The sequence below is a fragment of the Prunus mume genome, linkage group LG4, assembly GCF_029339155.1.
Source record: "Prunus mume cultivar Tortuosa linkage group LG4, ASM2933915v1, whole genome shotgun sequence".
Classification (NCBI taxonomy): domain Eukaryota; kingdom Viridiplantae; phylum Streptophyta; class Magnoliopsida; order Rosales; family Rosaceae; genus Prunus; species Prunus mume.
The window spans coordinates 7,165,857-7,300,613 of NC_142701.1; the positions used below are offsets into that span (position 1 = coordinate 7,165,857).

Genomic DNA, 134,757 nt, shown 5'->3' on the forward strand with positions numbered 1-134,757 from the left:
TAGATTAAAAATTGGTTGAAGTGACCTTACTCTCAAGGGCAAAATTGTAATTTCACAAATAGAAATAAATTGAATAAAACAATTAAATTGGGTTGTGGGTGTTACATTATTACTACTAGTGGTCACTATAATGTTTCTGACACCTACCGCTTATTCACCTTTCCTGAAGCTGAACTCATCCTACTTATTCTTCTGAGTTACAATACTAGTGACTGTAATATTTGGCATTTTACTCGTAATGGTCGATATACAGTTAAGAGAGGATATTGGTTTGCGTTGGAATTTCAAGCTCAGATGGTTTTTTTGTCTGTGTAGGGTCTTCCTCTTCCTCCTTCAACAGTTATGGAAGCATCTATTAAAGCTTAAAGTTTCACCGAAAATGAAACATTTCTCGGGCGTCTCACCCACAACGCTCTCCCTACCCGTGAGGTGCTTCTTCGGTAGAAAATAGTCCAAGATATCACTTACTTTCATTGTATGGGTCAGTCTAAAACTGTGGCATGCTCTTCACCATTGCACGATCAATTCTTCTGTTTCGCGCCTAATGGGTTGGGCTCCACTTCTAGCCACAGCAGCAACCACCTCCATAGCTGCCACTATTCGACTGAACCCATTGCTCTAGCCACTGGGTCATGACGACAACCAGCAGGGCCCACGTAGTTGGTCCTTGCCACGAAGAAAGAAAAAAAAAAGGTACAAGTTTGACCTACCTTGGTCTGCACAGCAACTCCTCTCCTTAACAATCAATACACTCCTTCAAGATCTCTCTCGCAAGTTAGAAAGTAGAGGATGAAAGTTTGCAATTTGAAGATGAGTGAAAAGAAGCTTCGTATTTATAAAGGTTGGGCATCATAGGTCAAGGAGGAATCACAAGCCTATTCCCATTAGGAGCCCAACCCCAAGAAGAAGTCAAAAGTCTAATCAAATTAGGAGCTCAACTAGCAAATGGAGCCCAAGTCAAAGAAGAAAGGCTAGATGCAGTTGGAGAACCCGATCAATATTTCTCATCTGATTTTGTGGGAACATATATTTCTTCGGCCAATAAGAAGACGACACGTGAAAAAAGAATATTTCTTAGGTCAAACTAATTACCATAATTAAATCCTATTTAATTAGGGAAATTATCTTTGATTTAATATAGGAATATATCCCCAAATCAAGGAACCAATTTCCACCGAATCTCTTGGAGTAATTCCTATCATCTTTTTAGAGAAGAATAATCCTAACCAAATAAGGATTATTCTCCCAAAACCCTAGCACACTAGGAGATTATAAATACATGGCTACACAATACATTCAAGGTAATTCTAAATTCCTCTCTCAACACTCAAAGCCCTAGAAAAATCCTCTCTCTCTCTCTCTTCTCTTGTCGAATCTTTATCAAGATCCAGTTGAACTAACTTAGGCATCGGAAGCCTTTGACCAACACCCTGTGGGTGTGGTCTATTTACTTCTATTTATTTTGCATGGATTGAGGAAGAGAGAGAAGGAAGATCGAATGTCAAGGAATCAACCCCACAAATATTCCCTATGCCGAATTTTGCTCAAACCGTTGGCCTTTGAGATTAGATTGCATATACTTCATTGAGGTTAGTTTTGTCATTTGCATAAGTCTTTTTTTTTCTTTTTTTATTTATAATGAAATCATCAATTTTTGGACAAATAATCAACAGAAAGGGATTTTGTGAAAACAAACTGAAACCTCAGGAGGTGTTCATATAATTTTTGAGACCTTAGGGGGTTTTATTCAAACACAAGAAACCTTAGGGGGTGTTAGTGTAAATACTTCAAATTTTTCAATGTCTTCATCATCTCAATATTATCGATATTACAGTTATATTATAGCAATATTTTTGTCAAATGTTGCTGAAGAGTGAGAGAAATTATCGACGTCGATATTTTCTGATATTATCGATACTCATACGATATGTGTATGGATATGTTCCAAAATATTCTAGACCCAAAAAACGATAATATCCTCGATATTTCGTTAATATTATCGATATTTTAGTCCTTAGTCAATACTAGAATTCGACTATTTAATTTTGATATCTTCTCTTCCCAAGCATTAAAATTTCAAACTATAGCCACGAATACTACTACGTATTATATCCATTTGTAATTTTTTATTATTTATCTTCATCATTTGGTAATGATAGTATCGAATTCAAAAAAAAAAAATTAATATTTTAATTAGTGGATGCATGTTTTTGCAAGGGTAAAAAGGCATGGTGAGATCCACCATTATAGGCCACGGACACCATTTTCCGTGCCTAAAAGTTAATGCATTGTGCATCTACTATAATTACATGTTTTGTGGTCAATCTATAGCCAACACTCTTTGGCCATGGTTGTTTGTAGCGAAATATGAATATAGGTCACTAGCGCAGAGCCACCTAAGGAACCAAGGTGGGCCCAGGTCCCCTCTCATATTTTTTACTTTATATATATTGTTATATGTTTGCCTTTTGGAGTAAAAACTCTTTTAATGTTTTTGTTCTCTCTCTTCCACTTTTGATTAACTTAAGCTTTATGAATTTCCCTCTTTCCAATTTTACATGTCTAAGTAGGGCACCTTAATATTAGGAATTATGAACATTGTTTGTATTTCTTCTCTCTGTTGAAGTATAAATTGTTAAATTTTGAGTCTTTAATAATGTAAATGATGAGATTAATTAATATTCAATCATTTTAAAATATGAAATTCGGGACAATATGACTGTAATAAATGGATAAATTATCAATCAATATGAAATGATATTATTAATTAACCGGTTGGCGCTTGAGGGCTCATATTCGAACTATTTTAATTTTAATTTTTTTTTTATGAAAGATCCTCTCTAATGTAAAATTCTAACTCCGCTACTATAGGTTATGAGTTGTCTATGGCTTCTAACTAGGTTTTCTAATACTGCAATCATTGTGCTTTCTTTACTCACTACTATCAAAGCAAAAGAAGTGAAAAATAAAAGAAAAGAAAGAAAAGAACGGGAAACTACCAACTGGTCCAAGCCCAGTCCGGGAGTTGGTTGAATTGAACACGAGAAAAGTAGGCCGTACCTCCCACTTGGGAGTGTTATTTTCGTCAATGTAGAGACAACCCGATTCCATTCAAACTTTTACGGCATGCATGTCTCCTGACTTTTTCCTAGTTGACAAAACAACAAAGACTTTTCCTATCTAATTCTCAAAATCAGAGAGGTTTAGGTTATACTTGGAGCTTTGTAATAAGAGTCAATTAAATTAATTAGACGACTTACTCTACGTTTGTGTCTGTGATATGTTGAAACTGATCAAATTTAAAAATTCAATCTCAAAGAAACATATCTTCTCTATGTATATGGTATATTTATACATAGGCGGTATATGGCAAAGTAGCATTGCAATTTTTACCTTTTTTCCTTTTTTTAATATCATCAAAATGGCGTTGTAAATGCCAATGGGTTCTTAGCTCAGTGGTAGAGCTGTTGGCATGCACATGCTAGTTAGTAGTCTGAGGTTCGACCCTATGATACCATGTGTGTATGAGAATATACCCTCTTTCCCCTTCCTGTGGTTATAAAAAAAAAAAAAAAAGGCATTGCAAATGAGTTTTGGTATCCTCAAGCTAGCTCAAGGTGTCTTTGAACGAGGAATATCTAGTTTATATATATATACATGAAGGCAACTTTGGTGGCTCATAAGCTTATACCTAGGGAATTGTTGAATTTTTGAGAACTATATGTATTATTGGGGGGGCCTAGTTGGCTTATCCTCTTTTGCTTGCTAATTGCTGATATGGGTGTCGTCCATCTTCTTCTTCTCCTTTTTTTTTCCTTCGTGTTTTACATGGATTTGGAGGTGTACAGAAGTCAAACTTTGCTTTATTTGGTTGGATATGCTTCCTTTTCTTTTTGTATTGGAGCCGATGGTGTCCCCTCCACCTTTTGGTAAACGCGTTCAAGCAACAAAGTTTGAAAATGGAACGCCTTCACAGAAAACGTTCAAATCACCTCTCATCTCTCATTCCATGCATGCACAATCTTACTCTATATATAGACTGCTTCTTCAATCCTTCTCCTTACACCGCAAAGCCCAGCTTCATCTCTTCAGCTCTCATATTGATGAAGCTTGCAATGGCCTCTCTGTCCTACTTCTTCATTGTTGTTACACTCTTCATCATCCCTTTTTTTGGTTGTTGTGCTAATGCACAACTCTCTCCCAACTTCTATGCAAGAACTTGCCCAAGTCTTCCGACCATCGTTCGCAATGCTATGAGTCAGGCTGTTGCCAGGGAGGCTCGGATGGCTGCCTCGATCCTTCGCTTATTCTTCCACGACTGCTTTGTAAATGTGAGAACAATACAGTAGTGTTTTCTTATATCAAACAATCTGATGTGTTATCGTAGACAAAAGATTGTTAATTATATGTGGAATCATGTTTAAATATATTGGCAAAGAGAAAGGGGTCTCATTTTAATTTATGCCTACGAGCCACCCAAAAGTCAGGAACGGCCCTAACTCGACTGTGTCCCATTACCATTTGAATTGTCTAATACTAATATGTTGTTTTTCAATAGGGTTGCGACGCTTCCATACTATTGGATGACACGGCCACCTTCACCGGTGAAAAGAATGCATTCCCAAACCAGAACTCAGCCAGGGGATTTGAAGTCATTGACACCATCAAAACCCGAGTGGAAGCTGCTTGTAATGCTACTGTATCTTGTGCAGATATTTTAGCACTCGCATCCCGGGATGGAGTTGTCTTGGTTAGTAGCTAGCTACTATATTAATTTGACCTAATAGGCTACTGATATGCATCTTGTGAAGCATCAAGCTTTTCCATGGATATTAATTTACCATAAAATTTGGCCATCTTTTGGGGTAGATTGGTTTTCAAGCTATGGTACAATCATTTCCTATTATTTTTTGTCCTAACAATTTGATTTCCTATTATTTTAAAGAAAATATCTCACTTGGGAGTTGTGCCCTAATTTCTTTTATCGACATTAATTTGAAGTTGAATTATGTTGTGCATGTCAAATTTTCAATCTAATACATAAATTTTAGATCTCAATTTATTATTATTATTTTCTCTGTTTGGACTAGCGTATTTTTTTCAACTATGGTCTCCACAACTTACGACTTTCAGAATGATTATAGAATACTACGGTAGTACGGACGCGTGATACATCTTGTAAACGTGTTATAATATAAGTGAATATTTATTGATATTATTTTTTAAAGCGGGAAAAATAAATCATATTGGTCGCCAATATTATACACTAATGTATAAGATGTAACACGTGACTATATATATTATTGTTGTTGTATTTTATAATTTGTCTGACTTTCGTGGTGTCTCTGGTCTAATTTTGCTGCATGCCAACTCAACAACCTGCATGGGGACAAAACCTAACCTGCTACGTACATATTTTAAAATATCAGATTAGTCAATGATTGAATTAACCCATTTTAAAAATTTGCATGGACATAAGCCCTCTACGACCCAATCCACATTACCAAGATATCATACATATTCTATCCATTTATAAGGAAAAGACCTCTTTTGCCTTTTCTTTTGTTTTGATCACGTGATATTCACATGCTCAATACTTTGTTTCTTTGTGCAGCTTGGTGGAACCTCATGGACGGTAGCCTTAGGCCGAAGAGATGCAAGAACAGCAAGCCAAAGCGATGCCAACAACCAACTCCCCTCCCCTTCGCCAACCTCGCAACCCTAATCTCGAGTTTCGCAGCGAAAGGCTTAACCGCCAGCGATCTGACCGTGCTCTCTGGTGGCCACACAATAGGCCAGTCTCAGTGTTTTCTCTTCAAAACCCGCATATACAACGAGACCAACATTGACCCCAGCTTTGCCACCACTCGTAAGGCTACATGTCCGGCTTCCGGTGGCGATACGAATCTTGCTCCCTTCGATATAACCCCGACTCGTTTCGATAATAACTACTACAAGGCCCTCGTGGCTCGTCGTGGTCTTCTTCATTCCGATCAGGAGCTCTTCAACAGCGGGAGTCAGGATGCCTTGGTTAGAACGTATAGTAACAACGCCGCCGCGTTTTCGAGAGATTTTGCTGCAGCCATGGCGAAGATGAGCGCTATTAGTCCTCTAACTGGGACAAATGGAGAGATCAGGAAGAATTGCAGACTAGTGAACTAATTTTATAAGGAATTTAGTTTTGTGCAACTGATAAATATTGGGTGACATATAAGTTTCCTTTATAGACTGCTAATTCAAATTAAAGTGCACCAAATCTGTGTGTAAAATTTTTCATGCCCATTGGAGAAGTATTGGCTATGAAATTGAAGCACGGTCAATGGTGTATGTATGAGATAGTCTACTCCCAACAAACACATTGTTTAATTTTGTGTCACGACTCAGTTTCATTAGTAAGATATTATTCGTTTTGGACATAAGCCTTCACGGTTTTATTTTAGGGCTCAAACTTATGTTGTTTTGCCCAAAAGGCTTTTTGCTACACCCATGATACTTCATCTTTCCCTAAAACCATAACATGATGTAACAGAAAAATTGGATGAAATTTGAAAAATCTAACGGCAATAACCAATAATTTGACCAACTTTATGTTGTTCAAGTCCTTAATCTACCGAAATAAAATTTAGGGGATGAGTTGACACTTCAGTGATAGTTTAGTGAGTGTCTTCTAGAAGGGAGGGGTCCTAGTGAGTGTCTTTAAGAGCTCGAGAGTGTGGAAGTGTGCATATTGGACATTCAACGCGAATATCCAAATTACATAAATAAGTAAAATTACTTTATTTTTCAACAGGTCACAAACGAGGTTTAGGGATTAACATGAAAAATAACTCGATCTTAAAGGTCACCAATAGGTCTACAAGTTATCAACACGAATCACGATCCGTCAAGGTTGAATAGGCCTACTAAATTTTATGAGGTCTGTAATCTCACTTTGTCTTTTTAATTAGAGACAAAAGTATAATCAATTGGCGCATTCATTTGGCCAAGTATGCTGTCCCATGTACGAACTTCACTATTTGGGTTGAAAAGGGACTGGATTGGCTTTCCCTTTTCACTCATGATGAATGATTTTGTACTGGGTACTCCTAGTTTTGATAGAAATGAAACTTGTTATTTTCATTAGTATGTAAAACATCGGGGTGTTCCATCCCATGTGATTCTTGTCTCTCTGTTTTGGCAACAACTGTCCACAACACTTGCCCTGCACCAAAGGCACTCGATTCTTGCCCGCAGCCTGATGGGAGCGTGAGATCACGCTCCACTAGGCGTGCGTGGGTCTTTTACTCTCCTTTGTTTTTTGTTATATAACTAAAAATAAAATCTAAAATCACTAGCATGCTAATTAAGGCCTCTTTCCATTATGCTAGACTCAATTTGCCACATTGGTTCCTTTTATAAGGAAATAAAAAGAGAGTTTAAAATATTTTTATATAGGTTAAATACTTTTTTGCTCATTGAGTTTTACATGAAAATTCAATTTGGTATTTAGCTAAATTGGTCACCATATTTTCCTAAGTTTACAATTTATAGACATTCTTTTATCTTCAGTTAAATGCAATTTTTTTTAGGAAGTACCTTCGGTCTTCTTCCTCTAACTTAACGAGTTAGGGTATATTGTGCTATTAGGATTTAACAAATTGGGAAAAATCTTGGGTTGAAATCAAAATAGTGAGGTATGAGGAAAATAAAAAAGTCAAACCAAATTAAAATGAAATCAACAACTTACCAATATATTTTGGTACTCTATCACCTTGATTACGTCTCCTTGCCATTCAAAGTCACAATACGGTTCTCACTCAATCGATTGAGGCTTTAATATAGCATCCAATTCGTGACCTTATAAATATATGTTATACCTCATAATTCTGATTTCAATCCAAGATTTTCCCCAATTTGTTAAACCCTAATAGCACAATATACCCTAACTCATTGAGTTAGAGGAAGAAGATTGAACGTGCTTTGTAAAAAAAAAATTAAAAACAAAAACTTCACTTAACAAAAGATAATGGAATACCTATAAATTGTAAACTTTAGAAAACACAGTTACTAATTTAGCGAAATTTTTTTCTTCTCACTAGCCAAATTGAATTTTCATGCAAAACTTACTGACAAAAAAGTATTTAACCCTTTCTATTTTACAAGCGATAAAATACTTACAATATACTTTTATGAATGGTTAAAGGCACTCACAATAATTTAGAATCAGCCAATACATTCACAACAAGATTATAGCTATACTTATTATATTATGAAACATTAACTTAAATACTTAGCTAATTCTTAATAGAAATATGTAATCAATTCTTAATTTAAATATTTATTAGAGTAACTACCTAGATATCGAACTCCTCCGACCAGGTGGAGAAAAATACAACTAAGCCAAGAGCTAAATGATGTGAGAGAGTAGAGAGCGAAAAAGAGAGAAGGTGGGTGTGTGAGAGAGTCGCAATCTCACTATCACATGGGGTCTTTGGCTTTGGGGCCAAAGCATCAACAAGCAGAGGCACAGCCACAGCGACAGCCAGACCACAATGAGCCACTGAACCACGTGACTCGCCGAGCCCCCGATATGGACTCCGACAAGGTACTCTCTCTCTCTCTCTCTAGCTCTCGCTCTCGCATTTCACAGCCACCTCTTTGAGCTTTGCTGTTTGCTCTCTTAGAGATTCTCCTTCTCTCTTCTGTCTCCGTCTTCATGTTCGTAGAGGTAGGTTTCGGTGCTTAGATCGACCTTGATCCAGCTAAAAGCTTCAATTTCCTCACTAATTAGAAGCGATCTGCAACTTTCTCTGTGTTCTGAGGTTAGAGTCGCCTTGCCGGAGCTTCTCTCCGGGCTCATCTTCGATTTTATAACTTTTTTTGTACTTTTTTTTTCTTTCGCATTAATTTTTATTTCCCTCTATTATTTTTGTCTGAGATCACGTTGCTTTAGGAAAATTAGGAGGAGAAAATTATAGAAAATGCGGCGTTGGCTAATTTTATTTGTGTTCATTAGCTGTTTTGTTACCTAAAATGGAAATATAAAAGACTTAATTGAGCTGAATTTAGAAATTGTGATTGCTCTAACTTTCCCATTTTGCCAATCTGTGCAATTGGGTTTTGTTGCTTCTGCATACTAGCCCTTTTGTCCAGTTTTCGCTTTAACTTTCAACTATCTCATGTGATCTATTTTTGAAAAATTCTCTACTGTTTTAAGTTTGACGCCACATTATTTCAGTTAATCTTATTGGACACTACTGAACTTTCTTTCTTCCTTTATGTTTTATTTATTTTTATCTTTGCTTCTTGACTAGGTTTTTTCTGATCTCATGCTTGTATTGGTACTCATTTGGTGGTCTTTGGAGGCTGTTGTCAATCCGATATCTTTTGAGTTTTCCAGTTTCTTAATAATGTTGTAATTTTTGCCGACTTTTTGTTCTTTTTCTTTCCTCTAGGTGGATTGTTCATCAAAGTATTCTAGTTTGCTTCAGGAAGTTGATGTTCTTTGATTCTTTATTAACAGCAGTTTCTTTAAAATGCAAGTTTTATAGCATGTGATGCTTTCTTGTAAACTAGGGTTACCTGATTTTGCTTTAGTTTAAATGTCTGTTGAGATCTTTGTGCTTTCCCCTTTCCTAAATCTCATTCTGAATATCCATCGGTTTGTGTTTGTTATGCTGTATTGTTAAGTCTCTTTCAAATTTGTAAGTATTAACTTTTGTTATCATCAATGCATTCAACATTTGATTGCTTTAGACTATTGTTAAGTGTACACTAATTTTTCACTTTGTGTAGGACACAGGTTTCCAAACAAAAATTTCAAAATTCTCACTAATATGGAGGGGGTTGCATGTTTTTATATTTTTTTCCACACAAAGAATGTAGTGCAGCATAAGACACAATCATACAAACAATAGGATTTATGTATTAGATATGTGCAATTAGTTTCTAGATGGCAGTTGTAGATCAATAGAGCCAAACTCAGATGAAGAATGAAGATTGATAAATGTTAGAATTGGTATAATAACATAGAGGCATTGTCCATGTGTTCATCTGCACTCTTTTATGGCTATTCTGCAGTTTGTGCTTATGTTTCTATGTTGTGTTGCTATAAATTGCAGGAAATGTCAGCTCCTGTTATTGAGGGAAATGATGCAGTCACCGGTCACATCATTTCAACAACCATTGGTGGCAAAAATGGTGAACCCAAACGGGTTAGTACTGGTTCCTTCTTTCTTCTTTTACCCCATTTGATGGCTACAATTTGACCAAACTCTTTCTTCTTCCCCTTTAATTCCATCTATTGCACAAAAAGTTGTACACTCTTCTCCTTCATAATCAAGGATTACTTGACTTGAGAGATGATAAATTCTTTTTGAACACTGTTCCTTGGTTCCTTTTGGTCATAAGAGGTGATAACAGCTGAGACCCTTTACCTATGATTCTGATATATTGAACTTCTGAAGAATTATTTGGTTTTCCGTTCTTTTTGTATTCTGAGGTGTTCCTCTGATGTTGGTTGCAGACGATCAGTTACATGGCAGAGCGGGTTGTAGGTACTGGATCATTTGGAATCGTTTTTCAGGTATGGATTTTACTTTATGGAACGAAGTATTCTCAATTTCTTTGCCTCATTTGAGTCCTTGGCACTCTTTTTTCTTTCAGGCTAAATGCATTGAAACTGGAGAAACGGTGGCCATAAAGAAGGTCTTGCAGGACAGGAGGTATAAAAATCGCGAGTTGCAGTTGATGCGCTTGATGGATCACCCAAATGTTGTTTCCCTGAAGCATTGTTTCTTCTCTACAACGAGTAAAGATGAGCTTTTCTTGAATCTTGTTATGGAATATGTACCCGAGACTATGTACAGGGTTCTGAAGCACTACAGTAGTATGAACCAAAGGATGCCACTAATCTATGTGAAACTTTATACATATCAAGTATGAATCCTTTTTCGTTTTGTGTTAGTTAACTCACTGTTGGTTTTTATGTTAGTAATCATTTATATTGGCTTATGCCCTTATAATAAATGGAAAAGAAAAAAAAAACCCTTTTCAGATTTTTAGGGGCCTGGCTTATATTCATGCTGTTCCTGGTGTTTGCCATAGAGATGTGAAGCCTCAAAATCTTTTGGTATGTGTTTTTTGTTTATTGTGTTTGTTCTCTTTAAAATGAATTGGATTATTTATCCCCCATTTTCCAATATACTTGGCAGGTTGATCCCCTCACCCATCAGGTTAAGCTTTGTGACTTCGGAAGTGCAAAGGTTCTGGTATGTCTTTCCTCACATCATTTAACACTTTACTTTTATTCAATTATCACACTAATTTTTTTTTTTTTTTTGGTTTAATTTTTATGGCCAAATGACGATTTTCTTTGATGGTTGTTAATCTTTACTTCTTAATAAACCAATAATTAATCAGCTGCCTATTGGATGAAAAATAATGCATGATTTCAAAGCAAGATGTTATTGCCAGTCTGGCTATACTTAAATGACTTGTCTATGCTAAATGCTAAGAAAATCAGTTTCCTTTTATATTTCAGTTTAATGATTTTTTTTTTCTTTCTTTCAGGTCAAGGGGGAAGCAAATATATCATACATATGTTCTCGTTACTATCGGGCTCCTGAACTCATCTTTGGTGCAACAGAATATACAACATCCATTGATATCTGGTCAGCTGGTTGTGTCCTTGCTGAGCTCCTTCTAGGCCAGGTTATCGACTCTTTGTAAATAATATTCTTGTTCTTGGCATAAGTTTATTGGTTAGACTATATTTGGTTTTTTGACTTATCAAAAGAATTTCCCGCTCTTCTACAGCCATTGTTTCCAGGAGAGAATGCAGTGGACCAACTTGTAGAGATTATCAAGGTCTAGCCTCACTTTCTATGTTGAATTAAGTGGAGCATGCAAGTGCGTGTGCTTACACTGTCAATGTCTTCTTGCAGGTTCTTGGCACTCCAACTAGAGAAGAAATTCGATGCATGAATCCGAACTACACAGATTTTAGGTTCCCTCAGATTAAAGCTCATCCTTGGCATAAGGTATGGATTTAGATTATAACAAGTTGATCCTAAGGGCTGCGTATCGAGGAAGGTGTTATAACATAATTCACACATGGGCATAATGTACAGATACGTTCATGTCTTTATGTTCTGGACCCCTTTTGTCCAAAATTCTCCTGGGATTTTCCTTTTATTTCCTGAGTGTACTCTTCCTTTTGCTTGTCCATACTTAGCTGTGCTGACCAATAACATTTTTAATTATGTTTACTCTAGGATTATAGCGTTTTAATGTTATCTGCGGGATTATTATAGTTTATGCATCTGCACCAATGTTCCTTTATTCAGGTTTTCCACAAGCGAATGCCGCCTGAAGCAATTGACCTTGCCTCACGACTTCTTCAATATTCGCCGAGTCTACGTTGCACTGCGGTGAGTAGGAATCCCTTCGCATGGAGTACTTCTATTGTTTCAAGATAAAGCCCAAGACATCTTGCTTTGGGATGTAGTTTTGAATAAAGATTAGAGCAGAGCTGCCTCTGTTTAGAATCTATCATTTTGGTGCTGAGCTGCAACTTTTGCACTTAGCTGTAGGGATGGAAATATTTATTTGTCAATTTTGGGTAGTTTCACTCCACGACATGCATAATATCTTAAGTTCTTACTGATTGCCCAATTACAGCTAGAAGCATGCACACATCCTTTCTTTGATGAACTTCGGGAGCCCAATGCTCGCCTTCCAAATGGTCGCCCACTGCCACCGCTTTTCAACTTCAAACAAGAAGTGAGTTTCAGATATATTTATTTTTACCTGTTATCAATCTTGACACCTTGAGGTAGACCAATACTCAATGCCACTGATTCAGATGTGCGGGGCCTTTCGGCACTTTAACTTGGCACTTGTGAACATGATGTTGATTCATTCTACTCGTCTTTGAAGAGTGGCTAATAGCCACCTGGTGTGAGAGAAATTATGTGATATCTTGTCTGGTTGAATAACTCCTGAGTTATTTGGATTTCTTCAAATTTTCAGTACCATGAAGGTCAAATGTGCCATTTTCCTAGGTTGAGTCCTGTTTCATAACCTGGAAGAATTAGGTACCAGTTCGATGAGCATAGGATGATATATATACATTTCTTCTTGTCATTTTCTTTGCCATCGACAAGTTGAAGTGAAATTTTTAGCTGTTTTTCTTAGCGAACACATTTTCTACTCTCGGAAGTTTTAATTGACTCATCCCTCTCACCACTGCTTCGAAAATTGACTTGCAGTTAAGTGGAGCATCACCCGAACTGATCAACAGGCTCATACCAGAGTATATGCGGCAGCAGACTGGTCTTGGATTCCCACACCCAGTTGGTACTTGAATGTAAAGTCATGAAACAAGGAATTATCTCTTCTACTAGTGGATGGATGTGAAGCAAAAGAGGGCCTCTTTGTGGTCTATATAACACTCAGCATTCTGGCCTAATCAGCTGTTCTCGCCTTCCCCTCCGATGGTGTATACATATAGTGGCTCTCCAGCTTAACCTGGAAATTGTTGATCCTGTCTTCTATGTCATTTTAGCCCAAACATACTGTCTTCCTGCATCTGTACATCGTTTTGATTGTAATGATTCCAGAAAGCCAAGTGTATAAGTTTATTCAAATCTAGCTAGGGTAGGGGCTGTAAAAGTCCGGTGCCCCGAGGGGCATAATAGTAGTGCGGCTTGTCGTTTACCTTTTAATTATGGTGTTGTTTCTGCTGTCTGTTGCTGTCTTGTCTCGAATTATATTTTGCTATTGTTGATTTCTGTATTTTTTTAATTTCTTCAATACTGCCTTCTTCTGGATAATTTCAAATCTCTGCTGTTTAATGGGCAGAGGTTTGAGCTTCATAATTTAATAGAACATTCTTGCTCAGTGCTTGAAGTTGGTATCTATGGGGTTGGCAGTAACAGAAAATTACTGCTTGGTGTAAATTTTAGTAGTAATGCCATCATCAAAGCCCTTCAGATTTTGGATCCCATTAATGTATCAATGTCTTAGTTGTACGTGTATGAGCCTACTTCGAATCTTATTGATTTGATTATATAATAAACCGGGGTCATTAAGTGAAGGTCAGATTTGGGAGATGGTTTAACCACATTGAGCATGGTGACCTCATTGTGACTTGCATTGCTGACAATGACTTACCACCACTCAGATTAAGATTATATGTATCATACGATATTGAATTTATATGATATCTTGATTGAACATTTATAGTGATGTAAACTGTTTATTATCTAAAATATCATCTCTACAAACAATCACTTGAATTCAAAAATCATATAACTATTCGATTAAACAATTATCATTTTAGTGTTTTCTTGAAATGCCGGGTTTATTTATTTTGTTAATCAAAACTAAATGTCTTAATGGTTTCAAAGTTGTCCACCCCAACACTTGACTACTTTTCGAAGTGTATTTGGATGAAAGGTGATGGACAACAACAACCTCTTGAATTATTTTTAAGCTCTTATTTTTTCTCTAAACTACTCCCTTTTTACTTTTGTTTTTTATACAAGTGATATTGAGGTGGGAAAATCAAATCTAAAATCTTGAGTGTATAAGTAAATGCTCTTAATTACTTTCGTAACATCACACTATTTGTCCCCATCAAGCATGCCTTCAAAATCTTAAGGACCAACTTACGACAAAAAAGGAAAAAAGACATAAAAAAATGTTTTTGGGGGCAAATAAAGGTAAATATATAGGAATTCCTTCCTACGTCCGAGAATCCTTTCTGTTTGTGTGCCAAGAAACAAAATAAAGAGGAGAATCCCATTTCATTTTTGCCCGCTTTCCCATCTTTTGCCCTCTGCCTCGGTTTCAATCGCTTCATCTTCCTTACAGTGGCTAACCGTTACGCAGCCCAACTGCAGCTATGCTGCCCTCAAAGCCCCGTCTCATACTCTATAGCTCGAACGACCCATGCCCACATGATAGCTTCTGGGTTCAAGCCACGTGGCCATATTCTTAACCGCTTGATTGATGTCTACTGTAAATCTTCAAATTTTAGTTATGCCCACCAACTGTTCGATCAAATTCCAAAACCAGACATTGTTGCTAGAACCACCTTGATTACGGCGTACTCTGCCATTGGGAATCTAACGCTGGCTCGGAAGATATTCAATGAAACTCCATTGAGCATGCGAGACACTGTTTGTTACAATGCGATGATCACAGGCTATTCTCGTAACAATGATGGCTATGCCTCTATTAGACTATTTTGTGAGATGAGGCGAGGTGGTTTTAGGCCTGACGATTTCACATATACGACTGTACTAAGTGGTGCGGCACAGATAGTGGATGTTGAAAAGCAGTGCCAGCAACTACATTGTGCGGTAGTTAAGTCAGGAACAGGGTTTGCCACTTCGGTGTGGAATGCGCTGTTATCTGTTTATGTCAGATGTGCTTCTTCACCATTAGTATCATCATCATCATTGATGGGGGAAGCTAGGAATTTGTTTAATGAGATGCCTGAGAGAGATGAACTATCATGGACAACGATGATTACTGGGTACATAAGGAATGAAGACCTTCATGCAGCTCGGGAATTGCTAGATGGGATGGATGAAAGGATGGAAGTTGTATGGAATGCGATGATTTCGGGTTATGCTCACCACAATTCTTTTCAAGAAGCATTGCTATTGTTTAGGAAAATGCGGTTACTGGGGATTCGTCAGGATGAATTTACATATACTAGTGTTATTAGTACTTGCGCTAATAATGGACTATTTCAGCTTGGGAAGCAGGTGCATGCTTACGTACTTAGAACTGAAGCGAAGCCTACTGTGGATTTTTCATTATCTGTGAACAATACATTGCTTACACTATATTACAAATGTGGTAAACTTGATGAAGCACGGTATATTTTTGATAATATGCCTGTTAAAGATCTTGTTTCTTGGAATGCAATCCTTTCAGGGTATGTTAGTGTAGGGCGCATCCAGGAAGCAAAATCATTTTTTAAGGAAATGCCAGTGAGGAGCATTCTGACATGGACTGTGATGATATCTGGTTTAGCTCAAAATGGATTTGGAGAAGAAGCGATGAAGCTATTCAACCAAATGCGATTAGAAGGTTTTGAGCCGTGTGATTATGCATTTTCTGGAGCAATTACATCTTGTGCTGCGCTCGGAGCATTGGAGCATGGACGCCAACTCCATGCTCAACTAATTAGCTTGGGGTTTGATTCAAGCCTTTCAGCTGCAAATGCACTTATCACAATGTATGCAAGATGCGGAGTTTTCGAGGATGCGAACTCTTTGTTTCTTACCATGCCTTATATTGATTCAGTGTCTTGGAATGCTATGATTGCAGCTCTGGCACAACATGGACATGGTGTTCAAGCAATAGACCTTTTTGAAAAAATGTTGAAGGCAGATATACTACCAGATAGAATAACTTTCCTCATCATTCTATCAGCTTGTAGTCATGCTGGTTTAGTCAAGGAAGGGCGCCATTATTTTAGTTCAATGCATGTCTCTTATGGTATTAGCCCTGATGAAGGCCATTATGCTCGCATGATTGATCTGTTGTGTCGATGTGGAGAGTTCACAGAAGCCAAGGGCTTGATTGAATCGATGCCTTTTGAGCCAGGTGCACCGATTTGGGAGGCTCTTCTTGCTGGTTGTCGGACTCATGGGAATATGGATTTAGGAATTCAAGCAGCAGAACGACTCTTTGAGTTGGTGCCACAACACGATGGAACTTACATACTTTTGTCAAATCTGTATGCCGCTATAGGCCGTTGGGATGATGTGGCTAAGGTGCGGCAACTAATGAGAGATCGAGGGGTTAAGAAAGAGCCTGGTTGTAGTTGGATTGACGTTGAAAACATGGTCCACGTCTTCTTAGTTGGTGATACTGTGCATCCTGAGGTCCAAGCCGTGTACAAATATCTTGAGCAACTAGGACTTGAAATGAGGAAGTTAGGATATCTCCCTGACACAAAGTTTGTGTTGCATGATATGGAGTCTGAGCATAAGGAGTATTCCTTGTCTACTCACAGTGAGAAGCTTGCAGTTGCATTTGGGCTCATGAAGCTTCCTCTCAGAGCCACAATCAGAGTTTTTAAGAATCTTAGGATTTGTGGGGATTGCCATACTGCAATTAAGTTTATGTCAAGAGTGGTTGGAAGAGACATAATTGTGAGGGATGCAAAGAGGTTTCATCATTTTAGGAATGGTGAATGCTCTTGTGGCAATTACTGGTAATCTGGCGCGAGCATGATGGGAGGAGGTTTTATAAATACTTGGCAGGTTGATCCCCTCAACTTTCGGAAGTGAAAAAGTTCTGGTGTGTGTGTCTTCATGACATTTTATACTTGCATTCAATCATGTCATGACACTACGTTTTAGAACTTAGAGGCAGAACGACCAGTTGCTTTTATGATGGATAATCTTTTCTTGTTGATAAACCAATAGTCAATCACCTGTCCATTTGGTGAAAATTAATGCATGGCTTCAACACAAGATATTAGTACTTGTCTGAGTTAATGTCTGTCTATATGTCAACTACCTTTCTTTTTAAAAGCTTCATGCTAATAGAGTTGCTATGTTCCTAAGAAAATCTGTTTCCTTGTATGATTTCATTTCAATGATTTTCTTGCTAATCAAGGTCGAGAGAGAAGCAAACATATGTTCTCGTCGCTATCAGGCTCCTGAACTAATCTTTGGTGTAAAGAATATTCAACACCCATTAATATCTGGGCAGCTGGTTGTGTCCTTGTTGAGCTTCTTCTGGGCCAGGTTATCGACTGCATTGGCTTATTGTTGGCCTAAGTTAACTTGGGTTAGAGAATATTTACTTTTTGACTGATCAAAACAATTCAAAGTCTTCTACAGCCATTGTTTCCAAGAGAGGATGCAGTGGACCAACTTGTAGAGATTATCAAGGTCAAGTCTCACTGTCGCTGCTGAATTAAGTGGATCATGTAATTGCAGGTTCTTGGCACTGCAACTAGACAAGAAATTTGATGCATGGATTTCAAATCATATTTTAGGTTCCTTCATATTAAAGCTCGTCCTTGTCATAAGGTATGCATTTTGATTATAATCCTTTATGCATTTTGATTATAATCCTTCAAATAAGTTGGTTCTCAGGGCTGCTTATAGTTATAGAGGGCAGACTTTATATTCGCACATGGGCACATGTACACGCGCATACTTACATATGTGTCTATGTTCTGTGCGCAAGGAAACCTTTTGTGTACAAATTTGGGTGGTTTTTTCCTTTTCCCTTTTATGTCCTGAACACGTACTCTTGTTCTTGTCCATGTCCATACCTGTAACAATAAAATTATTAACTATTAAAAACACTTACTGGTATCTGTGGGATTATTTTCTTTTTGCCAGTATTCCTATAGTTATTTGCGGTAATGCTCCTTAATTCAGGTTTGCCACCTGAAGCAGACAATGCTCCCACTCTGCACCGCAGTGAGTTGGACTTTTCTTCCCATGGAGCTCTTCTATTGTTTCGAGATAAAGCCCAAGCAATTATGCCATGTCATAAAGATTTTAGATGAGTTGGCTCTATTTGGCAAGTTTCATTTTGGTGCTGAGCTGCTTGAGTTTGATACTTTCACATCAAGTGTCATAAAGATTTTGATGCTTTAGTTGGATATTATGCATGTGATGAAGTGAAAGTATCAAACTCAAGCAGCTCAGCACCAAAATGAAACTTGCCAAATAGAGCCAACTCATCTAAAATCTTTATGACAAGGCATAATTGCTTGGGCTTTATCTTGAAACACTAGAAGAGCTCCATGGGAAGAAAAGTCCAACTCACTACGGTGCAGAGTGGGAGCATTGTCTGCTTCAGGGTGGCAAACCTGAATTAAGGAGCATTACGGCAAATAACTATAGGAATACTGGCAAAAAGAAAATAATCCCACAGATACCAGTAAGTGTTTTAATAGTTGATAATTTTATTGTTACAGAATGGACAAGAACAGGAAAGAACAGGAGTACATGTTCAGGACATAAAAGGAAAAAACCACCCAAATTTGTACACAAAAGGTTTCCTTGCGCACAGAACATAGACACATATGTAAGTATCGCGAGTACATGTGTGAATATGAAGTCTGCCCTCTATAACTATAAGCAGCCCTGAGAACCAACTTATTTGAAGGGTTATAATAAAAATGCATACCTTATGCCAAGGACGAGCTTTAATATGAAGGAACCTAATATCTGTATGATTTGGAATCTATGCATCAAATTTCTTGTCTAGTTGCAGTGCCAAGAACCTGCAAGAAGACACCTAAACTGTATGCACACTCATGTACATGATCCACTTAGTTCAGCAGCGATAGTGAGACTTGACCTTGATAATCTCTACAAGTTGGTCCACTGCATCCTCTCTTGGAAACAATGGCTGTAGAAGACTTTGAATTGTTTTGATCAGTCAAAAAGTAAATATTCTTTAACCCAAGTTAACTTAGGCCAACAATAGCCAAAGCACTCGATAACCTGGCCCAGAAGAAGCTCAGCAAGGACACAACCAGCTGCCCAGATATTAATGGGTGTTGAATATTCTTTACACCAAAGATTAGTTCAGGAGCCTGATAGCGACGATAACATATGTTTGCTTCTCTCTCGACCCTGATTAGCAAGAAAATCATTGAAATGAAATCATACAAGGAAACTGATCGCCCCATTACAGCTAGAAGCATGCACACATTCTTTTATTGATTAACTTCATGAGCCCAATGCTCTCCTTCCAAATGGGCGCTTGTTGTCACCAGTTTTCTACTTCAAACAAGAAGTGAGTTTCAGATTTAAACTTTTTTTTATCTGTTAATCATTCACATGACAAAACATAAAAGTACGTCAAGTGTTAAATATCTGTATTTGTTGCTTGTTCATGCCCCTAGATGCGTTTTTCCATGCTTCTTTTATGGACTATAGAGGTGCCTGTGATCGATCTTAGCGCCTTAAAGCAGAACTCTACTGATTCAGATATGCTGAGCTTTTTGCCACTTAGACTTAAGTGCTTGCGGGTAATAACGTGATAGAGGAGATGCCCTTTTACGTACCTGTATTGTTAAATAAATCTCAAGTTATATGTAATTTCTTCAAATTTACCTAGGTTTAGTATGGTTGCATAACCTGGAAGAGTACAGTAGGGGCATCTAAGATGAAAATTTTCAGTTTTTTCTTGGCAATCATATATTCGACTCCTAAAAGTTTCAATTTACTTATTCCCCCAACTCTGCCTCCAAAATTGATTTGCAGTTAAACGGAGCTTCACCGGAACTGATCAACAGGCTCATACAAGAGCATATGCGGCAGCAGACTGATCTTGGATTCCCACACCCACTTGGTACTTGAATGTAGAGTCATGAAACAAGGAATTATCTCTTGTACTAGTGGATGGATGTGAAGCACATGAGGGCCTCTTTGTGGTCTTGTATAACAGTCACTCAGCATTTTAGCCTAATCCGCTGCTCTCTTGCTTAACCTGGAAATGGTTGATCCTGTCTACTATGACAGCTAGCGGAAAATTACCATCTTCCTGCATCTGTGCACCGTTTTGATTGCAAGGATTAAAGGAGACCAAGTGCATGAGGCATTCAAATCTAGTGTTTGTTGTGGTCCTGCCTTGAAGTATGTTTGACAGCGCAGAGCTTGAGCTTGAGCATCATGTAATACAATATTCTTGCCTAGTGTACACAGCTGCTTGGTGGAGATTAATTAACTTGTATTGGAGAAATGATTAGCCACCATTCATATATTAATTTGTCAATTTGATGACAAAAGCACGCAAATAGCTTATAAATCTTTATTCCTTGTGATATTTTGTTGCAACAAAATGCTTCAGACCTAATTTATTGGTGAAGGCAAAATCCAGGAATCAGACTACAAATGATATGGATAAAATGTCACTCTTTATTTTGTGCTTCTTGAATTACAGGACTTAATATGTAACCCAGATAAAAACTCCTCTCCGGTACAATCAAAAAATGGAGGAAGAAACTGAGAAGAGTGCATCAATGGTGGTTGTGGTTTATTGCTCCTTCATTATCTCTACAATAAGGAGATGAGGAAGATAAGAAAATCAGTATCTGCTAAAGTTCGTATATCCTGTTGAGGAGTATGTGACCTTCTATGACTGGATCTCTATGCTGATTTTGTGACTTCATGTATAGCATTTGCCAAATATCCAACATTACCGGTTGTAACACCTGCCATACTGTATGCATATAAATACCATACGTGAGACATATTGAACTAGAGACTGCAGCACACATATGATTGTTTGTGTGTGTGTGTGTGTGTGTGTGTGTGTGTGGTGAGAGAGAGAGAGAGAGAGAGAGAGAGAGAGAGAGACCTTATTCGACCATTGCGAGTCATATAGATATGAAATTCATTTGTCAAGCGATCAACCTGTTCAGGTGTCATTCCACTATAGCAAAACATACCAATCTGTTTGCAAGAATCAACAAGATTTTTAAATAACATAGACTAGAAAACAAGGTGGAGATCAAACGCGGCCAAGAATACAAATTAACAGACTACGTAGCACAGACAAGGATCCCTAGGTAAAACACATGAACATTGATGCAGAAAATACCCCAAAAGAAAATTGTTGTATATTGTTATATCCAGGCCCTAAATTGTTGGTATTGTTTTGTTTAACGTTCTCGATCATTATCAAACAAAGAAAATAACAAGAATTTAGGGCATAAACATAACAGTAAACAATATTTTTATAATATAGAAGTTGAACATTGCTATTACATAATCATTTAGGTTCAAATAGTTGCAATTTCGCACACTTCCAAGTACTTTTCTCCATTAAGAAAGAAAATCTTATTTTGAGGAATATAATTTTTCCTTGAGGAACCATTTATTATGTGGACATGTGTCCAAGCCTCCTGCCTGTGCTTCATAGATGATGGATTAGAAAGAATCTACCAAACCTGATTAGTTATGTGCTCCCATGATAAGGGTGACCCAAGTTTCTCAAGGTTCTCTCGTAGAGCAGTTCGCATTCCAATGATGCGATCTGCCATGCCCTGGAGAGAAGAATGACAAAGGACATAAACATCAGATGGTCAAGAAACAAAGATACAACTCCCAAAAATAATTCATATTAAACAACACTCAGGCCTTTGTATTTATGGTAAAGAGTAGAAAAGATATCTATCCAGCTTAAAATGAGATTTTAAAGATTAACTAAAGAAAGAAGCAAAGGAATGATGAATTACCTTAACTTCCTTGAGCCATAACTTCTTCAAGTCCGGATCACCAAGGATCGTTGAAACTATAAGCGCTCCATGAACAGGTGGATTACTATACATGGGTCTGGCAAGCATCTGCAACTGGCTTTTTACAGCCACTGCCTGTTTTTCATCCTCACAAAGCACGCTGCAAACATAAAAGGCAACATCAGCAAAAAAAATGTACCAAAAGACCCTCTGCTTTCTTAGTCTACTTTATAAGTGGAGTTGACATATAAGCCCTATGTTACAAAATTTTCCTAAAGACCAGTAGAAAGTATGGTATGAGATGAGACTAGGCGCAACCATTTTAAGGAGGAAAAATAAAAAGTCATATTCACCATGAGTGCAGCTTACAGTACCTGAGAGATGCAGAATGCTCACCTATCATATATAACATAACACTTAAAAAGCATGCAGTACAGAGATTTTGATAAAACCAGTTTGGCATTGAGCAAAGTGATACATGAGAATAAATCATGTAGTTTCAATTGGTCATAACATAAATTGAGCATAATCATTTATGCATCAAATGTACAGGATGTATACAGTACTATATATAAACAATGTCCTACGTTTATGTCATTTTTTACAGAATTGCCAATTGAACATGTAGTTAATGTTTAGCCATGGGTTATAGAGATGACAGATAGAACAAGAAGAAGCATGCAGTTGCTACTTTCATTAAGATTGAAATAATAAACAGAATTATTAAAAATGCCAAATTAAATGGAAACCGTATTTAACAACACACAATTACCTAAGACATCCTACTCTCTGGCCATAAAGTCCCATATTTTTGGCATATGATTGGGCAATTCCAAGTAGATGGCCATCCTCAAGAAAAATCCTGATGGCTTTCGCATCTCTCTCTGGGTCACCACTAGCAAAACCTTGATATGCCATGTCAAAGAAAGGAAAATGGCCCTTTACCTGAACCAATCACAAAATCAAAATCAACCCAAGAGTAGTGAAAGGTATTAGGGGTAAAAGAAGAAAAAACATAAGGAAAATATTCTGCGAAATTTACCTTAATCTTGTTTGAGATCTCTTTCCATTGTTCCTCTGAAGGATCCACTCCAGTAGGATTGTGAGCACACGCATGAAGTAGAAAGAACGAGCCATTCGGAGCATTCTATACAAAACATTGATGCCCAGTTTGCAGGGGAAGGAACAGAGTGTCAGTGAAGAGAATGTAGAGGGCAAAGAGTAAAAACAAATTATATACACAAGGAAAGCTTAATGTGGTAGATATTTTAAAACAAGAACGTAGCTGAAATAATTAAAACAATCAAATTGAAAGTAAGAATGAGTCCTATACCTTTATGTCATCAACCAGTCCTACAAAGTCCAACCCCTTAGACTCTGGGTGATAGTAATGGAAAGTCTTTTGAGGGACATGAGCATCTCTCCAGATGTTATGATGGCTGTTGAAATTTTATTTTGGAAGCCCATTTGCATCAGAAATTGTTCACATTGGTGGTTTAAATTTTGGGGTTGGGGTTGGGGGGGGGGGGGTGCGAGAGAGAGAGAGAGAAGGGGGAGGGGAGAGAGATTCTTAGGAATCAAAAGTTCTAAATAATGCTCACTTGGCCCATGTAGGCACTGGTATATAGATTTGAGAATCTGGACAAAAACGCTTTTGAAAGTCTGCAAAAAGACGGCATGCACCTGTCCCCGAGAGAGCTTGCACGGCTGCTATCCTTTTATCTTTAATGAGCTCAGAATTCTCCCCATAGGCCAGCTTCAATGTTTCTTCAACCATGTTCACACTTCCTCCCATAGGAAGATACTCCCTGGCAAGAACAAACCAATTGTAAATTATATACATTGGTGCTAGGAAAAAATTAAGAAACTAAGAGAACTTACATGATACAATGGAAGGTTTGGTTTTTAGTTCTAATGGTAAAGATGCATATGCAATATTCCAGTCCTTAGTAGCCAGTTTGCACAAAATTTTCTGCATTAACTTATTTGGCATGGGTGTTTTTGAAGTATAAGAAGAGTTCTAGTTTACAGAGTGTCTATGAACAAGAGAGATAGAAGGAATCTATCTACTTAATCTTCCTCTATCTCTCACAACTGAAAATGAATACATGAACCTTCATTGCTGCTAACATACTCCTGCTAACATCCTATAAACTCAATCCAATTCCAATTATGGAGTACCAAACTCAACACTAGGAAACTCAAATTGCAGAGTCACGGTTACAATCAACAGATAAAGATTACCCTTCACCACGACCTGGCTATCAAGACAATAAACCCAGCGTGGAGTGTACAACATGGTTCTAAAGTTGCCAATTGCTAGCCCAATTTCCACTATATCAAATACCCAAAAACTATAAAAGCCCCACCACTCCCCAAAAATAAATAAATAAATCTACTTGAATGATCAAGACAGAGAATAAAGTTAAGAATCTATATCCAAATGCAAATAGTGAAAAAGAAAAATATTCTCAAGAGTACGAGCAGTATCATGACTCCAGAGTATGTGTGACAAAAGAATCAAATATGTTTGTGGTCGAAGTGGGCATTTGGCAATATAAAAGCTAACTTAAGGGGACCACTGCAAAAGTAGCAAGTTGCAAAACACCATTAGCATTCTCCAAAAAAAAAGTCACATGTCACAGCTCCCATTACAAAAATGCAAAATCTAAAATGAGATGATGCATATAAGGAAAGCAATGAATCAATTAATAACAATAGTGGTTCTGAACTTCAGAGAACTATACCCACTTACATGTTCAAGTTTCCCGCAATTCTCCGCTCTGCTTCTCTGACGCATTCGAGAACAACTGGCTTGCCCTTATCATCTCGGTAAGCACCCTTTAATCAATAAAACAACAAATTCGAAAATGAATATGTATAAAAAAATCAAGCAGATGAATAACATAACATAGCCAAAGAAAAACCATCATATTCATCATAACTGTTTAGCTATTGTTAAAGTATTAAAAAAAATGTTTGGCAAAAAAAAAAAGTATTTAAAAAATTGTGTCAGAATAAAAATTACTATAAAAACATTCAATTAGACATTTTTGTCCTTTAGGAGCCAACAAAAGCTCGCCAACGAAGCACCAGATATAAAAAAAGAGAAATAAGACATTTTAAAAAAATTTAAAAATATAAAAAGGAAAAGAAAATTATTCTCAGCTTTTCCTTTTCCCCTTGATTTGGCTCTTGCTTGGCTTCCGAGAAAGTTACTGTTTTATTCATTTCCAGCTTCCGGTTTCAATCCAAAAAATTACTCAATTTCCAGGATAAGAAGAGAGAAGAAAAACATAATTAAAATAAAACTGAACACTTCCACTCTGTACTGTATAGCTACCTCGTCGAGTGGAAGAAGGAAAATAAAACAGAAATGATGATCCAAGAGAATACAATATTTTCAAAAGCTTAAAGCTCATGATTCAGAAGGTAATGTTAGATTAGATCAAAGGCAGAACAGATACTCACAACTCCAACATTGATTTTGTCGGGACTGGGATCGGCGAGGAAGGCCTCGGTGACGCCGAGAATCGGATCCTTTGGAGCTGGCTCCACGCTCCGCCACCACGACATGGATCGGGCTCCGAAGACGGATACGGAGCTCCGGTGCTGAAAAAGTTTTCTGGAAAGCGCCATTGGAATTCGGAAGACCAAGCAACAAGGAAGCTATTTGGTTTCTAAAACTAAAATGGTAAGATTGAGAGAGAAGGAAGCGAAGTGTATTTATATATATATATGTAGTGATATACGATTTGGGTTTTTCGTTGTTTCGTTGGTTGCAACGACCTTGAAGTGCGTGACGCTTTCTCTAGGATATTATTCATAATTAATAAATTACGCTTTATAGGTGCTGACGCTTGGTTTTGTGGCATCTCCTCCTTTCTTTGTAAATTGTATTGTCACTCTCTCTCTCTCTCTCTCTCTCCCCTCTTTCTTTTTTACTATAATTATTTGATTAATTTGTGGATTATATCTGTTTTCTATTTTGTCTGCTTCTGTTGTTAATAGTCATTAGTGAGCACACGTAACTTCGCAACCCACTCATTAATAATTTTTCTTTTTTTACTTTGTTTTTATTTAAATTTATGACGTTTCTTATTGAGATGAACAATAGTATATTAAACTCAAACACACTATACGGATACTAGAATTCAAACCCAAAATCTTTCATGGAAGAGCAATTACTCCAAACCACTAAACTAGTAGATCATTTGCAAAAGGTCCCAAAAGAACACTGACACACTTGGAGAAATTTTTTTAATTTTATATCAACAATTTTTTAAGTGAAAAACTAATGAAATCGGTTTTGTGAAATCAATTTGAAACATTAAAAGTTGTTAGTATAATTTCTGAAATCTCAAGGGATTTTATAAATAACTCAACTAAAAAATATTGATAGAGTCGCATTCAATTAAAGTGACCCAACTAATAAATATTTTTTGTATCACTTGAAATCAAATTTAACCAAAATTTGAATTAGCTTTGGTGGATATGCTCTTTTATCTGTTCTTTTAGACCTTTTGGGGTCTCCATAATATCCAGAAAAAGGGAAGAAAAAAATCAATTTGAAATCTCAAAGGGTGTCGGTGAAATCTCATAAATTTGTAAATAAATCTCAGGAAGTGTTAGTGTTAACTCTTTTTGGTTTGGACTAAATTCATTTGAATACTTTTTTATTTTATTTTTAATGAGATTGAATTATTTAGAGGAAGTGGGAACCAATATTTGACTAAAATTATTTGATGTCTCCTGGCTAGTTAAGAAATGGTTTGCCACATTCAAAATACCAACAACAAAAAAGTTTTTTTTTTTTTTTAATACAAGCAATAATGGGAAATTACGGGTGGGGAGAACTGAACATGCATGCATAAAATGGTAAAACATTAGAAATACAAAAAAAAAAAAAAAAGTCCTTTATTTTTATTTTTTATGCAAGCGATATTTGGATGTGGGTGGGGAATTAAATCTTGGAGCTCGAGTACAGGAGTAAATGTTTTTGACCACTTAAGTTAGAAGCCCCTTGTCCAAAAATTACTCCCTTAGTTAATCAAAATATTAAGAATTGAAAGTATTGATTAAATAAGGGTAATACAGTAAATTCATACTTTTTCATATTAAAAAAAAATATATGGAACACAAATAGACTTTTTTATCTTTCTTATTTTAAAAAATGAAAAAAACAAAAATATTAGAGAATACCAAGAAATGATTTGTCATATAATTAGTAAGTTTGGAGCTTATCTTTTTATACGTCAATATAACTCGAAGGGTAAGCACAAATAAAGTTTACTAAGGCAAATCTAGGCCACGCCACAATATTCCAAGGTACGCACGAATGAAGTCCACAAAAGAAAGTCTAATATGCTTGGGAAGACATCTTAAGGATAGTACTAGGGGTGTACGTTCGTTCGAAACCCATACAACTTAGCCAATCTGCATCCAACCCAATATAGATTGGATTGTGATTTTTCAAATCAAATCCAATAGAATTAGATTGGATGATCGGTTTTGATAATGAAAAAAAATATAATAATGAAATATGAAACATTTTTTGTTAGATTTAATATAATCAAATATATTAGTAGACGTAAATGTAAAATATAAATGAAAAGTTAGAGAAAATTGTTTTGATTCTATAATATATTAAAGCATAACTCCATCAAATGACTTAAAATGTTCATAACTTTTTTAATTACAAATACCTACATGAACAAAATAAACATGAAACTAACTAGATTAGATTGGATTCTCACAAGCAAATCCACTATCCAATTATATCAGTTTTAGAAATTAGGGATCCAATCCAATCCGTTAAATCATCAAAACCAATTAAAATTGAATTGAATTGAATCGAACAATTTGTGAATATTAGATTGGATTAGATATTGTACACCCTAGTTAGTACATCCAACGTTGTAGACAAAACTAATTAGGTTAGCTAGTCTTTGAGCCAAATGATTATGTTCTCTATAAAGAGAAGCCTCTCAAATTTTGCCCACGTTTGGCAGACTAGACCACACCATATGCTCGATGCAGCATTATATCAATATTCAAATCACAACAAATATTATGGATGGGAGAAAACAAGTGACTCACTAACCTCAAAGCCACTCCAATGAGTCACATGGGGTTTAATTAAGGGCCGCACACATATTGGCTTCCATTTTAACTCATCAATTCAACACTTTTGTAACCCTCGATACTTAAGGGTTGTTTCGGGGGTGCTTGATATCCTATTCAAATAAAGAACTTAAAAACCTTGATTTTTCTTAAAAACAAAGAGTTCTTAAATCTGTTTTTAAGATTCAAAAACTTGTTTGGTATGCAATGTAACACCCCGACTCCAATTAAATTCCCTAATTTAATTATTTTATTTAATTAAATATGAAATTTCGAATTTACCCTTGGGGTAGGGGTATTTTGGTCATTTCTTATCCAGAGAGATTCTGGGGCAGCGACTGGTATTTTTACATAGGGCATACTGAGATGAGTCCGTAGACACGTAGTGGGCTCGATGTGGTGGAGCTGCAACGAAGAAGTTACGATAAAAAGAAACTCAGTGGCACAATCGTAATTATTTCGAAATGGGATTTGTATAAAACAAAAACTCTCTCTCTTCCCGTTTGGTTCGCACAGCAGCCTCCCCACAAAGGCTGTTACTATTCATCCGATGGCTTTTTGGGCCACCACCGTTCCATCCGGCCACCGTTTTGAGTGGCACCGGTCCCAAAAGAACCATGCCGCTTCCCTCTTTCCATCCCGACCAACCTCTCGAGACGTTCTAGTTGCTGGTTGTGTTGGATAGGAGAAATTTCTGTGTTTAGGGGGGTTAAATAAACTATTGAAATTCTGCCGGTTTTCGGCCTCCGATTCCGGGCACTTCCAATGACTTCTTGGGGTAGGTCCAAGAACAAAAGTTGCTCCGTTCTAGGTGCTGATCATGTAGGTATAAGTTTTACCCGGTGGTTTGGAGAATTTCCGATCGCCGGAATCGCTTTGGGCACCCACGCTCTGCCGGCGCGTGTGGCTGTGCGTGGACCACTATTTGGCTGATCTTAGGCTCCTAAAATACTCCTTATGTTGTCCCGAGTACGACGGTATGCTCGGATATGGATTTGGGTATCATTTGATCGTCGATCGGATATCACATATGTTATCCGGGTTTGACATATTTGGACCGTTGGATCGACTCCATTTCAAGATACGTTGATCTAGGCGTTCCTAGGATCATGTAGGAATTCATGGGTCGTGGATCGGAGCCTCGGATGTTCTAATTTAATAACTTAAAGTCTGTGTTTTACAACAAACGTCCGATCGCGAGCGATCCGACCATCCAATCCAGACCAAACTTGCAGGACGTGTATCCTAAACCTTATGGAACCCATAGGAACGTTCGGATTGTAAAACAGAGGTCGTGGGCCCGTGGGCCTAGTTGACCAAGTTTGGAAATTTTGACCCCTCGGTTGATTGTGAGTCTTCCGAGGTAGTTTCACCCTTCGAGGAGTACTAGAACGACTCTACTAACGAGTCTCGACTGTTATTTGAGTTATGTTGACCATGTTAGGATTTTGAGTGTTTTACATTATCATATGAAAACTCTTGGATATTTTATAGATTCAATTGTTGAATTGGATGTTTTTATAGAGCTTTTGTGATATACTTTGGGTTTTGGCATAGTTCAGTATCTTGAATATGTATATATGGATTTTGAGAATGTTTACCTATATTTGGTTATGTGTGGGGTACTTGGATTGTTGTTGTGAGGTTGTGGAAAGAAATGAGTTTAGAATGTCAGTATGCTCGGAAAGAAATGACTAGACCTCACCGGTTACGGATTATAGGCTTGAGAGTTTATTGTCTACACTATGAATAGATTTTTGGAACAACTGAATTAAGGAAGTATCATTTTAAAATATTATTATAAGGGTTATGAACTCCACCATCATACGTACCTCCCCTGGTTACTATACACACATGTGCCATGTTTCGAGCGTGTGGGCTTTCTTGGTCACGGATCTTGGAATTGTGGGATGCCGAAAAAATTGTGGATATGTTGGCACTCGGACTCCCTTGAACAGGGGTTCGTGGACCCGTAACGGGTATTCTGCGTGCATAGGACTTATCACAGCGTCACGAGTCTTGAGGTCTCATGTACGTGCTGGCTGAAAGTTCGTCCCCCAATTGGACGGCTCGTTCCCTAGCCACATCGTTGTTCTCCATATGCTCTAGTTAAACGATCCCCAGTTGGATTATTTTCCCCCAATACATGATGTGCATCATCGTATGTACCTCCCCTTGGATACATGAAATTGGACACATGGATATAGATACGTGGGTATGTCGGAACCTGGGCATACCTTAACGGGGTGTTACCGTGTACCCTTGATTGGGTAGTCTGTGCGCGTAGGACTTGACACAGGCATACGAGTCTTGAGGGTCTCGGCTATACGTGTTGGCTGAGAGTTAGTCCCCTGATTGGATGGCTCGTTCCCTAGCCACATGGTTGTTCAGGACTCCTCTATGTGGTCTAGTTAAACGATCCCTGGATTGGATTGTTTCCCTAGTACATGATGATGGTGAGAGGTGGGTGTGATTATATATATGTATAATAATATGGACACGCATATTACATAGGTATATGTGGATTTGTTTCCGGATTGAGATCTGAGAGGTTGTGCTTTATGATTTCCCTGCATGGGTATGAATGTCTGAGTCCCGAATTGGGAAGGGTGATTTGGCAACATACGCCTTGGATAAGGTATGGTTGTGGGGAAAGAATTGATAGAAGGAAATGATAAAGTGTTAAGGCGTTGCCTTGTTGAGTTCGATATAGTAAGGTATCAGAAGTCATTCGTTGGTTTTATTTAAAAGGAAAGAAATTGTATACCACCGGAGTTATGACTGTTGATGGTAAGAACTACGTGTGGCTTGATCCCTCACAAGGGGTACATAGGTAGCCTAGGGTCTTACCTAGGTGCAGTCGTTGACTAAAATTTACTTATGTTGTTTTATTGAGTTTGGTCTTGACCTTGTCGTTGGTCCTGAAACTCGGTTGAAATCGAGGTGTGATTAGATAATTGTTCATACTCTCATTTGGCTAAGGGAGGGTTGTGTTAGTGTGTTATGATCAAAATAGGGGTAAAACTCATTTGGATTGTTATATGATTTGGGTTGAGGTCTTAAACTACTTGTATTTGTATTAGGATGTCAAACATCACATGATGGAAATTGGGAAGTTATTTTATTTTGTTTATGGTGGGCATTCATAAATTGTTTGAATTCATTATCTGCATTGTTTAGAGTATTATTTGACTTAAGAGCGTTGTTGGTGGTTTTGCTTCAGATTATTTAAAGGCCGGAGGTTGTTTATGTGAATTACATGTTATTATATTGTGCATGCTGCCAGTTGGTGTTTATAAACTGTGTTTTCACAGGTTGAGATCCATTTTACAGGGAAGACTTTGCCAAAATTTTGGTAGGAAGTCTCAGTTTTTAGTAAGTGGGCCCGACATCGGGGTGATGTTGGAATTTACCACAGGATTCTTCCTGGGTTCCGAGGTATTTGGGGCGAGTCCTATCATGCAATTTGAAAATTGTTTTCAAATCTTAAAAATTTGAGAACTTGTGGGTTGTTAAAAAAAACTGAAAAAACATATATTTTCTGTTCTCACCCTCCCCTCCGATGATGTATACATATAGTGGCTCTCCAGCTTAACATGGAAATTGTTGATCCTGTCTTCTATGTCATTTAAGCCCACACATACTGTCTTCCTGCATCTTTTCATCGTTTTGATTGTAATGATTCCAGAAAGCCAAGTGTATAAGTTTATTCAAATCTAGCTAGGGTAGGGGTTGTAAAAGTCCGGTGCCCTGAGGGGCATAATAGTAGTGCGGCTTGTCGTTTACCTTTTAATTATGGTGTTGTTTCTGCTGTCTTTGTCTTGTCTCGAATTATATTTTGCTATTGTTGATTTCTGTATTTTTTAATTTCTTCAATACGCCTTTTTCTGGATAATTTCAAATCTCTGCTGTTTAATGGGGCAAAGGTTTGAGCTTCATAATTTAAGAGAACATTCTTGCTCAGTGTTTGAAGTTGGTATCTATGGGGTTGGCAGTAACAGAAAATTACTGCTTGGTGTAAATTTTAATAGTAATGCCATCATCAAAGCCCTTCAAATTTTGGATTACATTAATGTATCAATGTCTTAGTTGTACATATCTGAGCCTACTTCGAATCTCATTGATTTGATTATATATTAAACCAGGATCATTAAGAGCATCCACAATCATGCTCTCTATTTTTTAGTTAAAATTTAGCTTAAAACACTAAAAAGCTATTTTAGGAACTCTCTATAAAATTTTAACTTCAACCATACTCCATAGTTTAAAGAGTCATAAATATTTTTAATTTTTTTAAATTCAATTTTTGAATAAAGTGTAGACACAAAAGAAACAACAAAGAATAATTTGCTTTAAATAAATGCTTAAAATAATATTAAATAAATAAGCATTTAATTATAGGGAGTCACTAGGAGCCCTTTTTCTCTCCTCAGATTAAGGAGCTCCTAGAGGTCTCTCTATTTTATGAGTTGAATAGGGAGCATGGTTGAAGGTGGGTTTTTTCAATTCCTCCTTAAATTTTAACTAAGGAGGTTGTTTATGAAGCCCATTGTGGATGCTCTAAGTGAAGGTCGGATTTGGGAGATGGTTTAACCACATTGACCATGGTGACCTCATTGAGACTTGCATTGCTGACAATGACTTACCACCACTCAGATTAAGATTATATGTATCATAAGATATTGTATTTATATGATATCTTGATTGAACATAGGTATAGTATTATAATGATCCAAACCATTTATTTTTTAGATATTCTCTTAAATATCATTTCTATAAAGAATCACTTGAATTCAAAAATCATATAATTATTTAATTAAATAATTACTATTTTAGTGTTTTCTTGAAATGCTCGGTTTATTTATTTTGTTAATCAAAACTTAATGTCTTAATGGTTGTGAAGTTGTCCACCCCAACACTTTGACTACTTTTCAAAGTGCATTTGGATGGAAGGAGATGGACTACAACAACCTTTTCAATTGTTTTTAAGCACTTATTTTTTCTCTAAACTACTTCTCCCTTTTCACTTTTGTTTTTGTTTTTGTTTTTGATACAAGTGATATTGGAGTGGAAAAATCGAACCTAGAATCTTGAGTGCATAGGCAAATACTCTTAATCACTTTCGTAACATATCAAGCATGTCTTCAAAATCTTAACGACCAACTTACGACAAAAAAGAAAAAAAGACAAAAAATGTTTTGGGGGCAAATAAAGGTAAATATATAGGAATTCCTTCCTACGTCTGAGAATCCATTCTGTTTGTGCGGCCACAAAAAAAAGGTGGGAGAATCCCATTTCAATATTGCCCGCTTTCCCATTTTTGCCTCTGCCTCGCTTTCAGTCGCTTCATCTTCTTTACAGTGGCTCACCGTTACTTAGCCCAACTGCAGCGATGCTACCCTCAAAGCCCCGTCTCATACTCTATAGCTCGAACGACCCATGCCCACATGATAGTTTCTGGGTTCAAGCCATGTGGCCATATTCTTAACCGCTTGATTGATGTCTACTATAAATCTTTAAATTTTAGTTATGCCCACCAACTGTTCGATCAAATTCCAAAACCAGACATTGTTGCTAGAACCACCTTGATTACGGCGTACTCTGCCATTGGGAATCTAACGCTGGCTCGGAAGATATTCAATGAAACTCCGTTGAGCATGCGAGACACTGTTTGTTACAATGCGATGATCACAGGCTATTCTCGTAACAATGATGGCTATGCCTCTATTAGACTATTTTGTGAGATGAGGCAAGGTAGTTTTAGGCCTAACGATTTCACATATACGACTGTACTACGTGGTGCGGCACAGATAGTGGATGTTGAAAAGCAGTGCCAGCAACTACATTGTGCAGTAGTTAAGTCAGGAACAGGGTTTGCCACTTCGGTGTGGAATGCGCTGTTATCTGTTTATGTTAGATGTGCTTCTTCACCATTAGTATCATCATCATCATTGATGGGTGAAGCTAGGAATTTGTTTAATGAGATGCCTGAGAGAGATGAACTATCGTGGACAACGATGATTACTGGGTACATAAGGAATGAAGACCTTCATGCAGCTCGGGAATTGCTAGATGGGATGGATGAAAGGATGGAAGTTGTATGGAATGCGATGATTTCGGGTTATGCTCACCACAATTCTTTTCAAGAAGCATTGCTATTGTTTAGGAAAATGCGGTTACTGGGGATTCGTCAGGATGAATTTACATACACTAGTGTTATTAGTACTTGCGCTAATAATGGACTATTTCAGCTTGGGAAGCAGGTGCATGCTTACATACTTAGAACTGAAGCGAAGCCTACTGTGGATTTTTCATTATCTGTGAACAATACATTGCTTACACTATATTACAAATGTGGTAAACTTGATGAAGCACGGTATATTTTTAATAATATGCCTGTTAAAGATCTTGTTTCTTGGAATGCATTCCTTTCAGGGTATGTCAGGGTAGGGCGCATCCAGGAAGCAAAATCCTTTTTTAAGGAAATGCCAGAGAGGAGCATTCTGACATGGACTGTGATGATATCTGGTTTAGCTCGAAATGGATTAGGAGAAGAAGCGATGAAGCTATTCAACCAAATGCGATTAGAAGGTTTTGAGCCGTGTGATTATGCATTTTCTGGAGCAATTACATCTTGTGCTGCGCTCGGAGCATTGGAGCATGGACGCCAGCTCCATGCTCAACTAATTAGCTTGGGGTTTGATTCAAGCCTTTCAGCTGCAAATGCACTTATCACAATGTATGCAAGATGCGGAGTTTTCGAGGATGCGAGCTCTGTGTTTCTTACCATGCCTTATATTGATTCAGTGTCTTGGAATGCTATGATTGCAGCTGTGGCACAACATGGACATGGTGTTCAAGCAATAGACCTTTTTGAAAAAATGTTGAAGGCAGATATACTACCAGATAGAATAACTTTCCTTGTCATTCTATCAGCTTGTAGTCATGCTGGTTTAGTCAAGGAAGGGCGCCATTATTTTAGTTCAATGCGTGTCTCTTATGGTATTAGCCCTGATGAAGGCCATTATGCTCGCATGATTGATCTGTTGTGTCGATGTGGGGAGTTCACAGAAGCCAAGGGCTTGATTGAATCGATGCCTTTTGAGCCAGGTGGACCGATTTGGGAGGCTCTTCTTGCTGGTTGTCGGACTCATGGGAATATGGATTTAGGAATTCAAGCAGCAGAACGACTCTTTGAGTTGGTGCCACAACACGATGGAACTTACATACTTTTGTCAAACCTGTATGCCGCTATAGGCCATTGGGATGATGTGGCTAAGGTGCGGAAACTAATGAGAGATCGAGGGGTTAAGAAAGAGCCTGGTTGTAGTTGGATTGACGTTGAAAACATGGTCCACGTCTTCTTAGTTGGTGATACTGAGCACCCTGAGGTCCAAGCCGTGTACAAATATCTTGAGCAACTAGGACTTGAAATGAGGAAGTTAGGATATCTCCCTGACACAAAGTTTGTGTTGCATGATATGGAGTCTGAGCATAAGGAGTATTCCTTGTCTACTCACAGTGAGAAGCTTGCAGTTGCATTTGGGCTCATGAAGCTTCCTCTCAGAGCCACAATCAGAGTTTTTAAGAATCTTAGGATTTGTGGGGATTGCCATACTGCAATTAAGTTTATGTCAAGAGTGGTTGGAAGAGACATAATTGTGAGGGATGCAAAGAGGTTTCATCATTTTAGGAATGGTGAATGCTCTTGTGGCAATTACTGGTAATCTGGCCCGAGCTTGTAAAGAGAATCATGATGCAGATCATGATTCCACACAATCAGCCCATTCCATGAAATCAGTCGATCCCACTAAATTAGCATTGACAGACTCCCCATCACAAGATCAGCTTCATCCCAGCTAGGAATTAGTTTACAATTGATTCTGTAATATATGAGATTAATTGTACTTACCTTATAGTACTTGCCTTCTGTGAATAGACTTGAGAAAGTCTAACCCGTGTACAATATATATACAGCTAATAATACAAGAACTGATCGTGTTGGTCTGTGCAATTATTCTTCAGCTCTGTTTCTCATCTCTCTTCCTCTTCAGTTTATTATTCTTATACCTTGATGGGAGGAGGTTTTATAATTACTTGGCAGGTTGATCCCCTCAACCACCAGGTGAAGCTTTGTGATTTCGGAAGTGAAAAAGTTCTGGTGTGTTTGTCTTCATGACATGATTGAATGCAAGTGTAAATCATGACATTTTACACTTGCATTCAATCATGTCATGACACTACGTTTTAGAACTTAGAGGCAGAATGACCAGTTGCTTTTATGATGGATAATCTTTTCTTGTTGATAAACCAATAGTCAATCACCTGTCCATTTGGTGAAATTTAATGCATGGCTTCAACACAAGATATTAGTACTTGTTTGAGTTAATGTCTGTTTATACGTCAACCACCTTTCTTTTTCAAGGCTTCATGCTAATAGAGTTGCTATGTTCCTAAGAAAATCAGTTTCCTTGTATGATTTCTTTTCAATGATTTTCTTGCTAATCACGGTCAAGAGAGAAGCAAAAATTTCAAACATATGTTCTCGTCGCTATCAGGCTCCTGAACTAATCTTTGGTGCAAAGAATATTCAACACCCATTAATGTCTGGGCAGTGTCCTTGCTGAGCTTCTTCTGGGCCAGGTTATCGACTGCTTCGGCTTATTGTTGGCATAAGTTAACTTGGGTTAAAGAATATTTACTTTTTAACTGATCAAAACAATTCAAAGTCTTCTGCAGCCATTGTTACCAGGAGTGGACCAACTTGTTTTTCGTAACTTTTTTAATTACAAATACCTACATGAGCAAAATAAACATGAAACTAACTAGATTAGATTGGATTCTCACAAGCAAATCCACCATCCAATTATATCTGTTTTAGAAATTAGAGATCCAATCCAATCCATTAAATAATCAAAACCAATTAAAATTGAATTGAATTGAATCGGCCAATTTGTGAAGATTAGATTGGATTAGATCTTGTACACCCTAGTTAGTACATTCCAAGTTGTAGACAAAACTAATTAGGTTAGTTAGTCTTTGAGCCAAATGGTTATGTTCTCTATAAAGAGAAGCCTCTCAAATTTTGCCCACGTTTGGTAGACTAGACCACACCATATGCTCGATGCAGCATTATATCAAAATTCAAATCACAACAAATATTATGGATGGGAGAAAACAAGTGACTCACTAACCTCAAGCCACTCCAATGTGTCACATGGGGTTTAGTTAAGGGCCACACACATATCGGCTTCCAATTTAACTCATCAATTCAACACTTTTGTAACCATCGATACTTAAGGGTCGTTTAATAACTATTTCATTTTTCATTTTTAGTTTTCATTTTTTTTTGTTAAAAGTATAGATTCATTAGAAAATGTTTTCATGTGAGACGGTGAATTTGAATTTCGTATGAATGTTTAAAACTCATGAGCATCTATCTAACCATGTAAATCTAATAAGACAACATTACTTTACAGGTTTGAAGAAGAACAACTAAAACTCATGTTGTCCAGTACGGAGATATGAGTCATAGGCAGGATTTCCTCTTTACTTACATGGGTGATCCTGCAGCTTATGGCTATACTTCTACCAAAGATGCCTCTTCTTCACCATCAATCTCAAGGGGTTGTTAGTCAATGTGACGCGACCCTCCTTTATTTGCAGCACAAGGTATGCTGTTATAAATTATCTTATAATATGCTTGCATCATATATATATATATATATATATGTACTGGTTACTGGTTTAGATTTACAATCTAACAACAGCAGGATATGTCGAATTTTCTAGTAAGAGAAAATTTCCGTTTTGAAACGTTTTTCTTACAAGTCATTTCCTTTTGATTTTCAGTTCCAAAGAGCTCGAAGCCTCGAACTGGCTCCCAGGAGAAAACGGAAGCTCAAAAGCAGTCCCAATCATCTACAAGGCAGCCCTGCACGCCAAAGTTCCTCCCAACTCCAAATACACTACACAAGTGTCAATTATTTGTGCTTATCACTTTACTATTATAAATTAATAATACTAAAGACACCAATTTACTACAACTTTCTTTTTTTTTTTTATAAATGAAACGGGGCGTTTTTTTTTTCTTTGAGATGAGAGATTTTTATTGCACAGAACAAAATCGGAACAGGAACAAAACAGGAGTGGCCAAGGAAGGCACACAAAACCCAAACAAAAGGAAAACAACTAAACAACCTACGTGGATGAAACTAAAGTTGATATCCTTCAATTCTGAAGAAGTTGATGCCCACAATGACGCCCAGAAATGAATCCGATCCCAAAGCTGGTCAATCTCATCACCCTTAGCATCATCAAAAAATTCTCTTGTTCCTCTCCATCCACACCACCCGAAACACTGCCATCATAGCAGTTACCAACATATGGAAGGAAATACACACGAGCTATTGCCAACATATGCAATGCCGGGGTCACAGTGGAGAAAATGGTTGCAGCCTCACATCAAACTCGTTCTGAGAAACCCCATCTCTAGTTTCTTTTCTTTTTCTCCTAAATTGAATGAAGTATTAATAAAAATTCAAGCATATGACAGCTTAGTTTTATGTTATCTAAAGGAGATTGAAAATTTAGCCAATCACAAACCATATACAGACATTGAAATTCCATATGTTCTTATTACAAATCAGAGCTTAATGATTCAACCAATAAGAATACCATCACTGAATGAAATCCCTGAAAACTTAAAATGTCTTTAAAATGACAAGAACAAAATCAAATATTTGGAATTATTATTTCTCTATCAGCACAATTTAAGAAGTTGACAAAAGATAGTCTGGTACAGATGAAACATGTAGAAAAACAAATATAAGTAAAGTAACCAATGAACATTTGTTGGTAAAATGCTTTTGCTTTATTATTTGAAAATACTATCTCTCAGATCTTGCCCCAGAGGAATTGTCAAAACATCATCCGAGTAAAAAGTTGAGAAACAGAACAATAAGTACAAAGAGAATCAAGGATTTCCTCAGAATTGTTTTCTTATTAAAACGCGCAACAGTTTGCTATCCATACCATTTTAGGAAGTATAGTTAACCATCGTTTTTTCCCTGTTCGGGAATCATAGCTATTGTATTTCTCTCGTGTAACCATGAGATGTCTTTAAGATATCAATTTATCAAAATTTCATGTCAAAAGTTACTCACACGAAAAGCAGGCTGCAATACACAAGTTTACCTTCCAGGAGTGGTTATCCTGAGTTCTATCCAAACTGCTCCCAATAATGCTAACCAGTTACACTGCCAAAAGTAACACAGATTTCAAAATGTGTTTCCAAAATATGAAAAAATAAGAAAAAAAACATAGTGCAGGTGGTCTTTCAGTAACTTCCGAAGAGCATAGTTCATTTCAAAAGTCAAAGGAAATCTATCGAAACTATCACCAAAAATGAGGGAAATTATTAAACCAGTTGGAATAAGAACAGAAACTCACAGTGAACCCATGAAATGAAGAAACCAGCGTGACTGACAACTGACTTTGAGAAATGTTTCTGGACTTGGCCAGTCATTCATGAACATAGCAACTATTTGTTTGTTGGAGTAGTGTCTTTCCCTCGTAGACACCGGCAGAACCACTGTCAGATTAGCAATGCAAGGCAGTTGCAGGGTAGTTACTCACCTCCAATTCAGATTCACCATTACTCTTCACTATTACTATTCTGTGCTTCGTAGAGCAAGTTACCAGCCCTAAACAACTGATGTTTAAGAATGTGACTAAAGCGGGGGCTTTCGCATGGTGCTGTCCAAAATGCCAATCTAAATAGGGCAGTTGTTTAATTATTCAGTAGCAAAAGCATAGCTGGTTTCTAACGTAATATTCGAGCCACTTGAATTTTCCACTGAAGTTTCTTCGCTTCATCTGTATACCCTGAACTACGAAGACCAGCAAGGACAGCTCGTTTGGTAGCCCTGAGTATTTTCTTGCCATCTTTTAAACATTTCATCATAAGCTTGGATGCACAACGGAACCTTCCAGCCCTGCAAAGATTGTGCACCAAGGAGGTGTAGGTAACAGAGTCTTTAGTCTCCATTGATTTGTACAATTCCATTGCACGATCAATATGACCAGCTTTACACAACCCATCAATCATGCAGTTGAGGGCAACCAAGTTTTCATGGAAGCCCATCATTTTCATATAATGTAAATGGTGTTGAGCCCCAGTAATATTACCAGCTTTACACAAGCCATCAATTATAATTGTGTGGGTATACTTGTCACACAGCAGACCTCCCTTCTCTATTTCATCCAACAACTTATAGGCAGCTTCAAACTTACCTTCTCTACAATACATATTAAGTAAGGTGTTATAAGCTGCTAAATCGAGTTCAATGCCATTACTCATTACCTGTTCCATGCAAGCATTTGCCTCTTCTATCCTCCCAGTCTTAACTAAAGCAGCAACGATTGTGCAGTATGCAAAACTATCAAATGTATACCCTTTACTCTTCATCTCCGACATAATATCAAGCCCTTTGTCATACTGCTTAGACCTAAAGCAGCATTTCATAACTGTAGTGTAGGTTATGGCATTTGGCTCAAGATCTGATTCCCCAAGTTCCCTTAGCATTGTCCTTGCTTGCCGCAATCTGCGTGCCTTGCATAGCCCATTGATAAGAATATTGTATGTCACTAATTGGGGAACAAAACCATGACGTTGCAAATTTCTAAATAACATAAGAGCATTATCAATGTATTCATTTTTACAAAGGCCATTAATCATTATGTTAAAGGTAGCTGGGTGAGAAGCGAGATTGCTAAGTAAAATATCCTGAAATACTCTGTTGGCTTCATCGGGTTTTCCCAATTTAAAGAAACAATTCATCAGAATATTGTAACTCCATACATCAGGATGTATACCTGCTTGTAGCATTTCCTCAAACAAATCCAGGGATTGTGATAATAAACAATCCCTGGTCGACCCAGCTATCAAAGAATTGTAAGTAATGACATCTGGACTTATCCCAACTTCTTTCATTCTATGAATAACAGAATAAGCTGCATCTAAGCTAACATACCGAGAATATGCACTGACCAAAGTATTGTAAGTTACCACATCTGGAATCACCCCTAATCTTACACCGTCAATTATAATGGCTTCTGCTTTCTCCAGTAGCCGGACTTTACAAAATGAAGCTATGCATATGTTCAACAGCTTAGTTGATAATCCACGAAACATCATTTACATCACAGATTATGACTTCCCAAGAGAAACCCAAGCCTGCACGATGCCAAGACGGAATGTGTTACCATATATTCCTTTCTTATCAGTAAACAACCAAATAATCTATAAGAGTGTTATCCGAACCAGTGTTTTTAAAGGCATGCGTCGGAGCGAGAAGGCAGAAAATCGCCCGAGGCGGTCGGCTGTTTAGCGCAGGGAAGGCGTAAGGAGGCGTTGCAAGGCGTGGCCAGGCGGAGCGAGGCGAGCCCGATCTGGACACTTCTGAACCGGAAGAAATTTTGCGAGTCTGCAAATTGGCTGCAACTCTGCGAGGATGACGACTGTTTGTTTTTCAGGTTATAGTTATGAAACGACGTCGTTTCGATTACAGGGTTTTTAAAAAAAAAAATAAATGAAACGACGTCGTTTCACTTGGAGTGTTTCGCTGAAGAGAAAAAAAACGTAGGTTTCTGTTTTTTTTTTCTCTTACCTTTATTGTAATAAACTTAAGGCAAGAAGAATTAATATCTTTCATGCCTTTTTTAAATCCAGCCCGCTGTAGCTTTATTCTATTGACCTTTTTTAAAAAAAAAAAAAAAAATACTAAATTAATATATTAATATATGAACTTATCTATATATATAAAACAAAAGGTAGAGAATGATGAAACATTCAAAATACCAGAAAATGTCCTTGGTTATCTGCAAGTAAGCCATTTTATTTTTCTTTCTAATTCTTCGCAACTGTAATTTGAAGTTCCGTATAATTTTTTTTCAATATATTAGTTATCTTATTCGTTTATGTGATATAGTAGAAATTTGACATACATGCATCATACTTGTATCTTAGAAATATTAATGGTGTTGTTTTATAGCTATGAATCGAAAAGATCATGTGTGAAAGTTTGCAAAAGAAATAGAGGAGGAAAAATACTTGAGATGCACATTTTGTGATCAAATATGCACTGGAGAAATTTTTAGACTTAAACATCATTTGGGTCAAACTCATCATGCTATGCAACCGTGTAAGAAAGTTCCTGAGCATGTGAAAACCTTAGATTCAATTTCTCAAGATCAAGAATCAACTTCAATCATCCTTGTGGCCGCTAATTATCTCTGAGGCCAAAATCCTCCATTTCTAGGTCAATAAATGCATCAAGAGCTCTCAAAGAACCAACTTCAATGTGGTGGTCATTGTACCCTATGAGAACGTTAGTGTTAACATACCCTACCTTTGCATTGAATTTATTTTTTTTGGTTAGGCATCATCACTTGAAGCCCAAAAATAAAACTCAACTCTCTTATCCATCAATGAATTCAAAGCAAAACAACAAAAAGATAGTGGATGATGGCATTAGAGGCGTGGATATGAGACGGGGAGGGATGAGGAGGTTGACATCACGATGAAGATAAAAGAGGGGTGAGACCATGAGGGAGACAAGGGAGGCTAAGAGAGATGAGGATACTAGAATTTTGGTGTTAAATTCGTAAGAAAAATGATTTATATTATCAATATATGTGACAACATCATATAATCAATCCAGTTTGGTTTTTAAGTGGTAAAAATTGAGAAACGAACAGCTTTAAGCCAAAACTAATTTTTCTGGTTTTTTTCCATATCGATTTGGTTCGGTTCATCAGTTCAAATGCCCACCCTCAGTAAAGTACTAAGCCCATGTGAACTTCATTTAAACCGATAAATCGAGCCGAATCGAGTTGAAAAAAACCCAAAAAGAAAATTATGTTGACCAAAAAAGTCAACTGAGGCTCAAAAATTGAACATGATAGTTTGGATAATTTCCCATCCACATGAAGATACTTAATTCCAATTAATACACAACTGGCTTAGTCCCAATTTATACCTCACTAAATAACAACTCTAGCAGTACTTCTTTTTCTTTTTGGTGAATCATACTCATTCTTCTTGTTACGCCTCATTCTTTCTCTCCTTTCATATTGTCTCTTTTTCCTATTTTCCCCTTCTTTCTACTTCTCTCTTATTCCTATTTCTCTCTTCTGCACATCTTCCTCTTTTCTCTTCTTCCAAACCGCAAACCGGCCAAATCAAACTGAAACCGTATAAGTTTGATTTGGTTCGGTTAGTCAAGCACTAATCGAATTGAATCGGATTGTGTGTAAGTTTCGATTTCAGTTCCAATTCGAGGATAAATTGTCGGTCCAGTTCAATTCCTCTAGATACTTTATATGAAAATTGAAAGAAACCAAACCGTATACGTAAGTTTTGATTTTAGTTCCAATTTGAGGAATAAACTGGACTGTGCCCACCCTTACTTATATGTGTCACACTTCTTTCTTTTCTTTCTTACCTCTCTCTCTCCCCTCTCTCCCCTACTTCTTTTTCTTTCTTTTCTATCTCATTCTTCAGATAACTCCCCAGAATTTTTTGGCCTGATATCTCTCCATTTCTTTTTTTTACTTTAGATATATAATGTTTCTATGCTATCTCTCTCTCTCTCTCTCTCTCTCTCTCTCTCTTCCCAATTATTATTCTTTTTTAAGATTTACGTCAAGTTCTATATCTAGTTTTCCTTTTCATCTCTATCTCTCTCTCTCTCTCTCTCTCTCTCTCTCTCTCTCTTCCCAATTATTATTCTTTTTTAAGATTTACGTCAAGTTCTATATCTAGTTTTCCTTTTCATCTCTCTTTGTGCATCTTTTCATATGTCCCTATCTTAATTTGGTTCACGTATCATCACGCTTTTATTTAGCCTTTTTCAGATCTAATCTTACTATAGTCTGCAAGAGATGTGTTTGAACTTTCTGTTATTCTTTGAATATGTATTTTGGTTTGAGTTGTAGAGATCTATTACGTACAAACCTTATAGTGATAAAGAAGTGGAGTACATCAGAGTAGATAAGTGTTGCTGCAAGAAATAGTGTTGCTGCATTAGGTTTAGACTATCGTTCGAAAAAGAATTATCAAGGTTTGTGTGCCATTTAGAAAGTTGGCATGGACCTCTATGTCATGAACCTTTGAACAAACTCTATTTAATTAGATTGATTGAGAATATAAGATACATTTATTGTACAGAATACATAGCAGAGAAAATGTGCACAACAATTTAGATCAATTTTAATAAAAAGTAACGAAGTCCCATGTAGCAACTTCTAATTGATAAAGCTTTAAACTAGGTTCCACTCTCTACATCTGAAAGTATCATTTTTTTTTTTTCACTTTTTTAGTACAAGCGATAGTCTAAACTACGAGGAGGGGAGTTTCTCACATACACACAACTACGATTCCATGAGGGTTCGAACCTGACACCTTTGGTTTTGCCATGGGATTCCTTTTCTTTGTTTCCAAGATTTCAGGTAAATATGGATCATTAGTTGTGTTGACTATCCATAGGATGAAGTCGATACGATTAACAATACATCAGTGTGATTTTGCGATGAACGAAATCAATGGTAGGAAAATATTTGGTGTCACATGCGTACCAGGTGATCAAACTAGTAGAAAAAGAAAACAAAGAAAAAAAGAACCAGACCTTGCTCTACAGATATTTAGAACCCAAAAAAAAGGAAAAAAGGAAAAGTAGAAAAGAAAAATATTTACTACAAATTATCATGTTCAATAACTTGTGCACCTCTCCAATCCTCACCAGGCTTGACAACCACAGGTACCAGCATTGAAGCAGGGCCAGTGCATATAAAATACTCCTCCCCATATTTCTCATACAAAGAACCAGGGCTGGATAAGTAGATATCCTCAAATCCCATGCGTATCACCCTATAGAAGAGCTCACGCCCCTGAAATTCACAAACCAATAAGTTAGAAAAAAAACAAATTTATTATGTGTATATAAATATGTACAAGAACTAATGTCATTGGTAATTTTCCTTGTCGGACAGTGAATCTGAACTATTGATTAGATGATGCGGTCATAATTCCAAGTCACGCAATCCCATAAAAAACTGGCAACTAATTACAATTTTTGATTTTACGTCTGGCAAGACTCAATTATTCATTCCTTATGTTTTTGCTGATTTTTTATATTATTTAACGACACATCAAACTCTCGTTCATGAGATTTGAATAGACGGATTATCACTGGATATATTTTTGTTGATTAGGAGTTGGATTAAGAATATTTAGCAGAGAATGGTTACCTGATCCAGTGTTTCATATTTGGAAGGTGGGGTGTTATAAATTGGCTTGAGTCTCTCTTTAGGAGGGGCAGCATAAACCCTGCTGAACTTGTTTTTCAAAATGGTGAAAGGCACATCTTGGTGAGTCCAAGAACCTGGCTTTTCTTCAGGCTGAGAACCAAAATCGAACCACCCTGGAGTGTCAGCTTTCATTGCTTCAGCAGGAGACAAAATCTCAAAAGGAGAAGACAGTGGAGGGAGTGCAGTGTAAGCACAGCCCTTGAGACCTTGGATCCCCGCCCCGCTTCGTCTTTTGAACTTGAAATGGCTGAGTATGGCATTGGTCAGAGTCACTGGCTTCCGGCCTTTGTTTCTCACAATAACAGCCGTTGCCATGCTTACCGGATATAAACTGACGACATAGGTTATGTCAAGTGTTCCACTAGTGCTGCTTAATTCAACCTGCAACAAATCTAAGTGCCCAATCAATGGAAACCCAAGGAAACAAAAACTGTGTCCTCAAATTTCATCATTTCAATATATTCTCGGCTCTCTAGTTTCGTATCTGTGCATTGTTTTGGTAATTTCATGATCAAAATCTTATGTATTTCTAACAACTAAGGTTTTGGTCATTTTAACTTTTGATGTCTCTGTATTTTTTTGTTTGTTTCAAATGGAACCAAAAGAAAGAAAGAACAAAAAAAAAACAAAAAAAAAAAACCTGGAGAGCATCGATGGAATCGGAATCAACATCTTTTACTGTCCATTCAGAAGTGGAAACAAGTGAGCCTTTGGAGCCTGCTTCTGATACATCATTCAAGACCAAACCAATTCCTCCCTTGGCTTTGGTAGAATTAGGATCTGTTCCATTGCCTGGAATTGTGTAAAGAACTTCTTGGAAGCCGTCGTCCTTCCAGTACACCTTTGGCTTGTATGAAGTCACATGAGCATTGGGTATTTGAAGCCTTAATGAACTGCCATTTCTGACTGTGAGTTCAACAATGGGGATGTTATCAGACTCCAAGAACTTGATGCCCTTTCTCCCAAATTTTTCAGAAAGATTCTCCGGCACGGAAACGGTCGGTGCAGAAACAGACTGTGATGAAGAAGCTCTTATCATCTTTGAATTGGGAACAGAGAAGGAAAGAAGAGAAGCCATGAGATAGAGAGAATGAAGAAGCTTTTAACAGCTTCCACACACATTAGTCACTAGTTTGCTAGGCTCATCCTTATTTGCCCACTGTTTTGTCTGGATATTTACTTTGGACTTATGCCACCACTTTTTCTCCTGAGCCCATCTGTCAAAGTTCACAAAAATTTCTTTGCCAACTTTAAGCCCGCCAAATATCTGGATTAACTTGGTAAGTTTGTAACTTTCGCAGTAGAGCACTTATCCTTTGTACCCTTTCATACCACTGACAAGAATTACCACTTATATCCTTCATATCCATGACGAGAATTCGACTCTTACCCTCTCTGGCATAAGACCTCCCTACAAACCCCAAAAATTATTAGGATTAATGAGGGTAAATATTACAGAATAAGGTAGGAATTACAAGCATACATCTTCACATAAAAACCTCCGGACCTCATATGTCAACGGCCATTTGGTCTAATAACAGAGTCTCCACTTTGTTGAAAGTAATCTTGAATTCAAATCTCACGGACACGACAATTGTTATCCATCCTTATGCGCGAATTGATGTTGACCTTTCAAATGATAATTGGAGTTGCACATCGATTCATATTCAAAAGGAAAGTAATTCTCTCCCTCAATGAATCTTCGTTCAAAAGAAGACAACTATCAAATATTGGGTACAAAAATGCAAGTAATTAGTGAAAGCATGCCAAGCATTAACCTTAACCATAATTGAGCACAAACCACATATTACAAAACCAGGATGATTTCTGGCATACTTGAAAAGGAAAGGGCCAAATACAACAGAAAAGAAATACATTCAAGCTTCTCACTAAACATGGCTCAAGCACCCGATCATCGTTTCAATCCAAACCTGCCCTACAAGGGCATACCATGATCATTGTTTCAATCCAAACCTACCCAACAAGGGCATACCATGTGTCCATCGTAACAGAAAAGTAGCATTTACAAAGCATGAACTGCAATAATAAGTTACTTTTTCTCCTAAACAAAATTGTTACTAAAATGGAACAAAAGATCCCTAACATAGAGCAATACAAGCTAAGATAGTCAACTGTCATATACACAAAATCAGTCCTCATCTATCCCTGCAAGCTTATCTCTCTTACTAGGGCCACCTGCTGGTTTTGCTATTATAATCTGCAAGATAGTCAAAGCACTATCAACAACCTTTTTTTTTTAATGAAGGTATTAAACATTAAATAGGCTGCAATCAGATTTTCTATTTACTATCAAGCCTTCTGCACTGAAGCCATATTCATTATAAAAGTTCAACATTTCCCAAAATTAACTTTCAATTTTATTTTATTTTTTCAAGTTAAAATCTAACATTTGCGACCGTTTCTTTGAGTTATAAAGGAGTTTGTGTTCTGAGTACACACGAGCATACATGCATCTATCTTTGAAAAAGGACTTCGCAAAAAGTATAAAATTAAATAAATAGAATAGAATAGAATAGTCATCTAATTCATAAAGCCTCGACTTTATTTATTTATTTTAAACTGTTTAGCATTTTTTTTTCTATTTTGGCCTCAAAGATGCAATCAGGGATTTAAAGATGTAGTTCATACCAAATTTGGGTACTTCAAAATTAGGAAAATTATTGACAAATACGTAGTTACTAGTTACCTGATCTACTCGTAGAACAGTGCAGGCAACATCTGCAGCATACTTGAGAGCAAAGAACCTGCAACAAACAGCCCAAGAAAGAAGATTGATACCTATATCTCATACGAAACAACTTCCTGGCCAACTTAAACATATTGATTTCAATAAATTCATGAAACATAACTATCTAAAGTTCATAAAATACCCAAAATGTTTGAAGTCGAGATGTTTCCAAGTTACTATTTATCACTTACCCAAACAAATCCTCACTTATTCCCGAATGTTATAATTTGTAAAAATCCTAAATGCAAACCATCAATACTATTTGTAAAACAAATAAAAAATAAAAAGGTTGGCATTGTCACTCTATTATCCTCTAGAAACCAACCATTTACTAAAAAAGAAAAATAAGAAACCTTTCGTAGTGGATATGTGGCTTAACTATTTACACAAATGGAATATAATAAAGAAAATAACTGAATGATTGGGTCCCATGGTGAATAAAGGCTTTCAACACAAGGATGTAGCTGTTAGACCACCAAATCATGAACTAAATTTTTTACATCATATATGCATAACCTCCTAGCCCAATTAGCCAGCCAATGGACTTCAAAACGCACCACAATCCTCAAGACACCCATGCCAGTAAGTCACAGTTTGATACAGAAAATCAACAGAAAGGATACCAATAAGATGAACCATTCATTTACGCAACAGGAACTAATTGGCTATCAAAACCACCAAAAATGGGATTACTAATAAAAGCTTCCACTACAAACAAATTCTAGATCCAAAATTAATGTAAAAAAAGTTCAGAACCAAAATTGCATCAAACATCACAGCTGTAACAACATTCAATGTATTGAGAACTTTCACATAAAAGCATGAACTGTTACAAGACAAAGAGCAGCTTACTTAGTTAAGTGGAGGTCCCAAATATTAAGAGTTGACACATCTTTGCAACGGCCTTCCTCCAAGTCGAGGCCAACTTTGGTATTTCCTGATGCATGTTTAGCATATAGAGAAGATATGATCTCCATTGCATTAAGCTCAGCATTTTCAGCTAGCGTTTTAGGCACCATCTCAAAGCTTTCGGCAAATTTTGCTATAGCATACTGATCCAATCTGCAAAACCATTGTTTCTTTAGTGGGTTATTGCACTACTGCCCAATCATTGAAGTAAAATATATGGACTAGTTGGGTTCGACATACCGCAAGATCAAAGGTTTGCAAATTGTTGTTTTTAATTGAGTTAATCAGTTTGGTGCTATTTTCTGCTGTTCTGCAAAACACTATATGCAACCAAACCAACCCAGACTAGTCGATTAGATTCAGGTCAGTTTTTCAATTAAAAATTTCCAGTCCTGGTAAATCCTAGGTTTTGAGCCAAATTAAGATTTCTATTGATTACAGTAACAGAATGAGGCATATCCACTGACTGTATTCTTGTTCGTGTTCCGGTTGTTAATTGCATATGTAGGCAGCGATGAAAAATAACAAATAAATACAAAGAAGAAACGAGCATTTGAGATGCATCATTGAACAAAAGCTGGGGCAAGATTGAATTGAAGGCACAAAAGCTGCATCATAGATGAAAATTACATAAGAATCAAATAGATTACTGTCTGGCAAAGGCACATAAAAAAGCCTTCAACAAAATCTCAAAGACCAGTGGCAGTCTGTTACAAGAACTCGAGGGCCTCTCTTAAGACGGCACACTACCATCGAGAGACGGAAGAAGAGTTCATTAAAAAAAATTCCACTCTAAACTCTCACTCCGCATCCTAAAGAAGTACACACAACTTAAAAGTTACATTTTAATCATGTATTCAGATCTTCAACTGACAACCAAAGCTTTGTAACTAGTGATTTTCAAAATTCAATCCTTGCAGAATTGAAATCTAAAACATGCTTTTCATCTGTAGACAACAAAAGATTACTAACTCAGAGCAATACAAACGAGATAGTTAAACTGTGACACAGAAAAAGTTAGTCCTCATCCATCCCTGCAGGCTGATCTCTCCTACTTGGGCCACCTGCTGGTTTTGCCATTATAATCTGCAACACAGAGAGTTTTGTCAACATAATTATTTATGATTTAAATGATAATCAACATCACATATTCTTGCAATTAGATAAATTAATTTTAACACTTAATTGATGCTAATCATCAAACCAACTTTCATGTTCTGACAAAAACAAAACAGCTATTATGTCTTTTTTTTTAGTCTTGTTTTATCAAGAGCAAAATCACTGAAAAGCGGCCCAACTTATATCCAATCAGTCATGCTAAAGGGGGTATTTCTAGCAGAAGATATATTAGCAATACATTTGAAAGTCATAAATCCTTGTCTCGCAATTTCAAAATCCCTCGCTGTTCAATTCTTTGTAAAATAGAGGTACGCCCAACCCTACATCAATCTTAATAAAGAATTATACCTACTGCAGTGACACTATATTTAACAAATTCTGCATTTCCCAAAGGAACTTCAAAAAAATATCATATTTGCTTCCATTGTTTGAAGTATTGGTACGAGTTTCATAGGTTTCTTATTTTAATCCAAACAAAAGCTCAAAGACGAGTTTAAAACCAGATGCACTTAGTATTTCAGTTTTCCCTCTGGTCTGAATGATTCAGTTCGAAATTAAAGTTGGGTACTCCAAAAGTTGGAAAACCCAATAGTTATTAGTTACTTACTTGATCTACTCGTAGAACAGTGCAGGCAGCATCTGCAGCATATTTGAGAGCAAAAAACCTGTAGCAAACATCCCAAGAAAGATCAGGCCAAAAAGAAACAAAGAGCCCAACATAAAATGTGATGCCTCTATCCTATATAACACAATTTTTTAACCCAAAGTTTACTTATAAATCACAGTAATTTCAAAAAGAACATTGAATTCAAATAGATGAGTGAAAAACAACTATTTACAATTAATAAAACATCTGATGTGTATGAGTTTGAGATATGAACAACGCTTGGCTTACATGTCGTTATTCCTCCTTAACTGAATCTTCACTTATTGAAAAAGTTTCATATGGATGTAACTCATACGAAAATCCAGAATGAGAATACATCCACTAAATTGATAGAGGACGTTAAAAAGGTTAGAATCGTTGCTGCATTATCCTCAAGAAACCAACCATTTCTTGAAACCAAAACATAAATAAAGCTTTCAAAATGGATATATAGCTACATCTATATACACAAACAGAATAATGAAGGGAAAAAACACTGAATAACTGGGTTCCATGGAGCAAAGGATTTTGGCAAAGATATGAATTACCACAAATCATGGACTTCAGGCCAAAAAACAAAAATACAAATCATGGACTAGATTAAATATTACAAATGTAGACAACTGCCTAATTATGCCTATTATCCATATTACAACTTCACCACAATACCCCCTCACAAAGCTAAATTAAATTGCACTTTGATATATAACATCAACAGAAGGATACACGCACCAATCAAATGAACCACTAATAGAAGCAGCAGGAAATCATTGGCTAGCAAAACCTCTAGAAAGGGCATGGGAATTAAAAGAGTCCTCTACCAAATAAATAAATAAATAATTCTTGACCCAAATTTAATGTACAAAACTTAATCTCATTACACCAAAATCAAATCAAGCATCATAGTTGTAACAACATACAATGTAATGAAAACTTCCACACAAAAAATAAATAAATCATTACAAGACAAAGAAAAGCTTACTTAGTTATGTGGAGGTCCCAAACATTTAGAGCTGACACGTCTCTGCAAACACCGTCTTCCAAGTCAATGCCAACTTTGGTATTTCCTGATGCATGCTCAGCATAGAGGGACGATATGATCTCCATTGCATTACGCCCAGCATTCTCAGCGAGAGTTTTAGGCACCATCTCAAAACTTTCGGCAAATTTTGCTATAGCATACTGATCCAATCTACAAAACCATTCTTTCTTTAGTTTGTTATTTCACTCATGCCCAATCGTGACCTATGACTGGACACACACACACAAAATTAAAAATTTAAGTTCCGATAGTTGGTGTAGGCCTCCAGATTCTACTTTATGTTTTCAGGTACAACATCACATGCATATTATGAAAACCAACAATTCAGATCAATATCAAAGAACTCTAAATGATTCAAATCAAAGAAGTTCACAATTACCTATCCCAACCGCACCTTTTTTGGACAAGAACATCCATGATATATCCATTTCTTTCTTTTGTTCTTTTTAGTGCTAGGAAATTGTGTTAAATAACCCACACACTAGATCTTGTTCTTTGATGTAACTGACGGCAATAGACTAAACTAGCAAATATTAGAAAACTTAGAAACACACAAGAATTATACCGTTTCGGCAGAACTTTTGCCTACGTCCAGTTGTGATTTCTCTAGGTAGAGAAATCACCACTCCTTTGATTAATAATAGAGATTACAGAACTTTTGCAACCCTAGAACTAATCTCAAAACTCTCGGCTGTCTCTGGCTGTTTTTCCTGCTGTAAAATAAGCCCCGCCGCACCCTATTTATAGATATAGAGTTGGCTTGCATGTCCCAAGGCTGATTGAATTCCTATTCCTAAGTGGATTAGGAAATTACACTTATCCAAATCCTAATAGACTTCTAGAAATCCAAACCTAAATTGAATAAGGAAAACTGAAATTCTTTCCTAATCCCTCTAGGACAAGAATTGGTATACCTCTAATTTTCCTAAAACAATCCTAAACCAACTAGGACATATTTGACGAGCCAAAATCCTAACAAATTGCTCCATTATGTGTTACCTAAGTTTGATCATTTAAAACTGTAAAACGGGTGTCCCTCTCTAGTTGGGTTGTAATACCCATGATGCTTCTTTAAGGCATTTTCTAGGAAATTTATTTGGATACCATTTTAATTTTTTATACATCTTGTATACTTCAATTTACCCCATACCACAATTTCAATAAAATTCCTTATATGATATGTATTCCTTATACTCCAAAGAATCTTGCATAGCAATTTCCCCCTCTTTTGAGGATATATCTTTGTTATTGTTGATAATTTCTCTGACTGTACCTTAAAATTTTCATAGAATCAAGCAAAAATATATAATAGTGGTGAAAGTTAGGCATATTGCATACACATTGTGTAAATCACTTAAAATGAATGAATTCAAAAGCAGAGACAATTTACCCTGTTTCTTTAAAAGAGAATTCCTTCAGTCTCCTAGCTAACTCAATTTCAGTTGCCGCAGCTCCAGGAACAATACGGCTATCCTTGCACATTGCCTGAAAATGAAATGCATTAAGATAGTAAGATATCGATGACACCTGATCGAAGAATTATATTAAAAGTTCCAGAGAACCATATGCTAACAACAACTTCAGAGGTAAAACAAACCCAGCCTAGAAAGACATACAAACTTATAAATGTGCCTTATAAATTACCTTGTAAGTGTTCACTCCATCATCAACTGCTCTTTCAAGGTCATCTAATATACTGTCAGTACTTCCTCGTAGAAGCACAGTGGATACAGAGTTGCCACCTTCTTCATTCTTCACAACAGTGACCTACATATTGGACACGTTAACAAGAAATAAGAAAAACAAATGAGGCATGAATAAGCAAATTTCTAGAGAAAATACAGTCTAAGGAAACATTTCTTAGCATACCCTAACACCAGCGATTTCCTCCACCGAGACAGAGTCAACATATCCCAGATCATCTGGGTTAGGCTGGCCAAGCTTCAACTGTTACACAAATACAAAGTGTATTAAGAAGCACTCGATAAGTTACACATAAAATATCAAATTCTTGTAAAATTACCATGGCCATGGCACCAGTTGTGCGGCAAAATCGTCTCAATTCAAATTTTGAACTGATTTTCAGCACCATGAGCCTAGAATCAAGAACTAAAAAGTTAAAACACTAAAGGAGTTCAAGGATCTCTAAAAGAGATATAAATACCCTTAAATGGGTAGTACATAGTGAAAGTGTCTGCCTAAACTCATAAGTCCCAGTATATGCTACAATTACAACATTACTGCATACACACAGGATAAACGCACAGGGGTCGAAAAAAGTTTAACGAAAAAAAAAAGCCATTGAAACTTACTTGTAACGCTCACAAAAATGTAGTGCCATCTCTCCTACTGCTGCTCCACTGACAATTACTTTGGCACCTGAATCTGCAACTGCTTTGATGAGCTCCTCAACTTTAGCTTCTTCAGTTTTTGCATAATTTTCTAGCTACGGGATGACCAAGAAACCACTTATTAGCTAATAACAGATCAACCACATTAAACCTAACGATGCAAATAAATTAAACAGGTAGGCAAAGATAATTTCCAACATCCAAGCCAAACAAGAAAGGAAGATCAACTTTAATATACCGAGACTAATAGTAACAGACATCAGATACCCAGAAAAAAGGTCAAAGCATTTTAAAACAAAACCGGTTAGACTAGTTATGCAAAAACCAGAGAATTCAAGCACCATTCAATTCAAACATATTTACCAAGAATCAATTTCCTGAAATGAAAAATAAATAATGAGGATAATAATTTAAAAAACGTTGCAAAGGAAGTTGTAGGGGAGAATGGTTTTACAATTGCCTGCATGAACAGAAGAGTTTCCAAGTTGTAATCTGCAGATCTAAGATATAAAGCTGAACATTCCCTACATACTAAGCAGGCTCGATCATACATTAGGTTACACTGCTTATCAGAGTTTTAGGACCCACGTCAACCTTTTCTTTATGAGAAAGAACCAATGTCCACGTAACACTGGTTTAACAGAAAAACCAAACTTACACATGTAGACATACAGATATATCATTATATAGGTACACGAGTCTGATCCTTAAACATGATCTCGCAGTTCAAGAGGTGACATTCAAACAATGTGGCAAAAAGTAAAATGCTTGCTTCAAGGCCCAAAACCCAAAGCTTAATTATAAATCCTAAAGCCCTAAAACCCAACAATTTAGCCTAGAGTACTAATAAACCATGTTGTACTTGTAACAGGGAAAAGAACTATTAAAAAAACCTATAAGGTTAAGGGTATATATGATATATTTATAGGTACATGCACCTTGGACGCATGTATCTAGTACCTTATCAATGAAATGTTGAAGAATCAGTACTAAACACAGAATGTAGAACATTTTACCAGGTTACCAGACGTTAAAAATCCTCATCTCCAATGGGTCTAGAGTTTACTACAATTTCAATCACAAACCAGGAGATTTTAATTGATTTCATAAAAAATTAGTCACCCTGATTTGTAAGTACACTGATATCATGGTTAAGCTAAAAGCTTCGGTTAGGAATCCATAATAAGAAGAGTGGATTCCCTCTTGAAGAAATCATTGAGAGCAGAAAGTAAATGTTATTCTGCGCTTGCTTTTAGAACTAAAAAAGGATCCTTGCTCCAAAACTACAAGTTATCCAACAAACGCGAAACACAGTATCAACACAGAAGTAATACTAGCCAGCAATCAATTCACAACTAGCTCAAGTGCTACGGACCTAAAGACAAGAATAGTAAAACACAAACACATTCCAGTAATATAGTAATAAAAGTTAAAATTACAGAGTTTTAAATCAAAATTTGAGTCCACAAGACATACATATCTAATATCGAAAGAACCATACAAAATGGCCATACTATCACAGAAAATGGTAAATCACATTAGAAGACATCTTTAATGTTTCATGTACAGCCCTTTTACAGAAGACAAAGGGGAAATTAAAAAGCAATAACAAGAACCAATAGATTAGAAATAAATTAAACCGTATGAAACTTATGCATATGTGGCAAAATTTAAATAGTTGCACACAGAATAAGCTTTCAAGAAACTGCCACTAAATCTGACCTTATGGTGTAACCTTATGGAATCAGTTGCATATAACCACAAACACACACACACACACAGAGGGAGGGAGAGGGAGGCGAGCACTTTAGTCTCCTGCTATATATACAACATAGAAGACTTCTCTCTATAATAACTTCAACACAGAGAGAACCTTCCTCTTCAACAATTACCTGGTCAGCAGAATGAATTAGGACAGTTCCTTTGGTCTCCGTTGCAGAGGTATCAACGCCACTAACAAACACAGCAACCTGAAAAGGTATAACAGAATATTAAAGCTGAGAAACCTGAACCTTTTCAAAAATATATTTAGACCACATAACATGGCTAAAGGGTTCTTATAATAAAATATTGCAACTGGATCACACAATTAAAAACAGATGTGATCAAGTACAAAGTTAAACAGAAGCGCATTGCAAGTTAAACAGCACAAGAACACTTAAAAGTTAGTCAATATTCTTCATATCAGCAATTCAAAATATTATTAACAATTTTAACTCACAAAACCCAATCTAGTTTAATAATTCAAAAAATCGAGAAATGAAACATTTAAAGAACACTTTTAACAGATATATGTACAATCCATGAAGCACAAATCACGAAATTTATCTGCTATATATAAGTTAAATAACAAATACAAATGAAACCAAAAAACTACTCTTGGTTATATCACCATAATTCCCCTTAGAGCCACTTTAAGTATATACAAATTTTTTTTTACCATATTACCACATAATAAGAAACCATAAATCTGTACTAAGCTTGAAAAATTATTGAAACGCTTGTGATGATAAGTGAACGTCCACCAATCTATTATATGTTGAGTTTTCAATGGTACATTTTACCGTTTTGCCTTATTTTGACACAATCTTCCCGCTACTAGAAACAAAGAACAGGTACTTCAAATTTGTGGAAATCGGTATCAACAAAAGAAAGGACCCAAAAAATAAACAATGTTAGCCTTTGTAATGCTCAAGTCACATGCATATAGAAAAGCAAAAATCTAAATAATCAAAGGTATAGTGCAGTCCTCTGAACTTCAATATATGAAGAGCTGCACGTCATGACCAGAAGGCTGCTGCACATTTTGAGTATAGCTTATTATTGAAGACTATATGCCTAAAATTAGTGTTTTCAAGGTAAGATCATGAAATCAGAAACCGTAATCATCACTGTTATGTGGTACATAATCATCCAATATTCATGCCATCATTTGTTCTGATTCCAAACGTTTGAAGTATGACAACCTTTTTTTTTTTTTTGGAAATCGAAACATGACAACTTGGGAAGAGGGCATTGTATGGTACACAGCAGACCAACACCTATCCTATCCTAACTGGTATTTGCTTTGATTAATTATCATCACTTCTACATCATAACAAGTCAACAAACCCACCATTTCCATAGATTTTTCTTACATCATACTATCTAACACAAGCAAAGAGGAACTCAATATAGGCAGCTGGCACTGGCGATCACAGACCAACTTGATGACATATAAAGGTAACAAAAAGGCATGATAATCATGCTCATTTTCCTGTTATAATCATTGCATATCTTCTTCCTCACACCTAATATTTCATGCTGCAAGTTTCAATAAAGTACACTCCCATCCATCATTTACAAGAAATTTGATATTAGATTCAAAATAATACCCACAGGAACCAGTAAATTGTGTCTTTATAACAAAAGCCAAAGGTAAAGAATACTGAACCACTCACAAAATGGTGCTAAAAGACTCAAAGTAATTAGAGAAAGTTGACCAAAAAGTAATTTGCGAAAGACTAAATCTGCCAAAGACCATGAACAAAAAGAGCACATCATTTAATGCTATAGCATACATATGTTATGAAAAAGTTAAAATACATAACATAAAAAACTGCTAACCTTGGCCTTCTCCATTCGCTTTATACTTCCCACGGCATCAGTTTTCAACACCATGCCTCGAACTACTGTACAATTATGCAAACCCCCTCCCACAATCTTTGCAACACGTACATTATCCACATTAAAGTTTGCTGGGTTCTTGGGACATACTTGTATGCATGCCTATATTGTCCAATCAAAGAGTTACTATTAGAATTTGCTTACAAAAGTGACATGCTATTCTTCTTTTCTTTTCCTTTTCTTTGCTTCTAAATAGCTGGGTAGCTGACATAGAAAATAAGCAATAACAAATAAGGGCATGCAAGTTATAATTACATCTGCGACAAGTGAGGATAAGATATCTTCTTGTCCGAATTGCTTGCTGGCAACAGCAGCTTTCATTCTACAAACCACTTCTTCTTTGTTGCGAACATCCATTTTCTCAGAACCTTCCTCAACCAGTTCATCTAAGATTTCAATAGTCTGAAATATCCCAAAAATAAAAAATAATAATCAGAACGGAAGAATTTCAATAAACCCAAATGGGTAAACAATCAGCAAATCATTTGAATAACCTTTGTGATAGCTTTATTGTATCCACTAATGATCTCACTTGGGTGCAGGCCCATCCTTATAAGCTCCTCTGCGTTTTGCAGGAGCTCCCCAGCAAAAGAAATGGTCAGATTAGCACCGTCACCGATTTCTTCTTGTTGAGCCCTGCCTGCCAAAACCAACAGCTTGGCAGCAGGATGCTGAACCTCAAGCTCATTGACAATGGTGGCAGCATCATTTGTCACAAAGAGCTTGTCCAAATGATTGATTACCATCTTATTCATACCTGAGCAGTAATGAAGAGAAACAAATTTTAAAAAATTAACTGATTTCAAATCTGATCAACTGAGACTGTGAGTTTTAGAGTAAGAAAGACATACCATTGGGACCCAGAGAAGTTCGTGTGATGGTAGAGAGTTGCTTGCAGGCATCGATGTTCTTCACCACTGCTTCGTCCAAGCCGGAGAGGTGCTTGTGCCCCTCCTTCAGCATCGACTGTATACCGTAGGGCTGCATTGCGAACTACTTATTTCTCTCTGTTTTCACCAAAACCCTAACCCTAAACCTCTCCTGCCTGCAACTAAAAGCGCTTTTCGTTTTCGAAACAGACAGCGCGGAGCTCCTTCCCTTTTCAAAAATAACACCTCCAACCTTTTCCAAAGAACTTTACTGAGCATTCCAGCAAGGGCCCAAGGGGAGGGCTAAGGGGGGCAAATCCAAAATGTTGTTTCCAGCAACAAAATTCTGCCAGGCGAGGAGTGGGGCCCAGCAAACTAGGCTGGCCCGAGCTCCGCTCTTGTTTTGGCTGATGTCAGCACACTAACTTTGTCCTTTTACTTTCATTTATTTTTATATTACTCCATTTACTTAAGTTTATAATGTAAATAAGGAAGTACTCCCATTTGGATTCAAATAAAAATACTAGAAAATCAAATTCCCACTAAATCAAAATATGAAAAATCGGTTTTAGTGCAAAATATGATTTAGGCTAAAAATGATGGCTCATTAAGTCAATATATACTTCATATTAAAATCCCATAAAATCACTTTTTCTTATTTGATGTGTAAGGAATAAAAGCCGCCAAAAATTATCTTGAGAAAATGATTATTCCGAAAAACCATTTTTCATACTTAGCCAATATTGCACCTCCACTAAAAAAATTCTGGGTCCGCCAATGTCTATAAATACCAACCAATACTCTTCACTTTTAACACCAAGTCCTCATACTTTTTTTTTTTTATAAATACCAACCAATACAACTAATAAAATAAAATATTATCCGAAAATATTATCCAAAATGAATAGTATTGACACGTAGGAATTCAAAAATCTTATCAGGAAATATTATCCAAATTAATTGTTTAAGTAAACAAAGTTGTGAAAAAAAAAATGAATAGTATTTGCCATGACAAGCCTAAACTGCTGGAAACACACTTTGCTGGGGGAGACTAGAGCAACCATTATTTACGTGAATAGTAACTGTCCTAGGGCTCCTTGCCATGGCAAGGGACTAACTGGTGAAAATGCTCTAAGAAGCCCTTGGGCTGGTGATGGAGGTTGATAATCAGGGTTGAAACTTGGAATGCCAACCCATAATTAATATCACAAAACGTTACTAAGGTTTACGAAACTATAAAATTGCATCCTTAATATTTTTTTATGTCATTCGTAGTCCTCAAGGTTAGTATGTGTACTCACAAATGGTTCATGCCGTTAGGTTCCATAAAAAACTATGTTAGTTTGCTAACATGGCGCATAATATATATCACAAAACATTTTTGAGGTTCACACATCTATCACAAATGGTCCCTGCGAATTTTTCTTTTTTTCATTTAAAATTCATAAAATTTTGGTTTTTTTTTTAATTTTATGAATTTTAAATTATTTAAAAATATATATTATATTTTAAATACATGTGACACTATATTATTGGAGATGTGTGCTCCACATATATGCCACATCAACAAAATAATGGAGTTTTTAAAAAATAATTTAAAATTCATAAAATTTAAAAATGAAAAAACCAAGGGTTTAGAGATCATAAATGGTCCTCAAGGTTTAAATCCTTCTATAAATGGTTTTTTTATTTTTAAATTTTATGAATTTTTAATTATTTTTTTAAAACTCCATTACTTTGTTGATGTGGCATATATGTGGAGCCCATCTCCAATAATATTGTGTTACGTGTATTTAAACTCAATATATATTTTTAAATAATTTAAAAAAGAAAACCAAAATTTTATGAATTTTAAATAAATAAATAAATAAATCGTGGGACCATTTGTGAGAGGTGCGTGAACCTAAGAGATGTTTTGTGATATATATATATATATGCCACATCAGCAAACTAACGGAATTTTTGACGAAACCTAATAGCAGAAACCATTTGTGAACACACATCCTAAGCTTAAAGACCATGAATGACACAAAAAAAAAACATTAAGGATGCAATCTGATAGTTTCGTAAATCAACGGTGAATCCTATGCCAGTGAATCGTGTAGCAGCGTCTCATTCAATACAAACGGTCAGGGACATGGGAATAATTTTGAATCTCGAACAATTCTTCACAACCTTTCAACATTGTTGATTGTTGAAAGATTTTTTGCCTTGGCCAATGACATCGAATCACATTTGTGCTTGAATAATCTATAATAAAAAAAACAAATTGGAAATCCAAGAAAATATCAAAAAAATATGACATTAAATTTAATAAAACATCAATTACAAAAATTTTACCTCGTTGCCAAGATTTTCGCCGCTTCGAACGTTGATACTCGCCATTGCCAATGCATCTCTCTATTTCCCAAACTCTTTATTCAAAAAATTTCACCTACTAGCCAAGGCCATATTCGTACGAGGAAAACCCGATCTTTCACAAAGTTCTCCATGAATTTTTCTCCTCATATGAGATAACTTCATCTCATTGTCTGTGATCGGGCAATGACCAACTTGGACACAACACTCACACAACAAAACATCTTCCATGGTTTTCCATAAGCCTCCGGCTTCGATTGAAGAGGTCATTTATATTTTTACATAAATGAAATTTAGTAGTAGATAATTTGGTGTAGAAAATGAATAATATTGGAATGAGAAGGATTCGTATGAAGAATTGGTGTGAAAAGTAAATAATATTGGTGGGTATTTATATATATAAAAAATTCAAAATTTTTGGTACTTTTGTCAATTTTTATGCCATTGGATAGAAGTGGAAGAATGGATTGGACACCCCAAGTAGCGCCACGTGGATTTTATCCGTTTGGGGAAAGTAGGCGCTGACGTCACCACAAAAATTCAAAATATTTTTTTACCGTTGGTGTGCGTGATGTGCGCGATCCCTGCGTGTACGTCACACGGTAATGGTAAAAAAATATGATTTCTTGCGCTAACGCCGTCATCGGTGACGTCATAGCCCTCAGGCAAAAGGGTGGGCTGATTTTGCCTTGGGCCTTGCCCGGGTTGGTGGAGCCCATCTCTTTGCCCTGGCAAGAATGGGGCGCTGGAAACACGAATGAAGGCCTAGGGGGCCTCTTGCCCGGGCTAGGGCATCCCGCTAGAAATGCTCTAACATGACCCGATAAATAATTCATAACATGCACAAATTTTACTCAGATCAACCCGCACAATAAAAAAATCGGGTCAAATTCGAGTCAGTCCACCAAGCTAAGATTAATAAATGGATAGGTGTGAGGCAAACTATTTGTTAGCTTACTCAACTCATTTTGTGTCAACCCGTCACATTTAAAATGTTTAATTTTGTTAGTTTAAACATAAGATGTATAACATAATACATGCAATATAATAATAATAATGTTAAACTCCAATTTAATAAGTCAATCAATGTAAACTCATAACTATTGCTTATATATATATATATATATATATATGTGTGTGTGTGTATAATAAACTTTTTCTTAAATAAATAATATTCTAAACTACTCTATTCTCTAGAGACAGGGACTTGAACTTGTGTGCTAGAGTGTGAGCACATTGCCTAACCCACATATGCATAAACACTAAACATCTTGTTTTTTAATAATTTAATCACATTATTTTTTTAATTTCAACACTATATTCATCTATCTACTATCTTAGATTAGAACATAAATAACGAATACTCAAATCATTAACCGCATTGAATTAACATAAAGAAAATCAAACTTTGTCGATTATAAACTATTTATTACCGAAATATTAGGCCTAGAAAAATGGTCTAAGCCCGATGGGCAAGTCCGAATTCAGTCATATTTTTTGGGCTATGAGTTGGTCCAATATGATATTGTGGACAAGCTTAGGTTAGCCCGTTGTGTAAAGGGCATGGCCTGATCCTTGATTTGTAAGCCCATGGGCAGCCCGGCCTCACCCGATATTATAATTAATCAATTACCATTAATTAAAATTATATTTAAGGATATTATAGGATAACTATTAAATTATGAAAGTGATGTCTCAATTATTATACTGTGGAATTATTGATAAGTCCTTGTAAGACCATAATGTACCCTAAGCCTCATGTTATGCCTACCATGTTGTCTCCTATATAGGTTTTTTTTTTTTTTTTTTTTTTTCAATTCACTTGGGAGGGAAAGGGGAGTAATATATTGGATTGCCTCAAAATTGTCTTCTAGGTGAATTGAACCTGAGTGCACTTTGGGGGGAGGGGAGAGTTTGACCCACTTTTTCATTATGGTGCCACCCCATGTGCTTTTCCTATATTTGTTTATACAAGATCATCTCATAAGGCAATGGCTCCAATATAATTAACATAAGTGAAGATGGCACATTACCTGTTTTAGAGAGGCTGGCGGCAACAAATTTTAAAAGGCCATATTAACTGAAATGACTTCAAACTTCAATTAGACCAAAAACAAAAAACAAAAAAAAGAAAGACTTCAACCTTCAAAGGCAAGGTTGTTGTATAAAAACATACATTAATGAGTTTCATAACACGAGAGTCTGACACTTTTTTCTTGAAACAATTTGCAATCTTAATTTTTAGGGTTAAAAACAATTTTGGTCATTGGGGTTTGACCCGATTTTAATTTTGGTCACCTCACTTTTAATTTTCTGATTTTGGTCATCACATTTTGCATCATTAACAAATCAAGTACAATTGAGAATTCCATTAGTTAAGACGCATGTGGTGCGTGCATGCATGGGTATTATTACCCTTTCGCCTAAGCCCCTTAATCATAAAACCATCCTCGCGCACGACTTTTCCCCAAAAAGACGTTAGGATTCTAAAATTTGGGGAAAAGGCTGGTCGATTTCGGGGTATAGGGTTCGATTCAGATTCAATCGATGAAGATTTGATAGGCAAAGTCACAATTTGAATGGGAATCATCAATTTCATGTAGGAATTCATCCATTTTCAAGGTAATTTCTTGTTTGATTTGGTTTTATGTCGATTTCAGTTTCTAAATTGTCCTATTTCTTTTATTTTTTTTCATTTCAGTTCGTACAATGAGCTGCATTTCTTGTAGTTTGTAGATGTCTACTTCATCTTCTCATGAATTGAGGTGCCCTTTATATGGAGCTAAAATGAAATTAATTCTATCAACTACAGAACAACATTACCATAAATATTTCTGGAAGTGTACAAGGAAATATGCAAGGCATGGTCTTGAATCAGTTTTATTTTATGATATGGATATTGTGGTTATGCAAAGTGGTTGTATTATGTAGGGAGGTATTGGATGCAAAGGTTTTGTATGGTGTGATGATGTTACAACACAAAAGGGAGGGAAGATATCATCTTTAGAGACTTGCAATGGATGGAAAACAATGGTAGCAAGGACGTGGTGTTTCAATTTATGCAACTACAAGTTGGAGATGTTTTGAATATGCTGAAAGGAATAAAAGAGATGTTGTTGATCATTTGTATCTTGATTGCTGTCAATGTGGTTTTCAATTTAGTTTAAAAAAATGAGGTGCTTAGATGGTGCTTCAATTTGGGTAAAGGCATGTTTTGGTTGTAACATTCTGCTCAAATGTTTTGGTTGTAACACTGTGATCAAAATTTAGGGAAAGACATGTCTCAGAGGTTGTAAATTTCTAGTTATGAAATGAAAACATTTAGCTCTTGTTTTGGTTGTTACATTCTTTGACTCAAATGAAATGAAATAGAATGGAAACATACACATGGTGCAATACACAAACCAACATACACATGCTGATTTACACAAACTTGGTCATGATTCACAAAATAAGCCAAAATACAGTGTCTTTAGAAATAATATACACATGCTGCAATACACAAACTTTGTCATGATTCACAAACTTTACCAAGGAAATTTCAATTTTTCTCATTTTTGTTTGATTTTGTTCATTTAATCCCTTTATTTACATGAAGGGCAATACAGATGAATTATGAGGAATTAAGAGTAATATGTTTTGTAATTTGGTGGGTATAATGTGATTGAGAAGTCTGGGTTACTTGAGACAAGTAGTAGTAGTTCAGTAAGCAATGTAATTTGAGACTAGTAGACCAGTAGCAGTAGTTCAATAAGCCTGAGCTACTTAAGACCAGTGAGTGTAATGTAATGTAATTTGGTGGGAAAATAATGTAATTTGTTTTGAGTTTTATTAGTAAGTGATAGTTTATTGTAATTTGTTTTGAGTTTTTTTTGTACTGTGGTATGAATGGAAATCAGTAGCAGATCTTAGATCATATCTTGTTAATTGGATATCAAATGGTGACATACTGATAAGCATCACACCAAAAACAGGTTATAACCATATCTTGTTCATTGGATACGAAAAACAGGTTACAAAAACAAGTTATTCTTGTTCATGCCATATCAAATGGTTACATCTCAATACCTGATCAATATAAGCATCACACCGAAAATAGGTTCCAACCATCACATTACATATCAAATAGTCAATTGCATCTAAGTGCCTGACTCAAAAACCTTGACAGACATCAAAGCCTAATAAAACCAACTATCACAGACATCAAAGTGTTACCAAACCAACAACCCAATTGCAACTATGAAGACGTTAAAGTCTTACAAAACTAACAACCAATTGCAGAATCTATAATTCCACAACATTCAAACCATTCTTTTATGAAACCATAATTCAAAAAGAGTTTATCCTAATTCAAAAAAGGTTGTTGCAAAAGTTCAACATCATCACATTTAAGGATGAAAAAAAGGATATTTAACAAAATGGTTCCTCTGTTGTTCTTTCATCCTCCTCCTACGTTGTTGTACTAGAGATAATTTTGCAGATTGAGATGAATCACATGTTTGAGAAGCCTGAGTTGCTTGAGATGGTTGGGATTGAGAAGCATGAGCTGCTTGATACAACATTAAGGATCCGTATATACTAAGATGGACATACTCGTTCCATTACATTGTAAAAGCCATTCTTAATATTGTAATACCATAATTTACAACAACAAGTAACCCTTGTATAAGAATAAGGTAAACGTGGACCTTGGTGAAATAAAATTGGTCTTTATTCTTGTAAACACGGTGTTTACAACATCTAAGACTGCTGTTATATTCTTATGGACAAAGGGGTTCCATAAATTTATAAAAATGAATCAAACAACACAAAATAAAGTTAACATATTAATTTCATCAATTGTTTGTACATATGGTAACCTCTGTTATATTTTCACACCATGTGTTAGTCTTAATCTATGATATGGATACGAAAAAAAAGAAGACACCAAATAGGACATTCGACCTAGATGTACAAACAAAAAGTGTCCTACCTAACCATTGGATCAATTCTTTGAAAACTACTTGACAAAAAAAGAAAGTTTTCTTATTTTACTATGGCGACACTCATTTTAAAAATACAGATATGCACCAAAACCAATAGCATCACACCATTAGGTCTATGCTTACAAAAATATATACTAGTCAATCATGATAGTCCCATTACCCAACCTTGTTAATGGCGCCGAGGTCTAGGTTGACTGCAGCCTGGAGGTGTTTTTAGTATAGTAACTTCCGATTTGTTTTTTTGTTTCCGAATATAAACCCTCTTTTTTCTAATGGTGACATCCGCCACATCCTTTTTTTTTTTTTAACTTCAACATTACCAATCTTCTTCTCCATCACAGTAAAAACAGATGTCTTTTCCATCACTTTCAATGCTTCACTTATCACATCACATAATTAATTTTTTTCATGTCTCATTAACTCAATAGCAAGTCGCATCCGCTGTACATTATAGTCGTATTGCAATCAACAAAAAGAAATATTTAGCGTTTAATTACGTATAAAACATTTTTACCAAAAAAATGGCACATACACAATGCATACCCGGTCATACCACAACTAATGATAATATTGCATGTATCTTATGACAAAAATGTCACACCTAGACCCGGCAATATTGGACACGACCCATTAACACGACACGAATTCGCACGAAAATAACAGTATTTGGGTCGAGCTTAATGGGTCGGGTTGAAAACGGGTGGACCCGTTACTCACCCGTTAAGCTAACGGGTCGTGTCAGTATTATTCGCGAATCACCCGTTAACCCGTTAAGAGGAAGGGCATTTTTGTAATTTTCGTTATAAAATTAACCTAGATTGAATTGAAGCTTCTGTGTTCTGTTTCGCTACCCTTCTCTCACGCCGCTCTCTGCTGTCTCTTTCTCTCAAGAAAAACAAACACTCTCACGTTCTCTCTACATCCAAACCAAACCATCAACATCAACTACCTATCTTTCCTCTTCTCCACCGAAAAGGTATGAAAATCTCAAGTATTTAAGCGTTTTAATTTTCATTTATGAATTATATCAGTACCAAATTTGTACATAACAGAATCCGTCATTTATGAATTATACCTGTCTTTCCCTTCTCTGTCTTTCTCTTAGCAAAGTGGGCTCAAGTTAAGATTCATTGATTCATTAAATGAGCATCTAAATTAATGGTATATGGGGGAACTCTTCCTATCTAATTTCCCAGGCATGCCTACACCTCCAGAGCCGTCAAATCCTCCAGTACCGCCAACACCACCACCTCCAAAGCCAGAACCACTACTACCACCGCTGCCACCTCCACCACCTCCCCCTCCGCCTCCTCCACCGCCACCACTTCCACGGCCATACCCACTCCCTGAACCAAACCCCGATCCTGTACTACGGACCGGCACTGCTGCCACCACCACCACCCTCTCCTCCTCCTCCGCCCCCAATTCTACTGCCAATGGACGGAGATGGTGTGGGAGCTAGTGTCTTAGAAAACGGTGGAGGGCTTACAGAGTGGACCAAGCTTATGAAAAGGAAAAAGGCAACGTAGATCAGTAGTGTCCGAGCCATGTTTAATTAAACACTTTATGATACTTCCACATTTATGCATGGTTTGCATAGTATGATCTGTTTATATAGGGCAAGGAGAGGAGCCGATTCAGTCCTTAATTGTTTAGTGGCTTCTGCCTATTTTATCAACTTGCTGCACTATGTTCTTTGTTTGATTTATTTATTGGTTTAGATGAAGACTTGCTAATTAAAAAAACTAATTAACAATTGCAACTCGAAAACCAAAGAATTTATTCTACTTTTGTCTTGGCAATATTGCTATACAAATATGTGTATTATAATAAACTCATTCAATGGGTTTATAGGGGACAACATGTTGCCATTATTTAAATTTATGTCTCAAGATTGAGATATCAGAAAATATCTTAGTGGATATGATGAATTTTCTATACCATTATTTTATCTTCTATTTTTTGTTTTTTTGGATATTCAATGGGTACGATAATGATTGATTAGCTGCATACTAGGCTATTATTTTGATTCTTGAAACACTCCATCCGTGAGTTTTATATTACTGTAATTGATATTGAATTTATGTCCTTTTTTTTTTCTTTTGAAGCTCATGGATGTTACAGAGAGTACCGAAGGTATGAGACTCACAGATGAGGAGTCTATTGATGTTTCAATGGGTGGGGATACAAGTGCTGCAAATGTAGAAGATAAAGAGTCAAGCCCTAGAAGCAAAAAGCCTAGAGGCATCAATATTGGTAAGAGAAAATTGAGATCTTCTGCTTGGGAAACATTTGATTTATTACCTCTTGGAGAAGATAAAAAAAGGCGTGCTAAATGTAGAAATTGTGAGACAATTTATGTGTGTGATAGTAGGTGTGGGATTGGAAATTTGTTGAATCATGCTAAAAATTGCCTTAAGAAACCACATGGTGATGTGAAACAATTACTTATGTCATCATCTGGATTGCGTTCCCCTAAATTTGATCATATCAGATTTCGTAACTTGTTAATAGAGGCTATCATAAAACATAACTTGCCTTTTAGCTTTGTTGAATATTAGGGAGTTAGGGCTTTGTTTGCTTATGTCTCGCCGGATATTAAGTTGCCTTGTAGAAATACTGTTAAGGCATGTGTGTTGAGGATGTTTAAAAGTGAAAGACAAAAACTTCAGAGTTTGTTAAGCTCAGTTCAGGGAAGAATTTGTTTAACATCAGATTTATGGACCTCTCTATGTACTGATGGTTATCTTGCTCTTACTGCCCACTTTGTTGATAAAGATTGGAGATTACAGAAAAGAATTATCAACTTTTGTCATATGCCTCCTCCACATTCTAGTGTTGCATTATCTGAAAAAATCAATACATTGTTAACTGAGTGGGGGATTGAGAAGAAGTTGTTTTCTATTACTCTTGATAATGCTTCTGCAAATACTGCTTTTGTTGATATTTTGACGAATCAATTGAACTTTAGATCTCTTCTATTGATGGGTGGTAAGTTTTTTCATGTGCGTTGTTGTGCCCACATTTTAAACTTGATAGTCCAAGATGGACTTAAAGAAATTGATTCTTCAGTGACAAAGATTCGGGAATGTGTCAAGTATATAAAGGGATCCGAGGCAAGGAAACAAAAATTCTACGATTGTGTTGCACAAGTAGGGATTGTGGGTAGTAAGAGAGGATTGAGACAAGATGTCCCTACTAGATGGAATTCAACTTATACCATGCTTGATAGTGCACTTTTCTATCATCGTGCATTTATTAATTTAGGGTTGATTGATTCCAATTTTAGTAGTTGCCCTTCTCCCCAAGAGTGGATTAAAGTAGAGAAGATTTCCAAGTTTTTGGGGTATTTTTATGAAGTGACATGCTTATTTTCTGGAACAAAGTACCCCACATCAAATTTATTCTTCCCTAAGATCTTCATAATCCAACACCAAATCAAGGCAGCCATTGAAGATGATGATATTTTCATGAACAAGATAGGAACTAATATGAGCATGAAGTTTGAGAAGTATTGGTCAGAGTACAGTTTAATTCTTGCAATTGCAATTATCTTGGATCCTCGTTATAAGTTGCATTTTGTAGAGTGGGCTTATACTAAGCTTCATGGTAAGGATTCTCGAGAATTCAAGGGTGTTACAGACACATTGACTTCCCTTTTTCATGTGTACACGGAAACTTTATCTCCTCTTCTTAATGCAAGTTTTCCAACGAATGAGACAACTAGTCACAATGAAGGTGGAGACACCATTCTTGAGGTAAATTCAAATTATGTCTTATTATTTTATTTATGTATTGTTTCATATTGTATATTTGCATGTAACTAATAATTGTTTTTTGATTTTGTATGGTGTAGGATTTTGATAATAGTTACAAAAATGGTTCAAGTTCATGTAAGAAAAATGAATTACATAAGTATTTGGATGAGGAAAGACTAGATAGAAAGCAAGATATAGATGTTCTTTCTTGGTGGCAAATGGAGCATTTTCATTATCCAATACTTTCACATTTAGCTCGGGATGTGTTAACAATTCCCATTTCTACCGTTGCATCGGAATCGGCTTTTAGTATTTGCGGAAGAGTATTAGATCAATATCGTAGTTCATTATTACCTCAAACTGTTCAAGCTTTGTTGTGCACTCGAGATTGGCTTTTTGGAAATGGAGGTAACATTTATATAGCTTAATACTAGTAGCTATTTTTTTTTTCTTTTATGTTTTTCCATTATGTGAATTCTTTGTAATTTTTATTTTTTCAATGCTTAGCAATAGATGAAGGAAGTGCCGAAGTGGAAAGTCTTACTGAAGATATTTTCAATCTTACTTGTGAAGAGACTAGATCAGGACAATGTTCCAATAGTATTTCCCTTGAAGATTGATGAAAGGTAACAATAAATAATTGATATTTTATTCATATTGTATCCCTCCATAATTTTATTTTTTTCTCATATTTGGCTGTTGTGTTTTTTGTTTCCTTACAGTGAGATTGCATATTTGGTGAAAGTTGCAATTTTGAGATCATGGACACGGAGGACCTTCAAGTTTTGAGATTAGGTTTATGGTGGAGGCTCTAAATTTGTTCCTTTTCTCCTTAACATTTTATTTAAAACTTGTTTGAATTGAGATTAATTTGAAACTCACATTGTCTAAGAGTTGTTTTATTTGCCAATGTGTAATGTGTAAGACTTATTTAAAGGATTTCAGCTTTATTTTTATTATATCTCTAATTTGAGGTGTTTTCATTTAATAATTTGTTAAAAAATATTGTTATTTTTTAAATGGGTGAAACTGGTGAAAAACGACCCATTAGCCATAACGGGTCGTGTCGTGTTATTCGCGAATTTGTGCGGGTCATGTTTGGGTCTAGTGTTTCTGACTTAAGCTAACGGGTCGTGTTCGTGTCAACCCGTTAAGATAACGGGTTGACACGAACACGACCCGTAACCCGCAAAAACGACCCGTTTGCCAGCTCTAGTCACACCATTAGGTTGGACAAGATTGACATCCAATGAGGACACAACATAAAATGAGGAGAACGTCCACCCCGTCTCAAATATCGACAAGATGTCATCATGAAAAATAGTCTAGGTTCAACAACTATTGCATGAACAACAACATAGTCGACATAAGTAACATCGAGCAAAAGAAAAACGTATAAGTATATTGAACAAAAGCTTCTCCACTTACAGTAAGTTGGCAATCGTTCTCGCGTTTCTTATTATGATGCAGATCAGGTAAACTGTCTTAAATTTCCGCTTTCTTATGAAAAATGTCGCAAACCAAAAGATACTAGTGACTAAGTACATCGTCGTGCATAAGAATATATATATATATGCAAAAAAGTGGTCTATACATTATTACTAATAATTCACATAATTGGAGCTTACATACGAAACCCACCTGCATGCAGTCTTTCAGTCGCCCATCAAATCTTGCCAGACGACAAAGCTTCTGTGTCCTAGCACATTATGTTATATAATCATTGGTACGTACCAACTTGGCGCCTTCCTGCATTTTATGAGATATAACACATCACCTTTAACAAAAAAATATCCTCATTTAATTTTATCCATTTACTTACAGACCAAAAATACGTAGGTTGGAACTATTTTGTGAAGGTGGTATCGTATAAATATTCTGCCATTACATTGATTACCTATTATAAGATAAGACACGATTGTTAGCCTCATAATACCAACATTCTAAACATATATTGATAAGTAGTCAAATACGTATTGAATTAATAGCCCTTACATCATCAAAGAGAGACGACCCAGGGGCAAGGCTTCCAAAATGGTGACGAGTTATAGATATAGCACCTATGTCGACGAGTAGTTCACTGCAAAAAAAAAAAAAAAAAGTCTTATAATCAATTTTCCTTATGTCATTATGACAACATGAAACATATTGTAGTAGAAGTCTCTGTGTATGTGTGGAGATGGATGATATAATAATTATTTTCACAAATTTGGTTCAGGTTATACATCCAAGGTTTTGGATCCAATGTATTGCAACAAAATGCAAAACTTAATAGATCTCTATCATCTTCGAAAATATTGTTGGTTATCTGGAATGGAACGACATTCAATCTCTCCAGAATTCGCTCGTGCACAATTCTTTGTCGGATTTTTGCATTTACTTTAACTTTCAACGCATTGAAGTCTTTATAAGGAGTTCTCTTGTGGGAACCTGCCTTTTTATTCGTTGTTGCATGAGTCACTACTTAATCCCTTGTTAAAGTAGAACCACAATTCTCTATAAACAAACTTCTTACGTCATTGTGACCCATTTTATCATAATGCTCATAAATCATTTCAAAATAGCATTTACAAATCAATATAAGTGAAACAAAAAAAAACATTAGATGATACAATGAGTCTGCAAAAAATAAGGACATCTAACTTTGTTATTACATCGGGAGAAAACCAAATAAAAATACAACATTATTTATAATACAATGATTTCTGCAAATCAAATACTCAATGATCGTTATCATCTAAACATGTAAACCGACAAGTGAAATTATTAAAACACATACAAACAAGCTATAACCATTACTCATGATACCTTACTGTTGTTTTGCATATTTTTTCTCACGGATAACTTCAACAGAGGGAGCCAAAGTTTTATCAAGATTTGCAAATCCTTTGACATTGTCACCTTCCTCGTTCAGAGTTCCGCCTTATTTGTCTTGCCTACTTTTTGGAGGTTTAGTATTTCCAGGATCTAATTGTCCCCCATCACACGCCATATCAAACATGTTACCATGTTCCTCATTCAGCTTAACTTCATGTTGATAAGGGTGTGAAGTGCGCAGTGTATCTTTCTCATTTTTTAATGCTAACTCAGAAATAACATTGGAGAGTGATTCATCCATACGAGCAACAGTGCCACCAAAGTTGTCATATCCTTTTTTTATTGAACTTAACTCTTTGGCAAAGTGAGTCATTGTTTTTGTATAATCTCTGAGACCTTCAAATTCAGCTTTGATAACAACTACATTGTAACTTTCAAACCCTCATCTTTTCTTTAGCCACTTCTTCATTTTTTCGGTCTCTACTTTCCTCCACACAGTGAGTGGTAGCACAGATCTATCTACAAGTAGGCTACCATGAGTTATAGCATCAAAGTAAAACAATTGAGGGAATAATAAGCAAACATCGATGTAAACTTGATTGTTACCCTTAAATGACCTGACACTATCCAATAAAAATTTGAATGAATAACTTGCGCAGTTTTTCCTTGTTATATCTTAACTGAAGCAGATATTTTAGATTCACATACATAGATGTGGTTGGACATAGCAACGTGCATAGAGTAAACATGGCAAAACCAACTTTGAAAAAGTTACCTGCTTATTCTGTCCCCATCATCATCTGCTTCAACTCATTATTATTTAAAAGCTTCTTCCCAACCAAAAAAGAATTTCGCATCTTTACAATGTGTTGCTCTCTATGGATTTGGTGAAATCAACTTCCTCTCCTCCATCCTTAACACCCATTATGTGCACGAAATTATCCATAAATATCTTAAGTGTTTTTCCATGTACCACGATCGATGATTCAGAAGGATTGAGTTTATCAATCGAAAATTGACACATTGAATAAGATTGTTTTCTGCACTTCATTTCCAGCAATGAAACAAATCTCATTTCTTGAATGACTGCTTTTTTCTCATCACTTAAAACATTTATAGTGTCATTTAGATCTTTTCAACTGCATTGTGTGACTATCTTCAAACAACTCTTGTTCGAGGCGATCGTTGAATGTTTTTTAGGTTTATACTTTGCTTTATGAGTAAAATCCAACTATTGCCACATATAATCGATTTCCTTCTTAGTATGTGGAAGAAAAAAATAAAATTCAATCAATTTATTATAAGTTATGAGTTGTAACGTCTCTATTTAAATGTATTCTTGCCAATTTAACACATTAGTATCCACCTTCTCCATTATTTTTTGTTGCTTCATTTTATCGCCCTTTATTTTCCTATTTAAAACATTCATATTTAGTTAGTCCTATAAAAAGTACTTAATATACTAGAAAAGTTGTTTAACACTTACAAATAGTTAAAATAATTGGTCTTGACTGCGATGGAACAAGTGCTGCTGTTGATGTTGATGGTGAACAACACTACCAGAAGAAACCAAGTCGAGGAGAACGAGCCGTTTTGAGCAAGCAGATGACGAAACCAGACCGTGTAGCAGAGTGTGAGCGGAGGAGCTAAACGGAGCGTTCTGGGATAAGCTGCAGTCGTTATTTTGTGTGAGCTTGGGGTCTGAGTAGTGAAAGAGCAGAAATTGGGATTGGCAGCGCGAATTGAAGCGATGGGTATGGCGGAGGCGAGAGAGCAGAGTATAAGAGGATGATCTCATCTCATCTCATCAAATCAAAGCACAATCACCGTTTTTGACTGGTCTTTTGTTGTTTTTGGCTCTTTGCCCTTATTATGCACATCACTGTTCTTTCCTACCATTTTATAATTCCAATTAATGATGACCTGTATTAAACAAGAAAAATATTGTATCATAACAAATAAACTCAATTGAAAATAATAACATGTCAACTCATATGCAAATTGTCAAATTATATCAAACAAACTCAAAGGGAAAATAACATTTTAACTCATATTTAATTGCCAAGAGGGATATGAAATTGCAGGACCCTTAGGCCATCCCCAATGGGGGCTCTATTTGGGGCTCAACCACCACAAGGCTCCCATAAATACAAACTCTCCTTAAAAAGGCATCCCCAATTGTGTAAATTTGGGGGTCTAAAACTTGAAGCACAACCGGAGTAGTAGCTAAATGTATGAGTTTGGTTGAAGCCCTTGAAACCGAGTATGACCCGCGAATTAAAAAAGCTGCAACCCACTTTTTTGGTCTTTCTCACTTCCCTGCGATTGTACAAGGCTTACTTGCCATTTATTTGGTTTGTCAACAACATGCTGACCCACATCCATTAACCAAATTTTCAAAGCTGTGTCAACAGCTTTATTCCAAAGGATATAAATGGGCAAAATTATGTCCAACGGCTATAAACGGCTATATTATGTCTTTTTTTTAATTTATTTTTAATAAATAAATAGATTTGCAACTCAATTCTCTCTATAAATATCTATCATATCTCTCATAATTTTTACACACTACAACATCTTTATCACTCTTGCTCAATTTGTCAAATTTTTTCACTGACTAGATTATTTAATTTTTTGTAATTTTTTCTTAATCTCTTTTCTACCAATGACCGAAAGTTCGAAGCAAAAAGGTGGAAATTACTCCATCGATGAAGATGTTGCTCTATGCCGAGCTTGGATAATCATTAGTGAAGATCCAATTATCGGGAATTGTCAATCAAGTGGCGCGATGCATAATCAAATAAGAGATCAATTCATACAATTTCATCTCGATGCCCAAGAAGATCATCAAAGAGTTTGAAATCGCGTTGGACAAACATCTCCTAAATGTGCAACAAATTCTTCGAGTGTCTTACTCAAGTGGCAAGGTTGAACAAGAGTGACCAAAATGAAAATGACAATGTGAGTTTTTTAAATTTTAAATTTTATTTTGCCAACTTAATATTTTGTCAACTAATTTAAATTCTTGCATATAATATGTATAGATTATTGATTTAAAACGACTTTTTTTCGAGAGGACCAAGAAAGCATTCCTCATTGACCACTGTTGGAATGTTGTTCAATATGCTCATAAGTTGTAACCCTTTGAAGGGTTCCAATCCTCCCCCTCTGTGAATGCTTCTCCAATAAGTGAATCTATTTATGTAGATGATGATTCACATTATGAATCCGTTCCAGAAACTTAAGTGCCTCCACAAACCTCAAACCCACGACAAAGGCCTATAGGACACAAAAAAAGCTAAAAATCTAAAAAGAAATGTTGTTGTGGAATAGTCATCTCAAGATGATAAAGAGCTCAAAGAAATTATGAGGTCTTACAAAGATTGTATGATTGAGAACAAAGAGTTAAAGGTTATGTTTAAGGAAACCACCACAATCCAAACTCCGGCGAGAAGGCGATGGGTCCAACAGAAACAAGCTCATATTATCGAAAAGAGTTCTTCCCGTTCGCTAAACTTTGAGGATGAAGTCTATCATCCCCAACCCCCGGAAGATGATGATTTCTAGAATAGTTTAATAGTTTGTTTTATTTAAAGAATATTGTAGTTTGTTATGTGTAGGTCCCAAATATTAAGAGTTGACACATCTTTGCAACGGCCTTCCTCCAAGTTGAGGCCAACTTTGGTATTTCCTGATGCATGTTCAGCATATAAAGAAGATATGATCTCCATTGCATTAAGCCCAACATTTTCAGCTAGCGTTTTAGGCACCATCTCAAAGCTTTCGCCAAATTTTGCTATAGCATACTGATCCAATCTGCAAGACCATTGTTTCTTTAGTGGGTTATTGCACTACTGCCCAATCAGAAATCTATGACTGGGAAAATGATAACAAAATCAAGTTCCAATAGTTGGTATAGACATCAATATTCTATTTTATGTTTCAGGGACAACATCTTGAGAAAATCTTAATTCACGCCATTTACCCTATTTCTGTAAAAGAGAATTCCTTTACTCTCTTAGCTAACTCAATTTCAGTAGCTGCCGCTCTTGGAACAATGCGGCTATCCTTGCACATTGCCTGAAAATGAAATGCATTACGACAGTAAGATATTAATTCCAACGGTTTGGACATCTGATTAAACAATTTATTCAAAAGTTCCAGAGAACCATATGCTAACAATGATTGAAGAGGTAAAACAAAATCAACCTAACAAGAACATACAAAATTCTGAATGTTCCTTGTAAATTACCTTGTAAGTGTTCACTCCATCATCAACTGCTCTTTCCAGGTCATCTAATATACTATCAGTACTCCCTCGTATAAGTACAGTAGATACAGAGTTACCACTTTCTTCATTCTTCACAACGGTGACTTACATGACAAATCATTGGACATGTTAAAATGAAATAGGGGAAAACAAATGGGGCAAGAATAAGCAGATTTATCGACAAAATACTATGTAAATCACTGTTTTATACTTGCTTATTATCCTTGAATGAAAGTTAATACTTGATTTTAATTCTTTTATATAGTTTATAGATTTTTCAATAAAACTAATGTATCTCAAAAGGCTTATGCCACGTTCTGCAAGACATGTAATGCCTTTCGCCAACACCTTACCTCTGAAAACACTGATGTCCTTGAAAAGATTTTTAACATACCCTAACACCAGCAATTTCCTCGACTGAGACAGAGTCAACATATCCTGATCATCCGAGTTAGGCTGGCAAAGCGTCAACTGTTGCAAACATTAAAAGTATATTAGGAAGCATTTAATACAGTTCTCATAAAATTTCAAATTCTATTAAAATTGTCATAGCAACAACATCCGTTGTACGGCAAAATTGTCTTAATTCAAATTTTGAACTGATTTTCGGCACCATAAGCCTAGAATCAATAACCCAAAAAGTAAAACACTAACATATCTAAAGGATCTCTAAGAGACCCAAATAACTTCAAGGGGGTATTGCATATGTAAGTGTGTATCTAAAGTCAAGTACAACATTAGTGGATATGCATGCATGTATGACAAGACAATAGAAAATTGACACTTACTTGTAACGCTCACAGAAATGTAGTGCCATCTCTCCAACTGCTGCTCCACTCACAATTACTTTCGCACTAATCAAGAATCGCTTTGATGAGCTCCTTAACTTTAGCATATTCAGTCTTTGCATAATTTTCTAGCTAAAAGATGCCAATAGAAGGCTTATTAGAAGCCATGTGAGACATAAAATCTATCTTTGCAAACAAATTATGGAAACAGAAAGGCAAAGGCATTTTCTGTATCCAAGACAAGCAAGTTAGGAAGATCAAAATTAATATGCACAAAACTTTAATATGCAAAGACTACAGTAACAGGCATCAGATATGATACTACCAACCCAAGAGAAAGAAAAGGTCAAAACAGTTAACAATAAAACATACTAGGATCATTACAAAAGAACCTGAGAGTTTAAAAACTCATCCAATATGAACAGTTAACACTTCTCAAAGATAACTGCAATCCAGAAGGGATCTTCTTTCTCAAAAAGTACCTGATCAAGAATATGAATTAGGACAGTTCCTTTGGTCTCAGTTGCAGAGGTATCAACACCACCAGCAAACATAGCAACCTGAAAAGGTGTAAACAAATATACAAAGCTTAGAAACCCAAACCCATGAACCATACATTTGCACCACATAAAAAGCTTGAAAGCTTTTATCATTAAAAAAAAAAACAGCAATTGGATCGCATAACAAAAACAAGTATGATCAAGTATAAAGAATTATAAACTTCAACAAAAACATATTGTTAAGCAGAAACCCAAGGATACAAAGTTTGTCAATATTTTCTAAATCAGTAGCTCAAAATACAAACACAATATTAACAATAATTTTAGCTAACCAAACCCAACCTATTTTTATAATTCAACAATCTACAAAAGAAGCATTTAACATACTTTAAAAGAATCAAAGTACAACTCAATGCTAAACAAAAATTACTAAAAGGACAACACAAAAACATCACTGAATGATTAAACCTGTCAGAATTAATAATAGACCATGATCAAACACAACACTTCATTACATATATATATATATATGTGTTAAGCAAATATCAATATACCTATAAAAAAAAAAATTCAAAACAGAAGTGTGCTAACCTTGGCCTTCTCCATTCGCTTTATACTCCTCACAACATCGGTTTTCAACACCATACCTCAAACTACTGTACAGTTATGCAAACCCTCACCCACAATTTTTGCAACACGTACATTATCCACATTAAAGTTTGCTGGGTTCTTAGGGCATACTTGTATGCATGCCTATATTGCCCAATAAAAAATCTACCATTAGAACTTGCTGAGTAACACATTATTGTTCTTTCTTATCTTTTTCTTTTTCTTTTCTCCTAAATAGCTGAGCAGCTGACATAGAAATTAAGCAATAACAAATAAGGGTATGCAAGTTATACTTACATCAGCAACAAGTGAGGATAAGATATCTTCTGGTCTAAACTGCTTGCTGGCAACAGCTTTCATTCTAGAAACCACTTGTTCTTTGTTACAGACATCCATATTCTCAAAACCTGGCTCTACCAGTTCATTTAGGATTTCAATTGTTTGAAATTTTCAAACAAGGTGTAAATAATCAGAACAGAAGAATTCTAATAACCCAAATGAGTAACCAATCAGCAAATCATTGGCAAACCTTTTTTATGGCTTTATTGTACCCACTGATGATCTCACTTGGGCGCATGCCCATCCTTATAAGCTCCTCTGAGTTTTGCAGGAGCTCCCCAGCAAAAGAAATGGTTAAATTAGCAACATCACCAATCTCCTCTTGCTGAGCCCCCTGCCAAAACCAAAAGCTTGGCAACAGGATGCTGAACCTGAAGCTCATTGACAATGGTGGCAGCATCATTTGTCACAAAGAGCTTGTCTAAATGATTGATAACCATCTTATTCATACCTGAGCAGTAGTGAGTACAAAAACAAATTTTAAAAACGAATTGAGTTCAAATCTAGTAAACAAAGACTGTAAGTTTTAGCGTAAGAAGCGATACCATTGGGAGCCAGAGAAGTTCGAGTGATGGCAGAGAGTTGCTTGTAGGCATCAATGTTCTTCACCACCGCTTCGTCCAAACCGGAGAGGTGCTTGTGCCCCTCATTCAGCATTGATTGTATTCCGTAAAGCTGTATTTCAAACCCCTTCTTCTTCTTCTTCTTCTTTTTTTAACTAAAACTTAACCTAGAAATGGCTACCTAGACCTTGCTCCCTCCAACTGAAGCCTTTTTCCTTTCAACCAGTCTCTTCTCGGTGCTTCTTCGCTTTTTTCCTTTTAGCACTTTTTTTCTTTTCTTAGGGTTTTTTTTTTCTTTTTTCAAGTTTACATTACATTCTTTTTTTATTCTTTTGTTATTGGGAGGAAAGAAACCCTGGGGTTTACAACCACGATGGTAAGAGCACTTCCACCCCTATAGGCAAAGGTAAGGCAAGGGCTGCCACTATTCAATTTTGTTTCCACCTTTATGGGCTAGGGCAAGGTCAATTACTATTCACATGAGATATGAGGAGATGAATTTGTATAGAGTTTTTGGTGCGGGAAGTAAAGAATAATATAGCTAGGTATTTATATATATAAAATTATGAAATTTTTGGTATTTTTTTCATTTTTGGGAAGTAAAGCATTGTGTCAGTAGCCTTCGGGCAACAGCTCAAGCGATTATTGCCCGTGGCCTTGCCTAGGCTCGTGGGACCCACCCCTTGCCCGGGCTGGACTTAGCTAGCTGGAGTTGCAATTTGGCCCTTGGGTGCCCTCCTGCTCGGGTATGCTTTGTATGATGGACTTGCCCTAACCCCACTCAATTTTAACATGAGCTAACCCGCTTGCAAATTGGCTTTTATTAATGATTATATAATAGGATCAACTACGTAAAATCCCCTGAATTATGAAGTTGTTACAAATTTATACATGAATTTTCCTTATTTTAAAGAAAAATAACATTTTTTGAGTTCCCTACTTGGATAGGTACCAAACAGGCCCTTGTTTCAATTTTGACACTAGCTCCCGTATTTCTAACCCAACTCTCTCTTTGATAGCTCTCATGCCTCTATTCCATCTATTCAACACAAGATGCCAAGTCTATCTTAAATATATATGAATTTGATTGTCTCCAATTCGTGACTAAATCAATTTAGGGTTTAAAGAGAGGCTTGATAGCATGTACATATATGAATCAAAGTTGTGGTTATGAATTAGTGACCTCCCAACATGTATATGAATCATATGTTTTACCTATATTTAATATTTATTTGTCATAATTGAATGTTTAAAAGGCTTACGTCTCGCCTTGACAGACATAAAAAGCCTCTTTTCAACGCCTCGCCTTTCAAAAAATTGATATCTATGCAAGCCAAAAATACTTCATCTAAATCAGAACATGTAATTCCTCTGCCAAAATATATTTCCATAAGTATGATTTTATCACTATCTTCTTCACATTCTATTTTAGTCTTCTCCCCAAAGCAAAGCCCTGTAATCAAACAGAAGTCATGACGAGTGAACTGAGCAATGTCACACCTTATCAAGAAACTCACTTCATCTAAGTCTTTCACACCAAGCCTGGCGACTCAATGCAAAGCCATCTCATGTACAATTTGCTCGCTAAACTGAATCTTAACAATATTTGCAAGATGACCAAAGCATAAGTTTTTGAATTGCTCTAACTATTCTTTGGTCAATTTCGATGAAATTGCAGTTAGGCATGAACTTGCATGTGAGCAGTTATTCACCCGTGCAACATATGCCCTATGGTTCTAGTCATACTACCTCCCCATTAGATCTCATTTCCTGAAAATTCTTTCACAAATATAACTTCATTATTTATTTAACACATCATTCATTCAGCTAACTACACTTAATTTGAACATAATACTTTTGTACAAGTATTAATAAATTCAAATGCACAACACATAAGTTATTATACACACATAGAAATTTAAATTCAATTTAAGCTTAGTCCCACTTGATAGTAATATCACAAAATTTTCACAATCCATTTTCAAAATTTTTACGTACTTTCAAATTTTATTTTCTACCAATTCATTCATAGTTTATTCCTTGTCAATACAAAGTGCTCAATTACTAACTCATTATTGACATGATGTTCATTTCAATCATATGGGTTATATTTCAATTTCTTTACTTTCGTTATCATCATCATATTACAAAACACCAAATCATGCACCACTAATAGCAAATATATTACAAAAATCCTAACTTTATCAAAACTGAAATTAAACTCAATTACTTACATATTACCAAATGCTAATTCCAAATGCAACTTAGGGTTTTCTCAAATGTAACAATTGAACATTGGCACTTATCACTTTCAAAATAGACGATTTGCTTTCACCACTTCGTTGTAACATTTGCTCTTACAATATAGCTTTGTCTTTTCCACTCAAATTATGTAACTGATTTTATTGGTAAATATGGAGTTGCCTTTCAACTTTCGTGGATTCGCACAACTAGCCGGATTCCAAAACATGGCTTTCAAATTGATGGTTTCTTGGCGCTTTTCAGCGATTATGCATTCAAATCTTGGTGTTAATTTTTGGTTTGTGGGTTTCAAATTTGGGTTTCTTTTCACCTATTCTTGTGTGGGGGGTTTTTTTTTTTACCAGTTCTTATATGTAACCTTTTTAAACCCACGTTTTAATCTCAGTCATTGAAGTTCATTGAATGGCCACAATTGCTGTTGACACCTAAGCTATCTTTTTTCTTTTTTGTTTTTTGTTTTTGGGTCAAAAGGCAACTAAGTTATCCACATAAGAGAAATTCGCATATATAAGAGCACCTTCACCCCAAATGACAAAGGCAAGGTAAAGGTAAGGTAAGGTTGTCACTATTCACTTGAATAGTGGCAGCCTTGCCTTTTTTGCTTCCACCTCAAAAGGCAAATGCACAATTACTATTCACTTTAATTTATTTTTTATTTTTTATTCTTAAACCATTAATTTTGATAAGCTTTTCGGATAAGATTTTCGGTTGCCACGTGTCACTATTTATTATAAAATTCTCACCTAAAATTTCAGATAACATTTTCGGATAAAATTTTCGAATTAAATTTTCGGATAAGATTTTCGGTTGCCACGTGTCCATATGTTGTTATAACATTCAGATCTCAAGTTTCAGATAAGATTGTCGGTTGCCACGTGTCTCATTTCAGATAAGATTTTCAGATATTTATTTAAAAAATTATAATCTCATATTTCAGATAAGATTTTCACCCTCTAAATTGAGCCACGTGCCTCATTTCAGATAAGATTTTTGGATATTTATTAAAAAAATTCTAATCTCAGATTTCATATTAGATTTTCACTCTCTAAAATTGTGCCATGTGTCATCTCTATCTTATAAATCCCTACATAAAACTACACCCTCAACTTAGACTTCTCACGCCATATCTTCTCTATCCTTTCATTTTTAAGATTTTACAAAACACATTCTACTCTCAATGTCTAACCTTAGAAGGGTGTTGGAGAGGCAATAACAAGAAGATGAAGAAATCAGACACAGACGTGCTAAAGAAGATCGTGAGTTGGATGAAGAGAAGGAAGAAGTTGTTTTAGCAGTGGAAGAATTGCCCAATTGTTTGGTAAGGAGATTATGAGAATAGAAAGGGCCAAAAAAGTATAATTCTGGAGGCCGTAGCATCATTCGACACTTGGGGTTGGCATGCCTTCTTCGGAGTTGTCGGATCTCAGAATGACCTCAATGTGCTTGGTCAATCCCCGGTATTCAACGATGTCTTGAGAGGTCATTCCCCCCACATTAAGTATCGAATCAACAATACTGTATACTCGAGTGCGTACTACCTCGCGGACTGAATTTATCTGAGGTGGACAACATTCGTAAAAACAATTCCAAATCCCCCATCGGAGAAGGAAAAAAGCTTTGTTCCTTTCGAAAAGGTTATAGGAAAGATGTGAAAAGGTGTTTCAGTATCATGCAAGCTCGTTGGACAATTATTAGGGGTGCTACTTGGATGCTTGATAAGGAGGTGCTTCGGAGCATTATGATGACTTGCATCATCCTCCATAACATGATTGTGGAGGATGAGTATGATTATGATGCTCCAGATGTTTTTGAACCCGATCCCATGAACACGGCATCGACAAGAATTTATGAAAGGCCGATGGGAGCAAATGGACAACCAATAGAGCATGAATTGTTGATTCAAGATGGTCGATACAACAACCATATGATTGACCGTTATCAGGAAATGCAATCTTCGTATGTTCACGAGAGATGTCAAGTTGACTTGATCGAGCACTTATGGGAGATAAAAGGCAATCACAATGGATGAAGTCAAGTTTAAAGCTTTGTTTGGAATTATGCTTTGTTTTTAATTATGCTTTGTTTTGTGTGTGGTTTGTAATGAATTATGGTTTGTTTTGACGTATGAAATGTTTTTAATAAATAGCTATATTATTTAATGGTTTCTTTATTGAATAAAAGGGAACAATACAATGAATTAATACATATGGCAACTCTTTCAATACAACCTAATGATTTGATCATTTAACCCATCCGTGTTGCTAGGTCCATCGTCATGGAAAAGCTTTCCTCTCATAACGTCCCTTCGTTTTAGCTTCCAATAGATCTTTGTTTCAGAGGACATATGGCTCATATCCATGGCCTTGATTTTCATCTCTCTATCCTATATATCTTGTTCTTGTGCTTTCTGCCTTTCAATTGCATATGCATCACGTTGTGCCTTGTCCACATCTTCTCTTTTCAAGTCTCTCTCAATTCTCAGTGCGCCTAGTAATTTGCTCCAAAAATTATGCACAGTCAGTGTTTGAAGTGCTCCCTGTCTTGGCATTTGCCGCCTTTCTCCCAATAGGTCTTGGCTCATGTTGGATTGGTGAGTCTTAATCCATTGGAGAGTCCAATGGCGAATCATGGAGAGACGTCACATTCAACACAACCATCAGATCAATGGAAATAATTTTGAATCTTGAACAATTCTTCATAACATCCCAACATTGGTGATTCATGAAACTTTTTTTGCCTTGGCCCATGGCACCAAACCACATTTGTGCTTGCATAAACTATTCAAAAAATAAAATAAAATGGAAACGCAAGAAAATATAAACAAATTGGAAATGCAAGAAAATATTTAAAAAAATGAATATGCAAGAAAAAAAAAAGTGACATTAAATTGAATAAAATGGCATTTATAAATATTTTACCTTGTTGGCAAGATTTTTACCGCTTCGAATGTTGTCCCTCGCTTTTGCCAGTGCATCTCTCCATTTTCCTAATTCTTTATTCAAAAAATTTCACCTACTAGCCAAGGCCATTTTTGTCCGAGACGAATTCGATCTTTCATAATATTCTCCATGAATTTTTCTCCACATATGAGAGAACTTCACGGGCAATGACCAACTTTCACCCAACACTCACACAACACAATATCTTCCTGAGTTGTCCACGCACCTTCGGCTTCGATGGAAAAGGCCATTTGTTTTTTGATACAAATGGAAAATAGTAGAAAAATGTGAGTGGAAAGTAAAAAATATTGAAAGGAGAAGAGTTTGTATGAAGATTTGGTGTGAAAAGTGAATAAAATTGTTAGGTATTTACAAGGAAAAAATCCAGAATTTTTTGGTATTTAAAAAAAAAAATTTCAAACAACCGTCGGATTTATGAATTTTTTTTTTTTATCGGAGTGTCTGGGAAGCGTCATGTGGCTTCTTCTAGTTGGTTTTTATCAACGTGACATAACGATTGACATCAGCAGCCTTCGGGCAACAGCCCCATCAAATTTTGCCCGTGGACTTGCCCGGGCTGGTGGATCCCACTCCTTGCCCGGGCTGGACTGTGCACGCTGGAGATGGGTTTGGGGCCTAGAGCTGCCTTTTGCCCGGGCTAGGCCCTTGCACTGGAGGTGGCCTAAGGGTCAGCCCTTTGCTTTTCTCCATGCGAACAAAGTCCAATAAACAATCTTAAGGCCCATACAGTACTAGGATGTAATTGCCTGGCCCAAATCAATTGATCAAGTCAAAATTACAACTTTCCCCAGGGTGTGGCCGAAACCCTAAAACACAGAAACGACACCGTAATTTCGGATGTTAAAAGGGGCAATTTTGTCTGTCAGTCGAACAATAAAAAAAAAACCACTCGCATCAAAACCCTAGCTCCATATCCCCTCGTCATATTTAGGGTTCTTGCCTCTCTTTCCCTCTCTATCTGCCGCTCTCATACAAGACCCCGACTGCGGCTGCAACTCAAAATCCCAAATGGTCTCTCTCTTGCTCTAACTCTGGCTCGCTAGTGGATTTCTCTGTTTGTTTTGTATTTAAATGTTGTCGTGATCTTGTTATTGGTTTGGCTTTTTTTCTTTTCTTTCTGATTTGTTTTTGGCTGTGAAATGCAGGCTTCAGAGAAGAAGTTAGCGAACCCCATGAGGGAGATCAAGGTCCAGAAGCTGGTCCTAAACATCTCTGTTGGTGAGAGTGGAGATCGACTCACCAGAGCCGCGAAGGTAGCCATTGCTATCCTCACCACCCATCTCACACAAATACCTTGCAATTTACTGCTATAGATGGTTTATTTGTTTGTTTCTTATTTGAAGGTGTTGGAGCAACTCAGTGGACAAACACCCGTTTTCTCCAAAGGTAACATTGTTTTTCCCTGTCACCTGGTTGTCTTTTTATTGGTAATAAACTTTGTGATACTACTGGATACTAGTTCGCTTTAAATGGGTTTGTTTCCCTCAAGTGCAAATGACACAGATTTATACCTAATAGAATGTAGGTACAGAAAATGATGCTATAATTCCGGGTTTTGGGTTTCTCATTGTTTTGATTGATGGTGAAGAAGGAACACAAATAAAAAATCTTCCAAAAATCGCTGGTCTAACATGTAATTTTAAATTTTAAATCTTGGGTTTATGTTTCAATCTGTTGACTGCATTGTCTTGGTAAGGATTTGGAATGATAAATTATTTTGGAATACATGTAGTCTTCTAATTTTATTATAAATAGTAGGATATAAGTTTTCTTGGAATACATGGAGAGTCTTCTAATTTTATTATAAATGGTAGGATGGAGTCTCTTCTGATTTTGATATAAACAGTTGGACACTGTTCGTGTATGCTCATCTGCTTGTGATTGTTGGATCAGTATACCTAAATTGTATTTTCTTTTTTAAGATGGTTTACAATTGAAAATGTTTGACTAGTGAAGGGCTGGTTTGTGCAACAATACATTGCTTGCGTAGATGCAGAAAGTTGAATCAAGTGTGGTTGGTTTCTGACTTCTGTGCTTTTGGGCCTTCTACTTTGATATGTTAAAGTCCTTGGGTATTGACTTTGGTGGTGAACTGGTGGGCATGACGTTGTTTTAATTCAGACTATTGTGTCAAAAGTTGTTGAGTATAGCTGAAGTGATTGCTGCGGTTACCAATCCAGTAAACTTACCCTAATACAAAAGATTTTAGCTTAAGTAGTTGCTGAGATTATTAACGCCATGATATGGTTATTTTTGTTGTATTCTTTCTTTCATCTGTTTTATATTGTATTCTAATGCAATTTTCGCCTTTGCAATTTATAGCAAGGTACACTGTTCGATCCTTCGGTATCAGGCGTAATGAGAAGATTGCCTGCTATGTCACTGTTAGGGGTGACAAGGCCATGCAACTTTTGGAGAGTGGATTGAAGGTGAAGGAATATGAGTTGCTAAGAAGGAACTTTAGTGATACTGGTTGTTTTGGATTTGGTATCCAGGAGCACATTGATTTGGGAATCAAGTAAGCTGTTTCATTGGTTATTTGTGCATTCATTTATTTATTCCTTTAAAATATGAAACTTTGATTCCACTATTATCTTACTATAAATTCATATGATTCAAAACTATTTCTTGGCTACGATTTTAAAGATAATATGCCAATTCTGCATTGCAAAGTGTAGGTTTTTTGCATGCATGCATTGTTTATTTGTTTGTAACTATTGTCATTTGACAGTTGAGTCTTAGAAAGCAACTGGAGTATTAGTTTATTTGTTATTGTGTACTGGAAGTGACTGCAATGTATGGTTTACTGATTTGTCACAGAAACTTGGATAAATCTGACTATTGTTTTCAAAACACTGTTATTAGTTTTACATTTTTACATTTTTGTCGCTTTTCCTGTCTCATGTGGCCAATTGGATGTTACTATCTTGGTTTGGTTGACTTTCATTCTTACTCTATCCTATTTATTAATTATGTATTTATCATTGTTCTTTTGCAGGTACGATCCTTCAACTGGTATTTATGGGATGGATTTCTTTGTTGTTTTGGAGCGTCCGGGTTATCGTGTTGGCCGTCGTCGTAGATGCAAGTCTCGTGTTGGGATCCAGCACAGGGTCACCAAGGATGATGCCATGAAATGGTTCCAGGTCAAATATGAGGGTGTGATCCTTAACAAGTCCCAGCAGCTCTCAGCTTCCTAGTTCCTTAGGATTGTGAAATTAGTTTGATCAGTCTCTATGACCTGCATATTTCAATTTTAAGTTTTGTCAAAGCTTGAGTTAATGTTTGGTGGACCAAATTCTGTTAATTTGTTGTTTTTTGAATTATAAGTTTTTGGAAGTACCCTTTAAGCTTTTGTAGTTACAGCATATGATGAGTTCCTGAGTTGTCACGAATTTTGAGTGCTTAGTACTTCACACTTTGCTTTGAGCCTTAAAAACAAAATCTTTGAGCCTGAAAAGTTAAATTGAAAGTTATTGATGGAAGGTAAAGAGGGATAAACAGATGGCATTCTGTACGGTATACTGCATCTTCTTGAAGGAAAACGGGATAAACAGATGGCATTTGGAACGATCAATATTGGTCTCTCTGAATGTTGCCTGCACATACCAAAAATCGAAACAAGAAAATGTTGAAATTTCAGAGCCTCTTTGCTTTTAAGCGAGGCACGGAAGACTACGAGGGCAACTGTACTGCTCCTATAAAATTTGTTAAAAACAAGTTTAGTTAAATTTGGATGTCCAACACAATGTCTCGTTGTGAAAACTGCTTACAACTCCAGTACAGCCAAACCAATAATCAAAACAAGAAATGTCCAAACTACAAGGCCATGTCTGCTCTTTGCTTGTTAGTGAAGAGACTCAAGATTGCAAGGGAAACTGCATTGCTTCTCCAAAATTTCTTTAAATGAGTTATGCGAAAACGACAGACGGAACGTATTCATGGAATGATAAGCTTCTTGCCAGCATATATTGTATCCCCTGTAAGACCATTAGCCTCTTTGATCGCATCAATGGATACCTAAGATGTATATAAAAAGAAAACATATATCAAATCAAAAGCAAAACATGACTACCAAATAAAATATCATACTAAAAAAATAAAAATAGCATCATACCATTTTGTAGTGGAAAAAAATTTCATAATTCAAAGTGCAACATATTATTACTTTCAAAGGTTTTGGCAGTCATCCAACATAAATAAATTATCACCCTCTGTTTCAGTAACAAATATAATAATAAGCCATATCACTGTGGTTACCAAACATTTCAAGTTGCTCCACCCAAGTATTACAGAATGAGATCAATCAAATTCCAGCATAATGTTGTTTTGGTAATTGAGTAAACGTTCAACTCCGTTTTTCCGATTATTGTTCAGAAAAGAGTTTCTGAGGGTGCAAGTACTTAGGGGTGTTTCCACACATATTCCATGTCTAAAGTGGTAATGTAAGTAGGTCCTTCTATATTTTGGTTCTCAATTATCGGCTGCACAATTGAACACCACCAGAATTACTTCTACTCATGCAAATTTTCTCTAAAGGAAATGTAAACTTAGAACATTATCATGTGCAATACCAAAAGATTAAAGAGAAGATAAAGTTTACCCCATATTCTCTAGAGAGCCCCCAAAGTGTATCTCCTTTCTCAATCTCTATTGTCTTATGTGACGACTTCGGTGTGTCTGGCACATTTTGGTCCATGCTCGTAATGGTTTTCTACAATGACACCCACAAATCAAATCAATGAGCTTTCAATAAAACAGCCAGAAACTTCAGAGTTTAGAGCCATGGCTTTCACCAAACTATAATTGATGATCAAGTGCACAAGCAATGAGCAAATAGCGGCACCTTCAATGACCAATGTATCAAACAAAATCAAATTATAAGTAATGGGTTTTTCCAAAACGTAAACACTAATAAATAAATAAAACCCAAATAAAAGGTCACTCACTCAAGTAACAATAAAAATTCAAGAATCCAATTATGCAAGCAATGAATATCACAAAAACAAAAACCCAAAAGCAACAAAGAAATGGTTTACAAAATGTCAAATCGAAAAATTTCACACAAAACTGGATCAAAAACAGTAAATTGCGAAATGACATACGGGCAGAGGAGGTTGTGGTTCCTTGAGAATGGGTTGTTGTTGGGGAGGCTGAGGCTGGGAAGAAGTCAGCTGAATGGGCTGAGTTGACTCACTGAGTGGAGTTTCTTCATTTCTTTTTTTGTTAAAAGGGTTTAACGCTTTGAGAATGCTCAGGGCGATGCCCGAGAAGACCACCAACCCGGCAGTCTTGGCGACGGAATTGTCTTTGGAATCACCGTCGCCAGCGGCGGAGCTTGGGTCGGCCATTGATGGTGGGTTTAGGGTTTAGAGTACTGAGCGAGAGGGAGGGGGGAGGAGGGAGGAGGGCTTTAGAGTTTGTTTGTTGGGGTTATTTTCAGGGTCGAGGCAAATTCACCAGACAGAAAGCTACCTACTTCGGTATTTTTTTCTTACTTCGGACTGAAAAAGAGAGCCTTTCAGACAAACACGCAATTATTAAGATATTTGTAATTTTGATTTTAGCAATTTTATGTTTGTAGTTTATTAATTATTGCAATTAAGGGATCATCGTGACTTCATTTAGTCCAATTTTTCCACCGGAATTTTGATAGAATGAAGTAGAATTTTGAAATTAAGGGGTCCTAGGGATGAGCACGGATCGGTCCAGTAAGCTAATCTCTAGGTGTCATTTGGTGACTAGTATTGGATTGGATACTTTTTATAATTAAAGTATGTTTAAAAAAGAAATAAAAACTTCATAGACCAAATTGAAGGTAGAAGATGGATTACTCATGGATTATGTTGCACCGATATGAACATAGGAGTATCGTTGACTTTCCTGAAAGTTAGACATTCCAATACGTTTTTGATAGTTTAAGGACACGGTCCCGATACATTTCCGATACTTTAAGGGGTAATTTTGAAAATTATAAAATCTTATGGAGTCAGAAATTTGGGAACTGGTTTCTCAATGTTTTAATTTGTTTTTGTGTTGTTTTTTATTTTTATTTTTATGGAGACTTGTATTTTGTGTGTAGTTTTATGTTTTGAAATCATGACGAATGATTATAACATGATGGATGCAATATTAATTAATATTATTTTTAAATATATATTATTTTAACCTCCGTATTGATACCCGTATCCTAGTTTTTACAATTTTGCCATATCAGCGAATTGTATCATATTGTATCAGCATACCCATACCTATTCAACATAGCTCATGGAGAAACTTATCTACTCTAATCCTCACAAAATTGTAGGATAGCAATACCTTATAACTAATCTCTCTCTCGAAAATGATTTCAGTGCCGCACTAGGGGAGGAGTTATTGTTCCTCCTCTCCTCTCCTCTCCTCCTGCCCTCTATTCTCTTCCTCCAATCTCCTATTTTCCTCTCTCTCCTTTGTGAGAGTTCATCCACTCCTCTGTGAGAGTTTATTTTTCCTAGTTGTTTGTATTTCATTTCTCCTCCTCTTTCCTCCTCTCCCTACTTGTGAGTCAGCAGCTCCTCCCACTCTCCATAGGTGCATTTTCTCGGAGCTATGTCTCGGGTATGAGGTTTTTGTCTCCTCTACAGTTCTCTTTCATGTGTTCTACGACTGCCTTTCTTTGTTGATTCTCAATCACCACCCTGTGCTCCTTGGCTTTGCGGGTGTAGCTTTCGTCGATCTCCTTCGGTGCCAGTATCAGTATGTGGTGTGGGGATGCGTTTAGAGTGTTGAATACACCAGTTCCTTGGATTATGGGAGCACATTTTGTGCGGGTGGCTTGTTCCCCCATACTTTGTTTGGATCTTTGGTATGTGTTAACAGTTTCTTTTCAGTGATTGTGGACTTGCGATGGTGTTGCAGCATGTGTTATTTGGGATTGTAATTGGGCCATCACTTCATCTGTTGTGTGGTTTCATGTTTGGGCCTTTGTTTTTTTTTGTTCTGTTTGGGTTATCTTTGGTTTGTGGCTTTCCACCCTATTGTAATGCTTTTTAATTTATTTGAATATAATTACATTGACCACAAAAATAAAGTTGACCACAAAAACAGAAGCCCCCATATTTTGTGGGTTCCCGTGGGGAGGGTAATAGCCGAAAAGTTTACGACCTTACACAGATTTTTCAGGTTTTATGTAGAACCTCAAAGGAGTTTCTGGGACTTCAGGGGCCACCACAACCACTTCAGGCTTATCTTAGCCAATGAATGAATAGAGAGCGCATGGAAATGTGATCTTAAAGTAGAGTATATGGACAGTTGGGTTCGACATACCGCAAGATCAAAGGTTTGCAAATTGTTATTTTTAATTGAGTTAACCAGTTTGGTGCTATTTTCTGCTCTTCTGCAAAACACAATATGCAACCAAACCAACCCAGACTAGTCGATTCGATTCAGGTCAGTTTTTCAATTAAAAATTTCCAGTCTTAGTAAATACAAAGAAATATGTAGGCAGCGATGAAAAATAACAAATAAATGCAAAGAAGAAACGAGCATTTGAGATGCATCATTGAACAAAAGCTGTGGCAAGATTGAATTGAAGGCACAAAAGTTGCATCATAGATGAAAATTTCATAAGAATCAAATAGATTACTGTCTGGCAAAGGCACATAAAAAAGCCTTCAACAAAATCTCAAAGACCAGTGGCAGTCAGTTACAAGAACTCGAGGGCCTCTCTTGAGACGGCACACTACCATTGAAGAGAGATGGAAGAAGAGTTCATTAAAAAAATTTCCACCCTATTTAACTCTCACGCCGCATCCCAAACAAGTCCACACAACTTAAAGTTACAATTTAATTCTGTATTCAGATCTTCAACTGACAAACAAAGCTTTGTAACTAATGATTTTCAAAATTCAATCCTTGCAGAATTGAAATCTAAAACATGCTTTTCATCTGTAGACAACAAAAGGTTCCTAACTCGGAGCAATACAAACGAGATAGTTAAACTGTGACACAGAAAAAGTTAGTCCTCATCCATCCCTGCAGGCTGATCTCTCCTACTTGGGCCACCTGCTGGTTTTGCCATTATAATCTGCAACACAGAGTTTTGTCAACATAATTATTTATGACTTAAATGATAATCAACACCACATATTCTTGCAATTAGATAAATTAATTTTAACACTTAATTGATGCTAATCATCAAACCAACTTTCATGTTCTGACAAAAACAAAACAGCTATTATGTCTTTTTTTTAGTCTTGTTTTGTCGAGCGAAATCATTGAAAAGCGGCCCAACTTATATCTAATCAGTTGTGTTAAAGTGGGTATTTCTAGCAGAAGATATATTAGCAATACATTTGAAAGTCATAAATCCTTGTCCCACAATTTCAAAATCCCTTGCTGTTCAATTCTTAGTAAAATCTACATCAATCTTAATAAAGAATTATACCTACAGCAGTGACGCTATATTTAATAAATTCTGCATTTCCCAAAGGAACTTCAGAAAAATATTCATATTTGCTTCCATTGTTTGAAGTATTGGTAAGAGTTTCATAGGTTTCTTATTTTAACCCAAACAAAAGCTCAAAGACGAGTTTAAAACCAGATGCACTTAGTATTTCAGTTTTCCCTCTGGTCTGAATGATTCAGTTCGAAATTAAAGTTGGGTACTCCAAAAGTTGGAAAACCCAATAGTTATTAGTTACTTACTTGATCTACTCGTAGAACAGTGCAGGCAGCATCTGCAGCATATTTGAGAGCAAAAAATCTGTCGCAAACATCCCAAGAAAGATCAGGCCAAAAAGAAAAAAAGAGCCGAACATAGAATATGATGCCTATATAAAACAAATTTTTAACCCAAAGTCTACTTATAAATCACAGTGATTTCAATAAGAACATTGAATTCAAAGAGATGAATGGAAAACAACTATTTACAATTAATAAAACATCTGATGTGTATGACTTTGAGATATGAACAACGCTTGGCTTACATGTCATTATTCCTCCTTAACTGAATCTTCACTTATTGAAAAATACTACAAACCCTTTCATATGGATGTAACTCATACGAAAATCCATAATGAGAATACATCCACTAAATTGATAGAGGATTTTGAAAAGGTTAGAATCGTCGCTGCATTATCCTCAAGAAACCAACCATTTCTTGAAACCAAAACATAAATAAAGCTTTCAAAATGGATATATAGCTACATCTATATACACAAACAGAATAATGAAGGGAAAAAACACTGAATAACTGGGTTCCATAGAGTAAAGGATTTTGGCAAAAACATGAATTACCACAAATCATGGACTTCAGGCCAAAAAACAAAAATACAAATCATGGACTAGATTAAATATTACAAATGTAGACAACTGCCTAATTATGCCCTATTATCCATATTACAACTTCACCGCAATACCCCCACAAAGCTAAATTAAATTGCACTTTGATATATAACATCAACAGAAGGATACATGCACCAATCAAATGAACCACTAATAGAAGCAGCAGGAACTCATTGGCTAGCAAAACCTCCAGAAAGGGCATGGGAATTAAAAAAGTCCTCTACCAAAAAGAACTTAAAAATTCTAGACCCAAATTTAATGTACAAAACTTACTCTTATTACCAATATCACATCAAGCATCACAGTTGTAACAACATACAATGTCATGAAAACTTCCACACACAAAAAAAAAAACATAAATCGTTACAAGACAAAGAAAAGCTTACTTAGTTATGTGGAGGTCCCAAACATTTAGAGCTGACACGTCTCTGCAAACACCGTCTTCCAAGTCGATGCCAACTTTGGTATTTCCCGATGCATGCTCAGCATAAAGGGACGATATGATCTCCATTGCATTACGCCCAGCATTCTCAGCGAGAGTTTTAGGCACCATCTCAAAACTTTCGGCAAATTTTGCTATTGCATACTGATCCAATCTGCAAAACCATTCTTTCTTTAGTATGCTATTTCACTAATGCCCAATCGTGACCTATGATGGACACACCCAAAAAAAAAAAATTAATTTAAGTTCCGATAATTGGTGTAGGCCTCCAGATTCTACTTTATGCTTTCAGGTACAACATTACATGCGTATTATGAAAACCAATAATTCAGATCAATATCAAAGAACTCTAAATTATTCAAATCAAAGTACTTTACAATTACCTATCTCAACCACACCTTTTTTGGACAAGAACATCCATGATATATCAGTTTCTTTCTTTTGTTCTTTTTAGTGCTAGGAAATTGCACCTTCATGTGCTACCTAAGTTTGATAATTTAAAACTGTAAAACGGGTGTCCCTCTCTAGTTGGTTGTAATACCCAAGATGCTTCTTTAAGGCATTTTCTAGGAAATTTATTTGGATACCATTTTAATTTTTTATACATCTTGTATACTTCAATTTACCCCATACCCCAATTTCAATAAAATTCTTTATATGATATGTATTCCTCATACTCCACAGAATCTTGCATAGCAATTTCCAACTCCTTTGAGGATATATCTTTGTCATTGTTGATAATTTCTGTGTGACTGTACCGTAAAGTTTTCATAGAATCAAGCAAAAATATCTAATAGTGGTGAAAGTTAGGCATATTGCAGACATATTGTGTAAATCACTTCAAATGAATAAATTCAAAAGCAGAGGCAATTTACCCTGTTTCTTTAAAAGAGAATTCCTTCAGTCTCCTAGCTAACTCAATTTCAGTTGCCGCAGCACCAGGAACAATACGGCTATCCTTGCACATTGCCTGAAAATGAAATGCATTAAGATAGTAAGATATCAATGACACCTGATCGAAGATTTTTTTTTAAAGTTCCAGAGAACCATATGCTAACAACAATTTCAGAGGTAAAACAAACCCAGCCTAGCAAGACATACAAAATTATAAATGTGCCTTATAAATTACCTTGTAAGTGTTCACTCCATCATCAACTGCTCTTTCAAGGTCATCTAATATACTTTCAGTACTTCCTCGTAGAAGCACAGTGGATACAGAGTTGCCACCTTCTTCATTCTTCACAACAGTGACCTACATATTGGACACGTTAACAAGAAATAAGAAAAACAAATGAGACATGAATAAGAAAATTTATAGACAAAATAAACTGTCTGAGGAAACATTTCCTATCATACCCTAACACCAGCAATTTCCTCCACCGAGACAGAGTCAACATATCCCAGATCATCTGGGTTAGGCTGGCCAAGCTTCAACTGTTACACAAATACAAAGTGTATTAAGCACTCGATAAGGTACACATAAAATATCAAATTCTGTCAAATTACCATGGCAACGGCACCAGTTGTGCGGCAAAATCGTCTCAATTCAAATTTTGAACTGATTTTCAGCACCATGAGCCTAGAATCAAGAACTAAAAAGTTAAAACACTAAAAGAGTTCAAGGATCTCTAAAAGAGATCTAAATATCTTTAAATGGGTAGTACATAGTGAAAGTGTCTACCTAAACTCATAAGTCCCAGTATATGCTACAATTACAACATTACTGCATACACACAGGATGAACGCACAGGGGTCGAAAAAAGTTTAATGAAAAAAAAAGCCATTGAAACTTACTTGTAACGCTCACAAAAATGTAGTGCCATCTCTCCTACTGCTGCTCCACTGACAATTACTTTGGCACCTGAATCTGCAACTGCTTTGATGAGCTCCTCAACTTTAGCTTCTTCAGTTTTTGCATAATTTTCTAGCTACGGGATGACCGAGAAACCACTTATTAGCTAATAACAGATCAACCACATTAAACCTAACTATGCAAATAAATTAAACAGATAGGCAAAGATAATTTCCAACATCCAAGCCAAACAAGAAAGAAAGATCAACTTTAATATACTGAGACTGATAGTAACAGACATCAGATACCCAGAAAAAGGTCAAAGCATTTTAAAACAAAGCCAGTTAGAATAGTTATGCAAAAACCAGAGAATTCAAGCACCATTCAATTCAAACATATTTACCAATAATCAATTTCCTGAAATGAAAAATAAATAATGAAGCTAAGAATTAAAAAAAGTTTGCAAAGGAAGTTGTAGGGGAGAATGATTTTACAATAGCCTGCATGAACAGAAGAGTTCCCGAGTTGTAATCTGCATATCTAAGATATAAAGCTGAACATTCCCTACAGTCTAAGCAGGCTCGATCATACATTAGGTTATGCTGCTTATCAGAGTTTTAGGACCCACATCAACCTTTTGTTTACCAATGTCCACGTAGCACTGGTTTAACAGGAAAAACCAAACTCACACATGTAGACATACAGATATATCATTATATAGGTACACGATCCTGATTCTTAAACATGATCTCGCAGTTCAAGAGGTGAAGATCAAACAATGCGGCAAAAAGTAAAACGCCTGCTTCAAGGCCCAAAACCCGAAGCTAAATTCTAAATCATATGCCCTAAAACCCAACACTTCACCCTAGAGTACTAATAAACCATGTTGTACTTGTAACAGGGAAAAGAACTACTAAAAAACCCTATAAGGTAAAGGGTATATATGATATATTTATAGGTACATGCACCTTGGACGCACATATCTGGTACCAAATTATCAATTATACGTTGAAGAATCAGTACTATATACAGAATGTAGAACATTTTACTAGGTTACCAGTTGTTAAAAATCCTCATCTCCAATGGGTCTAGAGTTTACTACAATTTCAATCACAAACCAGGAGATTTTAATTGATTTCATAAAAAATTAGTCATCCTGATTTGTTAGTACACTGATATCATGGTTAAGCTAAAAGCTTCGGTTAGGAATCCATACTAAGAAGAGTGGATTCCTCTTGAAGAAATCATCGTGAGCAGAAAGTAAATGTTATTCTGTACTTGCTTTTAGAACTAAAAAAGGATCCTTGCTCCAAAACTACAAGTTATCCAACAAACACGAAAGACCAAGAACAATCTTTTGCCAAAGTATCAACACAGAAGTAACACAACTAGCACAAGTGCTACGGACCTGAAGACAAGAACAGTAAAACACCAACACATTCCAGTAATATAGTAATAAAAGCTAAAATTATAGAGTTTTAAATCAAAATTTGAGTCCACAAGACATAAATATCTAATATCGAAAAAACCATACAAAATGGCCATACTATCACAGAAAATGGTAAATCACATTAGAAGACATCTTTAATATTTCATGTACAGCCCTTTTACAGAAGACAAAGGGGAAATTAAAAAGCAATAACAAGAACCAATAGATTAGAAATAAATTAAACCGTATGAAACGTATGCATATGAGGCAAAATTTAACTAGTTGCACACAGAATAAGCTTTCAAGAAACTGCCACTAAATCTGACCTTATGGTGTAACCAAAAAAATATTTGACCTTATGGAAACAGTTGCATATAACCACAAACACACACATACACACAGAGGGAGGGAGAGGGAGGCAAGCACTTTAGTCTCCTGCTATATATACAACATAGAAGGCTTCTCTCCATAATAACTTCAACACAGAGAGAACCTTCCTCTTCAACAATTACCTGGTCAGCAGAATGAATTAGGACAGTTCCTTTGGTCTCCGTTGCAGAGGTATCAACGCCACTAACAAACACAGCAACCTGAAAAGGTATAACAGAATATTAAAGCTGAGAAACCTGAACCTTTCAAAAATACATTTAGACCACATAACATGGCTAAAGGGTTCTTATAATAAAATATTGCAACTGGATCACACAATTAACAACAGATGTGACCAAGTACAAAGTTAAACAGAAGCACATTGCAAGTTAAACAGAATGAGGACACTAAAAGTCAGTCAATATTATTCATATCAGCAATTCGAAATATTATTAACAATTTTAGCTGACAAAACCCAATCTAGTTTAATAATTCAAAAAATCGAGAAATGAAACATTTTAAGAAAACTTTTAACAGATATATGTACAATTCATGAAGCACAAATCACAAAATTTATCTGCTATATATAAGTTAAATAACAAATACAAATGAAACCAAAAAATTACTCTTGGTTATATCACCATAATTCCTCTTAGGGCCACTTTAAGTATATACAAAAAAATTTGTAACAAATCACCACATAATAAGAAACCATAAATCTGTACTAAGCTTGAAAAATTATTGAAACGCTTGTGATGGTAAGTGAATGTCCACTAATCTCTTATATGTTGAGTTTTCAATGGTACATTTTACCGTTTTGCCTTATTTTGACACAATTTTCTCGCTACGAGAAACAAAGAATAGGTACTTCAAATTTGTGGAAATCAGTATCAACCAAAGAAAGGACCCAAAAAATAAACAATGTTAGCCTTTGTAATGCTCAAGTCACATGCATATAGAAAAGCAAAAATCTAAATAGTCAAAGGTATGGTGCATTCCTCTGAACTTTAATATATGAAGCGCTGCACATAATGACAAGAAGGCTGCTGCACATTTTGAGTATTAGCATATTATTGAAGACTATGCCTAAAATTAGTGTTTTCAAGGTAAGATCATGAAATTGGAAGTCGTAATCATCACAGTTATAAGAAACTAAAAGAATCACTGTTATGTGGTACATAACCATCCAATATTCATGCCATTATTTGTTCTGATTCCAAAGGATCGAAGTATGACAACCTTTTTTTTTTTAGAAATCAAAATGTGACAACTTGGGAAGAGGGCATTGTATGGTACACAGCAGACCAACACCTATCCTATCTGGACTGGTATTTGCTTTGATTAATTATCATCAGTTTTACATCATAACAAGTCAACAAACCTACCATTTCCATATATTTTTCTTACATCATACTATCTAACACAAGCAAACAGCAATTCAATATAGGCAGCTGGCACTGGCAATCACAAACCACCTTGATGACATTTAAAGGTAACAAAAAGGCATGATAATCATGCTCATTTTCCTGTTATAATCATTGCATATCTTCTTCCTCACACCCTATATTTCCTTCCTCGCACCCTATATTTCATGCTGCAAGTTTCAATAAAGTACACTCCCATCCATCATTTACAAGAAATTTGATATTAAATTCAAAATAATACCCACAGGAACCAGTAAATTGTGTCTTTATAGCAAAAGCCAAAGGTAAAGAATACTGAACCACTCACAAAATGGTGCTAAAAGACTCAAAGTAATTAGAGAAAGTTGACCAAAAAGTAATTAGAGAAAGACCAAATCTGTCAAAGACCATGAACAAACAGAGCACATCATTTAATGCTATAACATACATATGTCATGAAAAAGTTAAAATACATATACATAAAAGACTGCTAACCTTGGCCTTCTCCATTCGCTTTATACTCCCCACGGCATCAGTTTTCAACACCATGCCTCGAACTACTGTACAATTATGCAAACCCCCTCCCACAATCTTTGCAACACGTACATTGTCCACATTAAAGTTTGCTGGGTTCTTGGGACATACTTGTATGCAAGCCTATATTGTCCAATCAAAGAGTTACTGTTAGAATTTTCTTACAAAAGTGACATGCTATTCTTCTTTTCTTTTCCTTTTCCTTTTCTTTGCTTCTAAATAGCTGGGTAGCTGACATAGAAAATAAGCAATAACAAATAAGGGTATGCAAGTTATAATTACATCTGCGACAAGTGAGGATAAGATATCTTCTTGTCCGAATTGCTTGCTGGCAACAGCAGCTTTCATTCTACAAACCACTTCTTCTTTGTTGCGAACATCCATTTTCTCAGAACCTTCCTCAACCAGTTCATCTAAGATTTCAATAGTCTGAAATATCCCAAAAATAAAAATAAAATCAGAACGGAAGAATTCCAATAAACCCAAATGGGTAAACAGTCAGCAGATCATTTGAATAACCTTTGTGATAGCTTTATTGTATCCACTAATGATCTCACTTGGGTGCAGGCCCATCCTTATAAGCTCCTCTGCGTTTTGCAGGAGCTCCCCAGCAAAAGAAATGGTCAGATTAGCACCGTCACCGATTTCTTCTTGTTGAGCCCTGCCTGCCAAAACCAACAGCTTGGCAGCAGGATGCTGAACCTCAAGCTCATTGACAATGGTGGCAGCATCATTTGTCACAAAGAGCTTGTCCAAATGATTGATTACCATCTTATTCATACCTGAGCAGTAATGAATACAAACAAATTTTAAGAAATTAACTGATTTCAAATCTGATCAACTGAGACTGTGAGTTTTAGAGTAAGAAAGCGATACCATTGGGACCCAGAGAAGTTCGAGTGATGGTAGAGAGTTGCTTGCAGGCATCGATGTTCTTCACTACCGCTTCGTCCAAGCCGGAGAGGTGCTTGTGCCCCTCCTTCAGCATCGACTGTATACCGTAGGGCTGCATTGCGAACTACTTCTTTCTTTCTGTTTTCACCAAAACCCTAACCCTAAACCTCTCCTGCCTGAAACTAAAAGCGCTTTTCGTTTTCGAAACAGACAGCGCGGAGCTCCTTCCCTTTTCAAAAATAACACCTCTAACCATTTCCAAAGAACTTTACTAAGAAGCCCTTGGGCTGGTGACGGAGGTTGATAAGTCAGGGTTGGAACTTGGAATGCCTTCCCAAAAAAATAAAAAGGCTTAATATTACAAAACGTCACTAAGATGTACGGAACTATCAAATTGCATTTTTAATATATTTTTTATCATTCGTAGTCCTCAAGGTTAGTATGTATACTCACAAATGATCCCTGCCGTTAGGTTACATCAAAAATTCTGTTAGTTTGCTAATATGGCATATAATATATATCACAAAACATCCCTGAGTATCACACATCTATCACAAATGGTCGCTGTGAATTTTTATATATTTTTCATTTAAAATTCATAAGTTTTTTGTTTTTATTTTATTTTATGAATTTTAAATTATTTTAAAATATATATTGTATTTTAAATACACGTGACACTATATTATTGGAGATGTGTACTCTACATATATGTAACATCAACAAAGCAATAGAGTTTTTAAAAAATAATTTAAAATTCATAAAATTGAAAAATAAAAAACCAAGGGTTTAGGGATCATAAATGGTCCTCAAGGTTTAAATCCTTCTATAAATGGGTTTTTTATTTTTAAATTTTATTAATGTTAAATTATTTTAAAAAAAAACTTCATTACTTTGTTGATGAGGCATATATATGAAGCCCACATCTCTAATAATATTGTGTCACGTGTATTTAAAATACAATATATATTTTTAAATAATTTAAAAAAGAAAACCAAAATTTTATGAATTTTAAATGAAAAAATAAAATAAAATAATTGCAAGGACCATTTGTGAGAGGTGTGTAAACCTCAGGGATATTTTGTGATATATATATATATGTCACATCAGCAAAGTAACGTAGTTTTTAATGAAAGCAGAGACCATTTATGAGCACACATACTAAACTTGAGGACCACGAATGACACAAAAAAAAACATGAGATTTTCTATTTAAACCCCGCACTTCTCTTTTATCACCCCAATACTTAAATCATTAAGCTGTAAGTTTTATTAGTGTAAAAAGATAAAAAAAGGTCATCCAACTTAATACTTAACCCTAGTACATCTATACACACACCCCACAACTCTTCATATTAAGTTTTATAAAAATACAAACTCCTCTACATTGTATTGCTGGATTACTATTCAGACATAGAACATTGACGAGTCTGCTTCTTTAAAATCTGTGTGGGAGCTTATGGAAAGACTTATTGATTGTTTGGCTGTAATAATCTTATTCTCTTCCCTTTATTGATTGCTTGGTTGTTGATTGCATTTATTTATTTTTATTTTTTTTGCACTCTTGGCTGTTGATTACTTTGTTGTTTTGATTTTTTATCTAAAATTTATTGGTAAAGATGTTCTCTTTCTCTAGATACAAAACAGTTTAGCTCATTTATCAGTATATCCCCACGGCAATTGAAACAATTGCAAATTAGACCTTGCAAGTTGTTCTCCATCCCTGAAGCAATTTCTGCAAGGTGACAGGTAGCCCATGTAGGAGGACTTGTTTGAGCTCTTAAAATTTGCAGACAATTAGGTTTCACAATTGTAGATGATTCTTTCCAAGGCTTGAAGAGAAAGATCAGTCGTCACTTGTCCCCTGTATCCTTAAACTGATGCGCAGCACATACTTTTGCTTCAAACTTTCACCCCAAACAAAATCTCATGTATACTACAAAATATTGTTTAATGATTTAAGTATTGAGGTGAACAAAAAAAAATTGTGCAGTTTAAATAGAAAATCTCTTTTATTTATTATTTTTCAGCTTGGGGTATATTTAACGGTAGTTTGGGAAGATAGTGGGGTTTTCTTAGAAATTGTGAAAATTTAAATTAAAAGTTGAGGTGAACTTAAAATATGAGGTGGATTAAGAGAAGTATATAAGGTTTAAATAGAAAATCTCAAAAACATTAAGGATGCAATCTGATAGTTTTGTAAACCGACGATGAATCCTATACCGGTGAATCATGGAGCAGAGTCTCATTCAATACAACTGTCGGGCCCGTGGAAATAATTTTGAATCTCAAACAATTCTCCACAACCTCTCAACATTGTTGATTGTTGAAAGATTTTTTGCCTTGGCCAATGACACCTAACCACATTTGTGCTTGAATAACCTATAATAAAAAAACAAATTGGAAATCCAAGAAAATATCAAAAAATATGACATTAAATTTATTAAAACAGCAATTATAAAAATTTTACCTCGTTGCCAAGATTTTCGCCGCTTCCAACGTTGTTTCTCGCTTTTGCCAACACATCTCTCTATTTCCCTAACTCTTTATTCAAAATTTTCCACCTACTAGCCAAGGCTATTTTCGTACGAGGCAAACCCAATCTTTCACATAGTTCTCCATGAATTTTTCTCCACATATGAGAGAACTTCATCTCATTGTCCATGATCGGGCAATGACTAACTTGGACACAACACTCACACAACAAAACATTTTTCATGGTTGTCCACGAGCCTCTGGCTTCGATTGAAGAGGCCATTTGTCTTTTTACACAAATGAAATTTAGTAGTAGAAATTTTGGTGTGAAAAATGAATAATACTAGAAGGAGAAGAATTTGTATGAAGAATTGGTGTGAAAAGTAAATAATATTGGTAGGTATTTATATATATATATAATTCAAAATTTCTGGTACTTTTTTCAATTTTTATGTTGTTGGATAGTAGTGGAAGAATGGATTGGACACCCCAAAAAGCGCTACGTGGCTTCTATCCGTTTGGAGAAAGTAGGCGCTAACGCCAGCGACAAAAATTCAAAAAAAAAAATTTACTATTGGTGTGCGTGATGTGCACGATCCCTGCGTGTACATCACATGTCAACGGTAAAAAAAATTGATTTCTTGCGCTGACACCGTCATCGGTGAGAGGGTGGGCTGATTTTGCCTTGGGTCTTGCCCGGGTTGGTGGAGCCCATCTCTTGCCCTGGCAAGAATGGGGCACTAGAAATACGAATAAAGGCCTAGGGGGCCTCTTGCCTGGGCTAGGGCATCCAGCTAGAAATGCTCTAACATGACCCAATAAATAATTCATAACATGCACAAATTTTACTCGGATCAACCCGCACAATAAAAAATCAGGTCAAATTCAAGTCAGTCCACCAAGCCAATATTAATAAATGGAAAGGTGTGAGGCAAACTGTTTGTTAGCTTACTCAACTCATTTTGTGTCAACCCGTCACATTTAAAATGTTTAATTTTGTTAATTTAAATATAAGATGTATAACATAATACATGCAATATAATAATAATAATTTTAAACTCCAATTTAATAAGTCAATCAATGTAAACTCATAACTATTACTTATATATATATATAACTTTTTTTTAAATAAACAATATTTTAAACTACTCTATTCTCTGGAAATAGGGACCTGAACTTGTGTTTAAAAGTGTGAGCACATTGCCTAACCCACATATGCATAAACACTAAACATCTTGTTTTTTAATAATTTAATCACATTATTATTTTAATTTCAACACTATATTCATCTATCTACTATCTTAGATTAGGACATACATAACGAATACTCAAATCATTAAACCGCATTGAATTAACATAAAGAAAATCGAACTTTGTCAATTATAAACTATTTATTACCAAAATATTAGGCCTATAAAAATGGTCTAAGCCCGATGGGCAAGTTCGAATTCAGTCCTATTTTTTGGGCTATGAGTTAGTCCGATATGATATTGTGGACAATCTTAGCTTAGCCTGTTGTGTAAAGGGCATGGCCTGATCCTTGATTTGTAAGCCCATAGGCAGCCCGGCCTCACCCAATATTATAATTAATCAATTAACATGAATTAAAATTATATTTAAGGATATTATAAAATAATTATTAAATTATGAAAATAATGTCTCAATTATTATACTATGGAATTATTGATAAGTCCTTGAAAGACCATAATGTACCCCACGCCTCATGCTTGATGCCTACCATGTTGTCTCCTATATAGGTTTTTTTTTTTTTTTTTTTTTTCATTCGCTTGGGAGAGGAGGGGGAGTAATATATTGAGTTGCCTCAAGATTGTCTTCTAGGAGAATTGAACCCGAGTGTACTTTGGGGGGAGGGGAGATTTTGACCCACTTTTCACTATGGTGCCACCACATGTGTGTCTCCTATATTTGTTTATACAAGATCATCTCATAAGGCAATGGCTCTAATATAATTAACACAAGTGAAGATGGCACATTATTTGTTTTAGAGGGGCTGGCGATAACAAATTTTAAAAGGCTATATTAACTGAAATGACTTCAAACTTCAATTATACCAAAAAAAAAAAACAAAAAAAAAAAGACTTCAACCTTCAAAGGCAAGGTTGTTGTATAAAAACCTACATTAATGAGTTTCATAACACAAGAGTCTGACACTCTTCTCTTGAAACAATATGCAATCTTAATTTTCAAGGTTAATTACAATTTTGGTCAATGGGGTTTGGCCCGATTTTAATTTCGGTCACCGCACTTTTAATTTTATGATTTTGGTCATCACATTTTGCATCATTAACAAATCAAGTCCAATTGGGAATTCCATCAGTTAAGACTCATGTGGTGCATGTGTGCATGGGTATTATTACCTTTTTGCCTCAGCCCCTTAATCATAAAACCATCATCGCACTCAACTTTCCCTTAAAAAAAATTAGGATTCTGAAATTTGGGAAAAGGATTGTTGATTTCGAGGTATAGGGTTTGATTTAGATTCAATCGATGAAAGGGAATCATCAATTTCATGTAAGAATTCATCCATTTTTAGGGTAATTTATTGTTTGATTTGGTTCTATGTCAATTTCAGTTTCTAAATTTTCCTATTTCTTGTATTTTTTATTTATTTTCAGTTCGTACAATTAGCTGCGTTTCTTATAGTTTTCAAATGTTTACTTCATCTTCTCATGGATTGCAGTGCCCTTTATATGGAGCTAAAATGAAACTGCTTCTATCAATAGAACAATATTACAACAAATATTTCTGGAAGTGTATAAGGAAATATGTAAGGCATAGTTTTGAATCAGTTTTATTTTATGATATGAATATTGTGGTTATGCAAAGTGGTTGTATGATGTAGGGAGGTGCGGGATGCAAAGGTTTTGTATGGTGTGATAATGTTGACAACACAAAAGGGAGGGAAGATATCATCTTTAGAGACTTGCAACGGACGGAAAACAATGGTAGCAAGGGCTTAGTGTTTCAATCTATGCAACTACTGTAAACTTAAAATTGGGCAAAACCATAAGAACCCAATACATGACCCGAGATCTTGAACTTCATGATTTTCACAATAACATTTTGCGGAAATTCAATTAGACTTAAATTACATACATACCTTGAATGATTAGTCTTCTACCATATCAAGATATTTGCCTTGAGCGATCCGTAGGCGAGCCGTCAGTGTGGAGGAAATAGATTTCTCTCTCTGGCCTTTTGCACGTTTAGAAAACCCTAATCCGTGTCTTCATCAGTGTACACATAAGATGGGTATGTGCACTATTATAGGCAGAGAGAGGACCCCGTTTCCTAGTGAAGCCCATAATCAATTACCACCCATCACGGTAATAATAGGAAACTACTTCTCTTTATTTGACCAATATAATTATTCTGAATAATATTTATTAAACCAATTAAACAATTTATTTACCACATAGGTCACTTTATGTGGGCCACACAATATTTATAAAATATTCTTACATTCTCCCACTTGGCCCATATGATAAATTTACTTTATGGTTCAATAAATAAACATTAGGCGCGCGATACATTCAGAATAATCCTCACTTTCATATGGTCGACATAAATACCACATTTAAGCAAATGTCTAATGCGAGTCATGGCGGTTATGCATCAATAAGCGATACAGTCCCTTCCATGTACCACAACATTAGCAAATCGCCTAAAACAGTCCATAAGTGAGAAGTATCATAAAAGGTCCAATAATGTCTTTGTCAGAGACTACTCCTGTTATCATTCATCCAATCTCATTCATGTATACATATAAGGGAAAACAGGATATAACAGAAACATATTCAATTATTGAGCTCAGAGTGTCAAAATAAATAAACTGTCATTATGCAAACCACAACTTCATAAATACTATCATGGTTTATAACCAAGAACAGTCCTCTAAATATAACTATTAATGTCTTTGGCCAGAACCTTTTACTTGGTTTGCAAGCATAAGTTTTGTCTTTATAGACACTCTTTGTTTCTGAACCTCCTTAATGACAAGGTATTTAATTCCACTATGTTTAGCACTCTTAGAACACTTGTCATTCTTGGAGAAAAGGACAATTGCGGTATCAACATAAATTCTTAGCGGCGTGGCAATAAAACATAAATACCAAGTCCTAAGATTAAAACCCGCAACTTCAATTCATCAACTATGGCCTCAAAGCAAACCATATATGCATAATGAATTCTCATTGTACTGTTAATGTTCCAATTCACTCTTATGGGCATTGCATAATGCTAAACTTGTCCCTTTCCTGAATTGGAGCAGCATTAATGGATAAACATTATTCAATATCATGTCTCTTTAGAACACTTACAATATATGCTTAATGAGACAAACTTAACAATTCATGTGATCCATTCTAGAATATTTCAATTCCAATCACAAAAATTGTCTCATCCATATATTTCATTCAAGGTTCTTAGAGAAAAGCTTAATGGTTTCAACAATGAAAACCAAGACCAATACATAGCAAGCAAAATAGCATAAATATCCAAAATGAGAAATATAAACTTACTCCCACTGACCTTGAGATACATACAACAATTAATAGTGCTTTCATTAATGAATTCTTCAGTTTACAAAGCATGTGTTTCTTTCAATAAAAGAAAAGTCCTCAGGTTCATTCATGCAGACTTCTCTATTAAACACTCATCTAATCTTTTATTTTTCACATCCATACAATGTAACTCTAATTCATAACGAGTTACAAATACCACTATATGATTCCAAGTGAGTCATTCTTAGAAACAAGTGAGAATGTCACTTTATAACATATACCGTCGTTCTTAGTAAAATCGTTGGCCAATAGTGTGTCTTTATATCCATCTATATTGCCATTGGAGTTGAATGTAGTCATGAAGACACTCTTACACACAACTCGTACTTTGCAGGCAAATCGATGAAATCACAAACTTCATTCTGGCAAATTAATTTCAACTCATCATTCACGGCATAAATCTATTTAGTAGAATCAATATATGTTTAACGACATGTGAAAATAAAATAAAAACTTTTGTAACACTCACAGTCAAATTCTTGTAGATATACCAAATAATCACTTAGAGTAGCAGATACCAACATGCTTAATGTCTTGATATCATCTTAATGCTATTCTTTGTGGGTCTCTACTACACTTTCACCGGTGAAGTAGTCATAATGGAGTGATTAGTTATTTATTAATTTGTTATTCATTGTTGTTAAAACTGTTCACAACTGTAGGAATAACAATTTCATTATGAAGTACGCATGCAAAAATTTGCACACTAACTTTTCATAAAACCAATTTTCTTGGTTATCCACTCCCACTAATTTCACCATTTAAAATGAAACTGACGTTACTTATTTCAATAATCTCATACCATGGTTAGGATAATAAAATCTATACCATTTGTACTTTTCTAGGTAACCAATAAGGTTATCAAAAAAAACATTCTGAAGGTCCAATCCCTTCTCATGTGAACATTACATTCTTACTCCCACTAAGCAACCCAAAACATAATGGTGCCTTAAATTGGATTTCCTTACTTTCCGCAGTTCAAATAATTTCTTATTTGAAACTGCCTTAATAGGAACCCAATTAGCATAATAGTTGTAGTAAGAACATGTATCCATAATGGTATACGTAATGATAAATTACTTCACATACCCCTAACCAAAGGATAGAGCATTATAAGGTGAACACATGTTTTATAAATAATTTCAATTAGCTAAAGATTTCTTATGGCATCTTTCTTGGTGTATTAAAATTGTTTTCCTTAATACAATCCACTTACACACCAATAAGAGATCAATAAAATATAGGTTCAGAAGAACCTCATTCCTTACTGATCCCTTAGTTCTTTCTCTGAACACATTACCAGTCATTTATGACATAAGAACATTAAATTTCAATTTGTCAAATAGCAGTCACTTCTAAATCAATCATGCAAAGTATCAAAAACATTTAAAGAAAAAAGTCATCATACTTTAATTTCGTAAATCATTAATAGAATACCATAATTAACAAAATAGGCATTCTTTAAGAGACTGAAATAGTCATCACCAACCTTTAAAGGATAAAACATTATTGCCAAATTCCAAACAAAATTCCAACTAGATTTGAAACAGTAAGAACATAATACGCTTTCAATAAATCTAAATCATGGCCATTAAATTGAATATATAATTCAAAAAAGTGAAATCAAAAGCAACTTTGCATTGAACTGTTAGAAACATGAATTTTAGCACATAATTTAATCCATCAAGCATCATATGAAAATTCATCTAAAAATTGATTCGAAACACATAAAAGCGGAAGACTTACCTTTCTTTTCGAATCATATTCTGTAAATGCTTCACCTTCTACATAGGTGAATTTCATTTTCCTTCTTCTTCATCTCAAGGACTTCAGTTTTGCTGCTAAATCAGTATGCTCAATAATACACTCATTCATGCTTCGCAAACCATCAAATTTCATGATGGTAAGGTCAACCAATATTGTCCATGTAATGGATTTGTTAGCAATTCTCAAGAATTCTTTAGCATTATTCACATTAATGGAGCATAGCCTTAATTTATATTGCAATGTCTATTTATTTGCATAAACATAAAGCTAAATATGTTTGATCTTTTACAGGCTCTTTAATCCTCAATGCTTTACCATAATAGCAATGAGTTTCTCATTTTGAAATGCCTAATCAAGACCTAGAACACTTTGGTGATACTGGACTTGTTCACAGCAAAATGAGAAATTAAATCTAAACTAGATCAAACATAAGAGTGAAGCGAACCTGAAAGCGACATTGCAACATAATTTGTAATATGCTCAGAATACTAATGCTTTGAGTGACAAACACGTACAAACATATATAAGACTTATATAGTCTGACCATCAATAGACGTATCATCATAACTCTCCTTTGGGATAAACTATGACAGTACCAATAATTAACAATTATGATGCATCTATTTTACATTATTGGTAAATGTATATTCCTAGTTAGAAAAGCTTTGATATCTTTGGATATCCAAAACAAATCTAAATAAGACATATACAAGTTACCTCATTTATATCACCAATCATATGAATAGTGGATCCACCTTTGGGTGATCCATATATCTTATGAATGACGAAAATCAATATACTCATGACGTTCGAACCTTAAAAACATTATAAGGTTCAACCTCATTTATATGCATCCTTAAATCACAAGTAATTGATTAATTATCATTTAATTTGATATTCAAGGAACATTCTAGCTTGGCCACTTTGGTGACTAACAAACCATTCATAATATGAACGTCAAATTAAATTAACAACTATATTAGTTAATCAATTACATAAGATTAACTAATACACTTTAATGATTAATCGATCATTAGATTAATTAATTTGATATTCAAGGAACGTTCTAGCTTGGCCACTTTGGTGACTAACAAACTATTCATAATATGAATGTCAAATTAAATTAACAGTTAATGGATTACATAAGATCAATTAATACACTTTAATGGTTAACCGATCATTAGATTAACCAATAAATATATGACCCTTTAACACAGTAGTGGGCAATAGACCTTTAGATTGCCTCGCTTCATAAGACAAAGTACAGTGACAATGAAATACAATATGTTCAAATATATTTATATTAATTATACCATGAGTTCATAAGTGGTCATATATTTAATAATACATCAATTCATTAAGATTTCCTCATAATAATATAAATTGACAGTAAAACTGGTATTATTTCTTCCTATCAGCATCATAATTAATGAAATCATAATTTGCCAATTGACTGATTCGTTTTTCAATTTGAAAATAATCATATAGCCAAGTAAATGCATAGCCATTAGCACTCCAATTCAATTATGCAAAACTGACTGATATGTAACCAAAAGCACTTACACCGAGACATAATATGCTTTAATAACATCGTATATACAAATATATATTATATCTCTCTAATGCAATTAAAATACATAGTTGCAGGCACATCCATATGATTGCACGGTGAAGTGCATAGAGAAGCATGTTAAAACGACTTCATGGATACAGCACCAGAACCAAAAGGAAATAATATTCATAAGATTGACCATTCATATTGCCAACTAAATGAAAGTAATCCTTCTTGGTTTAATGGTACATATTTCATATGGCACAACCAATACATACATATATATGATTCAAATAAGTATAAATCAAATCGTAAAATTCATAATGGAAAATCATGAAAGTTCTTAACCATGCTCTGATACCACATGTAAACTTAAAATTGGGCAAAACCATAAGAACCCAATACATGACCCGAGATCTTGAACTTCATGATTTTCACAATAACATTTTGCGGAAATTCAATTAGACTTAAATTACATACATACCTTGAATGATTAGTCTTCTACCATATCAAGATATTTGCCTTGAGCGATCCGTAGGCGAGCCGTCAGTGTGGAGGAAATAGATTTCTCTCTCTGGCCTTTTGCACGTTTAGAAAACCCTAATTCGTGTCTTCATCAGTGTACACATAAGATGGGTATGTGCACTATTATAGGCAGAGAGAGGACCCGTTTCCTAGTGAAGCCCATAATCAATTACCACCCATCACGGTAATAATAGGAAACTACTTCTCTTTATTTGACCAATATAATTATTCTGAATAATATTTATTAAACCAATTAAACAATTTATTTACCACATAGGTCACTTTATGTGGGCCACACAATATTTATAAAATATTCTTACAACTACAAGTTGGAGATGTTTTGAATCTACTGAAAGAAATAAAAGAGATGTTGTTGATCATTTGTATCTTGATTGTTGTCAATGTGGTTTTTAATTTAATTAAAAAAAATGAGGTGCTTAGATGGTGCTTCAATTTGGGTAAAGACATGTTTTGGTTGTAACATCCTGCTCAAACGTTTTGGTTGTAACATTATGATCAAAATTTGGGAAAAGACATATATCAAAGGTTGTAAATTTATAGTCATGAAATAAAAACATTCAACTCTTATTCTGGATGTTACATTCTTTGGCTCATATGAAATGAAATGGAATGGAAACATGCACATGGTGCAGTACACAAACCAATATACACATGCTGTTGTACACAGACTTGACCATGATTCACAAAATAAGCCAAAATACAATGTCTTTAGAAATAATATACACATGTATACACATGTTACAGTACATAGACTTTATCTTGATTCATAGATTTTACCAAGGAAATTTTGATTTTTCTCCTTCTTTTTGTTTGATTTTGTTCATTTAATCCCTTTATTCACATGAAGGGCAATGAAGATGAATTAGGAGGAATTAAGAGTAATATGTTTTGTCATTTGGTGGGTGTAATGTGATTTGTAATTTGTTTTGAGTTTTGAGTTTTCTTTGTACTGTGATATGAATGGAAACCAGTAACAGATCTTGAATCATATCTTGTTCATTGGATATCAAATGGTGACATATTGATAAGCATCACACCAAAAATAGGTTATAACCATATCTTGTTCATTGGATACCAAAAACAGGTTACAAAAACAAGTTATTGATAAGCATATCTTGTTCATGCCATATCAAATGGTTACATCTCAATACATGATCAATATAGGCATCACACCGAAAACAGGTTCCAACCATCACATTACATATCAAATAATCAATTACATCTAAGTACTTGACTCAAAAACCTTGACAGACATCAAAGTGTTACCAAACTAACAACCCAATTCCAACCATGAAGACATTAAAGTCTTACAAAACTAAAAACCAATTGCAGAATCTATAATTCTACAACATTCAAACCATTCTTCTATGAAACCATAATTCAAAAAGAGTTTATCCTAATTCAAAAATAGTTTGTTGCAAAAGTTCAACATCATCACATCTAATGATGAAAAAAAGGATCTTTAACAAAATGGTTCCTCTGTTGTTCTTTCATCCTCCTCCTACGTTGTTGTACTAGAGATAGTTTGGCAGATTGAGATGAATCACATGTTTGAGAAGCTCGAGTTGCTTGAGATGGTTGGGATTAGGAAGCCTGAGCTGCTTGACACAACATTAAGGATTCGTATTACATTGTAAAAGCCATCTTTAATCTCGTAATATTGTAATTTACAATAACAAGGAACCCTTGTATAAGAATAAGGTAAGCGTGGACCTTGGTGGAATAAAATTGGTTCTTATTCTTGTAAACACGATTTTACAACATATAAGACTGCTATATATTCTTATGGACAAAGGGGTTTCATAAATTTATGAAAAAGAATCAGACAACACAAAATAAAGTTAACATATTAACTTCATCAATTGTTCATACATATGGTAACCTCTGTTACATTTTCACACCATGTGCTAATCTTAATCTATGATATGGATACCAAAAAAAAAAAAAAAAAATACCAAGTAGGACATTCGACCTAGATGTACAAAAAAAAAAAGTGTCATACCTAACCATAGGAACAATCCTTTAAAAACTACTTTACAAAAAAAATAAGTTGTCTTATTCTACCATGACGACACTCATTCTAAAAATATAAGATATGCACCAAAACCAATAGCATCACAACATTAGGTCTATGCTTACAAAAATATATACTAGTCAATCATGTTAGTTCCATTACCCAACCTTGTTAGCGGCGTCGAGGTTTAGGCTGACCGCAGCCTATACGTGTTTCTAGTATAATAACTTCCATTTTTTTTTCCTAATATAAACCCTCTTTTTTCTAATGGTGACATCTGCCACATCTTTTTTTAACTTCAACAATACCAATCTTCTTCCCCATTGCCATAAAAACATGTGCATTTTCCATCACTTTCAATGCTTCACTTCCCACATCACATAATTAATTTTTTTTTCATGTCTCAGCAACTCAATAACAAGTCGCATCCGTTGTACATTAGAGTCGTACTACAACCAACAAAAATAAATATTTAGCGTTTAATTACATATAAAACATTTTTACCAAAAAAATGGCACATACACAATGCATACCCAATCATACCACAACTAATAATAATATTGCATGTGTCTTATGAAAAAAATGTCACACCATTAGGTTGGACATGATTGGCATTCAATGGGGACACAACAGAAAAGGAGGAAAACGTCCACCTCGTCTCAAATATCGACAAGATGTGATCATAAAAAACAGAGTCTAGGTACAACAACTGTTGCATGAACAACAACATAGTCGACATAAGTAACATCGACCAAAAGAAAAATGTATAAGTGTATTGAACAAAAGCTTCTCCACTTACAGTAAGTTGGCAATCATTCTCGTGTTTCTTATTATGATGCAGATCAGGTAAACAATCACAAATTTTTGTTTTCTTATAAAAAATTTCATAAACCAAAAGATACGAGTGACCAACTACATCATCGTGCATTGGAATATATATCTGCAAAAAAGTAGTCTATACATTATTACCGATAATTCACATAATTGGAGCTTGCAACCCACCTGCCTGCAGTCCTTCAGTTGCCCATCAAATCTTGTCAAAAGAGAAAGCTTCTGTGTCCTAGCACATGATGTCATACGATCATTGGGACATACCAATTTGGTGCATTCGTGCATTTTATGAGGTATAACACATCAGCTTTAACTAAAAATATCATCATTTAATCTTATCCATTTACTTACCAACCAAAAATACGTAGATAGGAACCATTTTGTAGAGGTGGGTATCGTATAAATATTCTGCCATTACATTGATTACCTATTAAAAGATAAAACATGATTGTTAGCATCATAATACCAACATTCTAAACATATATTGATAAGTAGTCAAATACATATTAAATTCATAGCCCTTACATCATCAAAGAGAGACAACACAGGGGCAAGGCTTCCAAAATGGTGATGAGTTATAACTATAAAACCTATGTCGACGAGTAGTTCACTGCAAAACAAAAAAAGAGACTCTTGTAATCAATTTTCCTTATGTCACATATTGTGGTAGAAGTCTCTATGTATGTGTGGAGATGGATGATATAATAATTATTTTCACAAATTTGGTTCAGGGTATATATCCAAGGTTTGGATCCATTGGATTGCAACAAAATGCAAAACTTAATAGATCTCTATAATATTCGGAAATATTATTGGTCATCATCCAGAATGGACCGACATTCAATCTCTTCACAATTCGCTCATGCACAATTCCTTGTAAGGTTTTTGCATTTACTTAAACTTTCAATGCATTGAAGTCTTCATAAGGAGTTCTCTTGTGGGGACTTGCCTTTTTATTCGTTGTTGCACAAGTCACTACCTGATCCCTTGTTGAAGTAGAACCACAATTCTCTATGAACAAACTTCTTACCTCGTTGTGATCCATTTTATCCTAGTGCCCATAAATCATTACAAAATAGCATTTACAAATCATTCACTGCATAAAATAAGGACATCTAACTTTGTTATTACATAGCGAGAAAACTAAATAAAAATACAACATAATTTATAATACAATGATTTCAGCAAATCAAATACTCAATGATTGTCATCATCCAACAATTACTCATCAAAATGTGAAACGACAAGTGAAATTATTAAAACACATACAAACAAGCTACAACCATTACTCATCATACCTCATTATTGTTTTGCATATTTTCTCTCATGGATGACTTCAACGGAGGGAGCCAAAGTTTTATCAAGATTTGCAAATCCTTTTACATTGTCACCTTGCTCGTTGGGAGTTCTGCCTTATTTGTCTTGCCTACTTTTTGGAGGTTTAGTATTTCAAGGGTCTAATAGTCCCCTATCACACCCTATATCAAACATGTTATCATGTTCGTCATTTAGTTTAACTTTGTGTTGATGAGGGTGTGAAGTGCGCAATGTTCAATCTTTCTCATTTTTTTATGCTAACTCAGAAATAACCTTAGAGAGTGATTCATCCATATGAGCAACAGTGCCACCAAAGTTGCCATATCTTTTTTTATTGAACTTAACTCTTTGGCAAAGTGAGTCATTGTTTTCGTATAATCTTTGAGACCTTCAGATTTAGCTTTGATAACAGCTACCTTGTAACTTTCAAACCCTCCTTTTTTCTTTAGCCACTTCTTCATTTTTTCGGTCTCTACTTTCCCCCACACAGTGAATGGTAGCACAGACCTATCTACAAGTAGGCTACCATGAGCTATAACATCAAAGTAAAACAATTGAGAGAATAACAAGCAAACACCAATGTAAACTTGATTGTTACCTTTAAATGACCTGACACTATCCAATAAAAATTTGAATGAATAACTTGCGCAGTTTTTCCTTGTTATCTCTTAACGGAAGCATATATTTTAGATTCACATACATGGATGTGGTTGGACATAGCAACGTACATAGGGTAAACATGGCAAAACCAACTTTGAAAAAGTCACCTGCTTATTCTGTCCCCACCATCATCTACTTCAACTCATTATTCTTTAAAAACTTGTTCCCAACCAAAAAAGAATTTGGCATCTTTGCAATGTGTCGCTCTCCATGGATCTGGTGAAATCAACTTCCTTTCCTTCATCCTTAACACTCATTATGTGCACGAATTCATCCACAAATATCTTAAGTGTTTTCCCATGTAGCACGATTGATGATTCAAAAGGATTGAGTTTACCAATCAAAAAAAGACATATTGAATAAGATTGTTTTCTGCACTTCATTTTCAACAACGAAACAAATCTCATTTCTTGAATAACTGCTTTTTTCTCATCACTTAAAACATTTATAGCGTCATTTGGATCCTTTCGACTGTATCGTGTGGCTATCTTCAAACAAGTCTTGTTAGAGGCGTTCGTTGAAGGTTTTTTATGTTCATACTTTGCTTTCTAAGTAACATCCAACTGTTGCCACATATCAACGATTTCCTTCTTAGTCTAAGGAAGAAAAAAATAAAATTCAATCAATTCATTATAAGTTGTGAGTTGTAATGTCTCTATTTAAATGTATTCTTGCCAATTTATCACATTAGTATCCACATTCTCCACTATTATTTGTTGCTTCATTTCATCGCCCTTTATTTTCCTATTTAAAACATTCACATTTAGTTAGTCCTATAAAAAGTACTAAATATACTGGAAGAGACGTTTAACACTTACAAATAGTTAAAATAACTGGTCTTGCGACCAATCACCGTCTTGTACTGGTCTTTTGTTGTTTTTGGCTTTTTGCCCTTATTATGCACATTAATATTCTTTCATATGATTTTATAATTCCAATTAATGATGACCTGTATTAAACAAGAAAAACATTGTATCATATAAAATAAACTCAATCGAAAATAATAACATGACAACTCATATGCAAATTGTCAAATTATATCAAACAAACTCAATGGGAAAATAACATTTTAAATCATATGCAATTGCCAAAGACAGGACCCTTAGGCATTGCATGTTTGTGCTCTAATATATCTCCCTATACGCATCCAATGCAATTCTCAGGCATCCAAAACTCTTTCAATGTTTGTTCTCATGTCATCCACTTTCATGGAAATTTTACAATTTTCAATAATATGTGAACGAAATTAAATTCATATTAGGTTACAACCCATAATTTTTTAAATCTTTCAACTCATTCCATATTTAGAACATCCAAGAATACAACATATTAAACAAAAAAAATTTAGTCATATCAAATAAACTCAATCAAAAAATAACATGTCTCATATGTGTTGTGTTCCTTCCAAGTGCCAATATATGGTTAGTATAGTGGTACAAGTAAGGGTGTCGAACCACAGAGACCGATTGGACCTCTATAAATTACTAGTTTTGAAAGAACCCTAACTAAGAATGAAAGTGACAAATTGAAAGTAGTTTTTGTGTTGTAAATGAAAAATAACTTAAAATGCAAGAAGAATGTAGCAATGAATGATATATTGTTGTAGAAATAATATGGATGAGATCAGAGATTTCGAATTCACCATTACAAAACCAATTCCATGTTTATAAAGTTAAACCGTATTCAACTACCAACCTGTTTCTAGAGTTCGCTTTACATATACATGATCAACCATATGATGTGTGGTTTTGATCAAATTCTCCTAATCTGCAACCTAATTGGGATGTTCAACTTTGGTTCCAAGTTAAGAGTCATTGGCATGCAAGAAAATGTTAAAGAACCCAAGAAAATACACGGCGGGATGTTTGCATAGCATTCTCTTCATTCATTCACATGTCTACCAAGATTAAGCATGATGTTTACTATAACCTTGTCCAGATAATCTGTAGGCAACCCTAATGGTGATCAAACATTAAAATTGACAACAAATTTAATAATAGATGCAGTAAATGAAACAAGAAGCATATTGATAAACTGAATACTTTAACTTAGAAACATGGATCAATGTTGCAAGGCTACATCGAAATCCCTAGCTATAAATATAGTTACACATCATGTTCACAAAGATTAAAACGAAAATAAACAAAATGAGTGAAAATAAATTCAAGAGAGGAAACCCTTGAACCAATTCTGATGTTGAACTTCTATAAGAACAGCCTCCTGCGATGAGTCCTGATGGTGGAAATATATGGAACGGCTAGGGTTTTAAGTGTGCATGAAAGGAGAGAATAACCAAAAAGTGGTCCTAGGTTATGAAATTCATCCAAAATAAATAGAGTCTGTAAAAGTGGCTAAAATGCAAGTTTTTATGGGTTAAAAGAGGCTGCAAGATATTCCAAAGAGATCCTAACAACTCAGCTTTTATTTTGCACGTTTTTGCCTTATTTGGCACCTCCAAATCATGCTAGAAATCCCCATTGCTTTCCCACTCTGCTCTTAGTCTTCAAACAAGCCAGGTTCGCCTTGGATTCTTTATTTGGACTTCAAAACGGGTCACGAAACTTGTTTCCATGTTTGAATAAGGGTCAGCTCCAAAAATAGCATGTTTTCATTTCTTTTGCCTTCAACTTGATCTTAAAGTAGATGCAACTGCATACTAACACAAAATAAGGTAAAACGCAACAAGTTTAATTCAAAAACATCACAAATAGACTAGAAATGGATGGTATAAATATATAAATATATGAGTTATCAATATGTCAATTGCCAACGAGGTGATATGAAATTGCATTACTCCTAGGCAATTGTATTTTTGTACTCCAATATATCACCTTCTACATATCCAGTATAATTCTGAGGCATCACGAAACTCTTTCAATGGTTATTCCCAGCCTACTGACTTTAATGACAATTTTACAATTTTGAATAAAGTTACCCACCCATAGAAATTAAATTCATATTACATTTTCAAAAATTAATTTAAAGAGGTAAGGTTAGGGTTTAGCAAAACATAGGTCATATTACGCAATCCTAATTTTACAAAAGGTTAGGATTTATCAAGAGATAAAATGAGATTCTTCAATACTATCCTTACAAAACTTCAAACCCAGTGCTAGGTTAAATTGGTTGAATGCAGACTATTTTATGATGTTGTCTCCATTATAGCCTCACAAAGTAGTGGTACACATTTATAATATTCCTCACCTCAAACATGATTAATATTCTAGAATTTAGGGTTTAGGAATGTCATACATATTTTCTGCTTTCTTATCATATATATTTTTTAGACATGGATGTCATATATATATATATATATATATATATATTAGGAATATATTTTCTGCTTTATCATCGTATTGTGATATGCTGCCCTTTGAATGCACCTTGCATAAAATTGCTTTCATAATTATTGGCTTACTTTAGTCACGGCATATAATATGTTAAGGTTTCGCTTAATTTCTTGTTTTTTTCTCCTTCAATAATGATATGGCTAGGAAATAGCACACTATTAAATCATTTATTTGCTACCAACTATAGGGAGATGAACACTTTTAGAGGAAGAAAGATTCTTATAATGCTCAATATGAAATTAGTCATCTTTCTCTTGTAGTGATATGTGATATGATGCCCATATACTTTTTTAGTTTTCATCAAATTTTGCTCATCCTTGAATTTTATTGTCTTTACCAATTCTCTGTTCATATTCCATAACATCAAATAAATAAGAAGATAATCCATTGGGAGTTGTACATGTTTCCTAACTATGTGGAAATGAACCGCTAGAATTTGTAAGCAAAAGTCTATTTCTTTTTCACTTATTATTATAATAATTCACTCTATATACAATAGGGAGTACTCCGACAATCAATAAACTCATTGCTTAAGAGTGCAAAGGAAAGGTTGTTGTATAGATTAGATGTTGAAAGTCATGTACACAATCAACCTGTTTCTACCCAAACCCATGGGGAAACCCGATAGCTTGCTCAAGTTCCAGGTTGCAGAATGCACACAAGATTATTAAAAGTGGAACATACGGGTCAATCAAATCTATACTATATTAAGGGTGGGCACGGTTCAGGTTGGACCGGCTTTTGCCCCAAATTAGAACCTGTTCACCTGTTCTTGTGTTTACTCCTATGATGGAAGGGCAAAGTTCCCCACTGCCTTGAGAACCATAAACTGGTCAACAAGTCAGCTTTTTGGTGTGCGAGCGTGCCACCGCCGATAAAATTTCTAGCAGACTTAGTTTGGAAGTTTGGAATGGATAACTTGCGTCCCAAGTTACTGATTTCTGCAAACAAACGATTGTGAATTTGGGTGAGGAATATCTTCCAAGTAAGTTCTTTTCCTGCCTCATCGGTGATGACTTTAACAATTTATCTCAAGTATAAAGAGGTTGCCTTGGCCAGTAATGGTTGATGTGATTTAAACTGCTTTTTTAGGCGGAACGCTTTTACAAAAAATATAACAGTGAATACTTATGCTAGAGAAAGATGAAGGGACAACCGACTTTATTTCACGAGATAGAAGGTTCGGTTTGATCGGATCGAGACGCTGGGCTGGATGGACCGTTGACAACCTTGACCGCTAAGCTTCAACTTGTAAATCGATACCAAAGGCTGATTCTGGCGAGCTTTGATGTACCTCATGCTTTTGTGAAGCTTTTGAGTGGGCGTAATCGCAGTTTTCTCAATCTGCACGGCAGGAGTGATGTTTTGAGGGCTTGTGGGCTAGAGACTGCACTGTGAATTTTGTTGAGGTTTTCCATATTTGGAGGAGACTCAAACCCTGCCTGTTTTGGTTTTTTGCTGAACCAAATTTGTAACGAGAGAAATCTCGTTTTGAATGACTTGCTTCTTAAATCTGGATTTTGGAGATTCTGATCTGGAGCTGGTTTCACTTGAAATTCAAGTGGGCTTGTTGGTTGTTTTTGAACTTGTCCTTTAACGGTTTTCTTGTGTAGGATCTTTGTTTGATTGGGTGATGAATTTTGTGTGTCCTTTACCCTGTTCACTCCTTCTTGTATTTATAGTAAAAATGTTTTTCTGGAGTAGGGTGATTCTGTTCAATATTTGGGCGGCAAAAAGATATCTTCCCCTTTTCCTTCTTTAATGGAAAGAAAGAAAATAGGATTTCATCAGTTTTGGCAGATAGGCTCTCAAAATAGGCAATCACTTCCCTGTTTTTCTTGAAAAAGAACTTAATCTCTTTCCCAATTTCAACTGCCCCTTGTGGGATTTCACTCGTGATGGTTAGTTTGACTTCTTTTATGGACAGCCCCCTCTGCTTTCCTGCTTATCCTTCTCTGAGATTGTAACTTGCTTATCTTCTTGGGAGAATTACCTTCTCTGTAAACATAGAAGAAAAAATCTCTAAATATATACATGTAAGAGGGATTTGATCTTCAGGGTTTTCAGGTTTTTCAGAACATCTTGATGTCATGAATCTTTCAATCACTTCTTCTATGACAGTTGCCATTGCTGACTTTTTTTTCTTTTATCCCAGAGATGTCACGTGGGATTGTCCCTGTTTTATGGGCTCTCTTCTCTTGTCATATCGGGCTTGTGAGGCCCAGATTAGCCTTTTTTGTTTTGATAAGCTTTGGGCTGGGCTCTTCTGGTTTTTGGGCTTCCATCTTTCTTTGATTTTTGCAGCTTTATTCTGGGCCTCATTTTATTTGGGCTGGGTGTGTCAATTTTAGGCCCAAACAGAACCGATCCGATACTATGCATCCGTTTGGTTCATTCGATTTTAATAACAAAAATTCAAAACTGTCGATTTGGGTTGAATCGATTCAGTCCTGCTTTTTTGAATTGGATTATAAAATTAATTTTTAATGCAATTCTCAAATGAAATATTATTATTATGGCCCCAAAACCTATCCTCGAGATGAGCCTTTCCTTGGCGAGGGATGTGCTCAACCTTCACGATTATGAAGATCCAAGCCTACCTTCAAAACCTCCGAGTTCTGCAAGGCCACTCATGAAGCCAACTTGGCTGATTTTGCAAAGCGTGGACCAAATGGTTGTGGGGTATAAAGAAGCCAAAGCTCTGCGGATAAATTGAGAAACAGATTATGAGCTTCAAAAACAATGGCAGAGCGTCGGAAGTGCAAGACAGGCTCGGGCTGGATGGAGCTCTAAGACCAAGACCACTTTCCTTGTGCAGAACATGGTTGCAGCTTCTATGCCAGCCGGAGATTGCAGAGGCTTCAATTCATCAGGGTGTCTGCTCAAAGGAACTTTCTATCAAGAAGACCAATCTGCAAGAGACCCTCAGAAAATTAGGATTTTGATTTTGCTTTTCTTATTATTTCTTGATGAACAACTTGTCATGGGGAAAGCCCTATGACTTTTTTTATTTTAAATAAAGTTTATTTTTTGTTGCAATTCTAGTTTTTGATTCCTATTGACGAAATAAACAGGAACAGAAGTAGAAGTAAAAGTACAGAAGGGAACAAACTTAAAATAATTTTTAGAACAAAGGTAATCTTAAAAGAATCAAAAGATCTTCAGTGTAGCCTTATGTCTGTCCCAGGGTCTGTTTGTACAGCCTGTGAATCCCACATGGTTGGATAAAACTTTTTTAACCATTTGCCATTGATTGAGGCAGTATGAATTTCTCCATCCCTATCTTGTAACCTATATGCCCCCATTCCAAGGATTTGGTTGATTATGAAAGGGCCTTCCCATGTAGGTGACCATTTTCCATAACCAGCCACATGTGTTCCAAGGGGCAGAACCGCTTTCCAGACTATCTCTCCTTCTTCAAAACTCTTGTTTTTGACTCTTTTATTGTAAGCCCTTGATACAGCTTGTTTTCCTGCCAGTAGTTTGTTGAGAGTGTCAGTGCCTGCATCCAATCCTTCCAATTCCAGCAGCATGGCACTGGGAGTAGTTCTCTCCTACTAAGTTATGTTGGTGAGCAATTCTGAGGGACTAAACGGCTATCTCCATAGGTAGAATTGCATCATGGCCGTAGGTTAACGCATAGGGGGTCATGCCAGTTGCTTCTCTTTTTGAAGTTCTATATGCCCAAAGAGTCTCTGACAGCTTCTCATGCCATTGTTTTGGATTCTTCTCAAGCATTTTCCTGATAATGTTGATGATCACTTTGTTGCTTGACTCCGCTTGTCCATTAGCTTGGGCATAATAAGGAGTGGACTGGAGCAGTCTGAATTTGAATGCCTCTGCCATGTCCAGCATTTCTCTAGATATGAAAGAGGATCCTCTATCAGTTGTGATTGATTCTGGGATACCAAATCTTTGTATAATCTGTTCTTCTATGAAAATGATGATCTCTTGAGATGTAGTGGATTTAATAGCCTTGGCTTCCACCTACTTAGTGAAGTAGTCTGTGGCAACAATGATAAACCAGTGCTGCTGGCTGCTGGCTGGATAGATCTTACCAATGAAATCCATTGCCCATCCTCTAAAGGGCCATGGTTTTACCACTGGATTCATGGGAACTGATGGAGCCTGCTGGACTGGGCCGTGTCTTTGACAAGATTCACACCCCTTGGAATAGTTAATGCAATCTTTCATCATGGTCGGCCAGAAGTAGCCATATCTCCTAATTAACCAGCACATTTTTCTCCCACCTTGATGCGCTCCACAGATTCCTTCATGGGTTTCCCCCATAACTTTCATGTATTCTTTCTTTCCGAGGCACCTTAAAAGCACCTCATCCTTACTCTTTCGGACCAAATCTTCATTCCACATAAGGTAGTTTAAAGCCATGATTCTGACTCTCTTCTCAGAGGGCAAAGTTGGATATCGTAGATAGGTCATGATAGGATTTCTCCAATCATCTTCAAGTGATTGTGGCAGAGTTGACATCTATCTCCATCCCCCTGCCAGAACAGATGGTAGGCTTTTCTTTCCTATCCTGATGATTCTTTGTACACAGTCTTCGGGCATTTGTATGCTGTTGCCACCGGGCCAATTCATTGGCTAAAATTTTCTTCCCTTGGGATATGTTCCCAAGTGGCTTCTCTGAATTCTGTCAGAAGATTCCTGGCTGCCACCAAGTAGACAGCCAAAGAAGGGCTTAGGCACTTGTATTCCCAGAATTTGTTTTAAAACCAAAGATGGAATCTCCTGCAGAATTTCCACAGATTGATTCCTAGTTCTACCAGATTTCCAAGCCAATGATTAAGGCCTCATACTGCCCTGTTGTTGGTGCATTGGAAATCTAATTGGAAAGAGTAGCAGTGTCTGATTCCAAGTGGTTCTTCCAAGACAATTCCTGCCCCTGGAAGTTATATCAGTTTTTGATCCATCAAAGTATAACTTCCAAGGTGCAAGATGAACTGAGTAGATAGGATTGTTGATGCAGGTGTGAGCTCTAGTTAATAGATCTGCATTTGCTATGTCTAAAGAGTCCATATTTTCAATCTCCTTTGACGGCTTTCTGAGGAACATATATGAAGGCAAATTCTGTCAAGGCCAAGGTCCATTTTCCAATTCTGCCTCTTAGCATTGGTCTTGTTAGCATGTATTTGATCAGATCTGTTTTGGCAATGATATAGATGGTGTATGGCAGCATGTAATGTCTGAGCTTTACAGCAGTGAAGTACAAGGCTAGGCAAAGTCTTTCAATTGCAGAATATTTTCTTTCCACTTCTGTAGAGTTCTGCTTAGGTAGTAAACCGCCTGTTCCTTTCCTTCCTTGTTATCCCGAACCAATAAACTTCCAATGGATACTTGATGCAGATATATAGAGCTTGAGTGGTCTGCCTTTCTTCGGTGGGGACAGAACTGGTGGATTTGAGAGGTAATGCTTGATTTCCTCAAAAGCTTGTTGGTGCTGTTCTTCCCACTTAAAGGTTTGTTCTTGTTTCAATTTTAACAAAGAAGAGAAATGCTGGATCTTTCCTGCAGAATTGGATATAAATCTCCTTAAAAAATTAATTTTTCCTAAGAGACTTTGTAATTCCTTCTTGTTCCTAGGCGGCAAAGCTTCTATGATGGATTTTGCTTTGTTCTTGTCGATCTCTATACCTCTTTGGTGGACCAAGAATCCTAGGAAATTTCCCGCTTGAACTCCAAAAACGCACTTCTTTGGGTTCATTTTCAATTTATGTTGCCTCATTCTTAGGAATGCTCTTCTTAGATTTGTCATGTGGTTTCCCTCCTCTGGTGATTTAATCACAACATCATCAATATAAACTTCCAAGGAATGTCCTATCATATCGTGGAAAACAGAATTCATTGCCCTTTGATAGGTAGCCCCTGCATTTCTCAAGCCAAAAGGCATTACAGTGTATTCAAAAGCACCTATATGCCCTGGACACATGAAGGCTGTCTTGTGGATGTCTTCTTCTGCCATCAAGATCTGATTGTAACCTACGTTGCCATCCATAAAAGATAGCATCTGGTTGTGGGCAGCTCCATCTACTAGCATGTCTGCCATTGGCATAGGGTACTCATCCTTGGGAGAGGCTTCATTCAGGTTTCTGTAATCCACGCAGATTCTGACTGCCCCAGTTTTCCTTTCTAGAATCGGTACAATATTACCTAGCCAATCAGCATAGATGGCAGGCCTGATGAATCCTGCCTTGAGCAGCCTTTCTATTTCTTCTTTGACTTTTAGTTCTGTGTCCATGGACATACTTCTTCTGGCCTGTTTGACTGGAAGGTATCCCTCTTTGATTGGCAGCTTGTGTTCTACCAATTCCCTGTCTAATCCTGGCATCTCATGATAATGCCAAGCAAAACAATCTTTGAACTCTTGTAGAAGTGCAACGAGTTCATTCTTAAGTGGTTCTTTCAATAGTGCGCTGATAAAGGTAGGCCTTGGATCCTCCCCTGTTCCTAAGTTTATTTCCTGCAAAGGATCTTCTACCTCTGGCAGAGAGTCATCCAGTGCGGCTGGTGCAAAATCTAGCACTTCCTCCTATAGTTCCTCTTCCTCCTGGCTTTCCGTGCTTTCATGAGTGAATTCTGCCATATTGATGGCTGGATTCTGCAAAAAACTTTCTTTCCTCCCAGTATATCGAACAATCTTTTTGTAATGGACCGGATTGTTGCAGCTCGATCCTTTTCTTGTTGATTGGGACTAAACATTAGTGCTTTGGAAATTTAGAACAAAAGGTCTGTTCCAATCCTCCAAAGAATTGGTTAGACCTTCTTCAATGAGCCTCTGGGCCGTGACACCATGGGGGCGGCCGTTCTGGTTGACTCCAAAGAAGGTGAAAGGACCAAGGTCATCATGATAATACCTTGCCTCACAACACATGGCAGAAGGTAGAAATGGCCGTGGATCGGCCTCTATTATCTCCATGTAGCCTTCTTCATTCCATAAAGCTAACTGTTGATGAAGAGTGGAAGGAACACATAGACTCTGATGAATCCAGTCTCTGCCAAGCAATGCATTATAAGTGGTAGAGGTAGTATCTACCACAAAGAATGCAACCTTCAGCTTCTTGCTTCCTACCAAAACATCCACATCCAGGATCCCAAGGGTTTTGGTAATGCCTCCTGCGAAATTGGTGACGGTCAGGTGGGTTGGAATTAAATCCTTTTCTGCTCGCCCATTTTGCTCAAAGATTCTGTGAGGCAGAAGGTTGATGGCTGCACCTCCATCTATCATAGTTTTGGGGATAGGAACACCCCCAAAGTTTGCTGTTATAAACAAGGGTCTGAGGTGGTTTGCCATTTCTTTGGTTGGTTTGGAGAAGCAAAGTGACTGTGAGCTTGACTTGTGGGTTGTTCATTCTCTGGGATTGCTGCTTGTGCTCGGCATTTCTTCCGCTTCGCCAACCTGCATTCAAAACTTTCTTGGGAAAATACGTCTCCGTCAGTGCTCTTCTGTCCCTCTACCGCCTGAACTTTTCTCGCGTAATGAACACCATATTGATGCCTAGGTCGACGTAACAAGTCCTCCACCTGCACCAAAGGCCTCGGTTTCCGCATCCAACTCCCGTCATAATCCATCTGTTCTCCATCATATTCCTCCGTCCATTCTCCCAGTTCTTCTTCAGGAGCGCATTCTCGTCATCTGTAGATGGTTCATAATCCACCGCTCCTCTTCATATTCCTCGACCCAGTCTTCTTGCCCTTCTCCGGAATAGGATCGGTTTTTTCCTCTGGTTGGGAGTTTTAAGTAGATCTTCCGAGGCGGAGGTAGGATGGATAGAAGGTTTCTCTCGAGGATTCGCTTTCGTCAACTTCGTGGTTGAGAGATTGCTTATTCTGTCTGGGAAGTATTTCTAGCTCTTTCCCTTTTTGGCGACTGGCCTCTGAAGCACTCATGCGTTTTCTCGTTATTGAGGAATGTGCAAGACTATCTCTCAACCCTCCTCCTTTGGGTTCTTGTTAGCTCCATTGTTGGTCTGCCATTCTTCCCGACAGAATACCACCTGCCTTCAATGATGGCCGCCAAAGGTTTATCACTTCCGGGCACTTTTATTGATATTTCCTCCTTGGGCTGCTTAGTCATTCTTCTGCTGGATTGAACAAGCCTAGGGTAGTTTCTCTGTCTGGCCTTATCATGGGGCGTGGTTCCGATCCGGTCAAAAACACTTGGAGTGGGCAGATCCTGTTTTTCCAGGACTACCTCCAGTAGACCTCACACTTGCACCTGCTGCAGAGCACTATTCCAGCTGAAATGGTTGCTTTTGGTCTTTCCATAGTCTCTTTTGAAACTATTCTGCTTCTACCGAGTCGCCTCTATAGCTGCTTCTTCTTCTCGTCGCCAATTTAGGTTGACCATATTAACTTGTGGCGGGGGAAAATGATCTGTGGTGACGGATGGAGGTTTTTCTGCTAACTTCAGCCTTCCTGCTGTTATCCCTTCCTGTATGACATCTCTGAAAACAACACAACTATTGGTAGAATGATTCCAAGAATTGTGCCATCTGCAATACTGTCTGCCCTTGAGTTCTTCTGGTTTGGGCATTCTGTGAGGCGTCTCTATTGCTTTCTGTAGCAACATTTCATCAAACAAAGCATCTACTTTGGTCAGATCGAAGGAATACACTTTGTTCTGCATGGGTTTGTTTGGAACAAACCCTCCTGTGAATGGTGGCGGCTTCTGATCCCTTGGAGGCTTTGTAAGAGTTTTACAACTGATGGGATGCTTTAATTTTGCCATTTCCGCAATCGCAACCTCTCTCTCCTCCGATTCCTCTGCATCTTCTTCTGACTCCATTTCAATCATATGTATTAAGGAAGAAGGGGATTTGTAATACGTGCCTTTGGAAGAGTTTCTCTTCTGCTGTTCCTCTCTGAGTAATTCCTCGTACTTGGCCGCTTTATCCGCCATTCTGCAGATCTCCAAACAAAGATCCCATCAAATCTTTTCCTCAGAGAAATTTTGAGGGCTGAGCCATTTGGATGAAGTGTCTTTCTTCGATGGGGATTCGGCACTTCATTTTGAGCTTCCTGAACTGTTTATAAAGTCTTGGGCAGGTTCATCTTCACTCTGTTTGAGAGCGGCAAGGTCACCGATGGTGACTTCGGCCAATCCTGTAATAGTAGTCATGGAAGACGCTCTCCATTTGCTCCCAAGTCCGAATAGAATTTGCTGGCAGATTAGTGTACCAAGTGAAAGCTTGTCCAGAGAGAGAGTTCCCAAAAAGTCTTAGCTTTAACAGTGGGTTATTCTCTATGGCAATGCATTGGGTAGAAAATCTGCCTACGTGCTCAACTGATGAAGCATGAGGATCCTCTCCGTTGAATAAAGTGAAGTTTGGTACTTTAAAACCTGGGGACAAGGGTATCTGATCAATGTAAGGTGGATATGGCTTCCTATAGGTGGGCCTTTCCCCCGGCCTCAGGCTCCATCATTTCGATCATCCTCTCGCAATGCCCCCACGCCATTTAGAGCATTAACAGGGAGGAGGTTTTGTCCTGTTCTGGCTGGGCATGATTAAATCGTGGTTCGCCCTATATGGTCTAGGGAGAATTTCTTCCTGTGCTCCTCCGGCTCTTCCAGCCTGGGTGGTTCCTCCAGCTTGCCCCGCCTGCTCTCGTTATTAGCATAAGGGTAGTTTCCTCTGCCTCTCCTTCCTCTTGCAGGTGGAGGGAATGGATTGGGGTCCATCCTTCGGGCTGTAGGGTAATCTGCTGGTGCAGAATTTCCATATGGTGATCTTGTGGGGCCGCTTGTGCGGAACATGCCGAGGCTCTGGTGATTCTGGGGACTTGTCTCGGCGCAGACCTTCGCCCCACCGCGACGTTCTTGGATAGGAAAAGCCACTTCCCGTGTCCACCGGACTTCCCCGCTCGTATCCCACCACCTGCAACGAAAGGATTCTCTTGATATGGCCACGCCAATCTGGTGGGGACCATAGGAAGGCCTAGTTGCCGACCACCTCATCGGGATTGGGAATTCGCCATGGCAGCCTCTCGATCCTTCCTAAATTGCCTATTGACCTACCATTGCATCATGGTGTCATATTATTTAGAGTATCTTGGCTTCTTTGTGTTGTGACCTCTTGTCGTAATACGATTCCTGTATTAGGTTCATCCTTCCGAGTCGGTCCTAGACCTCCCGCTCCCGTGGCCGCCATGTGAATGTGGGCATCACTTTCTTCGATTCCAGTCCTTCCCGAGGGCCACTTGGTTTATTTCCATGTCGTGGTGTGGGTTCTGGCTAAAGCTTCCAGTATTCATGAACTGGCAAAGAACTCAATGAGAATATGTATACTGAGAAGTCCCACTGGGCGTGCCAAATTGTTCACCCGTTCTTGTGTTTACTCCTATGATGGAAGGGCAAAGTTCCCAACGCCTTGAGAACTATAAACTGGTCAACAAGTCGCTTTCTTTGGTGTGCGAGCGTGCCAAGCAAAATTTCTAGCAGACTTAGTTTGGAAGTTTGGAATGGGTAACTTGCATCCCAAGTTACTGATTTCTGCAAACAAACGATTGTGAATTTGGGTGAGGAATATCTCCTAAGTAAGTTCTTTTCCTGCCTCATCGTGGTGAGGACTTTAACAATTTATCTCAAGATAAAGAGGTTGCCTTGGCAATGGTTGATGGGATTTAAACTGCTTTTTAGGCGGAATCGCTTTTACAAAAATATAACATGAATACTTATGCTAGAGAAAGATGAAGGGATGACGGGCTTTATTTCGCCGAGATAGAAGGTTCCGATCCGATCGGACGAGATGCCCGGCCGGATCGGAGAAGCTTGGATCGGACCGTTGACAACCTTGACCGCTAAGCTTCAACTTGTAAATCGATACCAAAGGCTGATTCTGGCAGAACTTTGATGTACCTCATGCTTTTGTGAAGCTTTTGAGTGGGCGTAATCGCAGCTTTTCTCAATCTGCACGGGCATGAGTGATCGTTTTTGAGGGCTTCAGATGGGCTAGAGATCGCACTGTGAATTTTGTTGAGGTTTTCCATATTTGGAGGAGACTCAAACCCTGCCTGTTTTGGTTTTTTGCTGAACCAAATTTGTAACGAGAGAAATCTCGTTTTGAATGACTTGCTTCTTAAATCTGAATTTTGGAGATTCTGATCTGGAGCTGGTTTCACTTGAAATTCAAGTGGGCTTGTTGGTTGTTTTTGAACTTGTCCTTTGACGGTTTTCTTGTGTAGGATCTTTGTTTGATTGGGTGATGAATTTTGTGTGTCCTTTACCCTGTTCACTCCTTCTTGTATTTATAGTAAAAATGTTTTTCTGGAGTAGGGTGGTTCTGTTCAATATTTGGGCGGCAAAAAGATATCTTCCCCTTTTCCTTCTTTAATGGAAAGAAAGAAAATAGGATTTCATCAGTTTTGGCAGATAGGCTCTCAAAATAGGCAATCACTTACCTGTTTTTCTTGAAAAAGAACTTAATCTCTTTCCCAATTTCAACTGCCCCTTGTGGGATTTCACTCGTGATGGTTAGTTTGACTTCTTTTATGGACAGCCCCCTCTGCTTTCCTGCTTATCCTTCTCTGAGATTGTAACTTGCTTATCTTCTTGGGAGAATTACCTTCTCTGTAAACATAGAAGAAAAAATCTCTAAATATATACATGTAAGAGGGATTTGATCTTCAGGGTTTTCAGGTTTTTCAGAACATCTTGATGTCATGAATCTTTCAATCACTTCTTCTATGACAGTTGCCATTCTTGACTTTTTCTTTTATCCTTAGATGTCACGTGGGATTGTCCCTGTTTTATGGGCTCTCTTCTCTTGTCATATCGGGCTTGTGAGGCCCAGATTAGCCTTTTTGTTTTGATAAGCTTTAGGTGGGCTCTTGGTTTTGGGCTTCCATCTTTCTTTGATTTTTGCAGCTTTATTCGGGCCTCATTTTATTGGGGTGTGTCAATTTTTAGGCCCAAACAGAATCGATCCGATACTATGCATCCGGTTTGGTTTAGTTCGATTTTAATAACAAAAATTCAAAAACTGTCTGATTTGGGTTGAATCGATTCGTCCTGTTCATTTTGAACTGGATTATAAAAATTAATTTTTAATACAATTCTCAACTGAAATATTATTATTATTACTTGAAAATTAACAAATTATTCAATTTCATATAAAAATAAATATTAAAGTTAGAAAAGAGAGATATATTGAAATTGAACTTGAAAAAATATTAGTTTTTTTGCTGTTGTGAAATTAAAAATATAGCATTAAGTATAAATATATATTGAAATTATATATTTTTCAATTTGATCAGTTTGGTTTGGCCCGGTTCGATTTTGGAAGACATGGAACCGGATCCAAAATCGGTCCAAACTGGTTCGGTTCAATTTTTGACCAATTGTTGACTTTTTAGTGAACTCGATTTTTTTCTGATTTGGTTCAGTGTGGTTTGGCTCAAATTTCCAATTCGCCGGTTTAAGTGCCCACCCCTATACTATATGGATGAGGAGCTAATTTGGCCTAAGAGATTTAAGGGAACAATAGTGGAACATATGGGTCTCCAATATGAAGCACGTTACCATATGTTCTTAAGAAATGAAAAAATATATATATAACTACTAACTTGTTAAATGCCAATTACTCCTCCAGATATATGGACATACCAAAGTATGGATTAGTGAGGATATGTGCACTCTTACTTTAACGGAACTTGGTATAAGTTTTCAAATTTGGATTTATCATAATCAACTAGTATATCTTTCATTTACCTGTATCTCCACTATGAAGTAAACTATATTTCCTATTAATCTTCTAACTTTGTTTTCATAGATATATCATGTTATGAATCATTTCCTCTAACAAATATGGTTATATTTGTAAACACGATTTTCCTGCGACAAATGAGACAAGAACACGTGTACAAAATAATATTTGTATTTATGAATTTTAGGGTTACAATCTCTGTATTGAATCCTCTGATTCGATTTCCAAAATGTATAAAGAAAATTTGTGTTTGATGCAAGGGTCGTAGAGACTTGATCTTGATCAAACGGGTAGCACAAGGCTTGTTTGGTGTTTGGGATTTTCTAGGGTGGAGGAACCGGCACGTATTTGTTGTGCTTGGTGGCTCTTCCCAAGTGTAGGTGAAGAATGCAGGGAGTTTTCTGCTTCTTCTCAATGCTAGGTTTTTCTGCCCCTTCTTTCGTCTTGAGGCCTCCTATTTATAGGCTCTTGTAGGATGCTTGACCTAAATAACTTTCCTTATTTAAAACCTTGTTTTGTGGGATTTTGATTTGATTTAAATCAATTCCCACAATCTGGCAATTTAACCAGATTATCTTCAATTGATTGACCTGATTAATATTTGATTTAAATCAAAGTCAATCACAGAAGATTCTTTCCCTTAATTTTGTCTTCATCTTGAACCGTCTGATGCACTCCGTCGGATGTCGCCACGTGTCACCTTTTTGACAGTTAATTCGATTTTGATGAGTCACACGCCACATGGGCGAATTATGGGGCCCACAATTTAATTCACCAAACCCTAATTATTTTCTCGTCCAATGGGATTTATTACACCAAAATTTCATTGTCTACAATATTTCTTCAAGAATTTTCTAAAATGTGGCCAGTAACCTTTGATGTTGATGAATTTGTCTGAATGATCCGCCCCTTTTTCCTTCTGAAGACAATCCATGAGGAATTGTAGATGTTTCTTAACTATGTGTTACTTGACATTTGTTGTGGATGTGTAGCTCGTGCAATCTTATCTCCCTTGGTTTTTTTCAATCCAAACGAATGGTCACTACTACAAAAATTGGAAAAGAATATGGGGAATCGCCGTCATTTATGTGTCTTTAAAACCATCGTAGTTGCAATCACTATCTTTTCATAAGCCAACTATGACAGGGTCATCTTTCAACATTATTGCAGTATTGGGTAACTTCTTCTTCTTCTTCTTCTTCTTCTTTTTTTTTTTTTTTTTTTCCATTCAAGTTTAGTGGGACTTTATGAGTAAATAATTGAAGGATTTTTAGCCATTTTGCCTCTTGAACTATTAGGCAATTCGAACTTACCGCCTTAAATTATTTTGTCTGCCAATTTAGTCCTTTTACTTATAATAAATATTCAATTTCACTCTTACTGTCAAGTTTTCCTAATTTCATCCACTTTTCTGTTAATAATAAGAAAAAATTCATAAATTTAAAACAAAATATAAATTAAACCCCTTTAAAAATACAAATTAGATTT

At 36.1% G+C, this 134,757-nt stretch overlaps 10 protein-coding genes and 4 pseudogenes across 22 annotated transcripts; 5 read left to right on the top strand and 9 right to left on the bottom strand.

Moving 5' to 3' along the window:
- The first annotated feature begins 3,867 nt into the window (after nucleotides 1-3,867).
- LOC103328321 (peroxidase P7-like) lies at nucleotides 3,868-6,412 on the top strand (annotated as a pseudogene). Its single transcript, XR_016126419.1, has 3 exons — nucleotides 3,868-4,331; nucleotides 4,559-4,750; nucleotides 5,615-6,412. The product of XR_016126419.1 is annotated as a peroxidase P7-like (transcript).
- A 1,940-nt stretch (nucleotides 6,413-8,352) lies between these two features.
- LOC103328322 (shaggy-related protein kinase zeta) lies at nucleotides 8,353-13,881 on the top strand. 2 transcript variants are annotated; one of them, XM_008230713.3, is made up of 13 exons: nucleotides 8,524-8,584; nucleotides 8,706-8,801; nucleotides 10,101-10,193; nucleotides 10,505-10,564; nucleotides 10,645-10,917; nucleotides 11,036-11,110; nucleotides 11,193-11,249; nucleotides 11,551-11,691; nucleotides 11,797-11,847; nucleotides 11,925-12,020; nucleotides 12,327-12,410; nucleotides 12,661-12,762; nucleotides 13,251-13,881. In XM_008230713.3, the coding sequence occupies exons 3-13, from the start codon at nucleotides 10,104-10,106 to the stop codon at nucleotides 13,344-13,346; spliced, it is 1,125 nt and encodes a 374-aa protein (XP_008228935.1). In that variant the 5' UTR covers nucleotides 8,524-8,584; nucleotides 8,706-8,801; nucleotides 10,101-10,103; the 3' UTR covers nucleotides 13,347-13,881. The 2 variants fall into 2 exon arrangements, with proteins under 2 accessions (XP_008228934.1, XP_008228935.1); XM_008230712.3 differs by lacking the exon at nucleotides 8,706-8,801 and having other exon boundaries at nucleotides 8,353-8,584.
- Nucleotides 13,882-14,612: 731 nt separating this feature from the next.
- Nucleotides 14,613-20,800, top strand: LOC103328358 (pentatricopeptide repeat-containing protein At1g25360-like). 8 transcript variants are annotated; one of them, XR_016126372.1, is made up of 5 exons: nucleotides 14,614-17,304; nucleotides 17,626-17,756; nucleotides 17,853-18,044; nucleotides 18,402-19,773; nucleotides 20,244-20,800. XR_016126372.1 is itself a non-coding variant. In XM_016793796.2 (2 exons), exon 1 carries the CDS (start codon nucleotides 14,943-14,945, stop codon nucleotides 17,220-17,222), a length of 2,280 nt encoding a protein of 759 aa, XP_016649282.2. In that variant the 5' UTR covers nucleotides 14,614-14,942; the 3' UTR covers nucleotides 17,223-17,267; nucleotides 20,244-20,800. The 8 variants fall into 8 exon arrangements, 1 of the variants encoding a protein (XP_016649282.2); XR_016126374.1 differs by having other exon boundaries at nucleotides 14,613-17,267; nucleotides 17,853-19,773; XR_016126377.1 differs by lacking the exon at nucleotides 17,626-17,756 and having other exon boundaries at nucleotides 14,613-17,267; nucleotides 17,952-18,044.
- Nucleotides 20,801-20,879: 79 nt separating this feature from the next.
- On the bottom strand, nucleotides 20,880-26,054 carry ASP1 (aspartate aminotransferase 1). The gene is made up of 10 exons (XM_008230714.3): nucleotides 25,691-26,054; nucleotides 24,975-25,060; nucleotides 23,821-24,027; nucleotides 23,553-23,658; nucleotides 23,262-23,366; nucleotides 22,992-23,164; nucleotides 22,220-22,379; nucleotides 21,932-22,027; nucleotides 21,340-21,434; nucleotides 20,880-21,201 (listed from the first exon to the last, which is right to left on the bottom strand). Exons 1-10 carry the CDS (start codon nucleotides 25,856-25,858, stop codon nucleotides 21,129-21,131), a joined length of 1,269 nt encoding a protein of 422 aa, XP_008228936.2. The 5' UTR covers nucleotides 25,859-26,054; the 3' UTR covers nucleotides 20,880-21,128.
- A 7,537-nt stretch (nucleotides 26,055-33,591) lies between these two features.
- LOC103328361 (pentatricopeptide repeat-containing protein At1g25360 pseudogene) lies at nucleotides 33,592-36,366 on the top strand (annotated as a pseudogene). The gene has a single exon (XR_016126378.1). The product of XR_016126378.1 is annotated as a pentatricopeptide repeat-containing protein At1g25360 pseudogene (transcript).
- Nucleotides 36,367-38,121: 1,755 nt separating this feature from the next.
- Nucleotides 38,122-41,850, bottom strand: LOC103328324 (uncharacterized). Of its 2 annotated transcripts, none has more exons than XM_089051169.1 (4): nucleotides 41,667-41,850; nucleotides 39,794-41,579; nucleotides 39,539-39,600; nucleotides 38,122-38,310 (listed from the first exon to the last, which is right to left on the bottom strand). In XM_089051169.1, exon 2 carries the CDS (start codon nucleotides 41,538-41,540, stop codon nucleotides 40,167-40,169), a length of 1,374 nt encoding a protein of 457 aa, XP_088907295.1. In that variant the 5' UTR covers nucleotides 41,541-41,579; nucleotides 41,667-41,850; the 3' UTR covers nucleotides 38,122-38,310; nucleotides 39,539-39,600; nucleotides 39,794-40,166. The 2 variants fall into 2 exon arrangements, with proteins under 2 accessions (XP_088907295.1, XP_016648849.1); XM_016793363.2 differs by lacking the exon at nucleotides 38,122-38,310 and adding an exon at nucleotides 38,379-38,854.
- A 2,789-nt stretch (nucleotides 41,851-44,639) lies between these two features.
- Nucleotides 44,640-47,037, bottom strand: PNSB2 (NDH-dependent cyclic electron flow 1). The gene is made up of 3 exons (XM_008230717.3): nucleotides 46,353-47,037; nucleotides 45,653-46,093; nucleotides 44,640-45,292 (listed from the first exon to the last, which is right to left on the bottom strand). Exons 1-3 carry the CDS (start codon nucleotides 46,788-46,790, stop codon nucleotides 45,098-45,100), a joined length of 1,074 nt encoding a protein of 357 aa, XP_008228939.2. The 5' UTR covers nucleotides 46,791-47,037; the 3' UTR covers nucleotides 44,640-45,097.
- A 426-nt stretch (nucleotides 47,038-47,463) lies between these two features.
- LOC148917809 (T-complex protein 1 subunit theta-like) lies at nucleotides 47,464-49,629 on the bottom strand. Its single transcript, XM_089051197.1, has 3 exons — nucleotides 49,314-49,629; nucleotides 48,420-48,477; nucleotides 47,464-47,930 (listed from the first exon to the last, which is right to left on the bottom strand). Exons 1-3 carry the CDS (start codon nucleotides 49,478-49,480, stop codon nucleotides 47,862-47,864), a joined length of 294 nt encoding a protein of 97 aa, XP_088907323.1. The 5' UTR covers nucleotides 49,481-49,629; the 3' UTR covers nucleotides 47,464-47,861.
- Nucleotides 49,630-49,996: 367 nt separating this feature from the next.
- Nucleotides 49,997-59,415, bottom strand: LOC103328327 (T-complex protein 1 subunit theta-like). Its single transcript, XM_008230718.3, has 13 exons — nucleotides 59,046-59,415; nucleotides 58,689-58,951; nucleotides 58,450-58,596; nucleotides 58,135-58,296; nucleotides 56,421-56,498; nucleotides 54,490-54,623; nucleotides 54,201-54,273; nucleotides 54,047-54,124; nucleotides 53,822-53,944; nucleotides 53,568-53,662; nucleotides 52,118-52,327; nucleotides 51,097-51,154; nucleotides 49,997-50,456 (listed from the first exon to the last, which is right to left on the bottom strand). The coding sequence occupies exons 1-13, from the start codon at nucleotides 59,179-59,181 to the stop codon at nucleotides 50,388-50,390; spliced, it is 1,626 nt and encodes a 541-aa protein (XP_008228940.2). The 5' UTR covers nucleotides 59,182-59,415; the 3' UTR covers nucleotides 49,997-50,387.
- An 8,146-nt stretch (nucleotides 59,416-67,561) lies between these two features.
- Nucleotides 67,562-67,955, bottom strand: LOC148917810 (uncharacterized; annotated as a pseudogene).
- An 8,616-nt stretch (nucleotides 67,956-76,571) lies between these two features.
- On the bottom strand, nucleotides 76,572-81,817 carry LOC148917811 (T-complex protein 1 subunit theta-like; annotated as a pseudogene).
- Nucleotides 81,818-86,120: 4,303 nt separating this feature from the next.
- Nucleotides 86,121-88,667, top strand: LOC103328328 (large ribosomal subunit protein uL5). Of its 2 annotated transcripts, XM_008230720.3 has the most exons (5): nucleotides 86,121-86,283; nucleotides 86,418-86,525; nucleotides 86,616-86,658; nucleotides 87,595-87,790; nucleotides 88,271-88,667. In XM_008230720.3, exons 1-5 carry the CDS (start codon nucleotides 86,281-86,283, stop codon nucleotides 88,470-88,472), a joined length of 552 nt encoding a protein of 183 aa, XP_008228942.1. In that variant the 5' UTR covers nucleotides 86,121-86,280; the 3' UTR covers nucleotides 88,473-88,667. The 2 variants fall into 2 exon arrangements, with proteins under 2 accessions (XP_008228942.1, XP_008228941.1); XM_008230719.2 differs by lacking the exon at nucleotides 86,121-86,283 and having other exon boundaries at nucleotides 86,412-86,525.
- A 311-nt stretch (nucleotides 88,668-88,978) lies between these two features.
- LOC103328329 (uncharacterized) lies at nucleotides 88,979-90,777 on the bottom strand. Its single transcript, XM_008230722.2, has 3 exons — nucleotides 90,378-90,777; nucleotides 89,876-89,986; nucleotides 88,979-89,292 (listed from the first exon to the last, which is right to left on the bottom strand). The coding sequence occupies exons 1-3, from the start codon at nucleotides 90,621-90,623 to the stop codon at nucleotides 89,212-89,214; spliced, it is 438 nt and encodes a 145-aa protein (XP_008228944.2). The 5' UTR covers nucleotides 90,624-90,777; the 3' UTR covers nucleotides 88,979-89,211.
- A 2,077-nt stretch (nucleotides 90,778-92,854) lies between these two features.
- Nucleotides 92,855-101,828, bottom strand: LOC103328330 (T-complex protein 1 subunit theta-like). Its single transcript, XM_008230723.3, has 13 exons — nucleotides 101,442-101,828; nucleotides 101,085-101,347; nucleotides 100,848-100,994; nucleotides 100,527-100,688; nucleotides 98,772-98,849; nucleotides 96,833-96,966; nucleotides 96,545-96,617; nucleotides 96,395-96,472; nucleotides 96,168-96,290; nucleotides 95,914-96,008; nucleotides 94,983-95,192; nucleotides 93,958-94,015; nucleotides 92,855-93,337 (listed from the first exon to the last, which is right to left on the bottom strand). The coding sequence occupies exons 1-13, from the start codon at nucleotides 101,575-101,577 to the stop codon at nucleotides 93,269-93,271; spliced, it is 1,626 nt and encodes a 541-aa protein (XP_008228945.1). The 5' UTR covers nucleotides 101,578-101,828; the 3' UTR covers nucleotides 92,855-93,268.
- Nucleotides 101,829-134,757: the final 32,929 nt, after the last annotated feature.

Coding starts and splice junctions, on each gene's coding strand:
- LOC103328328 (XM_008230719.2), top strand. CDS start 86,412: ATGCAGGCTTCAGAGAAGAAGTTAGCGAACCCCATGAGGGAGATCAAG. Junction 86,526..86,615: donor GACTCACCAGAGCCGCGAAG/GTAGCCATTGCT, acceptor TCTTATTTGAAG/GTGTTGGAGCAACTCAGTGG. Junction 86,659..87,594: donor AACACCCGTTTTCTCCAAAG/GTAACATTGTTT, acceptor TGCAATTTATAG/CAAGGTACACTGTTCGATCC.
- LOC103328329 (XM_008230722.2), bottom strand. CDS start 90,623: ATGGCCGACCCAAGCTCCGCCGCTGGCGACGGTGATTCCAAAGACAAT. Junction 89,987..90,377: donor AACCACAACCTCCTCTGCCC/GTATGTCATTTC, acceptor GTGTCATTGTAG/AAAACCATTACGAGCATGGA. Junction 89,293..89,875: donor GGCTCTCTAGAGAATATGGG/GTAAACTTTATC, acceptor TATACATCTTAG/GTATCCATTGATGCGATCAA.
- ASP1 (XM_008230714.3), bottom strand. CDS start 25,858: ATGGCGCTTTCCAGAAAACTTTTTCAGCACCGGAGCTCCGTATCCGTC. Junction 23,165..23,261: donor AGATCTCAAACAAGATTAAG/GTAAATTTCGCA, acceptor TGATTGGTTCAG/GTAAAGGGCCATTTTCCTTT. Junction 21,435..21,931: donor GGGAGCACATAACTAATCAG/GTTTGGTAGATT, acceptor TCTTGCAAACAG/ATTGGTATGTTTTGCTATAG.
- LOC103328327 (XM_008230718.3), bottom strand. CDS start 59,181: ATGCAGCCCTACGGTATACAGTCGATGCTGAAGGAGGGGCACAAGCAC. Junction 58,597..58,688: donor ACAATAAAGCTATCACAAAG/GTTATTCAAATG, acceptor GGGATATTTCAG/ACTATTGAAATCTTAGATGA. Junction 54,125..54,200: donor CAACTGGTGCCATGGCCATG/GTAATTTTACAA, acceptor TTTGTGTAACAG/TTGAAGCTTGGCCAGCCTAA.
- LOC103328358 (XM_016793796.2), top strand. CDS start 14,943: ATGATAGCTTCTGGGTTCAAGCCACGTGGCCATATTCTTAACCGCTTG.
- LOC103328324 (XM_089051169.1), bottom strand. CDS start 41,540: ATGATGTTTCGTGGATTATCAACTAAGCTGTTGAACATATGCATAGCT.
- PNSB2 (XM_008230717.3), bottom strand. CDS start 46,790: ATGGCTTCTCTTCTTTCCTTCTCTGTTCCCAATTCAAAGATGATAAGA. Junction 46,094..46,352: donor ATTCCATCGATGCTCTCCAG/GTTTTTTTTTTT, acceptor GATTTGTTGCAG/GTTGAATTAAGCAGCACTAG. Junction 45,293..45,652: donor AATATGAAACACTGGATCAG/GTAACCATTCTC, acceptor TGTGAATTTCAG/GGGCGTGAGCTCTTCTATAG.
- LOC148917809 (XM_089051197.1), bottom strand. CDS start 49,480: ATGGTGCCTAAAACGCTAGCTGAAAATGCTGAGCTTAATGCAATGGAG. Junction 48,478..49,313: donor TGGGACCTCCACTTAACTAA/GTAAGCTGCTCT, acceptor TGTTTGTTGCAG/GTTCTTTGCTCTCAAGTATG. Junction 47,931..48,419: donor CTGTTCTACGAGTAGATCAG/GTAACTAGTAAC, acceptor ACTATCTTGCAG/ATTATAATAGCAAAACCAGC.
- LOC103328322 (XM_008230712.3), top strand. CDS start 8,462: ATGGGGTCTTTGGCTTTGGGGCCAAAGCATCAACAAGCAGAGGCACAG. Junction 8,585..10,100: donor CCGATATGGACTCCGACAAG/GTACTCTCTCTC, acceptor TATAAATTGCAG/GAAATGTCAGCTCCTGTTAT. Junction 11,692..11,796: donor CTGAGCTCCTTCTAGGCCAG/GTTATCGACTCT, acceptor GCTCTTCTACAG/CCATTGTTTCCAGGAGAGAA.
- LOC103328330 (XM_008230723.3), bottom strand. CDS start 101,577: ATGCAGCCCTACGGTATACAGTCGATGCTGAAGGAGGGGCACAAGCAC. Junction 101,348..101,441: donor AACTTCTCTGGGTCCCAATG/GTATCGCTTTCT, acceptor ATTACTGCTCAG/GTATGAATAAGATGGTAATC. Junction 96,618..96,832: donor CATTTTTGTGAGCGTTACAA/GTAAGTTTCAAT, acceptor TCTTGATTCTAG/GCTCATGGTGCTGAAAATCA.